General features: G+C 28.7%; 3 protein-coding genes across 5 annotated transcripts in view; 1 reads left to right on the top strand and 2 right to left on the bottom strand.

Annotated features, from left to right (window-relative positions):
* Positions 1-27,163: 27,163 nt before the first annotated feature.
* On the bottom strand, positions 27,164-32,074 carry LOC122271258 (mucin-2). The gene has a single exon (XM_043051904.2). The coding sequence runs from the start codon at positions 30,837-30,839 to the stop codon at positions 28,863-28,865; it is 1,977 nt and encodes a 658-aa protein (XP_042907838.1). The 5' UTR covers positions 30,840-32,074; the 3' UTR covers positions 27,164-28,862.
* Positions 32,075-43,516: 11,442 nt separating this feature from the next.
* Positions 43,517-78,053, bottom strand: LOC107436727 (uncharacterized). 2 transcript variants are annotated; one of them, XM_043051905.2, is made up of 19 exons: positions 77,884-78,053; positions 71,278-71,325; positions 69,291-69,516; positions 67,996-68,256; positions 66,836-67,080; positions 66,062-66,250; positions 64,615-64,926; positions 63,733-63,771; positions 62,661-62,760; positions 61,206-61,378; positions 58,943-59,046; positions 58,423-58,531; positions 56,672-56,809; positions 55,449-55,594; positions 53,437-53,533; positions 51,742-51,777; positions 45,810-45,911; positions 45,638-45,688; positions 43,517-44,018 (listed from the first exon to the last, which is right to left on the bottom strand). In XM_043051905.2, the coding sequence occupies exons 2-19, from the start codon at positions 71,303-71,305 to the stop codon at positions 43,924-43,926; spliced, it is 2,451 nt and encodes an 816-aa protein (XP_042907839.1). In that variant the 5' UTR covers positions 71,306-71,325; positions 77,884-78,053; the 3' UTR covers positions 43,517-43,923. The 2 variants fall into 2 exon arrangements, with proteins under 2 accessions (XP_042907839.1, XP_042907840.1); XM_043051906.2 differs by lacking the exon at positions 77,884-78,053 and adding an exon at positions 74,629-74,725.
* A 22,100-nt stretch (positions 78,054-100,153) lies between these two features.
* LOC107449571 (uncharacterized) overlaps positions 100,154-116,746 on the top strand; it is an 18,840-nt gene continuing 2,247 nt past the window's right edge. Inside the window, exons 1-7 of one of the 2 annotated variants that reach the window (XM_043051908.2) lie at positions 100,230-100,447; positions 102,081-102,109; positions 106,341-106,380; positions 108,109-108,276; positions 111,008-111,178; positions 112,318-112,458; positions 114,947-115,725. In XM_043051908.2, coding sequence (XP_042907842.1) covers positions 106,341-106,380; positions 108,109-108,276; positions 111,008-111,178; positions 112,318-112,458; positions 114,947-115,725 — 1,299 coding nt within the window. In that variant the 5' untranslated portion in view covers positions 100,230-100,447; positions 102,081-102,109. Of the gene's footprint in view, positions 100,448-102,080; positions 102,110-106,340; positions 106,381-108,108; positions 108,277-111,007; positions 111,179-112,317; positions 112,459-114,946; positions 115,726-116,746 lie in introns of both variants that reach the window. The other variant, XM_043051907.2, reaches the window with a different exon arrangement.

Raw genomic sequence — 116,746 nt, 5'->3', positions numbered from 1 at the left:
ACATAAATTCATCCAAATTCGCTCGGCATTCACAAATGTTGCTGTCATCACCAGGTTAATTAATTGTTCCGGCCATTGTGCGAAGTAACGGAAGTTTATTACGGGGATTATAAATTAAAAGGATGACAAGTTTCTGACTGGCATTAATTATCTCAAGTTGGGGAATGCAGCGGTTGTAAGGCGAAAATGATTTCAGGCGGGATTTGGCGAATTTCAATCTTAATTTTGAATAAAATTTTATTATAATAAGTGGAGATAATTTATAAGCTGAGTAGTTGTCTTTCATACAGTTTCGTAATGGTCACATAAATACAAATGGCTAGTCAAATTAAAGCGTTTCAGTTTCTAAAGGCTATATTATAGTTCAATTTCATACTAATATAGTACTAATTTATATAGTACTAATTTCAGTGATACTACTAAAAGATAAATTTTAACGATTTTTTAATTAGTTTGCTTTTAAAGGGTGTGAATTTTGACTTAGCAAAATAACAGTATTTTTATTTTTACATGATCTGACCGTGTGTTTTGAGAACTAGTAGAACAAGATACAACTCTTAGAAATGACAGGTTCAACGCATTTTGTATTGAAACATTTGGAAAATGCGACAAACATTCGCTAACTTTAACCGCTAAAACAGGACGTGATAATTCCTTTAATTTTCTATATGTTATTGGCATGTATATTGATTTACAGAATGCTATGGAATAAATTCCGTGCCTAGCACGTTCTGACCAAACATGAATTGTTGGAATTATTGTAAATTAATGAAATTGAACCTTAAAATTCATAAAATATAATATTAGTGGCAAAGGAAAACAGGTTAAAAGAAACAATTTTAGACGAAGTTATTTAAAAAAACTTTCAGTATCAATATACAGCTTTTAATAGAAGGTTTTAAGACAATTGCAATATTTTATTTTTAAGGTATTTCATCAAATTAAAAATTTTAGGAAACAGACGCTAACGGGTTCACAAATAATAATTAATACAAGAAAAGAAAAAAAAACAGCATTGAAATCCTCAGTTGTGATTCGACATAGTTGTTTTTATTTCGGTTTAAGTATTTTCTAACCCCTAATCAGTGCAATTTTTTTCCTTCCTTCTTTGAGAAGAACTCTAAAATATAAGTATTAAGAGCGGCAATTACGGAGCACAAAAATTAAAAAAAATATTAATAAATAAATAAAAAAATATTAATAAATAAATAAAAAAATATTAATAAATAAATAAAAATAATTTAATAAATAAATTAATAAAAAATATTTATAAATAAATTAATAAAAAAATATTAATAAATAAATAAATAAAAATATTAATAAATAAATAAAAATAATTTAATAAATGAATTAATAAAAATAAAAATACTAAAATAAATAAATAAACATTTGAAGCAACAATTTTTAAAAAAAATTCTTGACGTTTTTTTCCTTTCGCAAAATAGTATCATGATATTTGTTTATATTTTAATGCCAGAGTCAGCAAAAAACTGCCGACCGCGAAAAAATTTGTTTCGACGCTTTCTTGACAACGGTGGCTTCGTTGCCAATTTTGATCTGCCAGCAACACAATCATTGCGGACCAAGAACAATTTCATTGTAGGTGCGGTTCAAGCGCGTAGAGTAAGTTGTCACTTAAATTTAGAAATAAGAGATAACATCAAAATGCCGCTTTTCAGTTCTTCTTTGTTTCATGGAATGACGATAAGTTTGTTTCGACTGAATTTTGTAATAAGTGAAAAGACTTTATTTTTACACAAATGTTTTTTACGCGTATGAGGACAATGAACAAAAGTTGAACAACCGTAATTTGTCCTAAAGCTTCTTTTTATGAGCACCAGCGCTTAAAAAAGGATTCTTAAAATAATATTTCCTGTCTCTTGGAATTGTATCTCTATGCCGTATTCCTACTTAAATTCTGAAAAAAAATTCCCTGATTTTTTTAAGCTTTTTTTAATGTTTTTTTTTAAATACTTAAAAACTATTAAAAACACATTAAAATAATAAATATTGATGTTAATCTATCAAAATTGCAATTTCGGTTTTGTAATTTCGTTTCGTGGTTGAGATGGGCTGACTTGGTGGAGTCTGATTTTCTTGCAATTAATGAAAAGAATTGGAGATCTAAGGTAAATCGGAAGTAGTTATGGAGAAATCTTCAGAGGAAGGCATTGGCCCACATTTTGCTGTCTGGTCAACTATGATGATTATGATGAATTTCGCTTTCAAATACAATAAACACAACACTTTTTGAAAGAGTAATTATAATAGCACTTATTCATGGAGAAGAATATCATGGTAATCAATAACGAGATTTCAGCAAAATTAATTGAAAAATGTCGCCAATTCAAGAGATACCAGATTCTACGATCTAACCATTTTTTTTTTTAATTTCAGCACAGTTTTATATCTACATTTTGGAGAAACTCGGATTAAACAAGACAGGAATAAAATTTGAAATTTAACGGAAAATTTTTCAAAGAGTTTACGTAAAACAAAATGAAACAAAATGAAACAAAATAAAACAAAATTAATATTTCATAAATGAAAAAAAAAACAATAATTATAACTGACGATAACTTAGCTTGAACATTTAATATAATACTATCCCACAGAAAAATAATTTTCGTAAAATTAAACAATGCATCGAAATAATATGTATTAAGAGATTCGTCAGCAATTAGTGCCTGAAAAATATTTTTTTAAACTAAATTATTTGGCTATATTTCATTGAAACTAAAAGCATTCTAATTGTTCGAAAGACATAACAAAGATACAACAATCGACAATAGCTCATAATATATTAGAGGAATTTAAAGGTCCTTATATAATAAATAAAATATGAAGGTTTGAGACAATGAAGAGGTTTATCACAATAACAAAAATATAAAGATCCAAACCATTAGTTTTGAGTTAGATTTTTTGGTGTTGTGAATTATTGGTTTCTGCGAGGTTGAAAGGTTTGTTTTGCTAAAGCTAAGAGAAAAAACGTTCATTTATTGTTTTAAAATTTTTAAAAGTGTTTTAATCGATATATTGGAAATTTTTTCAATAATTAACTCGGTATTTAAAGAGACACATATAATAAATTTTATATTAGGTCTCCATGTAATAAAGGAAAAATTAGAGGAGTTGTTATACAGTATGGCGGGCTGCACATTGAAAGAGCCTTACGTTTGCATTTGTATGCGCATATCCCCTCTGCGCATGCTGATGCACACATATAGGAATTTGCCTCCCGTATGCCTCTTGTTGCCCGCTCGCTCCCTCAACGTGCGGCTCATCTACGAGTCTACAGCGAGGCATTGATTATCATGTGATCGGAAGGGGTACTTTTCCAGGTCCCTCAAATTTCAGAGGCCCCCACACATTAAAATTTAAAAGATTATAATTTTACACTTTATTTATGGTTGCGCTTTGCTGATTCATTAAACTTTACAGTCTACTATAGTATAATTTTTACTCAAAAATATCAATCAAATCAATGACGCAAGATGCATATGTGTCAATGCTAACTTTAACACCTGGAAAAAAATAGCCGCAGCGTATTTTTATTTAATCAAAAATCATAAGGAGTTTTTAGTCCATTTTTGCATCACGTGAATAGACGCAAAGCACCAATTAGATTCTCAATCTTTGGGGACTTTCCAGACAAACTTATAAACTGATTGGTTGAGCTTCAGGACACGTCACGATGCGTATAGCATAAATCGCTCTGTGTACACGGGTATTAATCTGGAATATTTCTGGTAAAATTAAAGAATTATAGATTTCATAATTAATGAAAATGTTGGGGCTCTCATACTTGACCAGGGCCTCAGCTTCTAATATTTATTATCTTTATATCATATATTAATTTTCACTGAATATATATTTATTTATCATTATAATTCCTAGTGCACTTTAGCATCCAAATAGAATCTCGGTGCTGCCATCTAGTGTGGCAGAAACTAGACGTCCAAATTAACATGACCAACGGTATCTCACCCATTGTGGTGGTCCTGAAAGAGTGGATACCACCTCTGGAGAACGCATTAGGTCTGCTTATCGGCAAGACCGATTGTGCAGCTCATTGGAAATAAAAAATATTTATTTATCATATGTTAATCCATTATCCAAGAAGGCCGGGCATTCGGGAGCCATAAGAATTCAGTTTTATTATTAATTGATTATAAATAATTCCGAATAAAACTGAATTCTGAAAAATTTTAGCATGTGTTTGAATTTTTCTAAAAACTAAAAAGACATATTAATCTATTATCGAAGAAGGTCAGGCATTTGGGGGCCAGAAAAATTCAGTTTTATTATTAATTGATTACAAATAATTCTGAATAAAACTGAATTCTGAAAAATTTTAGCGTAAGTAAATTAGCATGAGAGTAAATTTTTCTTAAAACTATAAAGGCACATTAATCTATTCTCAAAGAAGGCCGGGCATTCGGGAGCCAGAAGAATTCAGTTTTGTTAATAATTGATTACAAATAATTCTAAATAAAACTGAATTCTGAAAAATTTTAGTGCATGTAAATTAGCACGCGTGTAAATTTTTCTTAAAACTAAAATGGCATATTTATCTATCATCGAAGAAGGTCGGGCATTCGGGGGCCAGAAGAATTCAGCTTCATTATTAATTGATTACAAAAAATTCTGAATAAAACTGAATTCTGCAAAATTTTAGCGTACGTAAATTGGCATGCGTGTAAATTTTTCTTAAAAATAAAAAAAGCATAGTTCAACAAATTAAAAATAAGGTTTACAATGTATGCGGATAAAAATTTCGAATTTAAAGGCTTTTTACGTTTTACGCACATTTTCCTTTTGAAATATTAAATTATAATGGCGTTTTAATAATATTATAATTTTTTTAAAAATATTAATTTTATAACTTTTTTTGTTCTAGAATATTTGCGTTTTAAATTTTAAAATAAATTTTTGGACCCCCTTTGTTTTGATTATGTTTCGGTTAAAAAATTTTATAAAATAAATAAATAATGAAATTATCAGAATGTCAGAAATTTTAAATCTCTTGACATCGAGAATAAGAACATTTAAATTTTGAATTTCATTGTTATAATCGGAGTCCGATTAGTTTTAAAAACTATTCATGCTGGTATTGAAGGTCTTATGAAATAACTTTTGCTAACAAGAAAAAAGACCGCCTGTGGCCCATTCGAAGGCTGAAGATGGTGTTTTCCTATTATGCAGAATAAAAAGTGCATAAAAACGAAATAAACTTGAAATATTTCAATTCCTCTCTCATCTGAACTCACTCAAACTAAACTAATTTGACGTGTCTTTTACTATGAAAAATTGAACAAATTATAAAAACAGCAAACTGCGAAATTCTCATGTGAAAGGAAGAGCGTCAAGATAAAGGAATTAAATGACAGTTCTGTATTTCGAAATCCTGATTTATGAGGTCGTTGGTTTGCTAGTTTGCTGTCTTAAATAATTACCCAAATACATCTTTTAAAGCTTAAAAAGAATATTTATAATAAAAAATATTGTTTAGAGGAGGGGATCCCATCTTATTACTGAATAACAATTGGAGAAAAATTTCTTTTTTTCTGTTCTCCTTTTTTATTTTTGCAATTGTTGTTATTATTATTATTATTTTGATTTTGGAAAGAGATCCTTTTTATAAACTAAGAGCCTTAGATGTACTACAAGAAAAATTTCTCAAACGAAGGTTCTTTCTCGAACTGAACGAAGGTTCTGAAGAACTTTCTCGAAAAATTCTCGATCTTAAGTTATTTTGTGACAGTTACGAAAAATTCTCATCTCTACAATTTGTGTAGATGTACAGTTGTTAGTGTTAGTGTGGACAGAAGTTAAGAATTTCTTTTTTTAATTTTGTGTAAAAGTTGTTTTGTGTAAAATACTTGATATTTAGGTAAATCAGTTATCATGTAAAATTATTGCAAAATTAAAAAAGTGCATCGTAAAAAGGGTTTCGCAAAATTGAGCAAAAATATGTCAAAATAGTTCCGAAACATATAATTTTCGAATTTTAAAATACCATGTATTCGAAATTGAAATAAAATATAGTCATTTTGGAGCAAAATGCATAGTCTCAAAAGTGAAAGGAGATATGCGTGAAAGAGAATGTTTGTTGGCTGCCGGCAGGCTTTAAACCAAGATCCTGCGTGTTCTTAGTAGGATACTCTATCCGCCTTTGTTCAGGGAGAGTTAGGAAGCTTCATATAGTGGCCACCACCATGTTACTAGCTTAGTCAGGAGATCGGTAATTTTAATTTAAATCTTTGCTTATTTTACTACATCTAAAAAAACTTTTACAAAACTTTTAAGCAGTTAACCTAATTTTTATATTATGACTGTAAATGTTCAATGAATGACAAGACAAATGAACTTTAAAATCACGTATTGGGACAAACTAGTCTTCATGTCACAAGCATTTGCGTTATCCAATGAGAAAAAAGTCTCGAAAGCCTATGACGGTTAATCCGACAGCAAAGGGATTTTAAACCACAATTCGTTCACCACAGATGATAATTTTATGTCAGCTCTGTGGTCTGTGCAAACCGGGAATATAATTCGTATTGACCATCCATTGTTTGTATTCGAACCTGGGACCTGGGTCGAACTTGGGTTTGTATTCGAACCTGATTGAAAAGCGAGTGCTTTATCCCCAGAGACTTCTTTCTAAAACGAAGATTCAGAGAATAAATAAAAAATTTTTACAATTACTACTTTTATTATTTAACTTAAAAAATGTGAACTTAACACTCACTTATAAGGACTTTTTATAAAAATTATAATTAATACTATTTCGAAATTATAGTTTTTATTACGACATATTTAGTAAGAAATACAAAACTGAAAAATAAATTCAACCAAATAAATATTTTTTATGCCCCGCTCTAAGCTGTCCTGATAAAATTACTAAATTTTACTGCATTACCAAATTTTACCACATACTTTAAAACCATATTTTAGTAGTAATTTTACCAAAATCAAAATCAAAGTGATTGGTAAAAATTACCGAGCAATTTGGTGTTTCCATAGAGCTGAAAATACGGTAAACTTCCCCATATTCTGGTTGCTTTGATTATACTTCTTTTGTTAATATTGTTAACATCTCAAGAAAGACAAAAATTTATTAATATTCAGTTCAAAACTGATGAATAATATTGCCTATAATGATAAATTTATACTAAATTTCGCAAATAATCAAAGTGTCAAAAAATTTAAATAATAAACTCTAAGCTGAAAAATAAAGCACTCGGATGAAGACAGATAAATATACAATTTGGAAAATGCTTTCGATTCTGTTGAACCACACCCACTATCATGAGATCATAGCAAAGGAAAAAAAAACTGGTTTTATATTTTTAGAACTTTTATGACAATACTACTGAAAGATAACGCAACTGAAGATTTTTTTCAAGATAAATTTTAGCAGTTATCTAGTGAAAAGTGAAAAATGTCCGCAGTTAAGTTATAATCTTTGTTCAAATATTTATTCAATTACGTGCATTTTAACTCAATGTAACTCATTATTAATTCATGTATGCTTCTTTTTTTTCAAATTGTAAAAATAACGAGAACTTATAACTTGATGCCTCATAACTGCTTCATTACTTCTTGCTAGTTTTGTTTTGAATGATTGTAATTAGTTTCCCTTTTCTTCTCTTTCCAATTTCTGTTTTTTTTTTTCGATTAATGACTTTCCTTATTAAAGTAACTACAATTTAAAAATTTTTTCTGAAAAAAAACAAACTTTATAGCATTAAGCAAACCGAAATTTATCATAAAAACCATTTGAAATATATTTTAGACATAGCTTTAAAAGTGATGTTTGTTTATTTCTGTTATCCTCTTTAAAAAAAAAATAGTCTTAGTAATTGAGAATTGCTCGAAGTTTTAAAAAATAACTTTATCAGGTAACTTAGCAAAGAAGTAAAAAATAAATTAATTCATTCTTAGTAGTTTCAATAGGGAGATTTCGCACTAAATGCGTATTTACCCAAGAAAAAATACCAAACTTACGGGAAAGAAAAATAAGAGAATTTGTAAATTGCCGAGAAGTTAAATAACTCTAAAGTAGCGGAATATCATTTTAACTTCGACTGTAAAATCAGACAAAACAATTACAGCAGAGTTGGATGTTATTGAAGTGAAACTTCTTCAACTAAATTGATTAATAAAAGCAAATAAATTCTGTAATTCTAAAAACGGAAAAATATTTAGTTCATTGTGGATCTAGTGCAATTAGACAACCTTAATTTTAAACTAAAACCTATATTTTTTTTATATTAAATTAACCAATTGTTGTAAAATTGCACAATTCATTTTAACATTTTGTAATAACGAATCATCCATTGTTTATTTTGAGTTGGCGTTCTCCTTAATCTATCAGTTATATGCCTATGTTGTTAATTTGAAGATGGTTTTAAACAGAAAACAACATTCAACAGCTATGAACAGCATGCTCAAAACGTTAAGATGAGTAAAATCTTAAAAACGTAAGCATGAGCCTTACGGTTATCTTACTTATGTACGATCTTACTTATGTGCGAAGAGTACGGAATTTAACGAACTTCTGCACGCTCCCTAATAATAAAACACAATTTACATCTTCATGGAGAAAAAAATTCTGGTGAAATTATCGCACTGTAGATGATAATGATATGTATTTCTGGTGAAAAAAAACCCCAATAATTCTAGTTCTGCAGTTAATAAGACCAAACTTTACGGTATTTAAATTATTCATTCTGTATTTTTTCCGTTCATATGGTTACAGTTTACCGGAAACTTTGGTTTTCAAAATTATAGTTCTTATTGTCACACATTTAGTAAAAAATATAAAACTAAAAAGTAAATTTAACAAAATAAATGGTTTTTATGCCATGCTCTTAGGTATTAAAATAAAATTATCAAATTTTACCAAATTTACCAAGTTATTTCACAAATTATAAAAACACATTTCATTTTGAATTTTACCAAAATCAGCGTTTCAGTAAAAATTACCGAGGTTTTTTATGTTCTCACAGAAATGGTAAATTTTTCTAGTTTTAACAATAAATTTCATAATCAGTTTTAACAATAAATTCAAATAAACAATTTTTAAAGTTTAAACTTTTTTTCTTGCGTATAGATAATACACATTTCAATATCAAAACATATCAGCAAAAAGAATAAAATATTTCTGATAATTTGAGGTCAAAACTATTATTCCCAGTTAGTCATAGAAAGAAAACATCACTTCTTCTTAACAACAGATTAAAATTCCTAGAAAATAAGTGATTCGTAAAAAAAAAAAAAAAATTCCCAAAGAATTTAAAGCTTGCTGCATTTTTTTCTTGTTGCATGGAATTTAAGGAAATATCATAAATATAACGAAGTTATGGAATCCAATCAAGACACTTGAGGCAAGAAATCCATCATTTTACTTTCTGCTCTGCTTCCTATCAAATAACATAATACGAAATGCGTAAAACCAACTCAAATTAATTAGGCGAGCACCTTTCATTTTCTTCCCCCAAGGGAGTTCTATAAAAACCAAGAAACTTTCCAGCAATTCTAAACGCTTTGATGTAACGTAGTTTCTTCCTCGTCAAAGTTGGTGCCTGCAGCGGTCGGTTACCTAATAAGTTGGGAAAGAAGCCAACAAAAAATGCGTAGTCACAAATTACTTTTTCTTTTTAATTTCATCTTCTTATGTTTAAAGAGGATTAAATTAGAAAACACAGTTTATTTATTATTCATTACACTGTGAGAAATTACGGTAAAAAGTAGCGAAAGTGTAACCTGAGTGCAGCATCTATAAAATCAATTTTTTTAATTTAACCGTAATTTTTACAGTAGTTGTTTTCAGATTTTTTGTCGCGTAAAATATTACGGTGAAGAGGGATTTTATGATAAAAATTATTGTCACCTTGGGTGCTACTACTTTAGGTCGTAATTTGATTCGAAATTTTTTAAAGTGTACATGTTAACTTATGTTAACTCATGTTATGTTAACTTTCGTTAAATTTTTTTACAGTGTACATGTTAACTTATAAACTGATTTTAACTGCATTGTTAATATTGAAATTAAAATATTATAATTTTTAATATAATCTTCGTATTTTTAATTAGTTTTAAACAAGGGCACTTTTTATTAAATAATATTATGTTAATCAAGGAGAAAGGTTACTTTCATCTAAATTTTATTAAAATGATTTAAGTACATTGATATTATCAATATTATAATATTTTTTAAATGAAAAAGTTTAATTTTATCATTTAATGTTTAATTAGTATGAATTAAGAACACTTACTGTTAAATATTTACTTCATGTTCACGCTAACAAAGGAAAAAAATATACTACTATTTAAGTTTAATTGTCTTGAATTAATAATATTGCTAAAATTAAAATTATAATATTTCATAATGATGGTTTTTAATTTTATCCTCTTATTTTTAATTAGCATTAAAGTAAGAACAACCTTTATTAAATGTTTATTTCATGTTAATTAAGGATGAAAATAACTTTCATTGCACTGATTAAATTTCATACTACATAATATTTTTAAATAACAACTTTAAATTGCTTCTGTAGTGTTTAAAGATTATTTCATAAAAACACATTATTAAATTAATTTTACTTTAACAGGTTAAAAAAGTTATTTTTATTTAAGTTTAATTATATATAATTATTTAAGTTTAATTATATACTTTTTTTAAGTTTAATTACACACTTTTAAATGATGACTCGAAATACTTTATCATTAGTATTAACAAAGAAAACTTTTAGTTAACATTTATTTATATTATTCAAGAATAGAGGTAACCTTTTTTTTCTACGAAATGTCATCATTTTCATACAAAATATCAATTTTATAATTCTTAAAAATTATAACTTTCAATTGCTTTTCTTATATTTATAGAATATTAAATAAGAACATATTATCAATTGATTATCTCACTTTAACCAAAGAATATATTACTTTTATCAATTGATTAAATTTAATTGTTAATTGTTTACAATTAAATTGTTTACAATTAATTGTTTACAATTAATTTTAACGAGATCAATTGATTAAATTTAATTAAATTTAATTGTTAATTGTTAATTTAATTGTTAATTTAATTGTTAATTGTTAATTGTTTAATTGCTTAATTGTTTAAATTTAATAGCATAGATTTAATTACATAGATAATATTGGAATTATGATATTCCATAATGATAACTTTTAGTTGTAACTTTTTATTTTTGATTTGCATTAAATAAAAACACGTTTTTTAAACATTTGTTTCATGTTCATTTTTTCAATATTCCTTTTCAGCTTACTTTTATGAAATTTTGATAGCATAGATAATATTAATATAATATTACTCATAAATGATAACATCTAATTGTTTTTCCAATGTTTAAAGAGTGTTAAATAAGAATATAATAGTAACTTAATTATTTCATGTTAACAGAGGAAAATGTTAAATTTTGTCTAAGTTTAATTGAATAATTAATGTTGAAACTGTAATATTTTTTAAATTATAACTATTAAATTTATATTCTTGTTTTCAATTAGTATTAAATAAAAATTCCTTTCAGAAAATACTTTTTTCATGTTAACCTTGAATAGAGGTTATGTTTATTTAAGTTTAATTGCATAGAAAATATGAACATTAGATTATAAATTATAACTTTTAGTTGCCTTCCTTATATTTAAAAGATATTAAATAAGAATATATTTTATTAATTATTAACTTTATGTTGGGGGGGGGAATAGGTTATTATTATCCAAATTTTATGTTATTTATTTAATTTTATAGAATGCAGAAAATTTATAATAATAAAGCAAAATAAAAAAGGAAATATAGAGACTAATTTGAAAGTTATTCATATTACTTTTTTTTTGCATGAAATAGTTATGAAAGCACCGTAAAATACAATTATTTATCTTTTTAATAAATTTTCATATTTCTATCCATATGAAAATCTCTACGATAAAAAACCGACGTTTTAAACTATCTATCTACTCTCGGCTACTGTGATTTTTCCAGATTTGTTTCCTTATTTTTTCATTTTTCGTAGGTAACTATTCGTCTTACATTTCAAATCACTGTAGTTTTTTCTCATTCACGCCTGGCAAGTTTGAAAAAGGGTGCCTGTTTTGAAACATTTCAACTGTTATTTCCTATTATATATTTTTGAAGCGAATGAAAATTTTAATCAGGTAGTATCTGTCTCAGGTTTACACAAGCGTAGCTATCGCAGTTCATTTCGTAGCAATTAAATGAAACAATAAAATTAATAATAGATGCAATAATTTCTTTTTTCTTATTTAATTTAGGATTACATCAATCTTATGCTTAAATTTCTTAAGGTACTTGTTTTTGTTGTAATACCGATTGTCTCATATTTTAATTACCTAAAACAATATCATTCTTTTACGAAAATGCAAAATATAAAACCAAATCACTAAAACGAGATATATTTTTAACAATTAAATCGATGTATATATTTTAAACTAAGCAAATAAACTAAACAAATGAATTTGAAAAAAAAAATTAGATGTAGGTGTTGAATCTTTCACCTTTTGACAGTAAACAAACTCTCGAATTATGCTCTTATTTTAATGAGTTAAAGAGCACATTCTCAAGCACTCGATGAAATGCAATCTTCAATTAAGGTTAACGCAAAATGCCCAACTTGTCGCATTCCATATTGTCAATAGCATAAATATTTGACTGCATGGTTGAACCTTGAAAGACTTCGACGTCTACCTCCAATAGGGCGTCAAGGCCCTTCGCGAACAGGTTAAGCAAAAAGATCTCACGCAACCTCTTAAGATGACAGGTAAACAAACCCACGAAAGTAAAGATTTGAACGACACTCTTTAGGTGAGTTCGAAATAAATGGAGGACTTTTAATCACAGGAAGAGGCAATTATGCGAAATTGTTTTATGGCCTTTTGGAATTGGTATTTAGGCAACGTCGAATACCTCGGAGGTATGGTATGGGATGTTGGAATTAGAACGACTGCATCATTAAGGTGGATGGTAAAAGGGGCTTTCGACAGTGGAAAGTGCATAATTACAGGACAGGGCAATTAAATAACAGTTTCCGTTGAATTCGGAAGGGTTTTAAAAGCCAACTGCAATTAGTTTGCTGGAGCAACAGGAGATTCTTTGAAAAGTTAAATAGCGGCGCCCGTTAATTTGCAACCGATTTTGCATATTGTGAAATGAACTTAATTCCTGGATTTCAGAAAGCCGTATTAGATTCTGAATTGAAATGGGGGGTAATTGATCCTCATGAAATTAAGTTATCTTAACTTAAATTACATTGATATGTATAGAGTGAGTAAAACAATATGAACAGTGCTGTATAAACTTAACGAAGGAATAATTTATGTCTATCCACCAGCAATGAAAAAAGTGTTGTACTTAAAATTTAATTCCTTAAGACTTATTTTCTTCAGATTTTGATTTTTAATTTAAAATTATATCAGTGAAAGTTATGTAAAAATTCGTATACTTTGTAGTTTAAAATATTTTTTACTATTGAAAATTGAAATAATAAATAATTATTTAGAAATGCTTTTTGCGTAGAAACACCTTTGGATAATTTTATAATTTTTAGCAATTATTTTTTGATTCGCTTCAAATGTTCTAGAGTTATAGAGAAATATGAAAAAAGTAAAATTAACATTAGGGATCCCAAACTTCCAACTGTATTCGTGATCAAATTATAGGGAACCATGTTTGCAGATTGCGGTCATCCCCATGCTTTGAGGAACAAATATCCGTATCCGTCGAAAAAAAGGTATGTTTACTAAGAGAAGATATGTATTTAAGCTTGACTTCGTCACTTAAAATATCAATTACTAATTAATTAACAAATTTAAGGTAGTCCTTCAAACTATTGAAATTGAGTCATAATACGTGAGAACCCGATCATTAGATCAAAAGTTATCAAAGTATTTACTTTTTCTTAAAATTTTGAACAAGATATATAGTATTTAGTCAGAACCAATGGTTGTTTTTATTTTTCTGCTGTTTTCTGTTACCTATACCCCAATATTTATTAAAAAGGATATGGATAAAGCAAAATACAAATAAACAAACAAATCAGGTAACAAAATTTCACCAAAGGGTAACGGCTTATTTTATCTTTTTATCAGGCTTATCACTTAAACACAATCCACTACACTATCATCACACATTGAAAAATAAAAAAAAAGTGTCAAAGTGTCACAATATCAGACAGCTGACGATTTTGTTCGAGAACATATATAAACTCTTAATTATCAAACAGTAACCTTATCTGAACATAGAAATCTTAACTCTCGAATCTAAATTCCATAAACATGCCCTAGAAGAAGAAAAAAATGTGCCCGGATTTCCTCAACCCGAAAATTTTGAAGAAGCGGGAAAGGTATATTTTAAGACAGACAAGAGTCGAATATCCTAAAACTTTTTAGATAGAAAAAATACTTTTTTCGAAAGAAGCCAGAAAACTCTTGTCTCTTAACTGAAGTGACACAGCGAGTTTTTTCTCTTCCATTTCAAACTCGAGGATTCTGAAAGCAACGGGAATGAGTCAGCATCTTTCTTGGAAGATGCATTTTTGACAGATTCTATAACTCCCAAGAATGAAAAGGAAATGCATCAGCAACTATATTTTTGTTTTCTTAGTAATAATAATAGAGAAAAAAAATGTTGGCTTGGAAGCTAGTAAAATAACAAACCAAAAATTCCCTCAGTTTGTTCGCAATAATAAATTTCAATACCTCATACACTAAAAGTGTGAAGATTTCTTAAGCAATATATATAAACAAAGATCGTTTTTTTCTAAAAAAAAATATTCAAATAATGTCTTTTGTTATTTTTTAGCTTTCAAATTTAAGAGACTTTCTGAAATGATAAAGCATGATTTTGTTAGCATGAAAAAGGCAAACGGAAACGTTATAAAAAAACAGCTATTATGAGATGTAAGTTATTTTAGGTCAAAATGTTGAACCAAAAAACAGCAACTTCATCAGTAGTTTAAAAAAGAATTACAATATTATACAGGAAAGATGATTTCAAGAAAGTTACGGTATTAAAATAAATTCTCGTTGAATCATTTGTCAATAGATTTAACCAAAATATTGCTTTATTTTGCTAGTTTTTTTTAAGCTGTTAAAGAATCTATAAGTCAATGTTTAAGCTTTGTTAATACTATATGAAAATTTTATATAAATTTAACAATGTTTAATTTGAATGATATTTTCTTCTAACTTAAAAGAAATTATCGTCAAAGTGAAAAAATGTGAAAAATTATTCGGTTATACCCTCTCAATAAGTTCAATTGTACGGCGCATATTTGCTGTTACTTTTGACGAGGAGTCCAAACTTTGACAAATGTTGAATTACATCGCGTTTTTTTTAACTACAATATAGGGGTATTAAGTTTCATATTATGATTATGATTAAACGATTATGAAATATTATAATTAAACTTAGTACCATAATATTATGGTACATGAAATTTGAACGAAATTATGGTTCTTTGCGCTTTAAAATCTTTAACAGTGCAAGATTTATGTAGACATCTAATAAAGTGTTCAACAAATTTGGATGATATATTCTACAAACATTTACAATATTTAAACGTTCAACATGTAGCAAAAGTTTTTAATAATTTATAATTTCAAAATATAATAATGTTCAAATTTTATCGTATATATTCAAAATATAATAATGTTCAACTTGGTATCATTTTACATGATAATATGACTAAATATGTAAATAAATAAGGTTAATAGTGATACACCAGTCAAGGCTACTAGTAAATTTATGGAATAAAATGGTTCAATTATACTAGTTCTTTTTATTGATTTTTGTTCATATATTTTTGACGGCGTTTGCAATTAAATAATTCTTATAATAAAAAAAGGCAAAAAAAGTTTGTACTTAATTAATTTATATTTTAAATTAAATTAATTTTTTGCATGTTGCTTAAATTTTTTGCATGTTTTATTCCTTTTTAAAAGTGTTGTTTTCAACTCATAATATTTTTGTAATTATTTCGGTCATTTCGAATAATTTATTGTTTTGTTTAAACATCATTCCTTGCAAGGAAATTTTTCTATTTTTCTAGATATCTACATATTTTGGTACTGTAATGAAAAGTTATTTCTATAAATTAAGTTTAAATAGTGTGTATTAAATTAAAATAAATTTGCTGCAAATATTATTTTTCAAGCCGTACATAACTTCACATATAGCTCGGACAAAATATTAATTGATTGCATTAAACTAAAAATAAATAAATAATTTGAGAACTTGTGAAAAAATTAGTCAAAGAAGTATTACTTTTAGAAATAAAACTAGAAGAAAGTTTTACATTTTGAAAATCTTAGTCATAACATTATTTTTAAGTAAGCAAACAACGTACAGATAAAGAAATTGTGGCAAAATTACAGAACTGTATGGTTCTGGTTAATAAAACCAAAATATACGGTGTTTTAACAATTCATTTGGTAAATTTTCCGTTTATCTAGTAACTCTTTATATAGTGGTTTTCAGGTAATGATTGGGATATAGTGGTTTTCAAAATCATAGTTTTTATTATCAAACATTTAGTAATAAATACAAAACTCAAAAATACATGTAACCGAATAACTGGTTTTTATGCCATGTTCTAAGGTATCTAGATAAAATTACCAAATTTTACCATATTTGTCTAATTTTATCTCACATTATAGTACCATGTTTTATTTTTAAATTTACCAGTATTACCAAAGCACTTCGTTAGAAATTAACGAGCTATTGGCTTTTCTATCAGAATAAAGCCAGTAACCCCGTTAATTTTACCATATTCTTGTAGTTTTTACCGCACTATTTTTTTCTTAAGACGTTTATAGAAAAAATTAAATCGTTTACAATTTGATAAAAATATTACATTCAGTTATTTAAATCAAAGGCTATAAATGATCTCGTATTTATTTTATACATGTACTCATTTGATATCGCATAATTAGAAATGTATACCTAAGCAAATGCAACGACACGCATTAACGATGTGCATGAAAAATCACAGCACTTTTTAAAATTTTATAATCTAAGAGTTGCCATAAAAATATAATTATCTTTTCATATAGTTATGTTTATGAGTAATAAAACTCAAATTGAATGTTCATTAATTTGCATTCAAATGGATTTTTATATCATAAAAGTTTATGTGTCTTCAGACTCGTTAAATTGAATTAAACATTAAATTACTCGTATTTACATTGAAAATATATTTAAAGAGAATAAATAAAAAAGAAACTTATCCGAATTTGAAATGTCTAAGAAAACCGCAAAAGATAATTTCATTTGATTAGTTTCGTATACACGTATTTCCTTCGACTTTAGCGTGTTCAAAATATTTTCGTGAACTATTTATACACTTGAATGCGCAATAGGCAACATTATATAAATAAATCAACCTCCAAAAGAAAGTGAATTGCAAAATTTATTGTTAAATTTTACCATTCTCTAATCTTTGAATGAATTACGTGTAAAAAGAAAAGAAAAGGATAGTAAAGTAAATGGAAATTGGTACTTATGTATTAGTACAGAGAATATTCTTCTGGAGTATTCCCTATTTTCAACTTTGGATTAGTTAGAAAATAGAAGATGGAGATTTTCTTAGTTGCCCATTTTCAGATTTTTGAATAACAAATATTTTACACTATAATCGTTAATTACCAGCTATATCGTTATTGATATGAATGCAAGAAAAAATATAAATTTTATGCTTTGTATCTAAGGGTAATAGTACTTTCTTGCCAACCAATTAATTAACTGATTATGAACTATTTTAAAGGCAAATTCTTGAAAGTTGTAAGTCTAAAATTGTTTGGAAAATATTGTTGGAAAAAAAAATCTTGAGATTAAAAGGAAAAAAAAAGAGAAGAGATTAGGAGAGAGAGAGAGTTTTATGTTCGAATTGTAAATTCTTCCCCAGTTTATTCACCTGTTAATAACGATATTTTTCACCCGCAAATATAAATGCATAATTCATTAAACAATAAATGCATTAAAGCTAATTTTAAAATGACCTATTTGCATTAAAAGCTGCATTAAAAATTTTTAAAAAAAATGCAAAATGCAGTTCATTTTTTTCAAATATAGCATTTCATGCGGAATATCTATAATTTATTAACATAAATAAATACTATACGAATATTGGTATGTAGGGTTAATTATCAATTATCTAACCAATTTTGACACTCAATTATAAAAAAATAAGATATTTAAGTTTCAAGATCTGCAGGAAAAAAAACCTAAACATGCGGAAGAGAGCCAACAACTTACCACATATCATACAAATGATAAAACACAATAAAAGTAATTAAGTAATATGAGAAAATAGGAACAACAGCGAAACTAATTAAAGCAACCAATGAAAAAACTGAGTTTGAAAATTGCTTTATGGAATGAAAATAAAGTATTACCCATCGCAATTTTTAGTGCTATTATGTATCAAATATAGACTGATAATTTTAACGGACATAGTATGTTATAAAAAACCCTGCACTGAACAAATACAAATCAAAATCTTACTTCAGATTTAAAATTTACCATTAGCTTTAAGTATGCGCCATATAATCCATTATTATGCTTTCAGGTGACAAAACTCATTCAAAATGACGAACTATCAAGAAAGTTTAAACAAATCTTGTGTAATCCTTTACGTCGTAGAACAAGACTTCTCTATTTAGAGGTTGTTATAAATACATTTTCGAATGGCGTAAGATAAGAAAATCATTGCCCCGTAAACTTCACAACGCCGATGCCGCTCTCTTTTGTTTAAATGAGAATAACTAGAAAAGGTTGAATAGTCTGTGGTTCACTTCCAGGAAACCCCTGATGAAAAAATTATACACCTCGTTTTTTCCCCCTGAAAAACCTGCAGAGCTTGAAAAATCTCCTTAGGAAAAGATTTGCATATTTAATAAAGTGGCTTTTAATTATGAAAATAATTTGTGCTGTTAGCGAAGGAATGAGATGCAACCGGGCCAGTCAATGACCTGAAAAAATCCGAAGAAACTACTGAGCCATGATCAAAAATATAATTGTTTTATTATTATTTTTGTGATTTTTATGATTAATTTTCAAGAATGTAATTATTTTTAAATTAAAATTTAATTTAAAAATAACAGAAAAGGTAAAAGAATTTTACGATTAAAAATTTGACGCATTAATGTATACTTTTAAAATGAAAACAAGAGTAGAAACTATTTTATTATGGTGGAGTTTGGAAAATTGTGGGTCACGTGGATTCTTAGAAAATGAATTAATATTTAGAGAATGAATGAATGACTAAATTAATTAATATTTAGAGAATACTTTACTCTCTTAAAAATATTCGCAAATATTTTATTTTACTGCGAGTATTCTACACTGAGAAAAAAATGTAGCCCAAACTACCAGAATATGTTAAATTTACAGTGTTTCTGGCTCTATGGGAACACCCAAACGCTCGGTAACTTTTGCCGGAGTGCTTTGGCAATAATTTAGGCAAAATTAACAACAACAACAGCAACAAAAAAATATAATTTTTAACCTGTGACAAAATTTGGCAATTTAATCTTAATGCCTTCATGTATGGCATAAAAACAATTTATTTTGTTAAGTTTACTTTTCAGTTTTGAATTTTTTCTAAACGTGTGATAATAAGAACTACAATTTTGAAAAGTAAATTTTTTGACAAACCGTTATCATATGAGCTGAAAAATTGCCATATAATTGTTTCAAATACAGTATATATTAATTTTATTAACCAGAATTAAGTTTTTTTTATTAGACGGCTTGTTCTAGTTTTCAAAATTATTGTTCTTAAAACCACACTTTTAGTAAAAACTGCAAAGCTGAAAAGTAATCCTCTCCTATAGTAACTGCTTACCTGAAATTCAATTTTTCTAAATTATTGTTCTTATAAACACACATTTAATAAAGAATGCAAAATTGAAAATAAATTCGCTTTTATGGTAACGGTTTACCGAAAATTCTAGTTTTCAAAAATATTGTTCTTATTACCACACATTTAGTAAAAAAAGCAATACTGAAAACTAAATATAATAGAACATATGGGTTTTATGCCCTGCTCTAAGATTTCATGATAAAATTACCAAATGTTACCATATTTGCCACATTTTATCACTTATTATAAAATCATATTTTTTTGTTCATTTTATCGAAATCATTACCTAAGTCCTTCGGCAGAAATCACTGAGTTTGTTGGTGTTCTCGTGGATCCAGAAACACGGTAAATTTTACCGTATTCTGGTAGTTTTGACCACAATTTTTTTCTCAGCGTATAGAGGGGTGTTTGAAATTAACTAAATTCTGAACATTTCAAATTTTTTAAGTTTAAGCAATACATATTTTTATTTTGAAAATGATTTAATTTGTATACGTTCGCTATGAAATATTTTCTCATCTATATGTTTTTTTTAAAATTAGTAACAAATTTAGAAACTTGAGCTTTACAAAACCCATCTTGAGGTTTATGAGAGGATTTTATTAAAGTTTACTAAAGTTGAAAATATAATTATGTTTAAAACTTTTTTAAGAGAGGTTGTTATAGATAATATTTAATCAATAAATTAATAAGATTTTCTGGAGAGCTTGCTTAATCTAATGTATACATATAATATAGTAATCAATTAGTGCTTACAAAAAATTGCTTTAAAAAATTCTTGTTCGGAAAAGAACAAACTTAGCTCATAACTATAACATTAATGGCGTAACTAAAAAAAAGAGAAAAAAAAGGCAAAAAAAGAAGTGTTTACTTTAGCTAATTACCAGCAAAGATAATGATGCTCATTTTTAGTAATTTAAACATGTAGTAATCAAAGTGCATAAAAAACTTTCCTAATGCAGAAGAATTTTAAGATAGTTATTTTTCTTAGATAAAGTGTTTTTTTTTTTATATTTGTGAGTTCTTATTTATTTCTATAACTTACATATGTCAGTGAGTCATTTAGATAAATTTAACTAACCTATATTATGTAAAAAATTTATAAAATAATCCTGTATAACACACAAATGAATTATTGAATTAGGTATAGTACAATAAGCAAATAATTTACCAAAAAATGTATTTTGGAAAACGAATAGATTATTTTCTTATTGTCATACATTATTTCGTATTTTTGGGAGAAAAAAAATTAAATGTATTTTTTTATGGATAGGTGATGTTCCTCAATTTTGAACAATTAAAAAGAAAATAAATTTCAGCTAATATATTTTTCTTAATTTTTCATTTATAAATTGGATATAGGAAACATAATGAAAAAGTTTTTAAAAAAATGGGTACATTAATTTTCTTCTAAAAAAAACAACAACAGAAAAAAAAACAAGATGCGACTTTGAATCATACGAAATGTTTTTGATTTATTAGTTAAGACATAAATATATGAAAGTATTTAATTTTTTTACACTTGAACGGAACAAAACTAAAGGCAAAAATTTATTTTGAAATTCAAGACACCATAAAATGATATTTTCACAAACAAAATTTATTAAGTAATTGTTTGAAAATAAAATGTTCAGAAAAAAAACACAGTCAAAATAAAAGAAATAAAAGAAAAATCAAATTAAAGGAACACGAATAACGGTAAATAAATATCACTCTCAGTTATGAAAGAACATTTAGATCAAACACGATGTAGAACATACTACACAACTCTTTGCAAGAGTCTGACTTTTACGAATCATTCACTTAACAGAGGATGATACGTGCGTTCATTAATGAAGATGACATTTTCTAATTTAAGAATAAGGGGAAGATGAAAGAGTCGATAAGTGTAGAAAAAAAAAAGCTACTCAACTCGGGGACAACCAAGCCACGTGATCCATCGTGAGAGGCGTCCGCAAGGGACAGCGACCTAAAGCACCCACGCGTGCGCCCTTTCTATGAACGCCCTTTTTTTATTATTATTTTGAAAGAAAACCTAAATGTAAGTCAATAGAACGATATACCAGTGGGCGTTCACATTGTTATACCGTTTAAAAGAGAAACTGAGAAACAACTCTAAACGCCATCTTGTTTTTTTTTCTTTCAAACTTAGGAATTTTTTCTACAAAAAATTCCGTTTTATTTTGCATTGTTACATGTCCAGCTAATTTTTATTCATTTATTTACTTTATGTATGAAAATAAAACTTTGCTTTTGATTTTAAAGCTTTCCCTTGTCATATAATATTACCTGCTATGCTAAAAAATGTTCCACACAAAATGTTCCTACAAAAAAGCAAACGAATATCTTTTGCTTTTTTAAACAAGTATCAGACGATAAATTTATCTAAATAGAAAATATCGTTCACTTAAAAAGTATTAATATATTCATGCTAAGTATGAGAATAATTAATAAAATCACAAGAAATATCTTTATCTTTACGTAGCATGGAATTTATTTTTATTAACAATTATTCAAATTTATTTTACAATAATATGCAAATTTTATAAATAATTATTAACTGATACGTAAATTTATTTTATTTTTTTCAGCTTTATCTAATAAGGTTGAACCTAATACTTCCCTGTGATTATGCTAAATTCGAACTAAAACGTAGTAAGTTTATAAGTCGGTTTGTTAATGGGGCGTATACATTGTACTATGCCATTTAAGAGAAAAACCAAGGAACAACTCGATTCAACGCTGTCGTCAAGGCTACTTTTTCCTAGCACTGTTACTGCCTGGACTTTCTTTTTTCTTTTTACAAAACAATTCAGGTTCATGTTACGTTGTTCTCGAATTTCCAGCTCAGTTCTGTCTTCCCATGTTAATCGCCTCGGTTATACTATCGTTTGCAATGTGGAAAAGTTACGAGTTTAGTTGTTTTAGTCTACTTATTTAACGCGTCAATGACGATGAGACGGCGCAGCTCATTTGAATGTGAGACGCGTGCTCTCTTTTATCTTCTTGCTTCGAGATCAAGTTTAATGTCTCTAAAATTAGGTTAGTTTTTTTGCCGTCTTTTTGCAATGCACTAGTGAGCGGATGTCCATAGACAAGAAGTTGGGCGCATTTAGAAAGTTCAGTCTCGAGTTAAGAAGGAAAAAAATGTACAATAAAGGAGAAAAAATGATAATTTGATGCATTATTTCAGAAGTTTTAGAATATATAGCATTTTTAAATCAGCCCCGAATGCGAAAAATGTGGTTTTTGAATAAATGTTTATAATTAAACTGAATATATTAAGTAATAATGTAAACAAGTAGTGTGATTTTTTTTAAAAGTAATTCCTTCTAAGGTCAACAAAGAAAAAATTTTCTTTGTAATATCTTATTAATCTTATAAATATCTTATATATATCTTATATAAGAGTAAATCTCTTATATAAGAGAAAAAAATTTCCCGTATAAAATAAAAATTTATTAATTAAATTTAGTCAATGAATTAATATTTGAAAAAAACTGTATAAACATTAAGTGTCATCCACCACAAGCTTGAAATGTATTTGAACTTGAGTGTATGAATTAAAAGTAATTTATTAAGGATTGTATATATAGGAAATATATATAGGAAATATACACTGGTTATCATAAATTAAGGAAAATTCACAAAAATCGCGATAACTCAAGAAATTACACATGGAATTTTATGAAACTTACCCACAATATACAACACATAGTAAGGTNAAGAGTGCCGCTGGCCACCAAAATCCCCAGACATGAACATTATTGAACATATTTGGGGTGTCTTGCATAATGTTCAGAAGATATCCCCACCCCCTCTTACTCCCACTGGTTTATGGACAGCCCTGCAGGATTCATGGTGTCAATTATCTCCAGCACTACTTCACACATCGATCGAATCCATGCCACATCGTGTTGCGGCACTTCTGCGTGCTCGCGGGGGCCCTACACGATATTAGGCAGGTATACCAGTTTTTTTGGCTCTTCAGTGTAGATAGGGAGAGTGTGAACTAATAGTGGAAATTGAATATTACTGCGGTTTTCAACTATTTTCATAAACTAAATATAATCTCAAAGTAATATTTGCATTTATGTTATTTATGCTGTGAGCATTTACTATTAATTGGAATATAACATGAGTTTATTTGTTAAATTACTTATTAAGTAAGGATAAAAACAACATTTATGTAAAAATTGACATTGAATAATATTGATAGTCTTGTACACGCATTTCTAGAAAAGATCTAAGTAAATGTGAATCCTATAAGAAATCAGGATAAGGCACAGCAATTAAAAATCTTAATTACTTAATGCAGATTATATAATTTATATTATCCTTTTATATCGAAATAGTTTTTATCATATGATTCCATTATTTAAAATTAATTGAAATAATTACTTACTTAATTATTACTTAATTTACTTTTTTGCCTGCGAATCTAAAATTTGATCCGATTAATGCCGAATCTAAATTTTGTACTGTTTTCTTTTATCTTAAACTAGTGTTTTTAACAGAATTTCATTGTTCAAAACTCATTGAAATACTTTCTTCTTCACATTTAATAAGTATGACACGCTTTCAAAATTACATAACTTGAGTTTAAATAACAAAGCAAATAGCAAATTTTAAATAACATGTAACGAAAAAACGAACAATAATAAACTAAACGAATTTTTAAAAAATATATTTAAAAAAAAAGGAAAATATTAACCCCATTAATTGAAATTTGAACTAAACATTCTTAAGATAAAATATGTACATAAGACTTCAACATATTTTTCAAAATTACAATGTTGAAGATTTCTAAATTTTTACAGTTAGGAAAACTTAAATTACCTATTATTAGAGATCTTAAATTAATAAAACACAAACGATTCAATATTAGCTCTCAAATATGGATAGCATTAAGAATGTCATATCCCATGTCACACAATTTCACAAGTATTATTAGTGACATATCACAAGTATTAAATTTTCTTTTGGAAGAACTTTAACTCTCTAACAAAAATTATGTATATTGAAAATGAAAAGTTTTTATTTATAATCATATTTTAAACAATACTATAAATTTTGATTGCCAAATTAATAAAATAATTTAAATTATAGTTTGAAAATAAAAGATATTTTATTGATTCAAAAATTTAATAAATTTAATAATGCTGCTATACAATAATTCATAATTTTAATAATAATAATTTTAACATTCTAGAATAAAATTCTGCCATGGAATAGAACAATCAGCGTAAGCAACAAAATATTCAATGAGTTCTTTTATGTATTTGGCATCTTTGAATGAAAAGTTACTTATTGTTACGTTTTTCAAAAATAGCTTTTGTTCTATCAGTTTTTCGAAATTCCATTTTAGTGTTCATAGCAATAGAAATAGAAAGAAATAGCTGTCAAGCCACTTTTCTCGAAATATATCACGAAGCACTTACGTTGTTTTTTTAATTGTTTTTTTACACTTCTTTTTAATAAAAAATTTTAAAAAAAAAACTTTTATTCGCCGGATTTAGCAAGCAAAATATCTTCAAAACTTTGAAGTAAAAAGCTGTGTAGAAATCGTTAGTAATTTCAATTTCTTAATTCATTCAAATTCATTACTATTGTAATTTATGACATTAAATTGAAATATTATCTAAAAAAAAACAGCAATTATCGCAATGCTGTTATCTCATTTTAAGTTTCGGAACTTAACAAACATGTGCTAAGAGTAGCTTAAAAGTTGAACTAAGTAATAACATTAACTAATAGCTTGATGATGTAAATCATTTCCATATGTCACCAAACGATATCAGAATTATTTTGCCTTAATAAGATCAGAGTTCATTACAGAAACACTTCAGGGTTTTTTTTTTACACGCATATGATTTCGAACTGAAATATGATCTACAAATAAAAACAGCAAGTATTCATCATGTATTAATTAAACTAAAATCGTTCGTAAAATCTTCTCAGTTTTGTAACCGTATCTACTGCCAGGAAGTCGTTTGTATGACCCTGTACTGTTTACCAACATTGATAATGTAATCACCGCCCTTAAAGACAACCACACAGGCTGTGCAGTTCGCCCACCATTTCCACACCACATGAAAATGAAAAGAAACGCGTGGGAAGGCAAATCTGAATGATAATCAGCAAACACTAGCCCAACTTAATAATCAACCACAGGTACATAAACCTTTTTTTATACCAGGTTTACATACTTCTCATTAGTGAATAGTGATAAAAATGCATAACAGCTATTAACAACATGAAAATCAATTGCAGAAGAACGAATCACTTAAGGTCACCTCGAGAAGAAAGTTTAAATTGAATTCATAAATTTAAGTTATGTTTGAGTTATAATTAATTTATGTTATACGTGTCTTAAGGGTTTTGGTTGCGCAAGGAACTATTCTCCAATGGTTGTGTTGTTAAAATACATATTTTGATAAAAATATTATTTTTAAACTAATTTTTTTAAGAACTTTTTTTTTGTTTCAATTAATGATCAAAATTGTATTATCATGATTCGATACCTCACATTTGTGAATAGTGATAAAAATGCGTAACAGCTATTAACAACTTAAAAATCAACGTATCACTTAAGGTCAACTTCTCATCATAGAAGTTATTTAAGTTATGTTATTAAGTTAAGTTATTAAGTCTCACTTAAGTTATGTTTAATTTATGTTGTAAGTGTTTTAAGGGTTTTGATTAGGTGAGCAATTATTTAATGAGTATGTGGTTAAAACACATATTTTCAGGAAAGTATTATTTTTAAATTAAATTTTTTTATGAAAAAAAAATAATTTTTTTCAATGAAAGTTCGAATTTGTATTATCAGAATTTCATATCTTTATTATTAAATAGTGATAAAAATGCATAACAACTATTAACAACACCGAAATCAAATTTAAAGAACTAAGTGGTGTAGAAAAATACATAAACTCCATGTAGAATAAGTTAATAAAACAATATTTTATTCCCCGATTCAAGAAAAAAAAATAAACATTTATTTATTTGCTTTATTTTGAAAAACATAAAATCATTGAAAACTTTATTTCGATATTTAATTCGACATCTTCAATATATAAACAAATAATATATGAAGTAAATACCCTTTTTAATACTACATAATTAACTAAGACAAAACGTGCACTTTTGAAAAAGTTATGTTTTGAAAAATTTATACTGTTGCAAAAATTACTAACAAATGCAGTGTTTACTGGTCATCAAAGTACAATTACTGTCAGAAAGTAGGGAGGGATGATAAAATAAGGTCTCACGTTGAGCCTCATTATTAAAGAAATAATTGAACCCATTGTATTACTTATTAGCCATTATTAATTCCTGATTAAGAAAAAGAAGGATCTGGGTTTAAAAATATCATTGAAGTTTCATAAAGAAAATAAACAAACGACAAAATATCGAAAAGTAGCTATTCTTAAAAATTAAATTGTGAGTTAATTTACTATTATACATTTCAGTGACATTAAAAATCATTAAAATAAAGTTTGTTTGATAGTTAAAACTTTTTTTCAAATCTTTACAGTGCTGTCTTTTTTAATTCTCAATTTTTAAAAACATTCTTGAGATTTAAAAAAAAAGAAATTTTAGGATCTCTCCTGTGGCAACATGCAAGGCTGCTTTCTGAGGCTCTGGAGTTACTGAGAAAATTGCATTTAATTCTGCAGCTTAAGAACTTTAATTTATTTTATGATGTACAATAAAATAAAAACTCAAACCCATTAATTTTTTTCTGTGTTAGGAATAAAGCTTTGAAAACTACAATTTTTTAGCGTGAATTATTCATGTGTTTTTAACGGTAAATTATGACGGTAATAATTTTTCACATGTCATACATAAGTTCATCTTTTGAATACATACTTTATTATAACGCATTCAAAGGCATTGAGATAAAATACTTTTTAAATTGTGTATTAACGATAAACTTACATACACTTTAAAAATGCAAAATGAATAATTTATAAAGATTACAGAGTATTTTTGGACAAACACTCTACTTTTTTATACAGGAGGAAAAATTTAGAAGTAAGATACTTAATTTTAGCAACATTTTACTGAGTGAGCCTATATGCTTCACTTTGTTACTATGAGGGAAAAGAAGCTGACAAGCTTGACGAAATATGCTTCCAAGATAAGATACTGACTTGATTTAGGGAATTCCGATATGTGAGGTGCTTTTTAGGTTTAGATTCCACAAAGGGGAAAAAAATATGATGCCAGAAAATATAGTAAAAAATATTGCTCTTTTTTCGTATGTAATAAAATAACAGTTACATTATTAGTAAGGAATAATTTAGTTTTTTATTTTTATTATTACGAAAAAAATCATTTCAATTAAAGAATAGGAAAATATTTTATAAACACACAAACTATTTTCATTTTAAAAACTGTCTCATGCATAATATCACAGAATATAGTTATGCATACGTGTATTTATATTGGAAGTGTGTTACAATCTTTTCACACTTATTGATATTCTTCAAAAACTCTTTTTAAAAAAATCTTTATTTAAAATAAAATCTTAATAAATTCTTATATAGTATACAAAATGTTAAATTATATTGCCGAAATTGAATTCAAAATGTGTAGGAAATTCAGTTTATTTATTAGGAATAATTATTAATCTATTAAGAATGGTAAGAAAAGTAATCATTATTGATCTTTTCAAACTAACCTTTGTTCTTTAGCTTGTAAATTATTAACCATTACTACAGAAATTTATTTAAATAGAGGGAAGAATATTCTTGAAATGCAATGACTGAATCAATTTCATGTGCATTTAAATAAATAATAAAAACAAACAACCGTGTCATGAGATAATCTCAAGTCCCAACAAGCAGTTAGAGAGTATAAAAACGAACTACGTAGCTAACTTGTATTATACGTTTTCATCAGATAAATATTCAAGCATCATAATAAAAATACAGTATTAGTACTGGATTAATAATTAAAAATATTTACCTGAGTTTTTGTCTGTACATCACTAGTCCCAGGTCTCCATGTGCTAATCAAATTAGACTTCGTTTTATTCCCACTGGATGTTCTTTCCAGAGCTCTGTCAGGAGCACATTCAAATAGTAACACTCTTTCTGCAACTGAACCTTTGGTTAAAAATGGACGAATAGGTGTATGTGAATGGCGGTCTGTTGGTGACAGAGATCTCTCTTTGATGTGTTGCTTCTGAGCAGTGGTCAATTTAGGATGAGGTATTGATGGACTAGGAACATCCAAAAGTCCCTCCATGGAGAGAGTTCTTTTATGGCCACCTCTCTGATATGAGTCCCGCAAAGGGTCAGCCATATTATTGTCAATATCTGTTGTGACAAAGTGTTCATTCCATTTTTGGTTGGAGATATTCTCCCACATTGTTTTAGCTTCGCTGACTAGATGGCCATTTTTGACAGGCTTTGCCTTATTTTCGTTATTAGAATTTACTTGGTGGACATTTTGCATTCGATTTATGGCATAGTCTACAGCTGACTGAACATGCTCTTGTCCAGGTTTTGGAACAATTTGAGGGTTATAAATATCATTAGCATTTAATTTCAAAGGCTTACTTTGGTCAACTATTCTTCCGGTCTCGCTTCCAATAAAAGGGACTAAATTTTCGTTAAAATGGCTAGCTGCTGCTGGTAAACTATTTTTTGAGGAAGCCGGTTCGCTATAAGGCACGGAAGAAAGACTAGAGTTTTGAAAAACAGTAGTTTGAATATGTTGAGGTATTGGCTCGGGTGCTGATGAATTCAATAAGAGTTCTTGCAATGCATCTAAAGTAAGTGGACCACTTCTTGGTGGATCCAAAGATGGCAGGTATGCATCCTGAACAATAGGTCTAGGCTTTTGCACTTGCCGTCTTTCAAGAGAATTCGAAGGAGAATTTTGTAAAACATCTTTTTCTTTGGAAGTGAATTTTGTAATCTGCGCTTTAACACCAGTTTGTTGATATTCCGGAGAAGGTTTTAAGGCTGGGAAAACTGATGACTTCAAAGGCGGAGAAGTTGCTCTTTCGCGCAAACTCTCTTCATATAAAGCGGCAAAGGTATTTAAATGCTTACTCATCTGGTCAAGAGCACCTTCTAGCGATGTGTCTCCTGCAATGTCTGTAGTGTCAGGCAACAAAGGCTTAACTTGGTTTTGAGTTACAGCCTTTTTACTGGAGCCATTTGACTTTCCAGATAATGAAGCATCACTGGAAAGCGAATCATCATCAGATGATCGGTCATCTTTTACTTTCACTTTCTTATCATACTTTTTGATTGAAGAAACAGTTTTGCCAGCAGAAGTTTTTGAGTTTCCTGCTGCGGACTCTGCTTTTTTACGAGCAGCCAAACGAACTTTATCTTGAGCAACGAACGAGCTAACCAGAGCTTCTAGCTGACCTTCCAGATCAACAGCTAGCAAGCTGACAGGATCCAAAACTTCTATGTCAACTTTGTTGGCATTAGCCGAGTTTGATGTTACGACTGTTGGTGAAGTCATTTTGGATATATCACCTACTGATGGACTTTGTGGATTTGAAATGGGTGTCTTTTGAGTAAACAAAGGTGAAGGGGTTTTATTTTGTGGTGTAGATATATTGAAAATCTCACCTACAGTTGAAATGTTTCCTTTTGGTGTTCCTGGTGAGCTGGGAGTTGAGGACAAAGGGGATGAAAGACTACCTTTAGGAGTCACAGGGGATGGCGGAGATGAGGTTGAAGCTGGTGGTATTGAAAAAGAGGGGAGTTTTAAAAGAGGTGAGCACAATCCATAATGAACAGCTTTACATTCTTCAGCAGAAAGCTTAGTAGGATCAGGGCAGCATGGATCGTGTTCTACAGCGTGTACTGTCTGACTACGAGTTAAATCAACGACTGCACTATGATAAAATGTAACTGACGTCACTACGTAATGGCAGCTCACATAATTAGTGAGCATGCTAACGTTAAACCAAGCGTAAGTATGTTTATGATTATATTTAAAGTTAACTTAAACAACAATTTTAATCACTTTATTAAAATCAAAAGTAAATAAGTTTTTCTATTTGCTATATGATCGAGATGTTTTTGTTTTAGTTAATTTTAACAATACTCTAACTTGGTAAATTTAAATAATTAAAAATATTTATTTGTGAAAAAAATTACATTAGAGTAATCGCAATTATCACAACTATTAAAGTAAATGGTTTGATTTTGTACTAAGTTGCAATAACTGAATTATTTGAAATAGTTTTCAAACCATAAGATGGATATTCATAATAAGCTTTTACAAAATCTTATCGGGTCCATAAAATAATAATTGAAATTTAATATTTAATATAATTTTTAAAAATTTCAATTATCAATAGAGTAAAATTTGAAATTATGATATCTTCTTATGAAGTGTGATAGTATATTTAACAATAATATTCTTTTAAAAAAAAATTAAAGTTTTTACTCACATGACTTTATGATGTATTCCTTGAAGTCAAATCCAATTTTTTTATCCAGAAATATCTTGTTTATATCAAAATTCATCATACAAAACATATAATCGGATCTAATAGTCTTGGCAGCCAACGATCTTTTGTCTTGGCAGCCAACGATGTTTTTAAAAGAACGAGAGGTCTACAAATTATGGGAACCGTTTTAAATTAATTTAATTATTTAAACAAATTGCATAGTAAAATTGTGTATTTTATCTACGATAAAATTTTAAAAATAATATCGTTTTCTTTAAAAAAAATTAAAAAAAAAATTAAATCGTTTGCTTCAAAAATAAAACTTCTAAACAAAAGTCAGACAATAAAATTCTTTGAAAAGAACGAAACTCTTAGATGAAAGAAAACGATAACTATGAAGTCATCATTTCACAATCAATAGGGTTTAGACGCTGCCATCAATCAAGCAATAAAACGGGATGGGAGAAAAGAATTCCGTGAGACACACTTGTCGAACTTTACTAAGAGATAAGCTCGCAGGTAGAGATTTCAGGTTGCAAGAAGAAAGAGATTTAATGAAGAAAAGGCGAGATGTTGTCGTCATGATTTCAAGCAAGCTACATCCATGGAGCACTGTTGCTAAAATAGTTCCAGCCGCCATATAAGGATACGGGCGGGAGCGCTGTCAACGCTCGCCTAGATAGGAGAGCCAGCGCGGTTCTAACTTTAAATGAACAGATGAAGATCGGCGTTGATGTTTTGCCGACAATATTCTTTTTTTCTTTTTCTTTTTTCACTCAGTTTCTCCTTCTTTTTCCACAGTTGGCTACTTTATCGCTCTCTAATAGAGAGAATTGCTCGTTCTTTTAAGATTCTCATTTCTCTCAGTTCCGGAGGAGGAAGAATAAACAAAACCCAGTGGAGGAAAAAAAAAAAAGTAGTGACGTAATCTTTTCGCCCCCACTATTAGGTCGCAGAATATGATATATTTTGTGTCAATGTGTAATTAAATTTATGAGGCTTGGATTGTGATAAATTGCTCTGGAGCACCATTAACAGTTGTTTTACTCATTAAAGTATAAAAACGGATTATTTTTGCTTTAATTTTTAGAGTTGATGTCTTGTCATTTAGTTATATCAGCCCTAGGCAAACCAAAAAATATTGGATTCATTTTTAAATTCTTTTCGATAAAAAGACAGAATTAATGAAGGAGAAAATGGTACAATATACATTTACTATTGTAAATTATTAAAAACGTAAATTTTTGCAAAGTTATGTATGAATAGCTAGCATTAAAAAGCACAATTAAAATTATAATAAAGCAATAAAATTATTTCAGTTTGAGAAAGTCATGCTAATTAATACATTCTATGTCAATGTGTAATTAAATTTATGAGACTTGGATTGTGATAAATTGCTCTGGAGCACCTTTAACAGTTATTTTACTCATTAGAGTATAAAATCAGACTTTTTGTGCTTTAATTTTCAGAGCTGTTGTCTTGTTATTTAGTTATAGTGGTCCTAGGCAAACCAAAACATATTAGATTCATTTTTCAATAAATAGGCTGAATTATTGAAAGAGAAAGTGATAAATTTATACTTACTAATGTAAATTATTCGTAACATAAATTTTTGCAAATTTATATATGATTATCAAGCATTAAAAAACACAACTGAAACTATATTTAAATACAAAAATTATTTTATTTAGAGAAAATCATGCAAATTAAAATAAAATAAACAAAACCCAGTGGAGAAAAATAGTGACGCATTCTTTTCACCTCCACTATTATGTCACAGAATATAATATATTTAGAGTCAATTTGTAATTAAATTCATGAGATTTGGATTATTATATATCATTTTGGTATATTATAATCCGAAACATATCAAACCATTAATAGTTGTTTTATTCATTAAATGATAAAAACGGATTATTTGGGCTTCTTAGAGCTGTTGTCCTGTCATTTAATTGTAGCGGTCCTAATTGAAATGCATCTAATATGTAGCAGTCCTAATTGAAATGCATCTAATATGTAGCGGTCCTAATTGAAATGCATCGAATATGTTTAGGCAAACCTAAACATATTAGATTCATTGATGATAATGAATCTAATATGTTTAGGTTTAATGAAATTTTAAGAAGATGAATTTTTTTTTTAAAAAGTTGTTATATGAAAAATGCATCTAATGTGTTTAATATTAAATGCATTTTCAAATTTTTCCGATACTATACTCGCTGAAAATATTGAAAGATAAAGTGATGCATATTTTAATTAATAATGTAAATTATTATAAAGTCTTCTATAAATGTTTAGCTTTGCAAACACAATTAAAACTATAATTAAGCAATAAAACTATTTTATTTAGAGAATATTTGAAATGTTCTCTAATGAAAATATTTTCAATATTATCTATATATATATTTCTCTTACACGGCGACAAAAAAAAAGCCTCATTACAACTCCCCGAATGACAACGCTAAAAAATCGACCAATGATTGCCGCAAAACATGTCACATGCCAAATCTAGCTGAGACGGCTCAACATATAGCGCTTTTAAAAACGGAAACGGAAATAATCAGAGAGAGAGCAAAAGCTAGGCAGAAGTGAGTAGTCTTTGTCAATAGATCTCTATTTTAGTATTTTGTCGAAAGCGCTTTCTTTCACGAATTTATATATTACGAATTTATTTGACGATTTTTGATTTATATCACGAATTTATTTGTTTTACTAGAATTTATTTGTTTATGCAGATTTTTCCATTGCAATTCACTTATTTCAATTTTTAATAGACTTAATTATAGCCAAAATTTTAACTTTTTTAAAGAGATATCAGTTTTAGAAATTTTATCTTAAGATTTTATACTATAGCACATTTCTAATAGGTTTAACGAATTACATGTCATTTATTTGAATTCAAATTTATTTTAATGACTTAGTATTTACTAAAAGGATGAAAAAAATTTCTATTTAAAAAGTTGTTATATGGATTTGAATATTGTTTTGAATTCTTAAGAATTTTGTGCATTTGCAATTCACCTAAGTTAGTAGCGAGCGTAGCGAACTTAGTTTTCGAAGCAAACCATATAAAATTGCGTAGCAATTTTCGGGGGTTGGCGAGCGTCGCGAGCAGGGAGCTCAGCCAACTAGTACAGAATAAAACTATTCGAAAAATTCAATGCAATACCAAATTTATCTTTTTAAGATATTTCAAATATCAGCCCAATTTAGAATATCCTGAAACTGGAAAATAACTTCGATTATTAATTATGACATTATTATTAAGTTTTCCAGTTTAAAATAAAGATTTTTCTTGTAAATATTCAAAAAGACTTAGAGTGTTGAAAGAGTTTAAATAAAATACTATATTTATCTTCTTCCAGATACTAAATTTAGAATAATGTATAACTAGAAAGTAAAACAGGACGATCAAAACGAACAATCCGTTTTATGCGAGGAATAAAGTTTGAAACTTTATCAACTGTAATGAAAATAAATTTATTACCATTTTACGCCTTTGAGCATAGACATTTACGACTAATAATTCATTCCAGTTTATTTGGTTTGAACTTGATATATTGTTTTTGAATTTTAATATTAAAATTACGAAAGTGGGAGGAGTTTATATTATTTACTTTTAATTTTCCTTCATATTATAATTAAAAAACTAATAAAACTTTGATAAGTATTTATTTACCTTTAATCATCGATGCGCGCATGATGGAATAAATAAATTTTTTAACAGCTACGCATAAGGAATAATTAAAATTCATTGCAACTGATTCATAAATAATTTTAATTAAATTTTAATTGCAATTTCAATATAAAATTATTTCAAGTTGTTCAATATAAAATTAATTTTAATAAATGGTCTATAATTATATAACTTTGCTTTTGTTATAAATGTCTCTGGCTATTTTTAATACTTATTTATTTATTTATTTTTTGTAAAGAAATTAGCTTTCGAAAAGTAAATTAGTTCATTTTTATGATAACGAATTGTAATTAGGAATGTCTTTAAATACTGAAATAAATTGATAGTTTTAATTATACTAACACATGCCTTGAGATTATTTTAAACTTCATTCCGATAGTTATGGTTTTTATTTTCATATTATTTTTCATCAGAAGAAGAAGAGAGTTAAAATTTTTCTTCCCTTCAAATTTATAACAGCATTTCTGCTTGTTTTAATTTCGTGACAACATTATTAAGAGTGATTTTTATAATGCCTGAATTGTTTTTTTTATATCATATTTCAGTTGAAAATAAATAAATAAAATAATAAGCATTAAGAATATAATAGAAAGAGCAAAACTTTTATAATCTAGCATCGTCAAGCAAAAAAAAAAGAAAAATCTTTTTTCTCCTTGGAGAAACTATTAACAGTGTTTTTTGAAAACCTTTAGACAAGGAAAATAAGAAAGCTTGAGTTTAAGTGCTGTACACTTAAGGCATAGCTATAGTTTTAAACTATATTTACCATCTTGCCCTAAAGAATTAGCTACATTTTGAAACGTACATCGAGAAAAAAAGTATGGCCAAAACAATCATAATATGGTAAAATTTACCGTGTTTCTGACTCTATGGGCACACCAAAAAGCTCGGTAATTTTTACAGAAGCGCCTAGGTAATGATTTTCGTAAAATTAACAATAAAATATAGTTTTAAAATAAGCGATAAAAATTGGTAAATATAGTAAAATTTCATAATTTTAACATTATACGTTGGAGTAAGGCATAAAAACCAAATATTTGGTTAAATTTACCTTTTAGTTTTATATTTTTAACTAAATTTGTAGTAATAAGGACTATAATTTTGAAATCCAGAATTTCTAGTAAACCGTCAACGAACGGAAAAATTACTAAATGAATGGTTTAAATTCAGTATATTTTAGTCTTATTAACCAGAAAAATGATTTTTATTTTTACTAGAAATGTCATTATCCCACAGTATGAAAACTATACTAGAATTTTTTTCTGCATGTACAAACAACTTACATTTTCAAAAAGTTGTAAATAAAACTCACGAATATGGTAAGATTTTTTTACTTGGAAGAAAATGATTAAAATCAATGCATAATTCTCAATTTTTGAAAATCCTTCTGAGTCAAGTTAACACAAAGTTGGGAAACTTTTTTAAGTATTAAAATATTAGGTCCCAAACATTTGTAATTTTCACAAAACTATGACTTTTCTTCTTGTTGACGTTTTGCACCATTTTTATTATTTGCATAGAGGGCGCTGGCTAAAGATAAGTAAAAATTGATCTCAACAGTCAGAAACAACTGATAAATCTCATAACACTTATATATAAATAGAATGAAATTCGCTAAAAAGCGTTGTTTCACGTCATGCCATAGCAAAAGCAGCATTAAAAGTTTATTTTTGTAAAATGTAACTCAGTACAGTGCTCAGCACAGTCAGACGGAGCTCAGTACAGTTCAGTTTTGTATAGTGCTGATAGTCATCTAGTTTTGGTTAGGTTAGTCCACAAGCTTTTACCAGCGTGTAGCATCAAGTTTAAGCCACTAACTAAGGATGTTAAAATCTCATCAAGTTAAGCCACTAACTAAGGATGTTAAAATCTCATCAAGTTTAAGCCACTAACTAAGGATGTTAAAATCTCATCAAGTTAAGACACTAACTAAGGATGTTAAAATCTCATCAAGTTTAAGCCACTAACTAAGGATGTTAAAATCTCATCAAGTTAAGCCACTAACTAAGGACCACTAACTAAGCAGTTTTTCAAAGCTCTGCCGCCAAGGAAAGTAAAAAGGCCACAGTTTAAGTGCCTTACACTTGAAGAAATGGGATGATTTTAAACTAAATATATATTTTTGCCTTAATTATCTGGGCTTTAGAATAGACAAATAACATAAACATTTTGAAAGATATTAAACTTGTTTAAAAATCACCAATTTGGTGACATTTTACCGACTAGCTGTACATAATCAAAATCATTGCCTTATTCTCAGTTTTTGCAAATTTTTATGAGCCCAGGTAATGAAGTAAGTTTTTAAATATTAAAAAATTAGACCCCAAACGCTTTTCATTTTTACTAAACTGTGTTTTACGACATTTTCAAAATAAGTTCAGACAGCGCTGTCTTTAGATAGGCTATAACTTGACCTAACTGTCATGTGTAAGAGTTGCCAACTCACAGCAGTTATAAAAATAGCATATTATTCGCGAAAAAGCATTATTTCATATTACGTGGAGCCTTCAAGAACAACCTTAAATAGCGGAGATGCTGATTTTGGCGATTATTGGGCATTCCAAAATGCCTCACAGTTTTTCGATGGGTTTAAGTCAGGTACTTTTGCAGACCATTAGGAATGAATCAAGAGTATGAGTGTTTATAAGACCAATTGCATATTTTCTAGTCCGATGAACCAATTTCATATTTTCAGTCATCGTTATCAGGGAAAAAAAACTAGGGATATCAGCAGTGTACTGATCATAAAGATGTTGACTAACAGTTAATCTGATCATCCAGAATGTTAAACTATACAACCAAATACGACAAAAGAAGCCATGGAGGTTTATACTCCACAATTTCAAGACCAACAGCATAATCTAGACTAACGGTATCATGGTATCATGACATGTTAATTCTATTCGAAATATTCAATGTAATCCAAAATATCCTAATCCTACTAGATGAGTTTAAGATAAATTTGCGTCTAAAATGTTTTCGTTTAAAAAAGTTTTGGTGACCAAAATTTTATTCGATTTGAAATTAAGAATGTTATTAAATCTTTTTAAGGCTTAAATTGATTTTATTTTTACTTTTAAAAGTAAATAGAAAAAAATGTACGACATGTTTGATTTCTAACTCGACTCTAGGTAGAAAGTGAAATTTTGCAATTTATTTTTATTTTTTGAATCCTTTTTAATCAATTTCAGTTCTTTTTTTAAAACTGTAACCTGCTTTTGAGTAAATAAAAAAAGTACTATTATTTTTTTCATTAATTTTTAGGTAGGCGATTTGTAAAAATAATCCATTCCTTTCTCATTTCCTATACAATTTTCAAGTGCACAGGATGAGGATACAATTGCCATATTGTATCCCAATCCAGTTCGATATTCGCTTTTATAGGTATGTCAAAATTTGATATTTTAATTTGCTTCTGGGAATAAAATTATTTTTTTTAAAATGACAAAATTTCAAACATTTTTTGGAATAATTTTTTTTTATTATCATTTTCTGAACGCAAGAAAGATCGAATATATTTTTTCATAAATTTATAAACAGATTTTAAATTATATGATATCATACAAATAATTTAATTACAGATTGTCGTTCTGCACTTTAAAAAAATCAATTCAATGTTGAACAGTGAAGTCAGTACCTTGAATTATAGGACGGTGATACAATTTTCCAGAAACCTTATTAAAGTCTCAAATTGATCCATGTTACTGTTCAAAAATTAATCCTTAATATGGTGTAATAAAGTTTAAGAAGTACTTTAGCTCAAATCGAGCACCATGTTAATGCTACATTAAATTTGAAAGATATTATGTTTATATGTAGCACCGTATTAAGATAGAAGCGAATCTGAAAGATGTAGTAATTCAACAATCATAAAAAATTCCCGAATAGGAAAATTTAGTATTTTTTTTTTTTTTAAAAATGAATGAAATTTTAAAACAAATATTATTTTAAGAATTTTTTTTTTAAAAAATGAATGAAATTTTAAAACAAATATATAGTATTTATTTATCTATAGCACCGTATTAAGATTAAAACGAATCTGAAAGATGTAACAATTCAACAATCCTCAAAAAATCCTGAATAAAAAATTAGTAATATTTTTTTTTAAATGAATGAAATTTCAAAACAAATATTATTTTAAAATCTATCTTTAAAAGATTTGTTGATAGTTACTGTTAGTTAAACTTCTTTTTAATGAAAGACATCTCATTTTATACAAAAACTTCGATCATCAACTATTAATACAAACTTATTCTAGTTGAACAGCCATTCTGTGTTGGGAGAAAAAACTACATAAATAAATTTTGTAATCAACATTACAAAATCATTCACAAAGTTAAGAGGAAATACTTTCCCAGTTAATTTTTTTATATAATTTTATTTTTCAGTTTATTTATTATTTGTTACGCTTCCTGGTAGCTTTACCTTATTAGATTAATCAAAACATTTATTTAGAAGCTCATCCTATCAGAATAAGGATTAACTATTCTTAGTATCATTTTGCATGATGCTACTGCTCATGGTAAACTTATGATATTAAAATTTCATCAAAATCAAGTATTTTATCCTGCACTTATCCTTTTCAGGAGCCATTAAATCTGTAATTACGCTACATACAATAAATATTCATATTTTAATGGTTAGAATGTATTAAGACAACACCTACTACCCTAACATCAGTAGACTAAATTACCAAAATTAATTAAGCATCACTGGCATCAATAATAGTTTAGTGATTTTATACGGTTTTCTGGAAAACAATGAATCCTTTATCAATTTTGCTTTTTAAAACATAGTTTTTTTGTTACCATTGATTTTAAATAATTTAGTTTTTCACTGTTTTTTTTTTAGTTTTTTTTAAATAATTTTAGTTTTTTAGTTTATAATTTAGTAAAACACCTTTCAAATACGTAACTGTTAACAAGATAAATACGCGATTTCAGATAAGATTATAAATGCTAAATCGCACTGTAAAAAATGAATACTCAATTATCACGAAACTTTCTTTGCTTTTGATGAAACCATTTCCTTAATATGTTCGGAGAGAATATTTTGTTAAAGTGATGAAATAACTATCGTCATTTCTCCGAGAAAACAAATTTCGTTAAAAGTGAAGAAATATTCCGTCATTCTTTTTTTATGCTACCTCATAGTGTTTTACTGGCGATATTATCGATTACTTTTTCGGAGACACCATGTAGGTGGACCAACGTCCCTCCAACAAGACAAGAAGGACAAATAGAGAAATCTATAGAAATTACATCTATGCCTGAAGCGGGATTCGAACCCTGGATTTTCCTGGTATGAGGTCCACTCCTTGATCACCATTCGAGCCAGTCAGTTCATTTCGTCATTCTAGCTTCAATTGTATAGTCTTCATTCCAGTCAGCAATCTCCCACATTGCACAGCGATGATTCGTCATACATTTGATTTCATGACGAAATGATTCTCAAAATTAGCGAAAAATAGCTCATGGATTGATGAATCACCAAAAGTGAGAATTTTATCCATGAAAAAATGGTGACATTACATGCCATCTACGTTCGTTATATTGATACCACCTGATATAGCGAACAAAAATATTTAAATATTAAGAAACGTGAAATGAGCACCTTTTTAATTATTAAATAGAGTTGTAAGATAGCAATCATCACTGGTAATAGTTTAAAAAGGGGAAGAACAGATCCATCTGCAGTTTAATATATAAAAATAGCTGATACTAAACTATTGAGTAAATATACTTATTCAAACCTCCTTCCCAAATGATCTGATTGAAAGTTTTGAACGATTTTTAGAACTGGGAACTGAAATTACCCTTTATTCTTATTTTTGAACTATTACACAACCGATTCTGGAGTTGTAAGGGAGACAAACAGAAATACACAAACTCTTCCTTTTATTATTGAAAGATAACACTAAAAATATTCCCGGAATATCTTAAAATATGCCAGAGTAGCATTGCGAGTTATTTTTATATCCCAAAATATTAAATGAAAAGTTTAAGACTTTGCCAAGATTTGTGAAGTTTCAAAGATGTTAAACAAACTTTAGCCGTGTCCTTCATATAATGATTCTATTCATAGTATTCTTTTAAGGACAATGTCACATAAAATTGTTAAAGATTTGACCCACAAAAATATTTTTATTTTGTTATAGTAGTTTATTCTTGAAGATTGGGTAGATAAAGGCTAAAAGTTTTCAAAATTTTATTTTGGATTTAAGATAGTAAACTTTTTACTAGCAGTGGTTCCCAAATGGTGTTCCGCGGAGCCTTAGAGTTTAATGGAGCAGTTAAACGGATTCCGAGAATTAAGACTTATTTAAACAGATTTTTTTTTAAATTTTCAACCTATTATTATGTTTAGATTCAATAAATAATTCGTTGTTACTTAATAATTTGATTATTGTTACGATATTAAAGTAAAATACAAATGAAAAAGAAATAGTGCCATTTCTTTGGAGAAAAAAAAATTATTTTTGAAATAACTATATATCAAAGAAACTATAAAAAGGACATGCATTTATAAAATATTGCAATAGTACTTCCCATCACGCTGTTCAAACCAAAATAAACTGGATAAACTAAACAAAATAAACTATAGAAACAATTGTTTTTCGAATAGCCTTTTTCAAACCCTTACAGCAGTTTTTTTTTTTTTTCATTTTTCATTGCAGCGAAAACCATAATTCGGCTCTTATCGGTCATATTCGGCTTATCGGCTCTCGGTCAGATATAAAACTTAATTTAGGATTATTAATGATAAGACGATGCAAAAGTACCATTCTTTTGGTTGAGTATTTTCAAAATAACTTTTATTGGTTAATACGTTCGCAATTACTTTAGTTATAAAATCGGGATTCCGTCGGAAGAATGTCGATCATTTAACGATCCATATCCATAACAATTGAGAATTACTGCTTTAGAGGGCTTTTTTTCCATAGTAATGTTATGTTAAAGTATTTTCGGGATTGAAATTGATGTATTAAACGAAATTAAATTAGCTTTATACGTATACTTAAAAGTAATTTGAGATTAAAGACAATGGTTTTTAGGTGAGAAAGTGAGTGAATTTCCAAAATTTCATCCACTGTAAAGAAATGGTATAAACTTAAATTTCTGTGCTCATAAATAACCGAATTCCTTAATTCCGCGCTTATACCCTTACAAAAAATTAAAGTGTTTTTGTGGTTCATTAGAGATTGTTTTAAGATGCTAAGGTTGATTTGAAGTTGTCTTAAAAAACAACCTCAAAAATCAACGTATTAAGATTCATTATCGAAGTTCAGTTGCCTTATTCACCTTGAGGTTGCTTTGAGGTTGGCAGAAATCTACCTTATTAGAGCAACAGCTTCGAAAGGTTGTTTCTGAAGAGTACAGGTTATTTTGCTGAAAATAATGAGATGAGGTTGATTTTATGAGGTGTAAATGAGATTGAAAATCAGTTTGTAGCTATTTTCAGTGCAAAACTTAACCTCATTTTCTACCTCAGGTGTATTTTTCTACAATCTCTCTACCTCAAAGAACCTTATATTCTTATCAGGGTAACTACAAACAAACTCGATGCGAAACAATAATAAGGTTCACATTACAAGAAAAAATAGCTTTCTAGTTTGACCTCTCTTCTTGACCCCATGCAAATTTTTACTGTTACCCATTTTTATGTAAACAAAGACCACCATTAGTATTTTTTTTGTATTTTATGAAGTTATCAGCAGATGGTACCACCAATGATAGGGAGTAAATTAGATTTCCATTAACATTTAAAAAGAAATGATGAAGCTGGCGCGAAGTATACTTCCCATAACCTTAAACTTACCTTATGGTAAAATAATGGGCAACAGTCGGTTCATCCAATTTTCCATAAAGTTTCCGGTAAAGAACATTTTTTACCTTCACGATTTTGAAACCGTTACAACTAATCAATCAGCAATGCGGTTGAGATGTGTTTATCAAGTGAACCGTGGAATGTGGTTTAATTAGTTTATTTGGCTGTTTTACCTATCATAGACTTTTTGTGTTAAACAGCTTTATGATGCTGCCATCTATGTGCGAATGAGAGTATAATATTCTAATAGGGTCATTAATTGGATGTGTGCAAGACACTAGAAACTCATATGTTGAAAAGAATGGAGGAAATATTGTATTATAAAAGCTGGAACTCGATTATCCATTCTGTCGGTCAGGAGATTGACATATAAGCCATACAAACTACAAGGAACTTTTTGGCGGGCATAGTTGGTGCGATAAAACTCTGGTTGTTTAATCTGTATTAGCTTAAAGCAGTTAATAAACCCTTTTTCTCATAGCTAACATTTTGAATACCATCTTATTTATGGTTATTTGTCTGTTTTGTTTTAATATGAAAAAATAACAATTACATAAATTGTTATTCAACCATTTATCCCGGAAAATTTCTAACAGTGTATGAAGGGTAAAAGGGAATGGGGAAAATTTTTAAGAAAAAAGTACTGTTATATAAAACTTTTAAATTTTATTAAAAACCAAAATTACACATTTGCACAATACAAAATGACTAATGACAATTTAAGAAAAATATATTTGATTAATATTTAGGCAGTCATAAAATCACAAATTGGTGTTTTCCAAAAGCAAACAGAAACAAGAAATATGTACACATGAAGAAAAAAAACTAGTAAAAAATAGTTAAAGTTAACACACGTGCAAAAATGAAATAATACTGTAACAAGTCACGGATTTGCAGAAATACTTTTTGGATGGCTACACCTAGCATGGCTAATAGGTGTAGATAAAAGTTCAGTGCAGATGTTCATCTTTTAAAAACTGCTTGAAATCTATTTTTAGAACAGTTGGATGTAAAAATATTTTACAATATTAAAATAATTGTTTATTGAGGTGAAAAGTTCAAGCATTCCTAGAAAGCAAGAAAGAAACGATGAATGCTAGTAGGAGAAATGTTGGTGTAGCTAGTAAACCCATAGATCCACTGCATCTGATACCTAAAAAAATTAAAAAACAAATTAAAATTGGACGAATTTTTTCAATTAAAAATATAATTAAGTAATTTGAAATCAATATTTTAAAGAAAGTGCATATTTAAGAGAATGTGTAACCTGATAATGACCGGATAGAAAATTGCCTGATAAGGACAGATTATTTATTCATGTACCATTTGAGAAGTAATAGTTGGGACGAAGTTTATAATCAATATTTTTATCACAACATATCACGATATGAATCAAGAATTAAATTTCCTGCAAGATACTGCTCCAGCCCACAGAAATAAAGATGTTCAATAATGGTGCAACGCACATTTCTTGAGTATATTCCGGCAGTAAAATGAACACTTTATGCACCAGCAGTGACTATAATGTTTTTTTCGGTCTAATCTATTTTGCAACTGGACTTCTGTTAAACCTCATAAGTCTATGGCATCTCTAAAAAAATCATTACTCAAAATATAAGACAAAATGCTATAATGCCAATGTTTCAGCCCGCATTAAAAAATTTTATGACATGCTTATAGCTCTGTATAAAAACCAAAGATCGTTATTTAAATAATTTGTAAATATATTACAGCCGGTCACATATTTACATTTATTTAAAAATTTGGTTGTGATATTTCAATAAGCATTATGACATTGCATTGAATATCGAATACTTTCTATAAAATTCGGAGAGTTGACTGTTATTTGGTACAACCAACTCCATTCTATAACAAAAACTGTTAGTGTCCGTAAATAGTAACGGACTTCTGGAAAATAAGTAAAATTAACAGTTATTTATAAAACTATTTTCCTTCTTTGACAGAAAATGCAGGTCCCCGTAATTGTAACGAACTTCGGTAAAACTAGTGAAGTTGATCCTTAATTTCTACAGTTACTATGTATAGCTCCCCTAACTCAGTTCGTGAGTGTAGTACATCCTTTTTCATAGTGGTTAAATCATCAGACTCCAAACACTATAACTTTGAAACGAAGAGTACCTCTGTTGCACTCCCCCTACATTGAAGACTACTGACAGCATACAACATACAACTCTTTCACTCATCAACAGATGACAACACTACAATGTTTTGCTTTAATTTGAGAAACGAATTGCCTGAGTCTTGAACAAGGTTAATACCTTAATTGAAGATTACTTTTACCAGTATAACGTTAATTTACGGTCAGTGGCCATATATTTCGAGCGAAGCAATTTACGGCAGACCTGTATTTTCATGGGCGTAAATTTATTTTTACGATAAGTGACCTTAATCTAGCTATGAAATTGTTTGGAATGTGTGAGTCGAAGTTTTTTCTTGCCGCCATGGAATTGTATTATTGCATAATCTGATTGCCTCCTTTTTAGAACAATGAGTGATAATAAAGATACTACTCGTAGAGTTTCGATTATCTGATTTTTCTTGCATGAAACTAAAAAAAAACAGACTAAAAATTTTAACACCCAGTTGAAATTTAAACAGTGGAAAAGAGACTGTAAGTAAGCTTAGATTGAATATTTACATTTCAACAAGCATGAATATATTTTAGAAAATTTTGATATCGATAATAATATCGATATCATTTGATATATGTATATCGATAATAATATCGATTCATTAGTGATATCGACATACCTTCGTGGGTGATTTTGAATTTTATCTGATCCATAGTCTGGCATTTGTTATCTGCAAATAAATAAGTAAATGAATGAAATAAATTTATATATATCACATTCAATGTATAAAAATAATAATATAAGTAAAATAAATCAGTTTTTCGTATGAATAAAATATTAATGAGTTTTACCTGTAGTTTTATCATCACAGAACTGCCTTGTTGTTCGGGTTTCTGTTTCGTTTAAGCCAACGATTGAGAAATAAAATGGCGAGCAGCTAATATCAGTAAGACCTATAAAAATTTAAAAAACAAATTAGTTTCTTCGAGTGAAAGTTAATGATGACATTTAACATGACATAAACAAGCGATACAGTTAAAATATTAAAGTACCTGATTTAAAACTAAACAATTGGAATTTTTGATATTGAATTAAAAATTCATCGAGCACACTTATTTACCAATTAAATATCATACATAAAAATTAAGTTATTTATTAGTTGAAATTTAACTTTTGAAAGCATAGCTTCCTTTATCTTGTCTATTTTGCATTACATTCAATATGCAACGTAATGTATTGTTTATTTTTTTATACCTTAATATTAATTATATGATATAATACTGTTATAGTCATAATTAATAGCTTACTTTTTACTTAACTTTTTTAGCTTCATCTTGAAGGTAATGTTAATTAAGGGAAAATCAGAAAAATAAAGATGTCATTTTTTTTACTTATTTAGAAATGCGAAAATCAGTATGTTTTCGATAATATTTGCATAATTTTAAAAGAGAAATGTTCCTTCATTTTAATCGATAATTAGTAAATATATCACTGTATGTTTTTAGATCTGAAAGTTATTTCACGTCCATGTCATACCAGCTCTTCACTTTATCGCAACTCAAGAAGCATAATAACCTTACTGGTAAATATTCTTTCAAATCAGTGAACAAGTGGTAGTTACCGGATGACAAACCCTAAACTATAGCGCGAGTTTCAGCACATTGAATGTTCTATTAAAACTGCTACTGGTGATTGATGAAGACAACACTTAAACCTTTGATCATTCCTTTTCTCCAGTTCCTTTAACCAAAGTTTTACAGTATTTTATTGTGTTCATTGCCATTTCAACAACTATAAAGTCCATCAACTTAGATTTCAAACGACCACACGCCTACGAAATGGTTGAATCAATGATTCAACACTTTCATAAGGACAAAGAGGGGAGCTGGAATGATATGGTCAAACTAATACTGTCACAGCGCCTACAAGTATGAGTCGACAAGTGTTACGACTATGCAGAAAAATAAACAACTTCTAAAAGGATATAAAATATTATAGAATATAAATGGTATTTTGCATCTCCTTAAATTAAAAATTCGGAAGAACCCTGTTCGACTTCACGTTACACGAAGATATGCAGTATTGTGAGTGCTATAAAATAAAAACAATAACATTCCATAATTAATTATAAAATTATTAACTTAAACTTGTAGTAAAAAACACCATGCGAACCGCTATACAAGTAGCATAAATGCTTCTACAGAGTAGAGATACAGCTATATTGAGAAATGAAATTAAAAAGTGTAAATAAATGTCTCTCATAAAATTAAACTATACAAATGCAAATGTAGTCTAATTATTTGAAAAATTAAGAAAAGATAAATTCAATTTGTAATTAAATAACTAATATAACAATTTGTAATTAAATTTTGTAATTAATTTGTAACAAAATAAATTTCTTTAGTTTAAATTTCTCAATTGGATTTCCAATTTTTTTTTTCAAAAGCGTCCAAAAATCTGGAGAAATTTAGAATTTGAAGAGAGATTCTAAGAATATCACTCATCTATCGACTAAATGCCCACTTCTCAAATAATTTAGGAATCAAAAAAATATATTACCCCACTCTAAATAAATTCATGTCTGCCTTTAAGTGCCTTAGTCATAAAAAAAATATTTTCAATTTCACATTACTATTGTGAAGAAAGTTCTTTTTTTAAAAATTGAAATAATATTGATATCTAATGTGCGGAAAATAAAAGAAGCCAGTAAGCCATTAGGTATCGGTTCATATCACTTCCATCAGTGAACAAAACAGGAAAAGATACTAGAAAAATAGAAAAGAAGTTCACTAAAGCCATTAGATCCTGAAACCTTAGAACGAATGGCTTAATGGCTAAGCATAAGAAATGAGATAAGCTCTTTTCAGAAGACTGGCGCCTATGGGTACCATTTAGAATTAGCATACTAATATTTGTTTGCTTTTTTTCTCTAGAGCAAAATAGCTGAAGCAGAAATTATTTTACTGATAGTCTTTTTAAGTTGGGAGGATTGGGGTATCGCCATCGAGATGTGATGGGAGGTGTTTATTTTCATTATGCTATCATAAAGCTGAAGGTTGTAAAAACAGTATTTTTTTTCCTTTTGTGTTCGAATGTACTTTCTAAAAATTTTTTTTGCTCATAAACTCAATTTTTTCATGTTTTCAAAGAACATATAAATACTGTTTTAGTTTTATATTCATAATGTTAACAAATATTAAAAAAAATTTTAAAAATATTTTTTGAAATTCATTATTATTTTTTGCTTTAATTATTATTACATATAGTTATTACAGGGGTGCGTGAACAAAACAACGTGAATAAAGTGATATCAAAATGAAGCAGAACTCTGTTAAGTTATTCTAAAGAAACAGTATTCCTTCTCAATATGGCACTCATAAAAAATTTTGTCTCAACATTTTTTAAATTCTGAATGACAGTTTTTTCTATTTTGAAAAATTAAAATTCATGCTTTAAATTTTTACATCAATGAGGTTAGTTGTATCAACATAAATAAAGCTTCTCAACATCAATAGTTTAAATTGTATCAATTTTAATTGAGCTTGTTAATATCAATAGTGACATTTGAAACAATATTAATGAAGATTTTCAATATAAATAGTGTTATTTGTATTAATATTAATTGAGTTTTTTAATATCAATAGTGTTATTTGTATCAATAATAACGGAGCTTCTCAATAACGAGATATTTATGTCACTATTAATGAAATATTTTCAATATCATTAGTGATATTTGAATCAATATTAATGGAGTTTCTCAATGTCAATAGTGATAGTTGCATAAAAAATTAATGGAGTTTTTCAACATCAATAGTGATATTTGTATCAATATTAATGAAGCTTACGTCAGTAGAAATGTTTGTATCTGTGAAAAAGTTTTATTGAGCATATTTTGAGGACGAAGTGCAAAGATTTTTTTCCCAATACAGTGAAGCCTGTGTAAGCTGAGCATTTTAACTAAGAAAAATGGTCAACTTATAGATAGAGATGCGGCACTATTTTCTACTTTCTTAAAATATGTTCTTGTAAATATCAAGTTATTCACACATTTCCTGCATATTATTAATCAAAATATTGATAAATATGAGTAAATTTTCGAACATGATTTTAAAATTTTTATTTAGCAAATACTCCATACATCTTAAGGAATAAAAGTTGATTACTAGAATAAATTACAATCTGTTACATATTTTTAATGCTAAACTGATTAATTAACAAAAACAATCTGTATGTCGTGTATTCTAGGTATTAATAAATAATTTCCTTGAAAAAAATAATAATCAATAACTGCAATACAACTGGTAAATTTAAAATTGCATTCATTTTTATAGGATAAAATTTCTTTAGTTATTCTTAATCTAGAAATATGTTTTTTTATTTACGATTCTTATCTATTTTGATGCTAATTGCGTTCTTAAAAGGTGTTGTTTTAAAGCTTAGTAATTTTACTGGAACAATAACATCATCAAATCACCAAATAATGCATTATAATATATTTTCTGGAAAGATTATTTCCACGGACCGATTAAGACAAATTCAGGCCCAAGGCCCACCAAATTCTCCGGGCCCCTTACAAAATATTTTGAAATTAAATTACTAAAGTTTACGTAATATTTTGAGTGATAAGTCATAGAAAAGAATCTATTAAACTGCATGAATCAAGATAAACATTCTAAGAAATTTTGAAAGAAGACAATTGAAGATTATTTTTCTAAGATAAAGTATACGTATCTATAAATTAAAGCAAAATATAAAACAACAAAACAATGTTTAGCCAAAATAAAAATAATTTGGTGACCACAAACAATTGAAATCAGTGATTTTTGTGAAAAGTCACTGATTAGCTGAATTATTTTTTTATTGTATGCTGTAATTATTTTTTATTTAGTACTTAAACCAACACAAAGCTATCCCACTTTTCGTTAGACTTTTTACTAATTTTTGAGCCCCCTCCGAGAGGCCTTGGCCCATTCCTATTGGGTCTAGATGATAATTAGGCCCAGGTTATTTCCAAATGGAAATATCGATGCCAACTAACACCTCCCAGAAGATAGAAAGCCTCAGAGAGGATCAATTTAGTAGTCCGACGTGACGAACATAATTTACGCAGTGGAAAAATATGAACGATGTCACCACGTTCGGACTACTAAGTTACGCATTGGGAGATACGAAATATGTCATTAAGTTTGGAGAACTATAGGATTAAATATTTTGTTTATGGTAACCTGCGCTGACGCCTTCTTTCTTTTAGGAGGTATTGTGCGAACCGACACAATAGATAAAAAATATCTATGCCAAGTATAGATAATATCGTAAGGACGTATCGATGCTTTTTTAATATCACTAATCTAGAAATTGTACAATAGAAATTTTTCTACTTTAGAAACTTTTAATGTGAAAGATTCTATAATACGTAAATTTAGTGAATTTCTGTGAACGAAAAATAATGAAGCTTGATGAATTCTTTTGCGTACAAATATTTTACAGCTATTATTTTATATTAACAATTCATTTGAATAAAAAGTATTGAAAAATTCAATCATAATATCGTAAGGACGCATCGATGCTTTTTCAATATCACTAATCTAGAAATTGTACAATTGAAATTTTTCTACTTTAGAAACTTTTAATGTGAAAGCTTCTATAATGCGTAAATTTATTGAATTTAAGCGAACGAAAAATAATGAATCTTGATGAATTCTTTTGCGTACAAGTATTTCACAGCTATTATTTTATATTAACAATTCATTTGAATTAAAAGTATTGAAAAATTCAATCGTAATATCGTAAGGACGTATCGATGCTCTTTCAATATCACTAATCTAGAAATTGTACAATAGAAATTTTTCTACTTTAGAAACTTTTAACGTGAAAGCTTCTATAATGCGTAAATTTATTGAATTTAAGTGAACGAAAAATAATGAATCTTGATGAATTCTTTTGAGTACAAATATTTTACAGCTATTAGTTTATATTAACAATTCATTTGAATAAAAAGTATTGAAAAATTCAAGCAAAGAGGATTTTAATCGAAGTTATATTTTTGTATCTAATGTTTCGTAGAGGTAACTTCGATGCACACAAATTCTTCTTTATATCGCTCAAAAAAAAAAAAAAAAAAAAAAAAAAAAAAAAAAAAAAAAAAAAAAAAAAANAAAAAAAAAAAAAAAAAGATATAAGTGCAAAAATTTGTTATCAGTCACGCGCGCAATCGGCGTCTTGTTTGTCGATAAAAATGTCACTGTATTTTATCGTTTGAAAGACGAATCATAATTTTCTCAAATTCTTATAGGTTGCAAACTTCTTTGTCGGCAAAATAAACTTGGAATTCAGTTTATTCAGTTTATAGTTTGGGAGTACTATTAACGAACTGAATAGAAAAAGAATGAAGTCTCTACAAAATAAAATTCTTTTTTTGTGAAAATGCAACAAAAGGAAGTAATAGTGCATGGTTTTGATACAATCGTATGAGCAAATAGAATTTAAAGTGTTTTGTTCAAGAGAAATTAAAGATTAACGTTTATGAATTTCCTGTTGTAAAATAGAATCGTACATTTCTGGAACTTCCCATTAAAACAGCTGTTTTAAGTATATTTACTGTTATTTTACGCAAAAGTAGCATAAAGCGTCTTAGGTTCTTCATTACATTAATTTCAAAAAATCATTCTTATATAATAATGGTTCCTTTTGCGAAAACAAATAAAAATTATTTCTGCCAAATGGAAAACAAAAGCAATATAAATTGTTTTCATCTGTTATGAATATTATTGTTAAAACACATACCTTTGCAGGGATCTTTGTATGGAAATTGCAATGGACCTGGAAAAAAAAGATCATTTTTTAATACTAATATTTACGCATTTAAATAAGATTCTTAAAATCTTTAATTTATATGGTAGAAAAATAGTATAATCTGACAACATTTTCTTTTAAGTATATAATTTCTTTTTTGTCTTCTCGCAAATAATGCTACAAATCAGCTGCAACCCTAAGAAGGTGGCAAGTTAAATTCCACTCTGCTGCAAATAAATTCTTTTTAAAACTTCACAACACCAAATTACTGAAAAATGTGCTTTATTTGAAAATGCATGTTACTTGCATAATTATCGGTTGGGAATAATGAATCTGTAATTATTTTTTATCAATCTTGTATCATTTTCTCAAAAATCCAAATTTTAGCTTAGCGAAACTTCATATTTTAATAGCACACGAAACAACTTACTGTCAAACGTCATGCACTATCACCAACAGCTTGACTACCAGCTTGTTGATCTTGGCGACTTTAGCAAATTTTCGGAGATATTTTTGCTGATATTTAAGCATATCTACCTTGGTAAAATTTCGAGGCTCTTTTTGCATTATATTCTTTGCAAATGGCATAGGCATCCTATTTTTATGTAATTTCCCCACTCTCTACACTTTTCCTCTCTTTGTTTCAATGGTTTTGGTGAATCTTGCCTTTTCCCCAAGGCCTTACATTTCAATAAGTAGTCGAAATATACTGGCATGGGGAAATAGCAAGATTTGTTAAAAAACATGGCAATAGAAAGGGGGAAAGTGTAGAGAGTGAGGAAAGTACGCACACCTGTGATTTTTCGACTTTTTACAAAGAGTATAGGAAGCAAGATATTCAGATATTCACTTAAAACTTGGCGACTTTTCTCCTGCAAAAATGGTTTGTGATGGACCATTTTGGCTTCGATATATAAATTAAATACCTTTTATTAAACAAATTACTTAGTTGCATCCAACAGACAGAAACGTTCAGAATTTTTGCACATGTTATTGTTCAAGTTACATTTCGTAACTCATCAAGTTTGCAGAAAATTTGAACATTATTATGGTTTAACCTTTCATCAATTTTCTTAAAGCGTATTCGACCTTACGCGTACACTTAATTAGAGCAAAATTTTAAAACTCAACCAAATATAGCATGTTATATTACACTTCAGCGTCATTTAAACTGCAAATATAAGAAATCCACCCTCTCCACATGTTTTGACCAAACAAAGTAACAAATTTTCCATTAATTTTTTATTTTATTTATTTTTTCAGCTAATCATGGATAATTTATTAACCATTTAAAAAAATAAAAATGAAGGTGGAAGAAAATTTAAAAAAAATTATAACTCATGAAAATCTAGTTTTTTTTCTTGTAAAAAACTCTTCTGTTTAATACAATAGTTAACTAAATTATATATTTATCGAATTTTTTAACATATAAATAAGTTTCAATTTGAACATTAGTAAGGAAGCACTTAAGAAGTAAAAGTATCAAAAAGTTTTAGTTTATTTATTTAAAAGTTTCATAAGAAGAAAAGCATTTAAAAGTTTTAATAAGAACTAATTCATTTTCAAAAGCTTATGGCCACTAAACACATCTCTTTCTTAATTTCGAAATTTCCGTTATTGTGTTGTACTGAGATAAATAACACTAAGAAAAATCTGTCGCATGTTAATAAGGAATTTTGTACTCACTTCCATTGGCTAAATCATGACATGTTTTTATTTCTCTTTCTGGGTATTTAGTATCTCTACTGAAGCATACCTTGGCAGGTCCGTTGAAGGATTCAAACTATATAGAAACGAAAATTTTAATTAAAAGATTATTTAGCTGAAAAAATAATAGTTACATATGTATACAATATACCTTTATTGATACAATATAATATACAATATACAATATAGCATTACAATATACAATATACCATACAATATACCTTTATTGATAATAAATTTTCTTTAATTTTTGGAAGGAATAGAAACTAAAGGACATTTCTCAATCTAATGGTGGGCTTATGTGTCACGACCTAAACATACACTATAAAAAATTCCTGGTTAAATTACGGTAAAAAAATACCGACACTCAGAGTACCGGTACTTTTTACAGTAAAATCCATTTTTACCGGAACGTGTTTCGGAACAAAAATCTAATATACCAATATTTTTACAGTAGTAATTACCATAAAATCACTAAATTACTCTACTGAATATTTTAGGGGGAAATAACATATTTTACAGAAAAAATGGATTTTTATGGATGATGCACCTTAAGTACTTTATATGTAATTTTTTACAGTAAAGGCAGTAAGGAACTTCTGAATAAATAGGCGGAAGTTTCCTGAAAAATAAAAATAAAGATTTTAATTTTGAAAAACTTATCGTGGATATGTATTTGAGAGAGATTTCGTTGATATTTATTGCATTTTATGTAATAATGGACATCTACTGACAGTTTAAAATTTTAAAATCTGCGAACGGGTTGCATAGTTAATTTGGTAATTGCATTTTGTGTTACGATTTTGAAAACGCTTCCCTCTTTTTAAGTTTTATCAACAGTTTGTATGTAACACATAGTCAAAATAGCGTTAACACTACTTTATTGCTTTTAATAAACAGCATTTACTGCAAATTTAGCTGGTATGTGTAGAAAACAAACTTCGAAGCAAATAAAATTCAAATTTGAAAATCCAATGTATTCAAAACTGAAACAGCATGTACTCATTTTCGAACAACATTTTATAAATAGTTCAGTTTAAAAATTAACCATTCATTGTGAAGAATTGCTAATATAAATATGCAAATAAAATTACCACAATTTGCAGATCATTGAAAGATTACTATCAACATTTAAAAAAAAATGTTTTTTGGGAATTCCTTTCATTGAAAGAGAAACTCAAGTTGTATACATATATGTGCATGGGAAAAACTGTCATTGATATTGAATTTATTGTCAGTGTTAAGAGTACTGATTTTTAGATTTTTAAACATCCTATAATGGTTAACATATAAAATACTCTATGTCTACTATACGGAGGAAATTACCGTTTCTTTAAATTAATATAGCTGTGTCTGTGCAAAAAATGCTGAAAATATAACGCACAAGCATACAAAAAGTATTGCATCTACGCAATTTGTATATCAATTTTAGCATAATTTCGTCAAACCTCAGTATGACATTTTTTAAAAGTTTGTGTGAATTTGAAGGTTTTAAATCAAATTACAATCTTAACTGATTTTGGAAATTCATAAAAAAAGAAATTGTAATTAGCAAACATACATAAAATATTTTATTCTGATCGTTTTATTTAAATTTTTTCCAGCCTCTATTCTGTTTCTGCAATATTTTCAAACTGAATCGATCTTTGCTAACTGAAAAATTTTCAAGCACCTGTTTTAAATGTAAAATGGAGGACAAATTCACATGCTTAATTTAAATTATTATGAATTATTATGAAACCTTAAAAATATGCAATATAAATTTTAAAGTTTAAATATATTTCAAAATAAAAATAATAAAATAATAAAGAAATAATATTTTCTAAATTCTCCCTTTTCATACTCTTTTTTTTATTCAATACTCTTTTTCATACATTTAAGTTCTCTTCATTTAAAAAAAAATTTAACAAAAATTTAAATTATGATTTTTAACATCCTGAAAGATATGCATTGTATATTTTGAAATATAAAAAAAATACAATATTTCATACCACAAATTTTAAATTGAAGCTTTTGTAGAAATATTTAGCTGGCATTGACCAATGTTGAATACCACTTGGTGTTATGTAATTTTCATAAATTGCACTTCTTTCACTTCTAGCTTGTTCACAATCAGTATATTGAAGTCTTCCAGGAACTGACAAAAAAAAAAATTTGTTAATAAATTTATTAAATTATTTACTTAATTACATTTATTAATCAGTTTTATTTATTTTGGACTTAAAAGTCCAAAAATTTAATTTTGGACTTAAATTAATTTTGTAATTTAAAAGAATTTTAACATTTTAAATTACGTCCCTACATTTTAATAGCGTCTAATTTTTTATTTTCAAATAAAACAACAAAAATTTCGTGCAGGATTTTCTTTAATTGTTTGTTTTTCAGTTGATTTTACGTCATTTGGAAAAAATATTATTACAAAGATCCGACTCGGAATTTGCTTAATTTTATTTTCTATTATTACTGTTATAAAATAACTAAAGCAATTTACTGCAAATCTAGGCAGAATTCTATTGTATTTGAGGTACAAAGAGGGGTAAACCACGAGAACCGCTATTTCAACAACGCGAGAAATTCAACACATGGCCCCTTTACTGCTGGATACATATTTTGTACTCGAATCGAAAAGTTATTAATGTGAGACCTTGGACAGCAATAAGTTGCTCCGGGTATGCTTTACTTTACTTTAATAATAATAATAATAATTGATGAAGGATCTTGCGAATTTGGTTGAAATTAAACTTTTTCATCAAATTCTATTAAAAGTAAAAAAAAATACGCAGAAAATTAGAATAAAATTTTTCATTTAAGATTCGCAAAGAATTGGAAAAAAAAGAGACAAAATAAATTAAATTTTTTATCCAAAATACAAGACGGAAAAACAATAGAGTTTTGTTAAATGTTTATTTTCCAAGCAAAAACAATATTCTCCCGAAAATGTTCAAAATCCTTTAGTTCAAAACTACTTATTAAACAAGAAGATTACAAGATTTGCCGAATTTGCAATGTGCAGTGAGAACTGCAGCTCTAATTATTCTTGTATGAATACCATATTTTACTCTCTAAATTGTACTTGTAACTCCATTGCTTAAGATATTCAGTGAATAAATTATTATTGTTATTTTGAAGTAAATAAATAACATCTGTTGGTAAACACCCCGTTTATTATAAATTTACTTAATAAAAGTAACTAACAAAAATTTTATTTCATTACCTGTGATAACTTTGGAATATAATTGTTTTGCTACCAAGTCCTCTATTAAATCAACTGCACTCATAACAAATGTAGTAACGCCTCTGGAGTATTTCTTTAAGACATCAAAGTTTTTGCCAAGTGGAAAAACAGTTACATCTGTGGGTGAAATTTTTTTATACTTTTTTGATAACATAAAAATGTTTGTGTAGTAACACCTATATAGTAATGCAGTAACATCTCTGGAATATATTATTAAAACATATAAGTTTTTGCCCTGAAGAAAAATAGGTGGAAAAATTGCTTGAATTTTGATTACAAACAAAAACATTCAGGGTATTTTTTTTAGTATCACTATTTATTAGTATCACAGGGCATCACTATTTTTCTAAGTTTATTGTAACATAAACAATATAAATCTAACATTATAAAACTAATAAAAAACTGTTTGAAAGAGCTTAAAAATTAAAAATAATTTAATGAGAAAGATGTCTTTCTTTTAAGTCATTCGCTTAAATACTGCTTCTTTTTATGTGATATTGCAACTTAAATCCTGCATAGATTAAATCGAAAATAACACAGCAAAAAAAACTACTATTTTATTTAATAATATGACGTTAAAAAAAAGTTCAGATAAATTGTGTAAGTTTTTTAACGAGAGAAAATTATTTTCATGTAATATTCTGCTGCCATCTAATGGCAAAATCAAACATTAAGATTTAATTCAATAAAGTTTTATAAAATATTGGGTCTTGTTGTTTCTACTAGAGCCTTCATAATCAGTAAAACAGTGAAATTAATGTTTTCAATGAAACAGCCCCGGAAAATTTAAAATGTAAATAATTTTAAGAATATTCATTTCATTATTTTTTACACTATTAAAATAATTGTAGTCAAACCTTTGAAAAGGATTAAGAATAATGGTAACTGTAAAGGCAATATGAAATGTTTAATGCGGTTAATTTTAACTGATGTATAAACTAACACAGGATTAATTTAAACTAACTTAAATGCAAATATTAAAGCAACTGGAAATGTATGCTACTGCCTGCGCCTTTTATCTAAAAAAAGTTAAACATATTCTGTTATTTGTATTGATTGCAAATGTTAAGGTTTTGTGTTTATAGACAATTGTCTGAATAATGCAATGAAAAAAACTTTGGGATAATAAGTATTTTAACAAATATTGATGCATTTTCTATACATTTTGAATAGTGTTTCACAAAATTTAGTTTGGAGACGACGAAAAAAAAAGGGGGAGAGAAAGAAAATATGTAAAATTTAGTTCGGAAAATAATCAAAAATACTCGCACATGAAAAATTATTCTTGAATTTGGTTATGATACCTGATGGGTATTTTGGAGCTCTTTGCTGCAATGAGCTTATAGCTTACTTGTCTTTAAGATGAATACTTTAGAGTGATTGGCTGAGTTTTACAGGAGATGAATATCAGGTCAGTGATGAACGAAAGATAGAAATTTGAGAAAAATTTAGTTCCAAGGGAGAAAAGAAAAAAAATTAACCGCATATGTAAAAATTAGTTTGAAAAAAACAAACGGAGAAAAACAATTGCGTTTGTAAAATTTAGTTTGAAAAGAGAGAAGAAAAAACTCGCGCAGGAAAAATTTAGTTTGAGAAAAGAAAAAGAAACGAAGGAAACTTTCTCAGGTATGTAAAATTTACTTTGAAAAAAAATAAAAGGAAGAAAATACTAGTCAGTGTGAAATATAGTTTTCAAGAAGAAAGAAAAAGACAGGAAATTAATATGTTACCTCGGTGTGCTAAATGGAAATCAGTCAAAGCTTTATCAAGTCTGGCATGTTGTGCAGTCTGTCGTCCTGGTGGTGGAAGGTCTTCAGAAAAATCAAATAAAATTACAACCTGAAATACACGAATTCACATTAAAGGGTTGTTATTTTTTACCATTTCAGATAAAAAAAATTTAAAAAAGCACAAAGAAAAACAAATAAATCAAAACAGTGAAGCCGATAGTAAAAATATTCGACTCCGACATCCCAACTGCTACTTAGACTTGAGCTATATTTAAATTTCCACAGAATTCTAGCAAATTATTAATATCAATGTAATGGTAATGAATGGTAAGTAAATGGTAAGTGTTAATTTCAAGTTTTATCGTTTTAGATATTTCTAAAAAATACGATTAGATTTAACGATTAATAGAATTAAAACTTGTATTTTTTAACACATATATTTATAGAAAATATTGAAATAAACTTGAAATAGGTATAATACATCATCTTTTTATATAGATAAAAATATACATTTTCTTACCCTTCCATTTACCCCGCTCTTTTGAGTGTCGTTCTCGTTCTTAGCAGCCAAATACTGGTTGAGAGCAATGATCATTTCATCTGGAGCACTGCTGGCAGCTGGATCTAAAGTGCAAAAAAATATAATATAACATGATATGATATGATATGATATGATATGATATGATATGATATGATATGATATAATATAATATAACATGATATGATATGATATGATATGATATGATATGANCGAACATATATATGGTGTTAATATAATATATAATATAATATAATATAATATAATATATTATAATATAATATAATATAATATAATTTCTCTAACTGCCACTTACATTATCTCCTTGACACAGAATTTCTATTTAAAATATATTTTATTATCAATTTAATTATAATAGTTATGAAGTACAGCATGAAATATGGAGTTTTTTCTGCGTTAAAAGTAATATCTACCGAAATCAAAGTAATATCAACGGCTCAATTCCAAACAGTAATTTTTCAAATTTGTTGATATTACTTGATTAAAAACTTCCTTTCCTTCAAAAATATGCAAATTGGAAGTAACAGTTGACATATTTTCAAGGGCTCAGAAATAGTCACTCATTTTCAAGACTTACCAGATGAGAATTAAAAGAAACTGAAGTGATTTGAAATCCAAGCAGCTTTGCGTTTCATAATCACATTTGTTTCTTCTCGTTAGGCAAGTCTAGAAAATGGGAGCTTATTTTTGAGCGTTTGAAACAAGAGGACTATTATTTCCAATTCGTATATTTTTGAAGCAAATGAAGCTTTTAATCAAGTAAAAGGTTCAATATTGCTCATAAAAAGATAACGATAGTTACTAAAGCATCTTCCACATGATGTACTTAAAGAAAAGTGTGCATAAAAATAAAATTATGCATGTAATAAACAAAATCACAGTTGGTCTTTTTCCAAAACCAGCTTAATCCAAAATACTTACAAAACAACATTAAAAATAAAGTGCTTTTGACAATGAAAATTATTTTCAGATAATTATGGATGTCCCTGAACTTTTTTCTTTGTTTAAATTTTTGAATGCGTTTTTTTTTCATGTAATTGTTTGAGTAGGATTAGTAGCCAAACAACCCAAATCATCTAAATGAAGCTAATATTAAGTTTACTGCAAGTGTCGTTAATGCTGGATGTGTTTGTTTATGTCAGTTGTCAAAAAGTTGAAAGAAGAACATTCAAGTTAAAGGAATGAGATGTGCTTAAGAGATCGGATGAGTTTCTTGGAATAGCGTGTGACGATAGATGAGGTGAGAATATGTGACAAAATTTGCAGGAAGGTTATTGCTCCTTAATATATTTAATTTTTAATGATTTAACTTTTTCGTTTGCTTTGCTAAACTAAATCAAATATAATTTTCAAAATTAATTATGGCTTGTCATTACTTGCTCATTTGCCAATTTGAAAACCCTCTCGAGCACAATGTTAGAAATTTCTTGAAAAAAAATTAGTTAAATAACAATTTATTTAATTGTTATTATACCAAATTTAAACGAAACAGTCACATAACCATAAATAAGACGGTATTTAAACTGTTAACTGTGAGAAAGACCGTTTATTATCTGCTCTAAGCTAATACGATATATAAGCAGAATTTTATAACACTAACTAGGCCTACCTAATAAAGCTACTTATTTCCTAGCAGCTTGGTATATATTATAGCCTAGAGGACTAATCTGTCGATCTCATGACCGACAGAAAGTTGTGATCGAGTCTCAGCGTTTACACCACAATATTTCATCTATTTTATTTAATATATGAAGAGTTTCACTGTTCTGTGCTCCCCAATTTGTGACCCTGGAATACAATTCTCTCATTCCAGCATAGGTAGCAGTACCATAAAGCTGCATAACAAATCCGAAGTATAATATTTCTTATCTCGAACGAAAAGGGAAATAACTAGATAAACTAGTTAAACAGCATTCCACGATTCATTTAAAAAAGCACAACTTAACCACTACATAATTGCAATGTCCATTACCTAATGAAAGGTTACCATGTCCAATTAAATTTCTTTTAGTGTTTTGAACCCATGCCAGTTGTAAATGGTTAAAACTACATAGCATTTATTAACCATAACTAGTTGTAAACGGTTTCAAAACCCTAAAGGTGAAAATTTTTCCTTACTTTAAACTTTACTGTTAACTTAATGGACAGATATCTGACTGTTATTTTACTGTAATTTTGGAATGAAAATTGTGACAGTGTAAAATTACACGCTTTTTTCGATTACCTTTTGCAATTTGCGTGACTGCGCAAGCAGCACAGGCTGGAGAATAAGTCTGATCCGCTACTGCCTTCAAATATATTGTTCCTGGTGTTGAAACTGATGGGGTTAATTTCTGGTCTGTAAATATTGTCATTTTGCTTCCACCGTGGCTGAGTTTCAATCTTTTAGCCAAACCCCTAAGGAGTACAAAGAAAAAAAATAATGTTAAAGTTAAGCTTCACCGATTTTAGTTTGTTGTTGAAATTTGTTGCAAGCTCTCTCAGAAATAAAACTATCACTTTCGATGACTTAGCAATTATTGAGTTATATTTCGTTAATTTTATTGAATTATTTCGTCATGAAATTACTTGACGAAACGGAAACTGAAATATATGACGAAAACGTTTTCTCAACTCGAAACCTCTGTGCATCGTGGGAGAATCACAAAAAGAACGAAACTAGGACAAAAACTAGACGATCGAAAATTAAGTGACGAAATAAATTGGTCCAGTATGTATAGTGGTTAAGGAGTTGGCCTGGTATCAGAAAGACTCCGGTTTCGAATCCCGCTTCCGGCATGAGTGTAAGTTATCTCTCTGTTCTACTCGTCGTTCTTGTATTATTATAGTGGCATTGACTCAGCTTTATGATGCTCACAATAAAGTGGCCATTAGAAGAGTTAAATACGTCAGAAACTACAAGGTTTTTTATTTATTTTTTTAAATAGAATGACGAAATATTTTGTTACTATTGACGAAATGCGTTTTTTTAAAAAAGGGTCGATAGTTATTTCGTCACTTTTTTGAGAAACGAATTTCGTCAATGTGACGATATATTTCGTTATTTATGACAAAATTCGTTTTCTTGAAAAAGTGTCGATAGTTATTTCGTCACCTTTTTGAGAAAACGAATTTCGTCAATGTGACGAAATGTTCGCACGGAGTATGTCCAAGAAAATATTTCGTCAAAAGAGAAGAAAGTTTCCAGGAACTAGAGTATTTATTTTTTTACAGCGAGAAGAAACAAGTAATTAATTTTTCAAACACCGTCCCGCTAACAGTGGTCCTCTAGTTAAGACACTGAGCTATCATTGTAAAGAACATGGATTCGGTTCCCAGAGATGACTTGAAGCCCATCCGGCTTTATATCGATGGATATCAGTTTGTCTGAGAAGTAAAAGAGGTCGGTACGCAATGCCATCATGTCATTGGTAACGAAATTGGAGATAATTGGCGAACTTAGGGATAAGCTTCATTTTTTGTTATTGAAAGAAAAGTCTAACTTTAATTTCTTCTTTATTGGCATAACTTCACACAGATTCCAATGGGTGCTTTAATATTGAATTGATTATTGGCATTGACAGCTTTGTTCATGACTTTTTGAGCTATGCTAAAATTTTTGAGGCATAAAATATTCTATTGAAATTAGATAACTCAAACAAGATTTTTTTTTTGTGTGAAATTTTGTTTAACTTCTTACCCAATAATCAATTGTTGTCTTTTAAAGTCTTCGTCAGTAGTACCTGTATCCAGAACGGCAATAACATCTAGTGGAGTTTCAGAGGTAAATTCCTCTAATTCTACAAAAAAAATATTATAATTACGCATTAATTGTACGCTGTATCAAGATAGTATTGTTTATATAATGTATTGTATTGTATAATTGTATCAACAATTTAGAAAGCAATTGCACGTTTTTGTCGAAAAAATTTCTTTTCATTCTTTTACGTAACTCGTCACAAACTACATTTGCATTTTAATAAATTTAGAAAGTTCATAAAAATAATCAGAAAATGCAACATGTGATCAAATATATCAAAGTATCTTCTCGTTTCTATAAAGTTAAGAAAAAAATCCTAATAAATATTTTAAATGAAGGAAAACTTAAGAAATAAATAATTTAAAATTTAATAAGTGGTCATTATTAGCATGAATTGAGATTTTTTTGCCAGCTACTTTGGGTTATTTTCAAGCATCATATTTAATTCTTTATTCAATAATCTCGAAATTATAAAATAATTATTAATAATAAGAATTAAAAAAAAACATATGATTTTAAATATTATAATTGCGGTCTAAAATAAACTAAGAATTAATCATAATAAATACAAACTTTAGAATAAGCATAAGAAACTCTAAAACGATTGAAACCTAGCGGTAGAAAATTATTAATTTGTAAATATATCGTATGTTTATTCAAAGTTTTTACCATAAACTTTATTTCATTTTCAAGCAATATATTTTTGACATTTTAATAATAATAAATTTAATGATACTAATTTTAATGATAATAAATGAATAATAATAAAAAATTTAAATGATAATAAATAATTAAATAAGAAATACGTGACTTAAAATACCTAAGTTGCTTTTTTAACAGAAAAAGAATGAATCATAGTAAAAATCTTGATAAAAAAAGAAAAAGAACTTTAAAAAGAATTCAAGACAGCATTATGAATTCATGATTATTTGTCTTCAAATTTTTCACCAAGTATTTTATTTTATTTCAAGCAATATATTTAAAGCAGAAAAACTGTTATAAAAATACTTACTATTTTCCGATAAACTTGCACCACAGTAATCTAGAGTCACTGAAAGAACAGAAAGTATACTTTTTAATCTAAAATTATAAATTATCTCTTATCTAGTACTCAATGAAATTTTAGTTAGCTTATAATGTTAATTATCACACAATTTATGTTAATTTATATTGTTTTAAATTACTTTAACTTTACCGGCATCAAAGTTGAAGCATGAAAACATATCTAAATTTTGTGTACACCAAAAATGAAAGAACCACAAAGTGAAGGTCTACTTATAAAAAATAAATAAATAAATAACTAGTGTGAAAAATTTTCTGTCAAAGCTTTTGCCGCTAAACTAAGCGGTGACTTTTAATTTCGACTTGAGTATTAGGTGGCTTATGTCAGAATATGCGCGTGTCAATAAAACATGAAAAAAAAAAAAAAAACAGTTATAACATTTGTAATCAGATGAGATTTGTTTTCCGATTTTGTCAGTCTAATAATATTACTTACGTTATTATAGAACTGTTTTATTCTATTATATTATAATTACGAAATAGGTTGGAACAAACTCTCGATTACTGCTCGTTTCTTTTCAACTGACTGGTAAATTTAAACTGCAGGGAAGCTAAAGCTCGCCAAGAGAAGAAAATATCTATCGCTTTTACCTTTCTTCTCAACTAGTAGTGTCACCTATTGAGGAACTTAGTAAGCAATTTTGAAACTTGGAGTGAATAAAACAACTAGTTGCTTAAGCAGAAACAATACATTTCTAATTCATTATATTTTTCTTTAATTTATTTTCCTAATCAGCTGTCATTTTTTGGAACATTAGGTATCTCTTATCAAGTAATGATAATTACGGATCGCTAAAATACAAATAGAATAAATTTTTGGCAACATACTTACATTTATCCATGTTTTTCAAAACACCCTTTTGCTTTGCTTCGTTATATTTGCCCCATGAGAAGGACAGGCTGTCATCGATTTTGCTGAAGGTGGTACTGGCAAGTAATATGAACAGGTGTACTTGTTCTTTGATCATCTCTTCCCAACTTGACAGGAGATATTCTCTGTTGCAAAAAGAAGCGTGTATGTAACCAAGATCTGGAGTTTTTCCAGCGAAACCTCCTCTACTGTAATACTGGCGTAAGATTTGACTCAGCTTAATGTCCTGTCTCTTTGTTTTAATGTCAGCCATTATTTTTCCGAGGATGAGACCTAAATAATATTTAAAATACACAGAATTAAAACCCATTTTTATGAATAAAAAAATTTTATTATTTATTACTCATATATACATGTCCAAATGTAAATATATACACATATATACGTGTCCAAATCAAAATAGGGCCGCATGGATAAGGCAGAAGATTGAGGATAAAGCTAGAAAAAATGCATGAAAGTGAACTTACTATAGTTTCGGTTTCATAAACAAATACTTTCATCAGTGTTTTATGATGTAACATCGAATTCGGTAATAATTGTTTGTAGAACTGACACTATTGTATGCCTATTTTTGTACCTTTGTACTTTATTCATGTTGCTTTGTTTTATTTATAGATACATGTCTTGACGTGTAAAATATGTTGCCTATCAGGGCAGAAGGTGAAAGATTGAAATCTTGAAACAGGTTAGAAACAAGAACTTTCGAAGTTGGCAGCGAAATTATAAAAGAGAAAAACTATTACTGAAAAAGAAACCGTGGTTACCGATGAGATGGCATTGGAGGAAGAAGACAAATCAGTACGGAATACATTTTATTGCAGAATGCTTGGGTGGAGCAGAACTAAGATAATTTATTAGAGAATATGCATTGTGATTGATATGAATGAAATCAGACTCAAGGGCATCAAGATGAGTTGATGTGTCAAGAGTAGGATTCACTTTGCAGGTACCAAAATTGAGTTTTGTGCCGCATTCAATGACTTGTCTTGCTCTTGATGACTTGTCTAGCTTCTTGAATTATCAGTCTAAATTACTGATCACCCCTAGTTTGAAAAGCTCAGCCTAGATTACTTCTGCAAGGTAAGTCGTAAATTTCAAAGCGAATATCAGTGCTTATAGACCCTTACGGAAGTTGAATTTAGTTTGACAAAGCTTGAAAACTAATATTAAAATCAAAACGTGAATATATAGCATAACTACTGTTTCAAAAAAGCTGTGAAAATTGGTAGGCGAATGCTGATAGGGTCTTTTAAATTTTAGTCTAAATTTTTAAACCTTAAGGTATCTTGCTGAATTGAAAACACAAGAAACGCATACACGTAATTTGACCACAGCACACAGTTTGAAAGCTTTCTAAAATTTATATTTTATTTATTTATTTACTTTTAGTTAGCATTCTGTTACTTACCGTCTGCAGCTCCCCTCATGGAGGAATATGAAAATGCCTCATTTGTTCCATCAGGAAGTCTGTACATCATTGGACAGACGTTGCTAGTTTCAATCTCAGAGCCAATAGGGACAGATTTCCATATTCCATTTTTAGCTAAATCCTGTCTTTGCAAAGCTTCAGGTCTCCAACCAGCCATGGCAATAACCTCTGAAAATAATATGGGAAAATCCATTTCATTATAGAGAAGCGTCTTTTTTTCGTGATCTGCTGAATATATTCGAAAATCTCAAAATAAAGCTCTCATCATTTGTGCGCCTTTAAATTTTTAGTTCGCGATAATTAGATATTATTAGAAAAAGAAATGTACTTACTTTTAGTGAGTTTAGTTTTTTTAATAAATTTTTTTAATCGGAAAGCGCAATTATGTAGAGAATGATAGTTAAAAGTTTTCAAAACCTCAAAATGCTACTTCCTAGTAGCTTCTAAAAGGACTGATACTTTTTTTAAAAACCATTCTGGTCTGGTACTTTCCATCTGATATTTATCAAATATTATTTGACAAATATACTTTCTTTAAATATTTTTAAAAGTTATATTTATTTATAACAAGTACTAATTTATTGCCATCGGTATTTATGTAGTTCAATCGAAGTATTTGATTGTAAAAATAAAAATAGTGAAAAATTGAAGAAGATTCACTTGATTTATGTCTATTGGTTAACATACGTGCTACTGATTTGATTTGTGTCTATTTTTGTCACTTGATTTATATCTATTAGCTAGCATACGTACCTGCAATTGTAAGAGTGTATAAAGGATCCACAGTTGCTCCCTGTGGAATTAGATCTTTTGGAACATGAGAAAATTCTGATATTTCTCTTTTTCTTCCTTCATTCAATCCAACATAAATACCAGTTAGAACTCTCCCCAGATCAACGGCTTCTAATGACCCTTGAATGGACACAACACCTTGCTCCATGGGGTACAAATCTTCATCATTGTATTGAAAGTCACTCCTCAGTTTATATTTACTGAAACTGATAAAAAACATTACATTTAGTTATAACGAGGAAAAAAAAAGATTATTTAATTTTGGTATTAAACGTTTGGTTGCAAAACTTGACGAAAATACTTTCACCTAACAATACATAATTTCTGTATCAGTAACCTTACACTAGAGTGCAAATTAATAGCATGGTTTATTACAAACCGTAAGCTAATTGGGCAAAAATTTGTTAGAGCTTGAGCTAAATCTCATGTTGCCGTCCCTTCGTCTCTGAACTTACGTAAATTAAGTAAGGAAGTGCGTCCGCATGCTGTTAAAACCACTCGCAGAAAGTTTGACGAAGATCTGAAAATCATCTGATTTGATCCCCAGGGGAAATAAGTGGGATATTTTGAGGCAGTTGGCAAATCACCGAAATCATCACCTAAAAAGTTTCGGCGGATTTGCGCAACCGAATTCTCGGTTTGCAATATACTTAGTAAACTCACTCCCCAATATGCATCCAAGCAATTCAAAAAATTGAGTCATACGAGCTGCGGGTTGAGTTGTTGAGCTGTGATTGCTCATGTAGTAGTGTGTTTGCCTCCTACTGGAGGTGAACCGGGTTCGTGTCCCAGCTGTAACTGGTAGATTCACATACTCACGCGGCTTGCACCGATTATGGTGCTGACGTAAAATATCTTTAGTGGTATGATTCTAAAATAGTGTCCCCTTGACGTCAGGCTAACCATGGAAGATGTTTGTGGCTTTCCTTCCCATGTAACGCAATTCTCCTAATACTTGATCCAGAAGTTCCACTGTCTTCTGGATTGGATTCAAAATTACGAAATTACGGAGTTAAACATCACTAGTTGTAAATTCAAAATCGAATCGGCTGTTTGACGACGGTTATAAAATACTTTTGTTAAATAGCAATATGTAAAATAAACAAAAATAAGAAACTCACCTATCGTTGATAGTTTCATTGTCGGGAACAGCAGCCCTTTGTTCACTAATTTTTCTTGAATTTCGAAGAATTGAATGAGACAGCATGAAATACAAACTGCATTTTTCACCATCTGTAAAAGGGTCCTCAACCTGAGGGACACTCGTTCTACGTTCTGCTACTGGTTCCCAGAATGTTTCGATATCCGCGTAATTAGAATCCTTGGGCGTCCACCGATTAATGTCTCCAATGGGATTGTACTCAATGTTGTCGTATGTGAAACTGAAAATTAACAACGAATAAAATAAAGAAATTAAATACTTGAGAAAATGCTGATGAAAATCTATGTCTCAACATCGGACTTAAAAAATTCAAAAAACAAATGGACCAAACAATTGGGCTAAATTTTATAGATAACATAGAAATATTTCTTCGCTTTCTGCTCGATTGAAAGATAAAATTTATTTAACAAACTTAAAATAAATTAAAAATTAAATACAATAAGCATAATTGCATTTAAATAACTCACTACAATTAATTTTACTATTTGCGCAATGATTTTTCTGAATTGATTTGAAAGCAAAATAATTCAATTTTCGTCCTAGTGTTATAAATCAAAACATATTTTACATCAGTGACGAAAAAGAAATGTCTCACAAAGAAACAAACAGAAATAAATTTAATTTTCTTTTTTCATTCTCTGCGTGACACGGATGTTTATATAGTTAATTGTGTTTCCGCCTCGTTTACATCATATTTTGAAATCTTGTTTCATTCATATAAATTTCGATTCCCTGTCTGACGATATGAGTTCCGCAACTCCTCTCAATAGCATTTGAAAATGCAGCCTACCCTGATTTGCCTCTTGGCTACTGTGGTTTTTATAGTTTGCTTTCCCAATTTATTTCACTTTTTTTGTGGGCAATTTTGCCTTTTATTTTTTAAATCTGGGTTTCTTTTTTCTTCTTCTTTTTTTTGCAATCCTCACTTGCAAGTCTTAAAAATAGGCGCCTACTTTTGAGTGCTCAAAACATGACAACTTTTTTTTCCCTTTTATATTTTATGAAGCAACTAAAATATTTACGTTATCTAGTAAATACTAATAGTTATCTGCTCTCATAACTTTTTTAATGTGATTTTCATGTTTTCTCTTAAATTTATATTAAAAAAGAAAAAGATATCTTTAGTAAACTTGGGTTTTTATTTACAAAAATGAAGTTTTAATTGCAAAGTTTAAAATGTTCCAAAATCAATAAAACACTGAATTTAACTCATTTAAAAAACATTCAATATTCACAAATAATTAGTTTGCTTACTTTCTAATAAAGTAGAAAATCTCATCTTTTAAGTCCTTCGTGGGATTAGCAGCCTCGAATTTTTCTGCCAAGGCGATGAAATTCTCCAAAGTACTGGCCAAAGGATTTTCTTGACCATTTATGTACGGTAGATTTTTCTCATTCAATCTGAAGCACATAGGTGAAATGAATGTTTCAAACTCCCTTGGAGTCATTAAGCCCCATGATGGACTCGATATGAAAATGCCTAAAGAATTAATAAACATTGTTAGCGCATTCATATTAAAATAGGTAAACAGTAAATGCTTAGCATTGGTTTCAAAGCATTATTACAACTTTTGCATGAATTTTAAAGTATTGACAAAGAAAAAAAAAGAAAAAAAAAACTGCGCCTTATATAGGGAAAAACAGTACCTTATCTGTTATTATTTCCTGGTGTTCTTTGTGCACACTTCTAATAAAACATTTTATTTTGAAGCATTGATATTAAAACGACAAAAATTTAAAATTAGATTGTTGCGCGTCTACCACTGCAATTTTTCAATTCCAATTCGCTAGTATATAAAACTTGTTAACATGATTTTAAGTTAGGATACCTTTTCATAGATGAAGGTAGACATTGTAAATTACACTCTCCCACATTGGTGGACGTGATCAGAACACGCCTACCTCGATAGACATGTCCACTTTGATTTGAAGACCCCTACCTTGATAGATAGTTCACACTAAACAGTTGACTTGCTATTTGTGACTGTGACATTGCTCTCATCATGCTGTTGCAACTCAGTCTCGATCACACACGATGTTGGCTTGTACATACTGGACAGTTAATGGCAACACATGAGTGACCACAATTATGAACTTAATACAGCTCTCATGATCAGCAGCCTAAGTTCGGTGATCTTAATACAGCTCTCTCTGCTTCTGTCAAATCAGCAATGAATCAATTAGTGGTATCCGTTCATCAAACTCAATCACAGTTAAAATTCAGGTTGGGGAGTACTGCAGCATGTCTACCATTACAACTATTCACTTTCATGTCACTAGTATCTAAGACATGTTAACTCGGTTCTTTGGGTATTTTTTCATAGATGAAGGTTGACTTTGTCGATAACACTCACACACAAGATAAATTATCCATGTGTTTCTGGATGTATTATAATTTGTGAATGTACTTGAATACATAAAACAATAAAATATTCAGTTCTAAATCTTTAGCACATAGCATTAATTTATGAAAAATGTTTGGTTGTTTTTAGGTATGATTAGAGTAGTTCTTGCTTTTAATACCATATGAAAAAATAAAAAATATAATTTTACAGCATTAATAAAATATGAATCAGATCTAGAAAAAATAAAATTTAGTTTTAGTGAAAGAATTGAAATAAAAAAAATTTTATTTTTATTTTTTAATGAAACGCACGAAACATGTATTTGTTTTCGAAATAGATAAATAGTAATAATAAATAGAGTACTGGAAAAAAGGTTTTTCATCCAGATATATGTGACTTAATTTTAATATTTAAATATTCTTATTTTCTTGAATATTATTATAGTTTTTATCATAATTAAAAAAATAATGTTTTTGCAAAATAAAGAGAGATCTTGAACACATTTATATTGAGTTTGCTTTATTTCGGAACATTTATTTTCATTGAATTTCGGTAGAGAAAATCAACAGCTCCTGTATATTTTTGTAGTTGAGTTATATTTCTTCAAAATAATAATATAATTTTATAAAATATATATAAAAAAATTTTTTTTGAACTTGTTTTCAGTATCGATACATGTTTTTATTTAGTGACATCATATTAAGTCATCAAAGATAAAATTTACAGAAAAAAGTCAAAGTTGGTTGATACACTCAGGGATATAAAAAATATTTTATGCATGTTTTCCTTACAGTTTTGCCATTAGAGCTGTAGGTTGCTTAGGACAAAAATTGTTGAACTAGTTTTGAAACAATAAACTTATCTTAAAATTTTTATCATTATTATAGTGTACTTACTTGTGAGAGCGAGGAATGAAAGAAGCATGATTGTTTTCTGTATAATGACTATAAAATAATGCAAAAATATTATAACACAATAGTTTATATTCTATTTACAGAAAAATAAACATAAAATTAAAACAATTAATTAAATAATACAAAAATAATAATTAAGTGATAAATAAGTTATCTTTATAAGTAGATATTTGTCTTCGAAGCAAAAAAAAATAAATAATATTTCACGACAGTTGTTCTTATGAGTATCATCAATAGTTAAAATTTACTCTGAGTTAAATGAGGTTATAATAGTTAAAATGATTGGAATGCAAGGTTCTAAAATATGAAGTGTAATTAGTATTTATAAATATTTTTATAATGCAATTATTGTTTATAAATATTTTCATTGTGCAATTAATGTTTATAAATGTTTTAATAATGTAGTTATTGTTTATAAATATTTTCATTATGCAATCATCTTTTTATGAATATTTTAACTCTGCAATTTTTATTTTAAATTATTTTTATAGTGAAATTATAGTAAGTAAGTATTTTTATAGTGCATTTATAAATTTTATACTGCAATTATTTCATACTTATACATAATTTTCATACTTACAAATATTTTCATGCTGCAATTATTGTTTTTAAATATTTTTACAGTGCAATTATCGTTTATGAATTCTTTTATAGTGCAATTATTTGTAAATATTTTTATAGTGGAATTATAAATAAAGTTATGAGGAGAAAACATGGAACCATCACTCGAATTAAAAGGGATTGAGAATGAAATAATAAACGAAGTTACTATATTGTTTGTTTTTTGCTAAAAATACATCCGCATTGAGCTTATAAAATTATTGTTATTCATAAATGTAATCTCTTAAACAAAATTTAATATTTTAAGCGTACAAAATTTGTAATTTTTCATCGTGTGAATGTCAAATTTTGATGTACAATACCTTTCAAACAAAAAATGTCTAGACTAAGTAAACTTAAATGTTGTTTCACTATGTGTTAAAAAAGATAAATTTATATCTATGCGATTAATATATTTTTATAAATTAACATATTTTAATTTATTATCAATTTGTAAGCAAATTTTCAAAATCTATAAAATAAAATGCAAAATTTCGTCACTATTGCACATAATTTTAGTTAATATCACATAGTTTTTTTCTCTCACTTGTAAGCTGTTAAGTGCACAAAAGAACTTACTTACTGTTTTAACCCATTAGGCGCCGAAGCTCCCTCCACGGGAACAACTGCACTTTATTTCTTTCGCTTCCCCTTCATTTATTAATTTAAATTCCATAAAAGCATCATTAAATATTAACTATGGTAATTTTTATTAATTTTTATGAGAATAAAAACTTTAAAATTAAAACTAAATTCTTAAACTTTAAAATTAATATGATAAAAATAGGTAGAATGAGAAAAGAGTGATTTTTTCCATTCACTTTTTTAAACACAAAACTTCAAAATAATTTTCCCCCTTAATTGTGGAAATCTTTAAAAGAAATTCCTCTTCAATACCCGTCAAAAGCAGATTCAAAAAATTTAAAACAATGAGTTGATAGCGACCTCCCTGCTGGTTGGTCCCGATATGGGAGCTTGGCGGGACGTGAAGAGAACAAACAATAAAAATAAAAGTAATTAATTTTTTCTCACAAAACCTTTCCCCCTGCTTTATATGTTCATCATTAAATGAAATGATTTTAAAAGCTCCAAAAAATATTGTTATTTGATTTTACAGCGACGATTGGGTTAAAAACAAAGAGCTGCTAGCAAAAGAGCACGCTCGCAAAAATCCAACAAAGCTTTAAGTGCAAGAGAAATTAAAAAATTGAAAATCCTTTCAGAAGATTTTACGAAATCGTTTCTTTTTTTATAATTACCAGGCTTTTATGTTATTTACTAAGACAATATTAGCAAAAATATTCATTTATCAATTTAGTTGCAAAATTCAAGAATAAATGTATTAAACATGATTCATAAACTCTTAGATCCCTGCAAACACTGCTTATATAACAGAACAACTTCTGTAAGCATTCTGTTTAAGTTTTTTGAACCAACCAAAACATTATTCAGCTACCGTACAGAAAAATTGACATTTTATATTTTTACGCACTTTTATAAATTTTAGAGAATGTTGATAACTTAAGAAGATGCAATAACGGGGAGAAATCTTCCTGGTTCGTTCTAAATTGTGTTTCTCATGAACTGATAGTTCAAAATTTGGAGAAATATTTTTACTAGTAAACCATGAAGTTTCTGAAATGCTGAAAAAGCGGTTTCAAAATATCAAAATGAGAAAAAAATTATTGCACGATTACTTTCCCAACATGAGATCCTAAGTAAGCTCGCCGTAATTTATTTGCATTTAAATATTTTTAAAGAATTTTTAGAAATTAAAACATCATGGCCAACTTTAATTTTTGCCTGAACTCACTTTTCCCTAAACTTAAAAGTAATCACCAATTTAGGAGAAACAGAATTTGCGAGGAAGGGTTTCTCCTGTGGTTCAGCGTCCTCTTAAGGATGAGAAACTTTTCATCACAAATTCTGTGAAACAGCTCCATTGGTGATTTTTTTTTTAAGTTTTAAGTTTAGAGATAAGTGAGTTCAGGCAAGCTTAGAGTAGGCCATAAAGTTTCAATCTCTGAAAAATAATTCCAAAATTTCAAAATGCAAATAAATTATTGTAAGCAAACTTCCCCATTTCAAAATACTAAGTTATTCTCTCATAATTTGATTTCATTTTGGTAGTTTGAAGAATTCTTTTTAGTATTTGAAACTGCATGGCTTGCCCTACATTTGCCTGAGCTCAGTTTTTTTCTATCCTTTAAACTTTAAATTAGTTCTGGAGTTGAAAGATAACTCGCGATGAAAAGTTTTTCCTTGATATAGATCCTCTTAATACGTTGCCAACTTGAGCCGCCATTTCATGTAAAGTATTCCTTCTGAAGCTCGATTATACTAAACGTCAGTTCAACCTGAACCAAAGTATGATTCAGTCCTACTCATCATTATAGTCGTGGCAAATCTCTAAAGCAAAATGGTTGAGAATTCCAATCTTGCGTGAATGTTTGTTCCTGAGAGTGAAGAAATGGCGTTAGAAATTAGTTATAGCCGTCAGTGCTATAATTGATTGAAATTAAAGCTAATACATGTAAATTTCACAAAAGATCTATATGAATAAGGTTATGAAACATTTTAATTTTAGACGATCTCAAAGAAGGGAAAATTTTAGATCAAATGTATTTTGCGAGTTGGAGATATGTTTCTTTAGGATTTCTTCCCTATTTAATATATGATTAATATCAATAAAATATTCATGAGAAGCTTTTTTTTTTAAAATGTATTACATACCTAATTTTAAATTAGAAGAGACTTTTATAATTCACATTAGATTTTTCTCTAGTGAACCACGCCCATGTATAATTTCAGTTTTGACAAAATGGCACTTGAATGTAGAAAATATGTTATTGATATCAAATTTGTATTAAAGTCCATGCGTAATAGATAACAGCTAACAGTTTTACAGGCTTATCTTTTTAGATACGAAAAAAATTGAAGAATGTTCTCATGTCTTGGTAAAAAAAAAGTCTTCGATTAAAAGATATATATATATATATATATACTCAGTATTTCAGATTCTCTTTTAATATTTTCTGGCAAAATTACATCAGTATAACTTTGAAATTTGAATTTTTAAAGGGAAATTTAGTTTTATACAAATGTCAGATTTTAGATATTCGTTAAATATAACTGTTTTTGTGTAATTTTAGTTTTGTGTAAGACAATTTGCATCATCATTCAAATTACAAGTATATGTACAGTATGAAATTATTAAACTAATTACCTATTCTTAATAACTAACCACATTATTTTATTACTTTGATATTTTAGCAAAAAATTATAGAAGTTCTAAAAGATGCACAGTGAAAAAGAGTATATTCAAGACTACCAGAATATGGTAAAATTTATCGTACTCCTGGTACTGTTAGGGGAAGACCATAAGCCGAAATATTCCAACGTACTTTGGTAATGATCTTGGTGAAAATAGAAATGAAACATAATTTTATAATGCGTGATAAAATTTGGTAATTTTGTCATAATACCTTAACTATTCAGTTAAAAAAAAATTTCAATTTTTTTTTACTAAATGTGTGGTAATAAGAATATAATTTCGCTAACCAGTATTTCCTGTAAACCTTTAACAAATAAACGGTAAAATTACCAATTAAATGGTTTGAATATGATATAGTTTCACAAGAATTACAGTATTTTTTACCATAATATCATTACCATACCGTGTGGTAATTTTATCAGAATTTTTTTTCCTCTATTAATCGTTATCAATAAATTCATCTTATAATTTTAACATTAAGCTCCCTTTTCTAAACACAAAACCTCACGCCATTTTTTAATTTCGAAAAAACAACAATCCCTCTCGTACAAATTAAGTTATACTCTAAGCTTATGTGGTCCATTATGCACCACACGTCAACGTTCTTTGAAAGCACTTCTGTTACAAAATAAATTTTGCACTTAGTTTAATGTTGTAACAGAATATGTGAAAGTGAAAAATTGTAGTCTAAAAAAGTTAAAATTTTCAAAAACAACGGTAAACCAAGATTAAAGGGTATAAGTAGTTCTATATAGGCAACTAGTAACAGATTTACCAGTTAGTTATGTTAGTAAGTAAACTTAAGTTAACTAGTTAAGCAAAATTGTTAAGCTTCTTGAATATTTATATAAGAGAAATGATAAGTTTTTGGTCAGGTATCCTAGGAACTCTCTAATAATTTAAATATTTGAAACAAATTCAAGATGGCGGTAGAAATTAAAAACAATAGAGAAAGATTTTTCATATTGTTTTAGTCAACTTAAGACATCTAAACCACTGCTTTGAAAGTGGAATAAAAGCTTTGCATCCTCCTAATTGTACAATGTGCATGTATTTTGTGACTCTAATTGAACCAGTACCTGCATCAATAAAAAAAAGCTCAGTATTGAAATAATTAATATGGAAGCTTAATGGGAAACTATACCGAATCATTTTAAAAGATTTGGCATTGGTCCAATTTGAATATCAGACGATTGCGCTATACTCCAAGAAAAACCCAAGCCGCCATCTTAAATTTACTTAGCGATAAGGGATGGGAGCTTAAATGTTGCTATTTAGACAAGTGAGGTAAGGGATGAAAAGGGGAAGAAACTTAAATGTTCCTATTTAATCAAATGAACTATTGTTTCCGATGTATTTTTTATACTGAAATTGAATATGACCAAAATCAAGTTGGTAGGATTAATAATTTAATAGTTATAAACAGTTTTACGTGTAAAACGAACGGTTTTTCACTTATCTAGACAAATGAAGAATTAATTTCCTAAATATACCTCTTTTTACACTGGATCAAACAGGATATAAAAGTCAGGATCAAAAAGTCAAACATTTCAACAGTTGTAAAGGTTTTAAGTTTAACTTTTATGCATAATTCTGGTATTTAAGCTAACAACTGTCATTACTAAAAAGGCATTAAAGTAATAAAGTAATTAGACTCGAAAAAAATGAACAGATTTTATATTTTAGAAAATTTCACATTTTACTTTTAGGCTGTATATTTTTCTTTAAGTTAGTTAAAGCTAAAAGGGTAAAACATTTTTAAGCAGATTTTGTTACTAAAACAAATTGTCACGATTGCTTTGTTAATAAAATAAAAAAATAGATACATTTTGATTTAATTATTTTGTTTACTTATGAGCGTTTTCAAAATAAATCAAGCACATATTACAAAATCACGTCTAGTAATTTAAGATGAACAGTTGTGTACTACGTTATGCTAAGTTTGACTGTGAATTCATTTAAGTCAGTTCAAGCTATAAAAAACAGGAAAAAGCGGAATTGTCTTAACCAGATTATTTATTTAAATTATATAATGCGGATTTAAAATTAAATTTTTTCATTACTAAAAATCTGAATAGAATTCCTTGACTGCTTATGAGCGTTTTCAAAATATATAAAAGCTAAGGTTTCTGTAAACACTTGTAGGAACTTGAGAACTACGATTTCCTTTTACGTTGGCGTAAATTTGACGGCTAATTTTTTTCAATCAGCAGTAAAGTTTAATTTTTTTTGTAGATGATTTATTAAAAGTGAATATGCAACTCCATTATTTATAAAACATAAATTTAATTACCTTTTGATAATTAAATCCAAAAGGAATTATTTTGACTGTTAATGAGCGTTCTCAAATTATATACCAGCACAGATTTCTAAACACACTTCCATGAACTCGAGAACTACAAATGCTTCTCTAACTGCTACAAATTTAGGCTGTTAATTTTATAAAGTTTGGAATTCTTATAAAGTTAGGAATTTTTTTTTAACCAGATGATTTATTAAAGCTGAATACTGCAACTCCAATGTTTATAAAGCATAATTTTAAGTACCATTTGACAACTAAAATCATTTTTCCTGTTTATGGGCGTTTTCAAAATATATACTAACACAGATTTCTAAAAATACTTCCAGTAACTAAATAAGTAGTAAGTTGTTTTAAACTAAATTTCTATAAAATAATTTTCTTTTAATTTTTAAAAATTGAGGATAATTCTTACCTGCCTTACTCTTGATATGTTTTCAGTTTCTATTGTGGAAATGGAAAAGAACCGTTAGTGATAAAATGCGCGCCTTATTGCAGGCACCTAAGGTAAATTTGAAACACCTTTTTTAAGAGTTGACAAAACCGATAAGACGTAGGTATGGTAACGTTAAGATTACGCATTCTGCTATCAGGATGAAAGTACAAGCAGAGTTGGAATATTTGCTAAGCAGACGCACCGACAATACCAGAGGATATTATTAATTTTTTATTTTCTTTCTTTTTTTAACTTCTTTGAATTTTAGGTGCAAGGGCGTAGTTGGCTTTGTCACGATTGGTACCGGAAATGAAAACAAAAACCCCTCTTTTAGAACCTCGATAGGGTCCCACCAGAGAGGTTTATTCATCTTTGAATACTTACATTTATATATGAACATATATACATATATAAATATTTACATAATAAATAATATGTATATTTACGTTTGAATATGAATACATTATTTGTATGCTTCAAAACTATTTATTTACACAAGTTAATGACAATAAAATGTTACATTATTTAGTATTATTTAGAAATCGCATATCAAATTCTTTAACTTGATTGTTTCCCGAACAATTCCGATTGAGACTATTTTTATTAAAAGTAAACTAAATTAATTGAAAGGAATGTAAATATTTACAGTTAGCTCTAGAATGGATAGTCGAGATTAAACTGGATACACTGGATAGCATCGAATAAACTGGATACTCTGGATAGCATTGAATAAACTAGATACATTGGAATCAATTAAAAGCTATTTGCTAACCTAAATATTTTAAAATACAGAATTTAGTGAAGTATTTTCCCCAATTAGACTGATTAAAGATGTCAATTGAACAAAATGTCCAAAAATAGAGAGCTTGTAGAGAAATCTGAACCGCTTTTTATGTCTTTGTCAACTTATAAGTAGTTAGAGTTTGGCTGGGATGTTCTACCCTCTCCATCATATTCAACAGATCTCGCGTCCTTAGATTTCCAACTGTTTTAAAGATTGCAAAACTCTTTAATTGAAAGGAAACTTCGATTCATTGTTAGAGATAAAAACTGATGCAGGAAAATTTTTCCCCGAATTACTGGCAAAGGTTATCGTGGAACATAATTTTCAAGTAGCCTAAAAAAAAGTAGAAAGAACTGTGATACGAAATTGCTCTTTAATAAATGTATATCAATGTTTAAATGAGTTATGTTTCAAATCTTCTTTAAAATTAGTTTAAATATTATAGACCACACGGAAAACAAAATTTTTATCACTTTTAGTATTGTATGATGACTCAATAGTTTTATCAATCACTAATAAAATAAATATTTTCTTAAAAATTCAAACAATGTAAGAAATTTATACAAAAACGAAAATAGTGCGTATTGTAGAAACAATTTTATTTTCATCCAGTAGGGTTCAAAATTGACTCAGCAAAGCTCCTACAAGATTATTCACCAAAGAACCAATGTATGGGATATTTAGATTTTGTACCGCTCAGGGGGAAGAGCGCTCGCGTAAAATGAGGTGACACAGGCTCAAATCAATGCATTAGTGGGTAGATAAAAATTCTGCTTTCAGCTCGCACCGACGACAGTGCTGAAATAAAATATGCTTAGAGTTAGATGGATCATCGATCAGACGTCCCTTGCTATCGAACTAACAGTGAGGGAAGTTCGTGGTTTTTGCCTCCCTGTAATTTAAATGCTGGCTTGTTCCATCAAAAATTCATTCACGAAGACTAGTTTTTTTTTCACATCCTAGATCCAGGAGCTCCCTTGTCTTCTGAATCGGGTTCAAAATTACAAGGCTACGGAGATGAACATTGATAGGCGTACTCAAAATTGGATCGAAGTTTCAACGCCAGTTATGAAGTTTAAAAAAAAGAATTACAGTCCTTTTATATCGGACCTAAATTTATTTCCCTTCCAGGGTCCTTATAGACTTGCAATATCGGACAAAGAGTAGGGTGTCACGATTTTTTTTCATATAGGTCCTAGAAAGGCTCACAACCTTGGTTCTATATTGCAAGCCAATAAAAGTCTCAATAGATATCAATACTTAATCGATATCAATATTAAACAAATATAATGATTAGATACTCGATCTGTTCACATTATATTATATCACCGCACCTGAAACTTTAAATGACCTATTCTCCCAAAATTATAAGAAATTTCAGAAATTTTAAAAATGAAATAAGCATTTTTTTATATAAATGAATAAGTATAATAAGTATAATAAATGAATAAGTATTTTTTTTTCTTTTTATAAAGTAGAAACAATAAAATGTTTGTTCCATATGAATGTACCCTCAATTCATCGCAATTATCATTTTAATTTTTTTTCCTCTAGAATGAAATGATACGTTTAATTATGCGGAGATTTTATTCAACTTTCATCCGGAATTAACAGACGATTTTACATTTAAAAAAACTTTTCAATCAAAGAAGCGATAATTTAAAACATACACATTATTTTGTTTTAGATAATTAAATCACTTATAAATCTTCTAAAAATTTGCAACTAATATCTAACGTAAGCTAGCACTGACAGATTTCTTTAAAACCCAGTTTTTTTTTATTTGGAGTAAAGAAAAACTATGACTATTGAAAATGTATTGAAGAGCATACAAAATTTTAATTCTATCATGAAGAATTTAGTAAAATGAAACTAGAACAAAAATTATGATCATTAATTTTTTAATAAATATATTTGTAGTTTAGTTTTCTAACGTCATCTTTAAATAGTATGTTTCATGAGGTAAAAGGAGATAATTTGTAATTTGAGAAGTTTAGAGTGACATTTTGAATAAAATGACAAGTAGTTATTGTAATACACGGAGTAATTTTTCAAATGATTATAGATTTTATTTGGAAGAGACAAATTTTTTTTTTACTAATTCATTAACTTTCCAAAGATTTACTACACTGTTAGAAAATTTTAAGCGATTTGCTAATTTGCTTCAACTTGAATATTGTTTATTCATATTGTCGTGCAAATTTGCTTCAACTTTATTGTTGTTTAATCTTATAATAATGCAATGAAAATTTGCTGCAACTTTGTTGTTTAATCATACCATCATGCAAATTTGCTTCAACTTTAATATTGTTTAATCATATCATCATGCGAATTTGCTTCAGCTTTATTGTTTAATCATATTATCATGCGAATTTGCTTCAACTTTAATATTGTTTAATCATTCCATCATGCAAATTTGCTTCAACTTTAATTTTGTTTAATCATATCATCATGCAAATTTGCACCAACTTTAATATTGTTTGATCATATTATCGTGCAAATTTGTTTCAACTTTATTTTTGTTTAATCATATCATCATGCAAATTTGCTTCAACTTTATTGTTTAATAAAATCATTAATTCATCATGCAAATTTGCATCAATTTTAATATTGTTTAACCATATCAACATGCAAATTAATCCGCGTTGAATATGATTACGTGATCTTGGTTATGAATCAACTAGAATGGAAATATGATTCAGTTTTATACCTTAATAAAAAAATAAAATAATCACATTCGCAAGAGCTGGTTGTAGATAAGAGAAGTCATTCAAATTAGAGCTCCACTATTTCGTGATATAATACAGACTTTATGGTAAAAAATACTGTTAAGTATTGCGCACTGATCGCCTTTCCTTCCTAGAAAAGGTATTTTGGTTTCAAGTCAAAACCTAGAGTAGAACCGCATTACTTCAAAACGGCAGCGAAGTTTTAGATTCAGAAAAACAGCACAGTTTATAAAATAGCAGCGAATTTTCACTATATAATTCAATGTCAAACTGATTTTTCTGAGTAAGTAGTGTAACATCAGTAAATATTTTTTATATGCCTAAAAGGTGACCAATATAATACATAGTTTAATGTATATTAGACTGTATTTTCAATGAAACTAATCGTTTATTAGATTCAATATTGTACCATTTTATACTTTATGATGAACAAGTTCATATAAAGTTTGGTAATCGGGGAAAACAGACGATAGAATTATTGGAAAAGATTCAAATGATAAATTGAAATAGGTGCCATTGTCTGATAACATTCAAAATTCCTTAGTTATGTTATCCTAAAATTAACTAAATAGAAAATGGAACAAGATTAGATCCTTTTTTTTAGTTCATATATTTAAATGAATAACTTTTGACCTTTTACTTAGGCCATTATCATTTGCAAATGTAGCTGATTTACGAAGAAAACATATTTATCCAAAAAAGTAATTAGAAATAAGGGTAGAAAATCTTTTGTAAGCAGCAAAAAAATTTCAGGCAATTTTTTGTGTTTTTATGAATAATAAATGGTTTTCTTTTGCTAATTAAAAAATAAATAATAAAACCTATGCGTTATAACAAGAGACATGATTACATTTTTCCTTTACGTCTCATTTTTAATGCAAAAATGTGAACATAAATATGGAAAAGCAAACAGTATGGAAAAACAAAATTTTATAATTAGTTCATCTTATTCTGAGCAGTCTAATCTAACATCAGGACTAAAAATATAACCAAAATCACCACTACACTGTTAGAAAAATCGGTTTTATGTTGAACCACATGACATCACCTTTACATATTATGTGGGTCGAATTCACTGCAATCATAAATAATGTTTTTAAACGAAATATGTTTCCGTTAAGTTCAAACATAGTGCCGTATAATGAAGTTTCAAAAGTGAGCGAACTAACGACCATATTAAAGGTTGTAGCAACTTTGTTAACTGTTTTATGACTCAACATACTCCATAATTTCTAATAGAGTAATCAAAGTCAAATTACTTACTTCGGATCAATTATTACTGCTGATAACAGAATGTCTCCTGAAATAAAAAATCGATTCTGTCTGGCAAATGAGGCTGTCTTATGGGCTGAGAAGATTTATTAAATTTAGGTTTCTTTCTAGAAAAACAAAGTTCTTAATTTGCAAAAATCTTGTCAGGCCAGTCTTGACATACGCTTCTGAAGCTTGGATCATGACAAAACTGGAGGAAAATTGTGTGGCAATATTTATAAGTGTTAATGAAAACAATAACTGGAGAAGGATATTTAACTTTGCACTGTACAAGATTTATGAACAACCCGATATTATTAAATACGTAAAAATAAATAGAATGAATTAGATGGCCCACGTGATTTGAATGAGTGATGACAATACAATAAAAAAGATACTGCTTTTAGAACCACTGGAACAAGAAAGCGGGGAAGGCCGTGGTTGAGATGGGCTGACTTGGTGGAGTCTGATTTTCTTGCAATTAATGAAAAGAATTGGAGATCCAAGATAAATCGGAAGACGTTATGGAGAAATCTTTAGAGGAAGCCATTGGCAAACAGTGGGCTGTCTGGTTAACTATGATGATGATGATGAATCAAAGTCAAATTTTCATGAAATTTTTCCAAGGAAAAATAGTAAAATTTTTTAGCATATCTAATAAAAAAAATTTATATTAAGACAGCTGGCAATCTTGCGGCAAATTTTTCATTTATATTTGGTTGGCGTTTAAAGGTTGACTAATTAATCCTTTTTTAAACTTAGTATAAATATTAGTATGAAAAGCTTGTTTCCTTAAAGATTAAATAAAGACAAGTTAAAACCTTTATTTACAGGAACTGTAAATCTCCTTTTTAAACCTTTTTTTTTCGTTCTAGCTTTTTCCAGGCTCTCAAATGGAACATTTTGCTTATGTTGTAGACTTGCAGGTCAACCTTTACTTTTAAAGTGTTAAAGTAAGTATATAAAAGCCTATCCAAATAAACCTTGTTTCAGTGATGGTCATAAAATCTAAAATAAACCTTGAGAAGGTGAATTTATCCTCGGTTTGAGAACTCTTTCTGCCCTTGATTTGCGAATGATGATTCATCCTCGATTTCAGAAGGTTTTTCTAGCCTTTTTTGTAAAGGCAGATTCAATTTTGATATAAAAAGGTTGTTTATGTCAGCTTAATGCAAACCTTATAGCGCGTTAACTATCATAGTTAAATTTAAGATTGGTCCATGCTTGCGTGATTTTGTTTGCTAATCATTTATAAACCTTATTGGGCCCTTTGATAAGGGTTGTTGCTGGCATAAAAATTACGGTTTTATGGGGTATGCTTGAGAAATTAACTTTGAATACTTAAGCTTCGTGCTAATTACGCGTTAAAAACGGATTTTAGACGTTTACGGAAAGATATTTCAACAATCCGTGAGTCGTGGTATCTCAGTGGATGGAGCGTTCGCCTTTCAATGAGGTGACCTAGGTTCGAATCTCAGCGATGGCTTGATCGATACGAACTCTGCACCCGACTCGCACCGACCACAGTGGTCACGTAAAATATACTCAATGGTAAACAGATTATGGGTTAGAGTCCCTTGCCGTCAGGCTAACTGTGGGAGATTTCATGGTTCTCCTCTCCATCTAAAGCAATTGTGGTTTAGGTCCATCAGAAAAGTCCTCCACGAAGGCGAAATTTCTCCCAATACTCGATCCAGGAGTTTCCTTGTCTTCTGGATTGGGTTAAAAAATTACAAGGCAACGGAGTTGAACATTAGTAGTCATAAACTCGAAAATTAGGTCGACTGTTCAATGACGGTTATAAAATGTAAGATTATAAAATAAAATACTACGTTTAATCAAAGCTAAAAATAGAAGAGACCGTTTTTTCAGATAGTTAAACTGTTTACTAAGTTTAGAATCCTTATTTATCAACTTTTTTTATTGATAATAAATAGAAAAAAAAAATAGTGCGTGGAGTCCCTCCGCGTGGAAGAAGTTAAACTTCGCAACCTGCGAAGTTAATTGTAGAAGAATCAGCAGTCGCAGAAGGATCACTAGTTCTATTCAGCGACTCTTTTTCCTGCTCCGCTCACTTCCGTGCTCTGTAATAACGGTAATATTGTGCATTTTTCCCTNCCTCTAACTTTCTTTTTTTGATGGATGATTTGTCTTGCTCCTAAAATAGGCCGCAGTTTTTACAATAACTTCTGCATTTTATCCAAATTTCTTTCAAAAGAGGAACTTTTTGAGGTCTGCAAAGAACCAGTAGTCGCTAGGAGCCAGATCTGGAGAGTATGGTGACAGGAGAATAATTCAAAGTGTAATTCATTCAGTTTAATCATCGTTTTCATGGACTTGTGACAAGGGGCATTGTCCTGGTACAAGAAAACTGTTTTTGAAGTTATACTTCTTATGCGACTTCCAACAAGGTTGATTTAAACGTTTAACGCTACATTTTTATTGGCCGGGAAATCACGTGGCAGGATCCAGTTTTCCCTCATTCATTTCCATATTGTTTTGGTTCTCACTAGCATAAAAATAATAAAAGTCATAAGAGTATTGTTGTTCCATAAATATTTTTTTTGGTTTGATTTGATACACATATAATTTCATAGGATAGTATTTTTTATCTTCAAATTTATTGGATAACAATTGTAAAAAATGAGTGAAAACAATCCCACGGACAATGCGACGGATTTAAGGTTATGTCAAGGTACGTCTCTTGTAAATACCAATTGATTGATAGGTTTTCTCTTTTGAAATTACATTATGACGCATTCACATACATTATTAATACAAATACATTTTCCATGTCGAGACGACGAGGCAACCACAAGCACTTCCACTGGTTCAAGAGGTTCACGAGGGAAAAATGCACAATATTACCGTTATTACAGAGCACGGAAGCGAGCGGAGCAGGAAAAAGAGTCGTTGAATAGAACTAGTGATCCTTCTACGACTGCTGATTCTTCTACAATTAACGTCGCAGGTTACGAAGTTTAACTTCTTCCGCGCGGAGGGACTCCACGCACTATTTTTATATATATATATATCAATATATAAGTATATGTTAAGCCGTTTCTTTTTTTCTATTTTATTTTATTTTATTTTTTTATTTTTTATTTTCTCTACTAGTCGATCCAATAATGCCATGAAAAATTAGCTATTGATAGTTTTTATCTTTTTCAAGATAGTAGATGAACCAAATGCTTTTCTCGTGTCAAAATGGGGAATACATTACCTTGCCAGCTGACTTTTGAGTTTTTGGTCGTTTTGGATGACTTAAAAAACGGCTATTGCTCATTCAGTAGAAGATTCTTTTGATTCAGAAGTTTAGTAGTGGATTAATATTTCATTTATTGTAGCATACCGACGATAGAAATCTTTTTCCCCCTCACTTTAACAGTTCGTAACAGTGTTCTAAGTCATCGACACGTTGTTCTTTTTAGTCCAGTGCGAGTAAACGCGGCACCACCGTTTTGAAAGCAACTGACGCATGCACAAATTTTCATGTAAAATTGCAAACACACTACTTTCTGGTATCTTTAACGTGTCAGCTATCTCAAGCAACTTCCAGTTATGGTCCTTCAAAGCGATTTTGTGAACTTTTTTTACGTTTTCTGGAACCAGTGTGTTCCCAGCCACGATGGCTCAAGAGATAGAGTGTTCGCCTTCCAATGAGGTGAACCGGGGTTCGATCCAGGCGATGGCTGGTCGATACGAAATCCGCATCCGGCTTGCGCCGACAACAGTGCTCACGTGATAGATGTGGTAGATATATCATGGGTTAAAGTCCCCTTGCCATCAGGCTAACAGTGGGAGGTTCGCGTGGTCTTCCTCTCCTTGTAACGCAAATATGGGTTAGTTCCATTAAAAAGTCCTCCACGAAGGCAAATTTCTCTCAATACTTGATCCAGGAGTTCCCTTGTCTTCTGGATTGGGTTCAAAATTACAAGGCTACAGAGTTGAGCATTAGTAGTCGTAAATCAAAAATTTGGATAGCNTTTACTAGTCGATCCAATAATGCCATGCAAAATTAGCTATTGATAGTTTTTATCTTTTTCAAGATAGTCGATGAACCAAATGCCTTTCCCGTGTCAAAATGGGGAATACATTACCTTGCCAGCTGACTTTTGAGTTTTTGGTCGTTTTGGATGACTTAAAAAACGGCTATTGCTCATTCAGTAGAAGATTCTTTTGATTCAGAAGTTTAGTAGTGGATCAATATTTCATTTATTGTAACATACCGACGATAGAAATCCTTTTCCCCCTCACTTTAACAGTTCGTAACAGCGTTCTAAGTCATCGACACGTTGTTCTTTTTAGTCCAGTGCGAGTAAACGCGGCACCCGTTTTGAAAGCAACTGACGCATGCACAAATTTTCATGTGAAATTGCAAACACACTACTTTCTGGTATCTTTAACGTGTCAGCTATCTCAAGCAACTTCCAGTTATGGTCCTTCAAAGCGATTTTGTGAACTTTTTTTACGTTTTCTGGAACCAGTGTGTTCCCAGCCACGATGGCTCAAGAGATAGAGTGTTCGCCTTCCAATGAGGTGAACCGGGGTTCGATCCAGGCGATGGCTGGTCGATACGAAATCCGCATCCGGCTTGCGCCGACAACAGTGCTCACGTGATAGATGTGGTAGATATATCATGGGTTAAAGTCCCCTTGCCATCAGGCTAACAGTGGGAGGTTCGCGTGGTCTTCCTCTCCTTGTAACGCAAATATGGGTTAGTTCCATTAAAAAGTCCTCCACGAAGGCAAATTTCTCTCAATACTTGATCCAGGAGTTCCCTTGTCTTCTGGATTGGGTTCAAAATTACAAGGCTACAGAGTTGAGCATTAGTAGTCGTAAATCAAAAATTTGGATAGCAGTTCAACGACGGTTATAAAACCAGAGTGTTCCGCATCATCAGTGTCTTTACGATTGCTTTTTATTCAGCATACGGGTCAATAATAGCTGATTCACCTGTTGCAGAGTCTCCATAACACTTTTCAAGCCACTGTTTTACTTTAACGGTATTCAATGATTAATCAAATCACGAAATTCTTTTTTATTCATTATTTGAAAACTTTCAAAACTGGGTCTCTAAAATCACTTGTAACCTCAAAACTAATAATCTGAATGTTACGAAAGTTTACATATATCGTTTGAAAGTTGCTACTACCCAGAAATGATATAAATCTGTTAAAACTGGTGCAATTTATGTGTCAAATCAGAGACTTATCGAGTGGTGTGTTAGTGCAGAATTTAGAAATTCAAATGTAAATACCGCAAAATACTTTATCTACGACGTATTTGAAAACGCAGTAGGGTATTTAAACAATTTTAGTACTTCAATGCGTTAAAAAGAATGTGATAATTGACAAAAGGAAAAGAAAAACAAACAATTACTTTTCCTATTATGTTCGGAAAAGTGGATAACTTTCTTTCGTATTCAAATTCCTTGTTTAACACTAAAGCCATGACTTTTCTCTTCTTCTTTATCAGCACTACAGCCTAGTCAATTTTTCTGAATCTAGATCTTCACGTCGATAACTTAAGAATGATTAATGTGTTATATTTGTGATCAGTTTCACCAATTTTTAAATGTTTAAGGTGTTTAACTGGTGAAGGGATACTTTATTCAACGCTCTGAATTCAGCACAAACTAAAAGTGGTCATAAATTATTAAAGAAAATTTTGATATTAAAAAGATTTTAATGTCTTACATAAGTATTTTTCCTACTCCTCCCTCGTCAGTAAAAATAAGCCAATCACAAGACACCTCCTTCGTTAATTGCTTACCAAATATTTACACTGTCCCCTAATTAGAGGATATTTATGATTTTTTATTTAGAATAAGTTAATCTTCTTAGGTTACTTTCCTTGAAAACTGATTCGTGATATTGATTAAATCGATTTAAATTTATAATTTTCATCAGTTACAATTTTGATGTTTCTGACAATTGTATAAGCCACCCGTAACTGATATTTTAACTAAATAGTTTATAACAGTAAGTATAATTTTAACTAAAGAGATTAAATATTTATGTTAATTTTATAATTTCTAATCATTATTATTATTTTCAAAAATTTCATTCAAAACAAGTAAATAAATAAATAAATAAAACAAAGAATAAAGGAAAAAAACATCGCATATTTGTAACAGGTTACTACAGGTTATATTTTGGCACCTATCTTATTTTTTATCACATAACTTGATTAGTCTACAATGGAAAGTTTGGAGGTAAATAATTAGGTTATCAAAACAATGGTTCAACTAAAACTTCAGAGTCGCCAGTGGCAATACTTTTTAATAACCCAATTTTATTAAAATGTTCTTAAACAGGCCCAAAAAATACCCATTTGTGTTGTTTTTTAAGTAAAAAAAAAATAATTTTTTGTTTTACCAAACCTAGGACCAAAGTAAGATAGACGGTACCATTAAAAACAAAACAGAAAATTGAGTTTTATTTTTTTTTTTTTATAAATAATGGAAACTGCACATTTTACATACAGTTGATACATAATAATAACCTTTTCTTATGTATAGCTCGAAATTAAATATATCAAGTTTTTGATATATTTCGATATATATTTCGAATATATTTCGAATATTGTCTTCGAATATATTTCGATGTTAGTATAGGTTAAAAAATGTTCCAAGAAGAAATTGAAATTGTTGCGTTGAATGTGCTTAGAATTTTGTATTTATTTCAGTGAATAAATATTTTAACGAATTTATCCAGTGATACAACCAAGGAGTTTGCTTAAGGATTGAATCCCAGCCATAAAAGAATATGGCTTATTTTTTATAATCATGATAATTAATTGATAGATATTATTTAATTATGTATAATAATTAACATTTACTGAAAAAAAATTAGAAATGATGAGTAAAAGTGAATTTTTTATTTTTGAAAATAAGACATTTATTATCTATTTACCCAGTGATGTAACCAAGGAGTTTGTTTACGGATTGAATCCCAGCCATAAAAAGTTATGGCTTATTTTTTAAAAACCTTGATAATTGATTTAGAGATATTATTGAATTATGTATAATAATAAACATTTACTGAAAAATTAGAAAATGATGAGGGAAACTGAATTTTTTATTTCTGAAAAGAAAAAAAGTATTTTCTATTTATCCAGAGATACAATCAAGGAGTTTGCTTAGAGATTGAGTCCCAGCTATAAAAGGAAATGGCTTATTTTTTATAATCATGATAATTAATTGATAGATATTATTTAATTATGTATAATAATTAACATTTACTGAAAAAAATTAGAAATGATGAGTAAAAGTGAATTTTTTATTTTTGAAAATAAGACATTTATTATCTATTTATCCAGTGATACAACCAAGGAGTTAGTTTAAGGATTGAATCCCAGCCATGTAAGGATATGGCTTATTCCTTGAAATCATGATAATTTATTTATGAATATTATTTAGTTTTATGTAATAAGTAAAACACTTACTGAAAAAATTAGAAAATGATGAGGGAAACTGATTTTTTTATTTTTGAAGAGAAAAAATCTATTTTCTATTTATCCAGAGATTCAACCAAGGAGTTTGTTCAGGGATAGAATCCCAGCCATAAAGGGAAATGGCTTGTTTTTTAAAATCATGATAATTAATTGATAGATATTATTTAATTACGTATAATAATTAACATTTACTGAATAAAACTAGAAAATGACGAGGGAAACTGAATTTTTTATTTTTGAAAATTCTTTCTAGCTAAATTTTATGGCTTCATATCAGGCTTCTCAGTTAAATCGTCATTAATGTAATTTTTCAGTTTATTAACATTTTATTTTTCAGTATTCAAAATATATCTGCAAACGTGATTGTGCTATTATGGGAATAATAGAGAAAGATTCATGACTAATTTTACTCAATTTACTAATTTTTCACTAATTCTTTTTTCTGATTTTTTACGATACAGAAAGAGTATTGATATTTATTTTACTGAATATTTACACATTTACTTTCGTAAGAAAGAGATATTTAATAATTGAAATCGACTAGGACTGACTTTTGGGTTAAAACCCATACGAAATTGAAAATGCACACTGAAAATATATGGTCAAAAATACCAGAATATAGTAAAAATTGCAGTGCGTTTGGCTCTATGAGAACACCAAAAATCTATGCAATTTTTATCAAAATGTTTTGGAAATGATTTTAGTAAGTTTAACAATAAAATATGGTTATGTAATCCGCGATAAAATTTGATTAATGTGGCAAAATTCAGTAACTGTATCACGATACCTTAGAAATTGCCATAACCTTTTATTCGGTTAAATTTACTTTACAGTTTTGTATTTTTTACTATATATGTGGGCAAGAACTATAATTTTAATACAGAATTTCCAGTAAGAAGTTACCATATGAGCGGATGAACGAAAAAAATTACCAAATCAATGTTTTAAGTATCGTTCATTTTGGTTTCATTAATCAGAATTACGGTTTTTTTATTTTTTTATTTATTTACTTACTTATTTATTTATTTATTTTTTTATTTATTTACTTATTTTTTTATTTTTTTATTTATTTATTTTTTTGCCAGAAATATTATTACCGTGCCTCACGGTAATTTCATTAGATTATTAATTATGTTTAGATAATAACAATTAGTGAAAAATTACGAAATATTTTGAAAGTAAATTTGTTTGCTTTTATTCTGAAAACTCTTCCGAGCAAAAGCAAAGTTTTATAATTTTCTATGCGGAATTAACAGTCAATCAACAAGATTATTATTAGCATTATTTTCCCATTTATTAACTGTTTATTTTTTTAGAATTTAAAAAATATTTTCGAAAGTGTAAGTGCTGTATCTAAATTAAATGAGGAATGAATTCCTCATATTTTTTACTGGGTATATTATTGAACTGAAAATATATTAACTATCTTTAAAGAGAATTATCTTCTACAATTTGAAGATAAAAATTATCATTTTTAAGAATCGATATTTCAAACCATTACGCAATTGGTTTCGTTCACGAAAAGATATAATGTATGCGATGAATTTTCTAAGGTGCAGTGTATGAAAATTATGAGTTAATTGTCATACGCTATAATAATTTTCTAATTAATTGTTTTCTAATTTGTTAATTAATCAATAATTTTCTATTTTTTTATAACTAGTAAATAAATTTTCACATTCTTGAATTTTTTCATTTAGCATTTTATAAATTTCGGTATAAAATATGATATCATTCTTTGTTAAATTTTACTTATAAATTAAATAATAATAGTTTTTCAAAAACTGCCGTTGGTCATTGAGAAAAGTACGTCGGCAAGGCTCTGGGATTTTATTATAAGAGTTTCATTCTACGAAAAAAGTATTAAAAATATTAATTATAACTATTAGTGTTACAACCAAACAATATTTTTAAAATTCACTACTTAGTTTTACAAGGAGAAACAAATTCTGATAAAAATTTATGTAATAATATTTCTGGTTAAGGAAAAGGAAAAAGAAATATTTTTTGTAATAACAACTAAAATTTACGGTATTTAAACCATTCATTAAATACACAAGTGGGCGACCTTTGTTCTAAAAATTTTATTGTATTCTTTAACGTTGTTTTTTGTTTACGTTACGTTTTGTTACGTGACGTATATTTTTTGTGCTCTTTAACGTTGTTTACTTTAGTTTGCATTCATTAAATAGTTTTTTCAATTCATATAGTAACGTTTTACCAGAAATTCTGGTTTTCAAAATTATAGTTTTTATTACCATACGTTTAGTAAAAACTATGAAAAAGTAAATTTAGCCGAATAAATGGTTATTATGACATTCTCTAAGGTATCATGATAAAGTTACCAAATTTTAGCACATTTAGCAAATTATATCAGATACTATAAAATCCCATTTTATTGTTAATTTTATCAAATCATTACTAAAGCACTTTGGTAAAAATTGCCGAGATTTTTGGTGTTCGTATAGAGTCTGAAAAAAAGGAAAATTATACATGTTCTGGCAGTTTTGACCATTTTTTTTCTCAGTCAACCATGTTTTTTCATATAGGTGATTTTCATACATAAACCACTTTTGTGACTTGAAACACTTTAATGGTTCAAGAAAACAATTCAGATGTATTTTGAAAAAGTACTTTTGAAGTAAAACTGTTGCAGACACTTATAGTTTATGATTAACGTTGAAAAATGTTCTATTAGAAAATGTAAATATCGTAAGGCTTTTTGAAATTTAAATACTCAGTTAGTAAAAAAACACTAAACATGGTTTAAATGCTTTAAATACATTTATCTCACGTTGAAAAGCGTAATAAGGATGATTCGAGCTTTTCCTTTTTTGTGTACGTCTTTGCATAAAATATACCATTTTTTCTCAGAGGATTTATCGCATTATTTTTTTTAAATATCCCTTTTACTCGATTTAAATAGGCATACAGCATTACAATAAATAAGAAAGTAATCGGGAAAAAAAATAATTTTTATCTACTTTTTAACAGTATTTAAGATTTAATCTAATTAATATTTAAATCTTAATTCCTTCTTCGGAGTGTGTTGTTTTTCGATAAACATTAAAAGCTATAAAACAGCGGTAACTTTTATTGGAGAAGCAATTGCGACTACCAAAAGTAAACTTTATAAAAGAAATTTTAGAATGAGTCAAAGTGTGTAAAATAAGCACAAATTTCACAATAGATTAAATTCCACCATTCTGACATCACTTTCAGCTTATACACCGCAACCGGAAGAAAACTTATTGTAAGAGGATATGACGCACCTTATCGAAAATCACTATAGATATTTGATTATCGAGGGAAATTATTTTCACCATTTTGTTCATGATATGAAATTTATCTTTAGAGGTCTTTCTTCAAGAAAAAGAACTGCCCTAATTTGAGTACCTTGGTAGGTTTTTTTTTTGAAGCTCTTTCACCAAAAAAAAAAAAGAAAAAAAAATGGCAGAAGTTTGAGTACTTTAAAATATTTTTAAGCTTTTCCGTAAAGAAAAATTAAAAAAAAAAAAGCCTCAGTTTAAGTACCTTAACAGTGTTTATTCTGACTTTCCTGTAAAGAAAGAAATAGATAAATAAATAAAATAAAATTAAAATAAAAGAGCCATTGTTGGAGTACCTTAACAATGTCTCTCAAAATATTTTGGTCAAGAAAAATTTTTTAAAAAAATCATCAGTTTAATCAGCAGTACCTTAAAAATACTTTCTGAGCTCTTCTGTAAAGAAAAAGAAAAAGTCACAGTTTGTGTACCTTAACAGTATTTTTCGAAGTTCTTTTAACAACAGTAATAAAAAAGCCACAGTTTGAGTCCTTTAACAGTGTTCTTTCATGGCTTTCTCGCCTATAAATAAGTAAATAAAATAAAAGAGCCATAGTTTGAGTATCTTAACAGTGTTTTTCGAAGCCCTTTCCCAAAAAATCATAAAAGAGCCACAGTTTGAGTAACTTAAAAGTGTTTTCTGTGGCTTTCTCCCAGAAAGATAAATAAATGAAATAAAATAGCCATAATTTGAATTGCTTGACAGTATTTTTCGAATCTATTTCACCAAGAACAATTAAAAACCCTCAGTTTGAATAGCGTTTCTCGAAGCTTCTTCGCTAAGGAAAGTAAAAAAGTCTCAGTTTAGTTGCTTTACACTTGAGGTAAAATTATAATTTTAAATTATGTACACCATCTTGGAGTAAAGAATTATCTGAGATTTAGAATGGACAAATAACTTAAATATTTAATAAGTAACCAAATTTTTGAAAAATCCCCAATTTGGTGAGTTTGTTTTTTCACCTGTTTTTTCAAAACAACAAAACCAATGAATAATTCTCATTTTCGCAAATTTTTATAAGCCCAAATAGTGCAGCGTTGGACTAACTTCCAAAATATTAAAATTTTAAATTACAAACGCTTTTTGTTTTGACGAAATTCAGGCTTCTTTTCATACTGACGTTTTGCGCCCTATTCAGAATTACCATAGGGGCCTATAAGAAAAGGGCTTTTCAGAATTAACATATATGACTAAAGCTGGTTAAACTTGACTTATCAAACATGAATACCTTTTGCAAAGTCTCAACAGTTATGAAAATATATTATAAGCAAAAAAAGCGTTAATTCTCATAACAGAACCTTCAAAAAGCAGTCTCTTTTTAGATGTTCAAAACAGTGGCTAAACTAGATCAGCATTCCACTATCATTCAATCAATTTCCGTTTGCACTATACCTATTGAAGAATTCGTATTCATATCCCTCAAGAAAAGTATTCTTATTGGTTGCATCTATAACTGATTGATCCGTGATGGATTTCCAGTGGATAGGAAAGTGAAATAACATCAGCTTAGACATCTCTATACGAAATACTTATTGCGTTTAAGCTGCGCATATTAAATTATGTATATTTCAAAACGGACTGATTGCTTAAATATATTTTATGAATCAATAATTAAGTATAATATTTCTTTCAAAATGAAAATTAGAAGTGAATGATTCTCAAATTTTTTTCTTCTTATTTTTATGAGCTTAAATAGGCAATGCTTGTGTATTTTTGCAATTATTGAATAGCAGACAAAAAACGTTTTTTTCCCCATTTAAGTAACTCTACGCCACACTGTGCTTTTTCGAAATTTAGATTCCTCCCAATACTTATAAAAACAGCATATTATTTCCCATGAATCACTATTTCACATAACGACAGAGCTTTGAAAGAAAAGCTCAGCGAGCTAATGATTTTCTAATGTTGGATTATAGCAAAACTATGTATATTTACGGAAATTATTCTCTGCCAAACGGAAGAACTCTTCTCACTAGTGGGATAGAACATTGTTGGTGATTATGTGCATGTTTTAATTATTTCAATAAGGATCTTGGATCAAACGTTTAGAACAGATTTCATCTCAGTTGGGCAATAAAAACTGCATAAGAGAGCTCCTCCTTGAAGTATTCCTATTACCAATTGGGAAAAAACATAATTTTTTCAGCAAACAGAAAACCTGTATTGTTTCATTTTTAACAGACTATTTGATTTACTACAAGAAATAAAAAAGACAAAAATTTATGAACTTAATTAAGGTAATATTGAGTTTCAAAATTTCAATCGCTTTTATGATATACTAGAAGGCATTACTCCTTGTTCGCTTCTCTTAGCAACCCAGTGATTACTTTGCATTCATCATTGTTTCACGAAAAAGGTCGATATTTTTCACAAAAAACAAAGATATTTTTGATACTTAAGTATAACTCTTAAACAAAAAGCCTTTTATCTTATACTTTTAATTCCAATTTTAATGTAATGTCTCATTTTTTTGTAACTTTGCATTCAATTATAAAAGCAAACTTGTCTTCCGTGACAACATTTGAAAAGTTAAAGAGAATCTCTCCATTAGATTAAAAAAGTAGAAACCATTAGAATTTACTTTCCCCCCTCCTTCACTAACGATCAGTCTTTTAGCTTTCTATTTAATTACAATTGAGAAAATTTTTTGCCAATAGAGTGGTTTTATGCAACAAAAGTTTTCATTTATCGTATCACAAATGTCTATTGTATTAAAAAAAAAGTTTAGAGGAACTCTTGAATGCAACTACTTTCTATTCTCACAAATATAGTACTTAAAACTTCTAGTTAACTTACTCAACCTGATACTTAACTTTTTTAACCTGGTACTGGTGAATCATTTTTTCATTACGAAAATAGAGTTGTATCCCCATTATTTTTTAAAAGTTGAAAGTTTTGGAAAATACCGACTCTGGTACCTTGGCAATTTTTTATGGCAATCCCTCCTTTTTTTTTCACTTTCAAAGCATCGCTTCTGTTTAGGTATTTTGGCTGGAGTAGTTTATTTTCTATAATATGACTCTGGTTGGTATAATGAAGAAAAAAAAAGAGAAATGAAAAAATTCATTTTTTTTCTCGTCTTTCCTAAATCAATAATTTTTTATTTATTTATTTATTTTATTTATTTTTTTAGTGAGAGAGATATAATAGAATACAACTGATAACAAGTTAAAATTATTCTATACCAAGGAAAACATAAGCATAGTTTGTTTCAAAAGACGACAGCAAATAAAAACATAATTCGTACACATTCATTGTCACTAATACAAAACATAGCAGAAGTTTAAAAATTTTAGAGCGATTCCTTCAAATTTACAAATGTCAAACTTAGAAGTAAATGACAGGGTAATTGTTATAGGTAAAAACGTGTCAGGCACAATTGCTTTTAAAGGTAAAACAGAATTTTCAAACGGTCTCTGGTTTGGCATTATCTTAGACGAGCCGAAGGGAAGAAACAATGGAAGTTATGGAGGCGTTCGCTATTTCAAGTGTGCTCAGAACTATGGTATTTTTATGCGTGTGAATCAGATTAAAAAGTTATCAGAAAGAACTGGAATCGATGAAAGTAAGCATCGTAATCGGAACTATAAATTGAACAGAGAATCCAAAACAACATACACCAAATCTTTACAAAAAAAGTCAGCTAGAAATGACTACTTCTACGATTCTGATTGCTCATCGAATAATGATGGCGTTGTTGACAACAGTTCAGAATCAGAAAAATCTGAACTATCATTAGATTATGCAGCAGAAAACATTGCCAAATGCATGCCTTTTGCTAAAAGAGATATGGAATCAAATGATGATATCACCTCAAATCAAATGGCGCCTTGTGTTGGCGTAAATCAAACTGGCGATAAAAATGAAAATGGTGAAGGTAAAGAAACCGAGTATAGTAATGAAACACCAAGTTCTGCAGATGCTGAAGACTTTACAATGTTACTTAACAAAGCAATTGAAGAGAGGCGGATTTCTGACATTAAAGAGTTAATTAAAAGAGAAGAGGTTAAATTGGTGGAGACGGAAGAATATATCAAAAATTTCAAAAAGAAGTTTTCTCTTGAATAGGATTTGTTAACAAAAATGCTTAAAAAAATCCTGCCTTTGATATGTTGATTACAAGTTCATGAACTCTCTTGTTTTTAAATCAATTTAAAGCGAATCAATTTTAATTTCTCAGATTCAAAGGGATTTAAATGCCACATATCACCTTGATTAAATTTATCAAAAAGTTGTAATGAAACAATTATTTTCGTCTTTGGAAGGTTAAATAAATTTGAGAACCTCCTTTAAAAGCTTTAAGTAAATAGTTTCCCCAATGGGAATACATTTTAAGATTCTTTTCCGTCAGCTGGTTGCTAGAGCAGTTCATCTAGGTGGACTATTGGGAACATTCCCGTATCGGATTCTTATTCCATTTTTTTCTTAACTATTAAAATATTCTCCTTACAGTGGTGATTTTTTTTCTTCTCATTGTCTGTTAGTTTCAAAACTTGAAGAACATATTGGCGCAGGATCCGATATGAATGTTTGCTCTGTGCCCAGCTAATGAAAAGGTATACATTTTTAACGATCAAAATTTTAACTAGTATAAATTCGCTCACTTACATATTTTTTGAAAATTCAAACTTGTGATCAGTCGAGAAAAATGGTTTCCTTTTTTTTTTCTTCAATGTAGCAAAAAAAAAAAAAAAAAAAAAAAAAAAAAAATTAAAAAAAAAGATTAAAACATTTGAAACAATACCTCAGTTGGGTATCATTGATAACAATGTTTAAGTTACGTATCTTTTGACTTCCTCCTTCTTAGTAAATTGACCAAAGCTCAGCACGGGGGAGGGGGTCTACTTCAGATATCTATTTTGGACATAATCCACAACTTTTTAAAACAATATCCAGACTTGGTTCAACACTCGATTGCTTAGAAATTAGTCATATACTCTCTATTAAAAAATTTTAAAATGTTCTCAGTTGCCGTTCAGAAAACGTTAGTTGGACAAGCTTCTCCGAAACTATTAAAAACGACAATAATTTATTTGCTTAAAAAATTGCACCGAAATTTTGTATTATTTGTTTTTATAGCATTAGCATCAAAACAAAAACTAATTGTATATATATATATATTAATTACGGGTTATTAATTAATTATCTTTTTTTCTATCATTAAATTTATAAAGTGCTTGGATTCCTGCTTGGGGTACAAAGAATTTTTTTAAGTTAGACAAAATATTTGTTTATTTGGTAAATATATACAAATGTGAACACCAAATAATCTAATGTTAGATAAAGTAAGGGAAGGTATGAAATGGTAAAACTCATAACAGGAAAAACAAATTTTACTGCTTCGAAAAAAAATTAGTTCTCATTATGAAAAACGACATTGAAAAATAAGCCGTTCATAGAGAATGAATAAATTTGTCAGATATTAGACTAAAAATTCTTTATTTCATGCAATAATAAATTAAACTCATTAAGGAAAATTAAATCAATCATATTTTTCTGACAAAAAATTTAATATTAGATTTAAAAGCTTTTTGTATGAATGATCAAATTCATTAGATGTAAGAAATTTTTTTTTTCATGGAATGAAAGAAATCATAAAACTCATTAAGGGATAATGAACAAATAAACTTTTCCCAATAAAAATGATATTACTAAATTTTAGCACTTTCTATAAGAATTAGCAAACTTGTAGGTTAGTTTATTTATAATCATAAAAATAAAGTTTGATGCTGAGTCGCATCGACAAAGAGAACAATATAAATTTCATGCGGATATTTCTTTCCTTTAATTAATTAATATCATAGAAATTTGAGGAAAAAAAATATTACTAAATTTTTGGAGGTCTAACAACGAACATATTAATCATATATCTGTAATTATAATATTTATATTTTTATCAAATGGACTTAAAATTTATAAGTATATTTGATAAAAATTCATATTAAAATTTATATTTATATTTAATAAAAGAAAATTATACAAATATTTACACTTAAATCTTTAAAAACAATTATGTAAGTCATAGGACGTAAATCTTAAAAACAATTATGTAAATCATATTTATCAAATGAACTTAAAATTTAGATGTATATTTGATAATATAAAAAATTTTATCAAATGAACTTAAAATTTATATGTATATTTGATGAAAATTCATATTAAAATTTTTATCTATATTTATTAGAAAAAATCATACAAATATTTGCACGTAAATCTTAAAAACAATTATGTAAATCATAGGACGTAAATATTAAAAACATTTATGTAAATCATAGGACGTAAGTCTTTAAAACAATTATGAAAATCATATTTATCAAATGGACTTAAAATTTATATGTATATTTGATAATATAAAAATTTTTATCAAATGGACTTAAAATTTATATGTATATTTGATAAAAATTCATATTAACATTTTAATCTATATTTATTAAAAAAATATACAAATATTTACACGTAAATCTTAAAAACAAATATGCAAAATTTATATTTGTAAAATCAAATTGAAAACTGTGCTTATTTTACTACGTTTCTTAAACATAAAGAAATGCAGTGCTAAGGTGGTCTTGAATATATTTCTTTATAAATACTAGCTGACTATATTAAAGAAACTATAATAACCAGTCTTTTGAATTCGTCCTGAGAAGGTCATAGGTCACTTTCAAAAATGTATGGACGTGGACCTCCCATCTCTTTCTTTTCACTCCATTGTCCGTTGTATGCATGACGCACGTCTGGCCTGTTTGGCTACGACAGCAATGCATGGGGAAAATCTTATCACGGGGAGTTTTTCTGGAAATCGCAGAAACTCTTCTACATTGGTGGGTCTATTTGAAAACCAGATTCCTGGGATCTTTTGCAATACTCCGGGGGAGATTTTTAGTGTGGGGTGTCGTGTTCAAAAATAGCCGGCAATAATTGTGTACGTGCATGTTGTTGAACGTGTGAGAGGAAATTATTGTTTTCTTATGAACGGATAGTATACTTAATAACGGTAAGATTTTACTATTTTTTTTCTTCTAATTCCATTATTTTATTTTCCCGTAAAAAATCGTTTCTATATGAATTAAAAATGTCCAAAAATTATACATATCTTGATAAAATATTATTTCCACCATTTCATTTTTGTGTTCATTCCATTGGAATTAGTTAAAATCTGCGAGATAAATTATTTGCCTTATTCATGTTAATGTATTTCAGACTAACATCATAAAAAAAAAATTTTTTTTTTGCCTCATAAAAGGTTCTTTTTAACCGGATTAAAAACTATCAGATTAAAATATATACACAAATCTGGATGAAATGCTGCTTTTGTCATTTCATTTTTGTGTTCACTCAACTACAATGCATTAAATCTGAAGGTCAAAGTATTTGCTTTATTTATTCCAATGTAGTTCAAACTATTATAATTAAAACAATATTGTTTTGCAAAATATTGCTTTCACCATTTCATTTTTGTATTCACTCAACTACAATGTATTAAATCTGAAGGTTAAATGATTTACTTTATTTATTCTAATGTAGTCCAAACGATTATGATAAAAAAATATTGTTTTACAAAATATTGTTCTCACCCTTTCAATTTTGCGATTATTCGATTGAAATTAGTTACATCTGAGAGTCAAAATATTTGCATTATTTATGCTAAAGTATTTTGGCTATCATGATCAAAAAAAAATTTTTTTTAAACCCATAAAAAAGTTGTTTTCATACAGATTATGAAATCAGATTAAAATATATTCACCTATCTAGACAAAATATTGCTTTTGCCATTTTATTTTTGTGTGCATTAGTTCATTCAATTACACTGAATTAAGTCTGAAAGTCAAATTATTCATATTATTTATTTTAATGTATTTCGAACTATCACGATAAAAAGTTTTTATTGACAAACATTGTTTTTCTTATTTCATTTTTGTATTCAATAGGTATTAATTAAATCTGAGTATCCAAGTATTCCAATATTTTATCTATTATATTTCAAACAATCATAATTTAAAACAAGTTCCCATGAAAAAGTAATTCTATACGGATTAAAATGTTCAAAAAAATACGCTTATAAATCTGGACAAAGTATTGTTTTTGTCATTTGATTTTTGTGTTTATTCAATAAAAATTAATAAAATAAAAGGAATAAAATACTTTGCATTGTTTACTCTCTTAATATATTTCACAATACCATGCTTTATTCTTTTTTTTACTATAAAAATTAATTATATGTATATAAATTATTTGTATACGAATACGAACTATCAGAAAGAAATATGAATTAATCAGGACGAAATAGTGTCTGGGGGATTTAATTTCCGTCTTTTATTTAATTTAGATCGAATTGTTTGTAACATTAGTTCTCTTATAACAACATTAATTTAAATATTAAAATTACATGTTCTGACTTCTCGCTAAATAGAAGGTTTTTCACATATTATTGTTACTTTTTTTCTCAAACAAATGAAATTTCAGTTTTGTAAATATTTATGACTTCCTTACATTTTTTTTATTTAGTTAATTAACCTTTTTTTAACTGCTTGTATAATTCAATTAATATAATTCCTTCCCTCCTGCAAACTAATTGTTTGTACATACATTTATAAAATCATGTAGTTGCTTTTCTTTGTTAATTTTAGCATTTGTGTGCAGCAAAGAATAATACAAGGTATTATTACTTTCTATTTTTGTTTCCTTATCTCTAGCAACAAAAATTTTTGCCATTTTTTTGTTAGTTGTAGTAGTTAGTTGTTAATACAATGAATAATAGTAAAAAATTTAGAGATAAATATTAAAAATAATTTTTAAATATTAAATTATGCTTTTTTTCAAACATTGTAAATCTAAAAAGAATTTGTTTTCCTTTAATTTAATGCTTTTGCGCAGTTGATTTGTAATTAGGATTATTACCGTTAAAATGTAAAGTGACGATGCTATATTGATAATACAGAAAACGAAGAATTTATAAAGCCAATAATCGTAAAAAGAGAGTGAGATTTGACTCTTAATTTTGTTTCGAACAATTGGTTATCAGAATACATAACTATTTTTTATAAAATAAACAGAATTCTAAATTGTTTTGAAAGCATTTTATTTGTAGATTACGCTGAAAAAGGTGACCAAAAAAATTAACCTTAATTCTAGTATATTTTTGAAATAACTAATTGAATGAAAGTGACAAATACTATAATATGTGCTCCTAAATTTAGTTTTAATTTTAATTTTACCTCTTTATTGAGAAAATGTTACAAAATTTCAGTTATTATAGGATATCAAATCTGATTGATCTGATTAGTTCTGACAATAAATAAAAATGTGAAACCATTAGTTGTTGCTTTTTTTTTAAAAAAAACTAACAGATGGCAGCACTAGCTATTTTTTTCCTACTTTCATCAGTTAAATTTTTTAATTTTTTTTTTATTATAATTAATATATAAATGTACATTAATCCAAGTGGCGCTTTATTAAATTAATAATTTATGAAGTTTCTTTTAAATATTTAAAAGCAATATTTTGATTACCACAGGAGTTAACAACCCATTGTTTGATTAAATATTTTTATTTTGTTTTCCTATATTAATTTGAAAATGAACAAATATAAAAGAGTAAGGAAAGAGTGAAGTATAGTAACAATTTTCTTTTCGAATAAATTTAAAAATAATTTGTCTGAGAGAATGATGCATAGATATTTTAGACTTTAAAGGTTAATTAAAAAAAATTTTATTAATATTTGTTTTACGTGTTCTACCTATATATATATATATATATATATAATTATATANATATATATATAAACTGTTAAAAAAAATAGCAAAAAACTGTTTTTTCAGCCATGTGAAAAATTTTTTTAAATTAAAATTTTGTTATTGGATGTTATTGGATGAATCACAAATTGTGAACAACATAACTTTCAACTTCATGATGCTGTCAAAAAAATTTTCTCCAATTTTTATAAAATAATTAATTCATAAATTTCCTTTTTGTGAAAAAATTTTGACCAGAGCTCGATCTTAATAGTTTAAGAGGTAACCCAATATATGCTAATTAATTAGTGCAAATAGCATTTTACGTTACAAAATCAGACACAAAAGCGTACTTTCACTAATTAAACATACCTTTTTTGGAAGGATTTAGATTAGAGACCCTCAAAGTTTAGTCAGGGGAGCAGTCCAAAGTTAGGAGTTAGTTACTTCTTCTGTATTTCAAAGTTGGTTATTTCTTCTGTATCTCGCCATATTTCGAGAATTTTTTACGCGAAACAAAAATTTTGTGCACGCAATTTTAAACTTCTTTTATCCAAAAATACTTTCTTGCAAAATATACTCTTTAATAAATATTTTTTTTTTCTATATCATTTTATCATAGTTAAAAATATTTTGAATTCTAAGTAAGGTATACAAAATTTATCCGAAATCTGTGGAAAATTTCTTGAGAAATGGAATTTTAAAGAAGTTGTTTAGAATTTGATTTCTCATGATTTTTTCCAACCGGATTCGCACAGATTCTGTAATTTTACTTATAAAATTACATTCTTTAAAAAAATGTCAACATTTTTATGCCTTACAGTTCAAAATTTTTTCGAATATTATTAAATTAAAAATAATAATAAATGATGCCTAAAAATGTTATTTTTGCATGGATTTATCTTTCGATAAAAGGATTTTATAATTATGCTCAAAAGTTTATAATTATGCTTAAAAATTCCGAGATACATGGTGAAATACGCAAAAAGTACTTTGGACCGCACTCTGGACCAAACCATTGAGATCATATTTCCCAGATTGCGGCTTTTTCCTATATCTTGATAGTTAGAAATCCAATCCATAGAAAAAAAGATATGTTCATTCAGAGAAAATCTGATTTTGTTTCTGATTTCGTACGTTAAAATATTTATATTAATTAATTTGCATCTTAGAGGTCACGCACTTGAACCATTAAGATTGTGTCTTAGAACATGACAATCCAATTAATTGATCAAAAGTTATTCAGGACGATTCTTTTCTTTGTTTCTTGCTTTTTTTTTCTTTCATTTTATAGCACAATACATTTTCTAAATAACGCTGATTATCTTTTTTTTTCTGAAATATCTTATGAAAGAAAAAAAATATTCTAAAAGAGATTCAAGGATGTGATTCACCTATTTAATAAGGGAGGGTCCGATGGTTAATGTTTAAATAGGTACCATTCGACATTTGTTTCGCTTTTTTATTGGTTTTTCGAAATTGTTTCCCATATGCTCTTGACACCCAGCGTCTATTATATTGGACAGCATTTGGTATAATTTTGTCATTTAAAAAATATTATTTTATGATTTTTTTCTCTATTAGTATGGTGCCTTATCAACCTAATTATCTATTTAAAAATATTATTTTATGATTTTTTATTCTATTTGTTGCTTTTACAAAATGATTATCTATCTAAAGGTATTATTTTGGTTTTCGATTTGAATGCCTTTAGAAAGTGGTTATCTATTTAAAAAATATTATTTTAGGATTTTTTTTTTCTATTTACATGGCTTTACAAAGCGATTATCTATTTAAAAAAATATTATTTTACGATTTTTTTCTATTTGTATGACTTTACAAAATGATTATCTTTCTAAAAAAGACTATTTTATGACTTTTTTCTATTTGTGTGCTTTTTTACTAAATGATCATCATTTAAAAATATTTTATGATTTTTTTTTCTATTTGCATACCTTTACAAAATGATTATCTATTTAAAAAATGTTATTTTATGCTTTATTTTTATTTGTATGCCTTTACAAAGTGATTATCTATTATAAAATTTTATAACATTTACCCCCGTTGGTAGGAATTTTAAATTGCAATAAAGAATTATAAGAAAGGTAAAAATTTCATTTTAAGTGAACTTTTGGATATTTATATGTTACAACATAATTATCTTTTTATTTAAAACTAGTGGACAATGTTTCACCACCAAAGTGGGGAAAAATACATAAAAGCATTCTGCAATCTGTAAAATAAGTAAACAAATATATAAATAAAATTATAAAAAAAAATCTGAAAATTAAAATTCATATTTTTTTATGCAAAAAATGAAAACAATTAGAAAATAAAAATTCCTTAAAAAAGATTTTGAATTTTTTTTTTTTTTTTTTTTTTGTTTTTTNTTTTTTTTTTTTTTTTTTTTGAAGCTATGAGTTTTTGCCTTATTCTAAGCAAAAATTGCTTTTTCTACCAATGTGTGCAAGGACGTAACTGAGGGGACTTGAACCCCGCCCCCTGAGCTACACTTTATCTCTCTATGGTCAGGAATGTTCTAAAAATAATATCCCCCCCTCCCAAGTATTGTCACCCACCTACGAGCCTGGGCATGTAAAGCTAGGCAATTTAAAGAAGAAGTAGGAAACCAAAACAAGAAAAAACGAAATTCTAAAGATATGCATGTTAGCAAAAACAGCACTTACTTCATCAAGGGACACACTGGAGCCCCCAAAACTGACTGTGCTCCGAGTTCCCATAACTCATTAACTGAATAAGAAAATGCAATTAAAAATTCAAATATTGAAATGAAGATAAAAATTCAATGACCTACAAAAAAAAAAATACGAAAGTACTCTGAGAAAATACTTATAAAGACACGTCTACTAAAAAGAAATATTAATAAAGATAAAGTTACAGTTAGAATAACCAAGTGAAAATAAAATAAAATATTAATTGCCAGATCTTTAAAAATTTAGTGCTAATCCCTTTCAAAAAACTTTTAAAAAAAGAGCAAAAACTTTCAATGATTAAAGAATCCAATAAAGTGCTGCCATCTATATTATTCAGGAACACTTCACCGCATAACTAGTGTTTAGGAGAATATTCACTAGTAGTACTTTTAAAAATGTTATAAAATACACAAAATTTGATCACTCATTATTTTAATTGCAGATGAAATTCAAGATAATACTGCTGGTCCTGATGTGTGCTGGTAAGTACTCCTATTTATTCATTAATTTTTTTAAACTTTTTATTTTTAGAAGCTTTTGTTTTTTCCGATTAAACTTAATTATCAAAGAGGTCGAGATGGAAATAGGGTTTAAAATATATTTTTAAACCCTTTTATTTTTAATTTTCACAAAATTGAACTGAGGTTGAATATTCTTTCAGTTCGGCATTATCTTTCAAAACATTAAAGTTGAACATGAGTTGCACAATTCTAATTTGAGGAATCCAATGCGCGGAATCTTAGAAAATACAATTTCCATGGGGATTTTTTTTTCTGAAAAAGTTATACAATGATAATGTTGCTATAATCATTGTCAAAAAGGCAGATTAGTATTAAATATTTAACTGTTCTTTTAGGTCCAGATAGTCTGGTTGGCAGGGTGCTAGACTTAGCGTTCGTGAGAACGGGAGATCGAATCCAGACGGTCGATGACTCCCCGTGTTGTAAATTGTGACTGGTGCACGTTAAATCTGTTGGGTCACAAAGACCTCCATGATCCCATAACAAATTATACCTGGGGGTACTGAATTGGAGATAGATCGTTCTCTGATTCAGGTCAAAATTACGATTTGTGAATGAATGAATCCACCCTATTGAACGGGTGAGATAGAAGTCGAATTCTTGGCCATAGATAGCGCCACTGGAAAAGTCAATCGAGCACCTTGCCTTAATAGCCTATGACAACAACAACTTTTTTTTTTTACTTTCGATAAATATCTAGCGTAATTAACAATGACAGAATTTTTCAACCTCGGTTTTCATCAATCATTCATCAACGTAAATTTAACAACAAAAAGAATAATAAATAAATAAGACAAACTTTTCAGAAACACAAAATTCATTCATGATTGCTATATTCTTATAATTTTATTGATTTACATTTTTGAGAAAAAGCACGTAGAATACCAAAAATTATGAATGCTATTTCGCTTGATCTAATTTTTCAAAATTTTTTGAAAGATTCTCTTCAACATATCAAAAAGGTTGCTTGCAAAATCACAAGCAATTTTTGCATTCACTGAACTGCAGTGTGGCATAGATTTGTCGTAGATGCTAATGCAAATGAATAAATAAATAAAAGAAACATCAGGAAACTGTAATAAACATTGACGCAGATTGTTGTTTATGTGATTGTATCTCGTCAAAAAATTAAAGAATTTCTCAGTTCAATCATGCTTTTGTGAAAGACTTTTCTTTTAAATGGGATACCTGCAAGTGACGTAGTGTGGGTATCTCGAGCCTGATTGGTTGTTAAAACATGGCTTTGTTTACGTTAGCAACTGCGCTTTCCGTTCTTTTTCGAGTTAACTTACTCCGTCAAGTGTTAATTCTCTTAAGTGACACATTCTATAATCCTTCACAAAGATTCTTTCACAATTATTAATCCATATTTTTCTCAAATATCACAAAACAGGCATGGAGCCATGTAGAACACAAACAAACTAATTATGCATTGAAGTTGCCAGGTATTATGAAAGAATTTAGTAGAAGAATTGGGGGTTTACTCCAAAATAAATGTTTCAGATAAAAAATTTTGCAAAGTTTTTATTTACACTTTATTTTCTACAATGTTTTAACAGAAACATTTTCAGAGCACATCTGAAGCTATGCAGTTATGTTACGGGAACATTATATTATTATAAAAATGTCTTTCGTGTTGCGTAAGTTATTACGACTTCCGTAGGCTAATGATGACTTTTCATCATTTAGGTACAATGGCGACTTCAGATGTCACCAAGCGATGCAAGAGGAAAGAGATAAGAGATAGATTGGAAGAAATAGCTTCATCATTTTGCCACTGGTACAAAATAAAGATGAATGCAAGGCATCAGAAAGCTTCCAATGACAACGTTTCAAAAGAAGTTGCATTGAATGAAGGTAAGAAATTAGGTTTCCACTGCAAGCATTAAATAGTTTTAATTTGCTGCTACGACGCATATATCCTTGTCAAAAATTAAGTATAATTAGGATTACAAATTAATAGTTGACAGAGATATAATAAAAGCGCTGTCAAAATCTGCCGAATCAATTTTGAGGATAGAAGAGTGGGAAACAATCAAAAGTCTCAATTTAACACTAGGAAGACTGAACATTGCTGTATGCATAAAAAGACTGAATGAACCATTTGGCCCTTTCTTGTTTGCTTGTGTGTAGATCAGTTAGATGATAGATATCCAAGCTCTCAAAATATTATCATGATTAATGTTATAAAGTATATATAACAAACTTGATCGTCGATATTTTATGGCATTTTATACGATTTATATATACTTATGATTTGCATTTTATATATTTTATTTTAGCGAAAATACTTGAATAAACTGAGCACTGACTCTTCAATTATACGTATTATTTTCTTAGAAAACGCAGTTTCTTTTTCGCTGTAAATAATAATTATAGATATATTGAAATAAGCAAGTTTTTTTTTAATGAAACTGGAGTTCCTTATCTAAACCAAAAGAAACCTTATACCCAAAACTATCTAAATCTAAGAGAGCGTCAAAACATTTTGATGGTTTATGTTGGTTTCAGTGCGATTCATGATAATCCAACATCATTTAATAGTCACCATCATTCAGGATTTTCCCATATTCGTTCATGTTTTTTTGATATTCCAACAAAGTTCCATCATTCCACGATGGAAAATTCTATACCCAAAACTATCTAAATCTAGGAGAGCATCAAAACATTTTGATGGTTTATGTTGGTTTCAGTGCGATTCATGNTAGTTTAAATAGTTTATCCCATCATTCTAAGAATAAGGTTCTATAGTTTGTCTACGGTAAGAACTCCCCCCTCCACAAAGTCTGAGGCCGTCTGCTACTATGGAAACAAGAATAGCGCATTTCAAGAAGCGTAGTTTTTCTCCACTCTAGGGCTAACGCAATAGACCGGAGAAAAAGATTACCTTTCTCTCTTCGACTCGAGCCAAAACTAGTGATCCACACCCTTACTTGACATAGTTATGCGTCGTTACCATAGTCACCGCCACGGCTTCAGACGAATGGCTAGGGGAGTTCTTACTTTCGCTATATTTAAGCGTTTCTATAAGGCTAACATATGAATATTAAATTAGCACTTAAATTGGATCAAATTATGAGAAGTCAGAAATACTCAACACTTTCAATAAGTTATTTTTCTAATTTCAGAGCAGCAGAAAAACTAGATGGTCAAAATTGGTCCCATCCGTTTTTTTACTGTTAAGTGTCTTGTACTTGAGGTAAAGCTACTATTTTAAACAATCTGTACCATCTTGCCGCAAAGAGTGATCTGGGTTATACAATAGAACGGGCAAATAACTTAAATATTTAAAAAATCACGAAACATTTTTGAAGTTGCCAAGTTGGCGAGATTTTAGATGAAAATTACCATAATCAATGAATAATTCTCAATGTCTGTATGTTTTTATGAGCTCAGATAATCCAGAGATGGAAAAGTATATTAAATATTAAGAAATTAGATTACAAACGTTTACTATTTTCCCAAGACAAAGTATTTTCTTCATACAAACCTTTAACGCCATTATCAGATTTAGTACAGATGGTGCTGACGAAAAAAGACTTATCTTGACCTAACATTCACAAATGTTGCAAATTTACAGAAGCTGTTGCGAATTCACGAAAATAGGCTTGTCTTGACCTAATAGTCATAAATGTTGCAAATTCACAGAAGCTGTAGCAAATTCACGCAAATAGGCTTATCTTGCCCAAGTCAAAATTCTTGATGCTCCCATCAAAACATTTTGATGGTTTATGATGGCTTCAGGGCGATTCATGGTTTTTGATATGCTAACAAACTTCCATCATTCCATGATGGAAAATTCTATGTCATTTCTATGATGGCTAACCATCAAGAGAAGTTTGATTCTCATGGACCAGCAACTCATGATGATCACTGATGGTTCCAACTACTCATTTCCATGATGGTTTAATGGGAATTCTTGTTCGTTCTCAGGAATATACCATCAAAACAATTTGTTTTTTATGTTGGCCCATCATAAAGCAGTCCAAATTCCTACATTGGGATGATGGTAGTTCATAATCGTTTCAGCATTTGATTTCTAAGAAACTATGATGGAAATTTCTGATACTTCAACATGAACAAACCATCAAAACAAGTTGATATTCTTATGTTGAATCATCATAAACCAGTCCAAATTCCTACATTGAGATGATGGCAGTTCATAATCGTTCCAACATTTGATTTTGTATGATGGAAATTTCTGATGCTTCAACATGAACAAACCATCAAAACATGTTGATATTCTTATGTTGGATCATCATAAATCAGTCCGAATTCCTACTTCGCTGTGATGGTTACTTATGTTGGTTACGATCAAAAAATATTATGGTTCATAATGGAATTATTGATGGTTTCCATCAGGATTATGTTGGTCCACCAATGGAAAACCATCAAAAATTTCGACTCGGGTGACCTAACAGTAATAAATGTAGCAAATTCACAGAAGTCATAAAAATAACATATTATTTGTAAAAAAGGTGTTCATGTGACGACAGAGAACAGACAGCGATGCATTTAAATAGTTATTTTTCCTATATGATTTCGACTGCATTGTAAACCAAAATAACTTGTTTTGTATAACTTACAGAGAAATTAAAAAGAGATTACGAACACTATTGGAGAGGAATCGAAGAAGTAGATCCTGTTATTCTGTCCCAATTGAATGAAACACTATCTCGATGGATACAGAAATATGAGAAAACTCACGTTCAACATCCGAGGTATATGTCTAAGAAAACTGACTCTACTTCAACTGCAGGTAAGATAACAGATTTTATATCCCAAAATCGATTAAAAAAAATAAAACTGAGTAAATTATCTTATATTATGATTATATCATAATCAGATTTTTCATGATATTCATCTTTTATCCTGATTATATCATATCGGCTTCATATTTATTTGTTTCCCATTTTTCATTGACAACTTTTCATTTTTCTGTTTTACACTCGGTTATCACGGTTTTTCTAGTTTTGTTATTTCAGTGGCAACTTTACGTTTTATGTTTCAAATCTCCCTGCTTATTCTAGCCTGGTGAGACTTGAGAATGGGCGCCTATTTTTGGGAGCTCGAAATATATAAACTTTTACCACCTTTCTAATTTTCTTCTTTTTAAAAAGAATTTTTTTGATATCTGGCATATAGTTTTGCTTTATTTTCTTGGGATTTTTCGTTTAATGAATCTTGCATATTTTCGCGAGGAAGTCCATAATCAGTAAAAGAAGAAAAAATATGCTACAAAATATTTGAGCTCTCTTTTGAAAATAATGCTGCTCTCGATTTCTGAATGACCTGAATCTTATCTAAAAATGATTGCATTATCAGCAAATTATTCATTCTCTTTATTGCTATATTTATCAATTAGTAAATATTGTTGTGATAACTTTTTTATTAAATTAAAAAGTACCAACCGTGACGATTTTATTTAAAATTTACAAACTAAAATTGGTATTCATTTATCACATCATACATAACAATTTAATGATATTACACTGGTGTGCAAAAATTAAACTCGAAATGGAAAAACTATCATAACAACAAATCAGGCAGTTACAAAGGAGGGAAAGGTTTTTTAGATGACTAATCACAGTAAGCTAAAATAGAAAATTTGCATATATGCACCATGACGTGATGGGAGCGGGGTGCGTCGTAAGGACATAAAATGAGCTGGCAGTAGAAGATCAGTATTTATGTGAATAGTATTGCGCGGTATACAACAGTTTAAACGAAGTGAATTTGTAGTCACTGCGTGATATGGTTAACAGGCGACACAGAAGACGACATCTGGATGAGTTTACGTTTGAACTCACTTGATTTCAAGCAGGCTTACTGGCATTTGCAGCAGTAACAGCAACAAAAACCATGCGTTTCCTTAATTTTTAACCGTCTTTATTTTAGTGGATTTGAAGAGTACTGACTTGGATCATGGAGTTCGTAAAAGGAGATTGGCCAAATATCCTAAAGTAAATAGAGCTTATGGTCAAATGTCCCCCTTCTTCAGAGGCAGCCACGGAAAACGATTCAGCAGTGTTAAATCAGGTAAGAGTAATTTTTTTTTCTGGGATTTTAGTTGGATTATTTTTTTTATATAATTTCCAAAAATGATTTATTTATGTTGAAAAAAAAACCTTCAATATTTTTGCTAAAAATGAGCTTGAGGATTTTTTCACACCAGATTTGTCCACAAACCAATACATTAATTTATACTAAAAAATTTATTATTCATTCATTTGCATTTGGAAAGAATCAGATTAATATTACGAAAACGGTAAAAACACAGTATTTTTCTTTTCTGCTTTTAAATTAACGTCTGAAGTTCGTTTTCCTATAAGCTAGCAGGCTATTAATAAAAATATATCCTACTTTTATTATTTTTTTTTTATAAAACATAATTTTCATACAAAATAGGATTTTAACTGTCTAAAAATATTTTTTTTTTTTCTTCGACTAAATCACTTTTTTTTCCACGTTTAAAACACAATTGCTTTATTTAGTGCATAATTTAATATTCAGTGTGTTATGTAATCACTACCAATAATATATATTCTTTCGAATACATATTATTGGCTACTAATAATATATATTTATGCCAATGATCTGTATTCATAACAAGAACAATCACGATTTGGAGGCAATTCACAATATGAGACAGTTAACACAATAAGGGACAATTTACAACAAAGCATTCACATTAAGGAACAAGGCTTTCAATATAGGACAATTAATAAAAAATGTATTCGCAATAAGGGGCACGAATCACTATTAAAATGTCTAGAATAATACTAAAGTTCCTCTGAATTTCGTAGAATCTCTAGAATAGAAGGGCGAAACGTAAAATATCAAAACCACTTAGATTGGTGGATAACATTTTGAGGTATTTCTAACAATCTCCTCTTAACTCCGATTTCTTCCGGCAATCAAACAGTTTTTGATGGTTTTAGTTCACTCTTCCTTTATAGTTATTCGTTAGATTTCAATGGCGATTTTGTACTTCTCCGTTTGAAAATTAGCTGTTAACCCCTGATGTGGATATTGTTTTACAAGGATTCTAAAGTAATATAGTAAGGGTGATCATTACTGAACACCTTGTAGAAACACATATAAAACATTTGTGAATTTTCAAAGTGACGGCATTTGGCCTTAATCAATAAATGTAAACCCGTCATAAATTTATCTACAAAGGGATACAACTCATTAAATGACATTACGTCTCATATATTGAGCAAAGAAAATTTTTAGGGATGCCAAAGTCTTATGAGTTTCAGCAGATATTTATGTCTAAGATAGAGTTAGATAAGAAAAGAAAAAACCTTCATAGTCACTTTTGGTGCATAAGGTGTTCATACTCAGTATTTATTCAGTCATTTATCAAATTGAATTCAAGTGATAGCGGTTTTACTTACAGAACAGCATAAATACTGTGTAAGAATGGAATTGGTGATCACAGATTTTCACCTGTGAATGTCAACAATCATATAGTCTCCCCGGTAAATGTCCGAAATATTTGTCATATCCGATTTGATATTAATTTATTCAATGATATTTAAATATTTATGCGATGTTTTAGTTTCCGATTAGGATAGATTAGGAAGGGGAAAAAACATCTGTGTTAGGAACACCGGGCAAGTGAGGGGATAATAACAAGTATTCTTAACCCTAATGTTTTCAAAATCTAAAAGAACTTCACTTTTTTAAACTTAAAAAACTTTGCCAAACTTTTTTTGAAGTTAAGTATCATTGCCCGGTATTCCCAACACTGATGTTTTTCCTAGTCTATCCTAATCGGATATTAAATCGGACTTAATAATCGGACTATCGGATAATCGGATATTAAGTCGGAATTAATAATTGGACTATCGGATAATCGAATATTAAATCGGACTTACAAATCGGATATTAAATCGAACTTAATAATCGGATATTAAATCGGACTTAACAATCGGATATTAAATCGGGCTTAACAATCGGATATTAAATCGGACTTAATAATCAGATAATCGGAAATTAAAATATCAAATAATTATTAAATATTTATTTTTCTCCGTGTGGTAAAAACAAACACGATCGCATGCTTGAACCTATGAGCTGTCATTACTTTTTATTTATAAGTTTATTTATTTATTTATTTATTATTATTTTTTTTGATAAATCTGGCATCAGGCTATTTTACCATCACTAAGTCTGTCACCGAGAAAACAAAAAGTATTTTTCTCTATATAATTAATTAAGATTTCGATTTCATTCATAACTGATCAATGATTAATGTCTTATTGCCTTGAATAACACCACGCGGAGAAAGAAAAAATTGACATGACAAAAATATCGATGAATAAATTAATATCAAATCCGTCATAAACACTTCGCGTGTTCAAATCGACTATGTGATTGTTAACAATCACCTGCGAAAGTCTATATTCTACAGACTTTCACTGCAACTTACATTTTTTTTGGAGTGGGATGGAGAAAATCAGTAACAGTGATGCATGTGATGTGTCCAACTTTAACTGTTATTATATTTATTTTTTAGCCAAACACTTTTTCAAGAGGCAACACCAGAACAATTTTTCAAGAGTCAAAAGAGAAGCTTTGTATGATTTCTTTGAGGAAAACAACGCAGAGAAAAATGATACCTCTTTCGATAATGGATTTTGGGATGCCATTTTTTACGGCGTGCCAGCCACAAACACAGAAAATCCTTCTGGCCTATTCGACACTGAATCATTTTTCAGTTCTGACCATGACGCTAATCAAGAGGGAACAATTCCAGAATCACAATTAGATCATTATGATGCGGAAGTGCTGCCAGCTAGTGAAATTTCTTCAAGTGTAGAATCACATGAATCAAATCATCCCCAAGAACACAGGACTTTAGAAGATAAACAAACAACATCTAAGCCATCCCCAGCAACCGATAATCATAACCCAGAAATGGTAGACTATCCACATACTACCACCGATGATTGGATGCTTTTGACAACCCCAGAAGACAATTCACCTTTGGACACCGAATCCGTAACTGATTTTATTAAGTATTTGGAACGCATATCAGGTTTTGAAGAAGCTCAACAACCAGAAGAATCAAATCACAAAGAAGATATTTTTGAGAAGATAGAACCTGTGCATCCGGAGGAAGATTTATCAAAACCTGTGCATGACGCTGACAGGGAGACTAATTTCTGGTTGAAATCTATGATGGGAATTCCTGGATTGAATTTTCCTAATTATCACAATATTCCATTGACTTCCTTCACCTGTTCCAGAAAGAAGTTACCCGGATTTTATGCTGATATGGAAAGTGCTTGCCAGGTAATTATTTTTTTCTGCATAATTTAAATATTGTAAAAGCGAATATCTATAGGGTGTTCTCATAAAGGATCGGGATAGCCTGGTTGGTAGGGCACTGTGCCCATTTCCAAGAATTCGTGTGTTCGGTCTCCGCCGGCTGAAGACTCCCCGTGTAGTAAATGGTGACTGATGCACATTAAATCTGTTAAGTCTCAAAGTCCTCCATGCTCCCATAAGTAATCAATACCCCTGAGGGCACTGATCCAGGATTTTCCTTATCTTCTGTATTGGTTCAAATTACAAGGCTACGGTATTAAACATTAGTAGTCGTAAACCCAAGTAATTGGGTCAGGTGTTCAACGACGGTTTTGAAATAAAATAAAAGAGAAAAATAGATAAACCCTGAACCGTGGTGGCTCAGGGGATAGAGAGCTTGCCTCTCAATCAGGTGAACCCGGATCGAATGCCAGCAATGACTGATCGATGCGACTTTCGCATCCGGCTTGCACCGATCTTGACTTGATGTGAAATATCCTTAGTGAAAGACGGATCATGGGTTAGTCTCCTTGCCGTGAGGCTAACAGCGAAAGGTGTTCGTGGTTTTCCTTCCCATATAATGCAAATGAGGGTTAGTTCCATCAAAAAGTCGTCCAAGAAGACAAAATTTCTTCCGATACTTCAACCGGGAGTTCCCTTGTCTTCTGGATTATCAAAAAGTCGTCCAAGAAGGAAAAATTTCTTCCGATACTTCAACCGGGAGTTCCCTTGTCTTCTGGATCAGGTTTAAAATTACAGTGTTACGGCGTTGAACAAACCAAAAATTGGGTCTGCGGTTCAACTACGGTTATAAAATAAAAGATAACTCCACATAAGAAGTTGGCGGAGAGATGAGAATTGCGTAGTACCCATAACAGGAAATTACCTTGTGCGCGAAAAGGTTAAAAAAAAGTCAGTCTTTCCATAAATATTTTACAAATTTTTAAGGACACTGAGGAAATACTTAGCAACTCATGACAAGGGAATATATATATATATATATATA

This window comes from Parasteatoda tepidariorum, chromosome 2 (assembly GCF_043381705.1).
Source record: "Parasteatoda tepidariorum isolate YZ-2023 chromosome 2, CAS_Ptep_4.0, whole genome shotgun sequence".
NCBI classification, from domain to species: Eukaryota; Metazoa; Arthropoda; class Arachnida; order Araneae; family Theridiidae; genus Parasteatoda; species Parasteatoda tepidariorum.
This window is presented reverse-complemented; position numbering and strand designations above follow the sequence as displayed.

Bases quoted from the DNA above. Each gene is read 5' to 3' on its own strand.
- LOC107436727 (XM_043051905.2), bottom strand. From the start codon at position 71,305: ATGCTTCTTTCATTCCTCGCTCTCACAA. The intron at 61,379-62,660 runs GTAAGAAGTTAA...TGTACTCCTTAG, and splicing joins AGACAACAATTGATTATTGG to GGGTTTGGCTAAAAGATTGA. The intron at 45,912-51,741 runs GTATGTGTTTTA...AAATTTTTATAG, and splicing joins ATACAAAGATCCCTGCAAAG to GTCTTACTGATATTAGCTGC.
- LOC122271258 (XM_043051904.2), bottom strand. From the start codon at position 30,839: ATGCTCACTAATTATGTGAGCTGCCATTACGTAGTGACGTCAGTTACA.